Raw genomic sequence first — 144,179 nt, forward strand, 5'->3', positions numbered from 1 at the left:
AATACAAAAAATAAGGCTGGGTGAGGGTATCGGGCTGATACCCGGCCTTATTTCAAGGTATCGGTACTTGCGACAGTAGCCGATACTGGTATCTTCTGACTGTTCTACCATCAGGAACTAGAAATTAGAAGAATAGAAAATTGCTAGGGATTTTCGCTATCACCTTTTTCAGACCAAGACCAGTACAGACTATTCTTGAGTAGTCACTGATACCAAATACTGATACCACTCGTTCAAAAAATTCCTTCAATAAAACATTGACAGATAATTTAAAAGAAATTCTAATATATCCCAATATGGCAATTTCCTCCAAAGTCAATTTTCTATTCTTATAATTTCAAATTTAGAGTTACTATTGGTATTGGTACTTCCCCATCCTTAAAAATTGTCATTATTTTCATGCAATATTAAGGAAAAAATGTTACATTTATTAGGTCTATCTTTAAAAGTATCTGTCATTGTTTGGACATTTTATGTATTTATGTATATGTGTATATATGTGTATATATTTATGTATATTATTTATGTATATGGAGTGTCGGTACTTGGTATTGGTATCTGTAACTACTCAAGAGTTGTGATCTCAAACTGGTATTGAACAGCCATAAAAAAAAAACAACAACAACAACAACATTGATTTCCATTCAAATATGATTGGAAAAAAGCTAAAAACAAGAAAATGCTTGCAAGTTATTTTTTGTGTGCGGATTTACAAAATATTGCCATTTCTGTCAGTGTGGAAATTGCTGCTTTAGTTTGAAAAGTAAAAATGTGGCATCCCGCAACTTTTTCATCCACTTTTGATAATAGTTCAGTCTTGGCGGAGTGCTCCACTGATTACTATTGATCTCTGCTCAGAACGGCGCTGCTAATGATGTAGAAATAGACTTCTGTCATCGATAAATGTTGAAAAATCCAATTTCTCATGCTGATAAAAAGTTTCCAGTTCTGTCGCCTACTTGACAGAAGTTCCTCTCAGAGAGGCAAAAAAAAAAAAAAAAAGTTTTACAAATGACCAAATGTCACTAATTAGTTTGAACTCTGCATTTTTTATGACACCAGTTGGCGTGGTTGGGGCGGTGGCGCTGTTGGCAGGGGGCAGCAGGACGAGTGGTGGAGTTGGGGGATTGATGGGCTGTGCCTCCAAATGTAAATTAAACAAAAGGCGGGAGTTCACACGACAGCTTTAGAGGGGCAGGGCCGGCGACTTGCGATTGGCTGCTCGCGAAAGGAACGCAAGTGGAGCACGGCGCGGCAAACGTTGGCACACGTGGCCAAGAGCTCGGAGGCAGCCGAAGCAAAATAACTTCTGTTCCAGGGAACAACAAAGGAGGAACAACCGGCGAGGCCCGCAACTTCTTGGTCCTTGTTATTGTGTGATTTCGTAATCAAGAGGATGGGATCTGATCTACAAACCATGGACAGCTGGTTCATTTCCACCGCCGGGCCTTGTGGGAGATGTAGTTTCTTCTCTCAGTGACATATGCAAATCCCAACTGTCCCTCCCCTCTCTCTCCATAATTGCCGACTTTTCAGTAACAGAAGGAGGCCCATTTGTGTGTGAGAGTGTGTGTGCGCGCGTGCACAGCCTCTGCTCTCGTCAGGGTCCAGCCTTACTTCAAGGGATAAATAAAAGATGCAGAGTTTATCTAAAGGAGCCTAGCAGAAGGTAAGACGCGGGCAGGGTGGATTCTTCAGAGAATCTGGGCCGCGCGTGGCACCGCATCCACTCTCCATTTGGGCTTGACGAGGTTCAAACACGCTGCATTGTGGGCTACAGATTGTGTTGATTTGGGTGTCCCTCAAGTGACATGTAAAAAGCCGGCCCCCCCATCTGCCCGACAGATCTGCGCGGGCAGCGCCTGAAAGCGTTGGCAGAGCGAGACAGGTGGGACGGACAGACGGACGGACTGGAAGGCAAGTGCCACTCAGCATCCTTCCAGCGACACGAGGGAAACTTATGGATGCGGCGACAACGCGAAACTAAGTGACGAGAGGTAAACTGAGTGGCGAGGGGTACACCTTGCCCGTACATTCCCCTTAAGCTCCATAGGGCAGGAAACAGACCTGCTTGATGATACAACCCAACAGCCTGCATCCGGCTAAATTATGGTAATAGCATGCAGTCATCTGCTTGGTGCCATTTGACTCGACAAAAACACTTAAACACTCCATCTATTCCTCTAAGTGGGAAGAAGAGAGGCCATCTTGGATGGGTGGGCCTGTGGGTTTTTTGACGGGAACAGAGCAGACGAGTCGACGACACGCCGCAGGCTGTTCGCCGCACACACTCCGCAGAAGCCTGTCGGCAGACGTGTGTGTGCGTGACACTGTTTTGACAATAGTAGGTTAAGATAGGAAACAATTTTCTCTCAGTCATAGCTTTCATTCAAATGTATTCTAAGATCAATCAAAGAAGGCCAAAACTAGATGAACAAATTGAGGATAATGTATAGTGTTGTTCCGATACCGTTTTTTGGCCCCCGATACCGATACCCAGCTTTGCAGTATCGGCCGATACCGATACTATACCGATACTTATTTTGTTTTTTTCCCTCAACATTAAAAATCTGTCCTGCCATTGGTTTAGAGCATTCAAGGGCCAATAGGATATCTTAGATCGGCATGCAGTGAACATGTCACATATCAGTGAATGTCGTGTACGAGCAAGACACAAGATGCTGCATCCAAAGTCCTATATTAGCATTGGAATTAATGGTATCGGCATGTTACTCGTGAGTAGTCACCGATACCGATACCACTGTTTTAATGCAGTATCGGCACCTCTGCCGATACCAGTATCGGTATCGGAACAACACTAATAATGTATTTTGTAATGCTAAATGAAATACACGATTGCAAATAAATGATGACAGGACCGGATACGACGGGGAACATTTTGTACATGTAGGCATTGTAGTCACAAAAAAATGGCGGCAGAAGATAAAACCCAAGTATGTTTGGTGGTGACGAAGAAATTGAAACATTTCTGGAACTAATAAAAGAAGAGAACATTCATCAACATCTAGATCTTCATATATATGGCGAGATTACATGCTGTATAATTGTGATAAATACAGCTGTGATTTATTTAAAAAAAAAAAAAGGTTTTTTAAATTAATATGCAATCAAGATTGCTTTGGTAGCGATAAATTGTCTTTTTTTCTGTTAAAAATAACTTAGTTGTTACATTTGTTAAAGAAAATAAATTGTTAAATTGGTTTAGAAAAATAATACTTGTATCTGAAATATAGTGATATCGAACATCCCTAATCCGAGGTATACACTTTTGAGCATTAGTTGTCCATACATTTACTTAAAGGGATACTTTACTTATTTAGCCATTTTTTGGCAGACCAAACATTAATATTTTGCCTATAATAAATGTGATATTTTCATTATTTTTCTCGTACAATTAGTACCTTTAAAAACACGTTTTACAACTTGCTGTCGACTGAAAATGACATCACAAGGGCTCAGGTAACCAATCACAGCTCGGCTTGTGAATGTCACATGACTAAACCTAGAAAACAGCTGAGCTGTGATTGGTTACCTGACCCCTCGTGATGTCATTTTCAGTCGACAGCAAGTTGCAAAATGTGTTTTTAAAAGGTACTAATTGTATGTGAAAAATAATGAAAGTATCTAATTACAGACAAAACATTAACTTTTTATTGCTATAATGGTCTAAATAAGTGAAGTATCCCTTTAAGTTTCCAATATTGTTGATTTGAACATCACTATAACATCACACAATACTGAAATAATAATAATAATAATAATAATAATAATAATGATAACAATGATAACAATAACAATAATAATAATAATAATAATAATAATAATAATAATTAGTGGTAGTAGTCTATTATAAAACAATCAATCAGCAATAAAACATTGTCCACAGTTTACATCAATTCTGAATTTTCATCAACAGCTCTTTCTGATCCCCTCAACAGTTTATTACCTAAATAGTGCGATAGTCCCCAGTCTTGACCGTATCTTCCTTGCACAGGTTGCCTGGTTCGAGGTCTAGGAGGGGACAACATCACTAATTATTTGCATATATGGAAGGAATAAATAAAGAAATAAAAGCCAACAGGATGACGGAGAGAAACTGTGAGGGAATGGGAGTGCAGAGAGAATACAGCAGGCCAATGGTTTCGTTTGAGACCCACTATGGAGATAAATGTCACTTCCAACTCTCCATTGGCCTATACGGCACAAATTGAGCATCCGCACTCTTCTTATCAGCTGCGTACACACGCACATGCGCACGCACACGCTCTCCCTTCCGCTCTTGAACAATTAGCTTTACGGTGGCTCTGAGCCTGTGAAATGTCATTCTGCCAGGTAAGCTAGCTATTATATCACAAAGGCTGCAGCTGAGTCAATTATACAGCGCATGGGGGGGGGGGGGAGAAAGATCTGGGGAGGAAGAAGAAGGGGCAATGAATGCATGAGTCCATCAAAGGAGAGGTCACACAGGTCAACGGTGAAAGGCCACGAGCAAGCAAGGCTGTGGGAGGAACAAAAAGAAGAAGAGGGAGCTCTTGTCAATAATTATGCTAATATATTTACAGACTAAAGCACTACAACCATGCATTAAATTAAAACGAGCGATGTGCAGTATTTTGACAAGTGTACACCACAAAACACTTTTGTTATATTTTAAGAGTAATATTGCCATGCTCAGCGCTAAGCGATGACACAGGCAGAGAGCTATGCTAAGCTAGGTTAGCTGTAGTTTGACAAGTCGGCCCTATACGCCACAAAACACTTTGGTTATATTTCAAAAGTAACGTCGTCATGTTGAGCGCTGAGTGATGACACAGGCAGGGAGATGATTGGTTAGCTGTATTATGACACGTATACACCACATGACACTTTTGTTATAGTTCAAGAGTAATATCGTCATGCTCAGTGCTAACGCGATGGCACAGGCAGGGGAGCTATGCTAAGCTAGGTTAGCTTTCTGAACCGCTTATTCCTCACAAGATTTTTTTCCCACTCACTCATTCACACATGTAAGCGTCTGTCAGTGAGTGAGTGAATGAGTGAGTGAGTGAGTGAGTGAGTGAGTGAAAAAAACGATAATTTAAAATTGCTGCGGGAGTGACATCACGCAGCCGGCAAATTCGTCCAGCCCCATCTGCGACACGCCACCCCCCGCTCTGCGATTGGCTGGAGGGGTGTAAACACTGTCTTTCCACAGAAACGTCCCGCTGTTTACAAAACAAACACAAAATGGCAAAATACAGGCTGGGGGGTGGGGGGTGGGGGGTTTAAGGACAAAATCACCACCAGAAATGAAGACAAGCCCTGATCTGTAAATTGAGAAGTAGTTTGTTTGTTTAAATCCTGTATTTAGAAAGTGCCTTTTCCAGAGTGAAACTGGCAGACAGGGCATTTAAGTTTGTTTGTTTAAAAAAAAAAAAAAAAAAGTAATTTATAGCTGTGTTGTTACCTCTAGCTAGACCACAGTTTGGGAATCCATATGGACTGAAGTCTTATTTTAAGATGAGATGTAACCAAAATTGACGGATTTTTAAGCAAAATTTGCCTTAAAAAAAGAAAAAAGGAAAAAAGGATGCTGCAATATAATCACAAAATATATTGGCACATTGTGTTTAACACATTCACTGCCAGCCCAGCAAAAATGCATTATTTGACGTCTTTTTCCGTCAATGGCAGTCAATGAGTTAAAGGAGTACCACAAAAAAAAAAAAAAAAAAGAGGTAATATGGATAAAGCCCTCAAGATTGCACTTGAGTAAATACAAGATAGAAGCCAAGACATTGAAGTGGCTGCTTCTGAAGCGTAATCTTGTCACAGATGCTGTCCTCTCTGCAGAGTGACCAGATGGAGCCTTGACGCACAGGGCACACAAATATGGCCCCCCGAGGGCCTCCCATCCTCACTCACTCACCACTCCTCACCCCTCAAATGGGGTTGCCGGTAAAAGCCACTTGTTCCCTGCCTCAAGTCCTCCGATGTACCCCTTCCCCCCTGTAGAGGAAAGTGCCCAAATGCCAGCACATCCCACCTGGGCCCAGCCAAGCTTGTCCCGGCAGTAAGGTGGTGGGTGGGTGGGGGTGGGGGGCTAGTTTGACACACAGTTCTGAGGGCACCCACCCCTGACGGAAACACAATGGCCCAAGGGCCGGCTGGCTGGCTGACTGGGTTAGCGACAGATAACGTTGTTAATCGCGCAATGGCAAATAGCGGCTGCTGAACAATGAGGAAGCGGCAGTGCAGTGATTGGAAAATATCTCCCGCCACAAGCACACATTCACTGATGTTAATACACTCACACATACATAAATGTGGAACATTGTAATTGAGCTCTCAACTCAAGGTGTTCCAGCCTGATAGACATGAGAAGAATAGAAGATTTATTCCTCTTTTTTTTTTTTTTATACTCAGACGAGTATAAATCGCCAAAAATCCCTCAGCCTTTTCTCTCATAATCTAAGTTTTGTACAATGAACGCACATTGCTTTGGAATCCGGATTTTTTTCCTCTCTTTACCTTTTTTCCAAATTCCATCTGGGTGTTAGAAGATACTATACTTCGGAAAAGAAGATATTTCCTGTTGAAACATTTGCAACGGGTTCACCACTAAAGCGATACAGCACATCCTTTGCAAAGCTGCATGCGCATATGTTTTATTGCAGACAAAGTAAACAACAAAAATGTGTTTAATCTCACGGGGAAAAATAATGTCCAATGGTTGAAGTAATTTAGGAGTTTTCGTAACATCTATTTATTTATTTATTTATTTTTAATTCATCATAATTTATTTTTCGTTTTCTCTGTCCATTTTTAGAACTTGTCTTAAAAAAACAAATTTTTATTCTTTCTCTTTTGACTCAGCATGAGACTTGGAATTTTATTACTGCTAAGAGGTAACGTGTGCTTAAATCTCCATCAGAATAATCACCAGTGTCAAAGTGAAGCCCTCGATACTCTTTTACTTATGCTCAGTGGGCATCATGAAGGCAGCATTAGCCACGAAACAGAGTTAAGCACACTGTTAAAAAGTTAGCGGTGGTCCTTAGGTGTGTTAACTTTAACTGAAAGGTAACAGCCGGTTAAAGTTAACAGAGTTTTGAACAACAAGATAACAGTGCCGTTTAAGTTAACGGTCGGTTAAATCTACTTAACCAATGTTTAAAGCGCTAACCGAGTCTTGAACAACCGGGTCCAGATGTTTAGCTTATATAGAAATTATTTAAAAAAAAGGAGAGACCACATAAAGGCCCCAAACATCAAAGGTGTATTTCTGTATTGAAGATATCCTATTTTTCACATTTAGTTTCATTTGAGCAGCTATAAAAGAACATATCCAACCATCCACTCTCATGCAAGTTAACCTTCATGATGTGAATTGGCCCACGTTGGTGAATGTGCATCAGAATGTTGCTGGTGTATGTGTGGAAATCACAGGGGGCTCCTATCCGCTGTTTGGCTCAGATTTTGGCAGCCCTCGAAACTCTGCCATGCATACGGAAACATGCAGGAGCGGGCCTGGAATCAAGGTCAGGCCTGGAAAACGATGTAGCGACGCTCCCAGGACTTGACTTTCTGCTGAGTTTGGCATTTGTGCGCGCAAGCTGTCCCCCGAGGCTGCGGCCAGGAATCACCCATCACTGCTTATCCCGAGCAACCTGTAATGAGCTGATGGAGGACAGTCCTGTTTAGGGACAATGTTTGAAGGCTCTTGGCATGCCGGTTCACATAAAACGAATACATGGCCTTCTGGCACAAATACGAAGCTACATTCACCAGGTACATTAAAAGTTACTTAGCTCCAGTCTTTTTTTTTCTGTCAACATTCAATACACAAGCATTAATCCATCCATCCGTCTTCTAATGGGTTTATCTATTTAACAGGTGACAGGGAAGATGGAATCTCAACTGAATGTGGACTGATCACCTGCCAATCATTCGAGGGGAGAGCTAGAGAGAGAGAGAGAGAGAGAGAGAGAGAGAGTCACACACAACGTTATTTTGATTCCATTGATTATGGATTTATTAAAAAAAAAAAAAAATCCTTAGGTAATTAGAACAATGTATGTGACTTTTTAAGCAGCAGTAATAAAAAAAAAAAAAAAAAAAAGTATGTTGTGAGTATTTTTTGTGCTTAGCTTTCAAGGAAACCAATTTTATTTTGAACTTGAGAATTACAAACACAAAGAAAAGTAAGTCACATTTCAGCTGCTCCTCTGTGACCGTTTCAAATTCCTTATGTATAAGTGTGCCCAGCTCAAAATTGCCATAGAAAATAATACAAAGTCTACATAGTTAAAAGTTATGACGAGAGTATAATCGTCATAAGCCTGTGTTAGTCGTTTTCAAAATGCATTATGAAACAGTTTTTGTGGTAAAATATGTATATATTTGTTAAACAACACTTTTGAGAAAAAATAAATGACCAAGCTCAGTTTAATAATTTAGGCCAACTTGAATTTTGCTTTAAGTCGATGAACAGTGAAAATTGAGTGCATGCCCGATCAGTACTGTTCCCTTCCGGTCCTGTAGGTGGCAGTAAGTTCACTCAGGGATGCTAAATAGTGAGCTCTTTTCACATTTTGTTATATGAGATTGTTCTTTGAACAGCTACACAGTTTAATGGAAATATGTTGTATAGGCTGGACTAACTAACTCACTAACTAACTACCCGCTGTATGTCTTGTATCTGTTGGAGGTATTATCACACAAAAACAAACTTGGCGAGACATACTTTTCCATTCCAATCCTGTAGGTGGCGGTAATGAGCAGAAAAGTGGATGCGAACGGCCACGTTTATGAAGCTTTTCTCATAGCAGCTCCATCTGCTGGATGTGATGACTCACTTCTCCATAGATGCTAAAGTTAGGAAATAATTGCGATCCACCTTCATGTAAGGGGTTCTTCCAAGGTTTTGCTTAATACAACAAACTAATTATCATCACCAAAACAAACCCTCATTTGGTGGGGGAAAGTTGCAACGCAAATACAAACAAAGGCAAAGGTACTGGTAGTACAGTCTAGTACAGGGGTGTCCAAACTTTTTCATTTGAGGGCCACATAGAGAAACTCAGAAGGACTCAAGGGCCACTTAATGTTATGAAGAGAAATTGTGTTTAGTTCTACAAATTGTACAAATAATTTATTTGTGCTTTTGCATATTTAGAAAAATGCTACAGTATATAAACCAATTTATTTGTAATATGGCAGTAGGGTTATTATAGTTTTGGAATGTTTCATTTTAGGTTTTTTTTATTAGTTTTCAGGGTGGTTCTGTTAGTTTTTATTAGTTTAGTTATTTAAAAAAAATGCTTGATTTTAGTTTAGTTTATTAGTTTCAGTATTAGTATTAGTTTTTTTTAATGTGTATTACTTGTGCGCAATATTTAAAAAAACAGCATGGGAGCAACATCATCTGAAGGTGCTTTTCTATTGGCTGCTGCTAGATGAAGTCACTTCTGTGTAACATACTTTCAAACGTCATTATTCCGATTTATTGCAAAATCAATCTACAAAAATAAAAATAAAAATCACATTTAAAATCATCCCCAAAGGCTCATGCGTTAAATTAATTACCAAAGATTAAAACGAAGGACATGTTTGCTATAATTATTATAGTTAGTTTTAGTTTTATAAACATAAAATGTAGTTTCAGTTAGTTTTCACCCTTTTTGTTTTTATTTTATTATTATTATTATTATTGTTTTTATTTTATTTTCAGTAACAATATTGGGTTTTTAAAAAAAAGTTTTTTCATTAGTTTTAGTTAACTAAAATAACTTTTAATAGCACCTGTTTTTCGATACCCCCCCTTCTTACTTTGACCATCTCCAAACATTTTTGTTTTGTTTATTTTATTTGAACTGAGTCAAATGCCATTATTAGCATCGCGGGCCACTGAAAAATGGACAGCGGGCCGCAAATGGCCCCCGGGCCGTAGTTTGGACACCTGTGGTCTAGTACTAAAACTGACCTCTGCAATGTTTTTGAATGCAGTTCCATCTGCTATTATGAACTAATACAAACATAGCCGTTGGCAGAGCACTGTGCGGCCGTAATAATATCACGTCAAGTCCAACTTTTTCAGTCCAACATCAAAAAATCCAGTCCTCCAGTTGAGAAATTCCCATCTTCCTCTCTGAAAATGTCAAGAGGGCTCCGACTGAAAGTACAAAGACGCAAAGATTAGAGAGCCTTCGCTCCACTTTTTGCGGCGACCTTAAAAGGAGCGGCGCACTGTGCAAACATCTGGTCCATCAGCTGGATCCTATGCATCAGCGGGCACAGGGACACACTGGGACAGGTTGGCGGCTGCCTTTGACAGCAACAGTTAATTTCCAACATAATCAATTTATGTGCAGCTCCATAATAACCATCTGTGTTGTGCATGGAGGAGGACAGTCCTGAGGAACAGCACAGCGCTGGCTGCTGCTCCGCCTCCTCCTCCTCTCCACGAGCTACGCCAGGAGCAAACGGGAGAAGGAAGGAAGGAAGAAGGGGTGTTGAAAACGAAGGGGGTGAAGGTGAGAAGAGAAAGGAATGACTTTGGGGTCTGAAAATGAGTTTCCATCATGACATTGGATGCCTATGAATATAAACAAAATTATTTAAATGCTTGATTAGCAATTAGATGAAAAATACTGTAACGTTCATTACATGATGCAAATGCGTTGGGGCGGGTCCCGTCTACACTCCCCCCTGCTGTGTAATATCATTTTTTCTACAAGGTTAGCTCCCCTGGCACCACATCCTCGTTCACCTCCAGTGTCAAAATTTGCCAAGGAAAGTGTCACTCAGCCAATTACATTGTGTGTTGACACATTCAGACACACACACACACACACACACACACACACACACACACACAGCTGGTATGTAACAAAACATGAAAACTGAATTAAGCTCGGTTGACCCCTGACCCCAGCGCATCTAATTTTCATAAGAGGAATCAGCATAATGGCGGCCGCCTCCTTCTTCTCACTTCCCTTGACCTTAAAAAAAACATGTTTGTGTGTATTTTTTAAGCCATGCTGCTCAGGCAGGTGTGTCTATTATCAGTGACAGCGTGGAAATTTAAAAAGGGAACAATTAGTTCTGTCTCAAACTGTACTGCACTTCTATCAAGGATCTTAGAAACCGTTAGCGCCGTGGGGCCACAAAAGTAACAACAGCAGTGTGTCTAGCTCCACCATTACACAGTGATTTTCACATTTCGTCATATTTTTTTTCAAAACGGTCTATACCGGGGGGGCAAACTGTGGTCCTCGAGGGCCGGAGTCTTGCAGGTTTTTTAGATTTCCCTACTCGAAGTGCAGCTGATTTCAATTAATAGGCTCGTTATCAGGCTTCTGCAGAGCTTGCTGATGAGCTGATCATGAATCAGCTGTGTTGAACAAGGGGAATATCCAAAACCTGCAGGACTGTGGCCCTCGAGGACCGGATCTAGCCACCCCTGGTCTATACCAACCGGATAGTGCTACATTAGTAAAATAAAGTAATTTAAATGAAATAAATAAATCCCTCAAGTATCAATCATTTACCATGTTCTTGCAGGATAGTGATGGACAAATCAAGCTTCATGAAGCACTTGTGATTTGTTTTTTTGTTTTTTTTTACTCCTCTAGATGGCACTCTTGGTTTAAAGATGCAGTGGGAATTTAATCAATTTCAATATTAATATATTTTGACTAAGAGCACCATGTAGAGGGGTAACAAAAATATATATTGCAAGTGCTTCATGAAGATGAAGTTTCCCATCACAGTCTTTCTTGAAATTCAGGATCTTAGCTGAAATTATTGAGGATTAACTACCACTGGTTTGCAACAAAAGTTACAAAGAAGGAATTTGATTGGTCCAAAGACAAAACAAGGGTGAACATAAAGCAGATTCAGAACCGATGTAGAATTTGCAACTTTTCCGCTCAACATGTAAATTTATTACCAATTTCAGTTTTTTTAATTAAATGTAGATTCTATCTGCGGTGGGGCACAAATGTTGGCGCAAGGCTTGTTGAACTTGTTTGGTAATTTTGCAGGCCCATCGCCACCGAGATGGGCGTGCCAGCATTTGGAGATTCGTCAAGCGGAGTGACAATTTGGTGGCAAAAAGATGACCTAAATTTAGACCTATGTCTAAGTGTTGGCACAGCGTAGTCCACTGGTCTTACGCAATTTTGAAGAATTCGATCGAGACGCAGACAGACTGATACCAAGCTTATTATTATTATTATTATTATTCCATCCATTTTCTTGACCGCTTATTCCTCACAAGGGTCGCGGGGGCTGCTGGCGCCTATCTCAGCTGGCTCTGGGCAGTAGGCGGGGGACACCCTGGACTGGTTGCCAACCAATCGCAGGGCACACAGAGACGAACAACCATCCACACTCACAAACACACCTAGGGACAATTCGGAGCACCCAATTAACCTGCCATGCATGTCTTTGGAATGTGGGAGGAGACCGGAGTACCCGGAGAAGACCCACGCGGGCACGGGGAGAACATGCAAACTCCACCCAGGAAGGTCCGAGCCTGGACTCGAACCGGAGACCTCAGAACTGGGAAGCGGACGTGCTAACCACTCGACTACCGTGCCGCCCTATTATTATTATTATTATTATTATTATTATTATTATTATTATTATTATTATTATTATTATTATGTCCACTTTATTGCGCAGATGTGCACTCTGACGTGTCGAGACTCCAGTGTGTGACTAGCACGTCATTTTAAAAGGAAATGAGTGGAACAGCTTTGATTGGTCATGACTGAAGGCAGTTGTGACCACTCCCACAGTGGCCCACCTCTTATTGTTTATACAGTACAGTAGTAACACTCCATCACGAATAAGACATGCTACCAATGTATTAGCGGCGGCTAATGGTGGCTTGTTAACACTGCAAGTTGACAGTTCACGTAAGTGAGGGGCGTGGCTTTGGTCAGTCACTTGAGGTGAGTATAGGAAGAAGTGAAGTGAGAGGCTAAATTCAAATTCTCAGCAGTTTTAAAACTATAAACTCCCGCTTTCATATGAGCTAAAGCTCCAATTACCTCTCTGCTAATTTTGTTGATTTTGGTTCTAGAGAGAGCATAAGATAAGCAATTAGCCTTTTTTTTTTTCCTCTAACATTTTGTTTGTTTAAAATAAAGCAGCACCAATGCTAAACAAAGTCTACTAGTCGAACTCAAAACAGTCCAAGCAACCTATCGTGAATTATGCATGTGCAGTGTGAGCGTCCATGTGTCCCTGTACATCCTCTCCCATCCTAATTGACATGCAGCAGGGCCTAGCAGCTGTGAGGCTTTCTGCATCGTGTGTGCGTGTGCGTGTGTGTGTGCAGGGAGAGAGAGAGAAACTGTACAGCACTCTGTAAAGTCGTCACATTCTCGAGGCCACCTGGACATAATGGTCTTCAGCTGCCACCATTGCTGCTAATACAGGCGGACGCACGCACATCAAACCTATTTCTATCAGATTTGTCTTTTTAAACACACACAGTCATTTACTGTTACTTTGATTTAGTAGTTCACAAAGAGGCAAAATGAGTAAAAAAATCAGAACATAACACTGACAACGTGATTTGTATCTGTTAGCGACGGAATTGGTGCCGCAGGCCACAAACTAGTAAACATTTGATCCACTGATGAAAAACAATCAATGAATGACAAAAATGAGGCCCTAACAACACAAACTAGTGCATCGTCACGATCAAAAAGTTTGGTTTTATTGTTTGCCAAGTACTGAGAGGGCAGGTTGGACATCATATGATGTCAGGATGAGAGGGAAGTTCTTTCTTTGTACTTCCTGGTTTGCCAGGTTGTGTGCACCGCACTAGGACAGTGGCGATACTGAGAGAACTGAGGTTATTAGGCATCCTTCCGACATTTGTCACTGCATTTATGTGCTGCTTAAACCTTGATCTTTCAATGCCAGCCATAAAAAATTGGACCAATTGAGTGTCAACCAATTCTGACTAATTTAAAGGATGACAATATTGTCTTCTGTGACTGTACAGAAACTACCAACTGAAAGATCTCTCTTCTTTCATCACAAAACAAGTTTATTTCTACCTTATTTCATTTATTGTAATCAGCAGTTGAACATGGGTTGGTTTAACCCAAATCACCTATTTTGGACTAAAAACCTCGTAAAAGAACAATTTCTCTCTTCTGTGACAGTCATTGTACTAGATTTAATGTGACAAACATTGTATTGGTTGAATTTCCAGAGATCCGTTTCCTGCATTTCTGTATTCCAGTCAGACACTCTAATCTCCTACACAAAAAACCCAAAGCTGCCATCTTCTGGCTATAGTATATATATTTTACCTTCTCGGATTTTTAATAATCAATCCTGGGCCGCTTAAGACTTTTCACTGCTAATTCACTATTGAATAAATGTAGTTTTAATTGCAGTTTATGCCCCTCGTTAGGTTTTACCACTGACGACAATTCACGTCAACGGCGCTCAAAGTTAACATTATACTCAAGGAGACTTCAATCAAATCATCATGCACACTTACTGCAGATTTAAGAGCACAATGACAACTGTCATTTGTCTTGGAATATCAAGTCCACATACGTCCAATGAAATTTTTTCAGAATTTCTTAGAATTCTTGAGGATGAAGTAGTAAAGAATCTTTAATTTGCAGGTCTATGCATGACATCACTTCATCAACCATTGTACCAACCTATTTTTGTAATCATAAAATATGTCAAGGAGTTAGAGGTTTTGGGATGCTGATCACTAAATTAAACCATTTTGTACATTTGAACACAAATTTGTCAAAGTGAAGCGTAAGACTTTGTTTAAAGTATATGCAGTCAGTGCTCAAGTTTTGATTCTATATTTCCCTCCTTTCCTATGGCAGAAGGCTTTGATTCTGTCCTGCTTCTCAATTCTTCATGGAACTCCAACATTTCAAAGAGTTCTTCTGCGCTCCCCTCCTCCTTCCTGCGCCGAGTGTTGGCCAAGTCTGGAAGAGGGACTGCCCATCAGAGGTTGGCTGCTATCAGCAAGGGGGCCCCCGTGTCTCCAATTCAGGTCACTCTTGGCTACAGACGGGGACTTTAAAGCAAGCCGCAACGTGTCCTGTGATCCCAGTAAGCACGCTTGTTAGTGGAATTGATAAGGCACCCATACACCTGGGTCCTCTGAAGTTGGCATGGTGTCTTAAAGGGGGAAGTGCGGGGAGCCAAGGCCGGGCGCGAACGTGTCGAAGCGAGGAACGGCGGGATGGAGGCGGAGGGGAAAAAGGTCTTTTTGGCATGTGACGAAACAGAATATGTTTGGGAGAGCGACCTAGAACATTGCGGAATTATGTACAAATACGGGGCATATGGCAGCGAACCATTCTGAGAATCCGAAATGCGCTTTGGCTCAAACGTGTCATTTTCCTGCAGAAACTTTGAGCAATTTGTAAACCAATGCCAAAACACGGCGGCACATGCTTGATTTCTTTATTTATTTTGTGTTGCATATGAACACAACATTGCGCTCGCATGAGCCTCTCCGCGCACGATTCAGCAAGCACGTCCCGGCATTTCAATTCCGCACAACGTCAATGCTTAGATGCCACATTTATGATAATCAGAGTATAATTCATTTATCGGCTCTACCTTCGCCATGTGTTGACCCCACGGCCATGTTGCCAGCGCACATCTGGCTGCATGGTGCGGCGCTGAGACCTGGATGGGATTTGCCCCTGGTGATGGGGCATCTGGGAGGCCAGATGAAGCCGAGGCTTGATGAGTGCTTTGTCTATTATGGATATGGGGCTTTATGGAGACATTGACAGCTGCACATTGGCGGTCTCCTGAGCAGGAGGCCTAGTTCAGCAGTTGTGCGCGTTCTCTTGTCAAAGAACAAACGCAGTGCTTTACTTATAGGCTGGATGCTATCCAGGAGCTGCTGCATGTTGCGAGGCGAAACGAGCTGTCACTGTAACCCTTATAGAAGAACATATTTGGTGAACTCAAGGGTTGCCGCACACCGAGCGACGCAATCAAACCTGATGTAACCGTTGCACAGTGTTAGCATTTAGTAAGTGTTAGTGAAATCCGACCAGCTGGTGGCCGCCAAGCTGTACCAATATTATTAGATTACGGTTCAAAATAATCGGTTCTGCGAGGCAAAATTTGCAATTTGCGTGTTACTAAAACACACAGCGGTAGTCGGAGGTTGTGGCACAGATCAGCGCTACCAACACTGCACCAGCTAGCTAGCAACAAGCTTTGGCTGGCTACTGCTGTGGCTTAAAGGGACAGCAACATGAAAAATCAACGTTTTGGAGCTTTTAGCTGGGTTAAAATAGCATTTTAGCTATTCATCACCAAAAACATAATGTAAGTGGTGTTTTCCTCCATTCACCCCTCTATGAGAAATTCAAGGTCATTCTGCTCTCCAAGCATCAGCCCGTCCCAACCTGAGAAAACGAGCTGTTTGCACTCTTTGACATCATAAAGTGCGGACACACCCCTGAACTGCCTCTGCGGACTAAACGCACACCCACTTTTTCTGGGACCTCTATGAGATAGTGACAAAAGTAGCCTTGAGTAAAAATTCGGTCCAAATGAATTCAAAGCAATCAATTACCCTTCACATTTGCAGTGCCAAAGTGCAATGACAATTGGCTTAAAATCACAGGTTCTGAGCTCACTCTATAAACAGCAAGTCCCCGGTTCGAAACTAGCCCAGATGTTTTTTTTTCTCTTCCTTCTTTCCCCTCCTCCTCCACGATTTCTTGCAGCAAAGAGCCGTTTTGTTTCAAATGTTTATTGAAGAATTGGCTTGCATCAAGTTGTGTGGCTTACTTAGAAGAGTGCTCAAATGCAGAGCTACAACAGCAGATTGCAGTCGGCTCGCCTGGGGCGCGGCAATCGCACGGGGAGAGGCGGGGTTTTACTGAACTGGGCGTTTTACTTCCGAATTAGAAAAATAACCAGCAAAACAACTAATAGTTAATTAAAAAAAAAAAAATACATCGCCATGGTTTCAATGGAAAGATTCAATCATTATATGCCTATAGTTAAGTTTTGGAAGTTTGGAATTCTTTAACATGTTGCGGAGATACTCTGAAGTCAGTAATCATTACCTCATTTCATAAGCGACATTTCTGATAAGTATCATTCTGACAAAGGGCGAAGATATGCTAATTGCTAAGCTAACCTAGGAATGACAAGGCTAGCATATTTGACACTGGAATTAAGTGCTTGGGTGATTGAGTACTTTTCACGCATATCTGGCTGGAACCACGTTAAAGTTGCGACAATCCAACTTTTGAACAGCAAAAGAGAAGGTAAATTAATAAATGTCCGGAATGTGGGAGAGAAAATCTACTCACTACTAATGTATAGTATGCTACATTGTGCATCACCCATGAGGAGTGGCCTATAAGGTTAACCCGTAGGCAGTATTGTGACCCGTTTTGGGCTTTTTGTTGGTTCTGACCAAGTCATTTCAAAGTAAGGTATGGCCTACGGGCTACAGGTATATTAATATTTTAAAAAATATATATAAAAAGTAATGTTATTTGTTTGTTTTCACGATAGACTCCTAAGTTGTGATTTTGATTTATGGCCTCATCAGACCATCAGGTTGGGGGGTTGGGGATTGCCATTCAATGAACGTTTGATAATGCTAATTTTCTATCAGCAACTCATTTACTAATCCATCTTTTGTACAAAAACATGCAGAAGAGCCCATTTTCACGTGGTTCGCTCACATTAATTGCCAGAAAATACAAGTGCTTTCTCTCTCTCGCTCGCTCTCGCTCTGTCTAATGGACACATTCACACACGTACACAGACACACATAAACTTTAAACTCGTGGCTTAGCGTTACATGAGGTGCATGTGGGTGCTTTTTTATATGCATGTGATGGACCTGCCAGGCTGCGCGTGCCGTGTCAGATTGGTGTAGAACGGCGATGAAACATGCGTTATACCCCATTTTTCTGAACCAACTGAGGCAAAACAGTTCAAAGTTTTGATATACCTTATTACACATTTTAAAGTTTAGTTGTGTTCAACCCATTTTACGAAAAATTTTTTGACAGAATATCTCCAGGCAACCATAAAAAACATGGCTTGTCATATTTGCCCATCTCATCCTGGTCAGTTTTGTCCACGGTAGCCTAAAAAAGGTCTGCAGTAGCGGCCAGGAACATAACGTAAAATATTTAAGTGATATTTACACAATAGTATAGAAATGGACGGGTATACGATACAATCAAAGTATGCACGACGGTAGCCATTTTGTGGCCGTTTTACAATCAGGAACTTGAAATTAGATGAATGGAAAATTGCAATTTCATGCAATTTTAAGAAAAAAAAATGCCATATTGAGACGTATTCGTATTTCTTTAAAATGATCTCAGTTTTTTATTATTATTATTTTTATTTTTTTTTCGAAATTTTATGTACCAAGAGCACGAGTAGTATCAGTAGTTGGCAGTTTGAAGAGACAGATTAAACAAAAAAACCCCAAAAAAAACCAAACAGATGATGTATATCGTATATGTATATATTAAATATTTTTAAATAATATTGTAGTATTTAATTAAAATATTATATATATATATATATATATATATATAAACTTATGATTTATTAAAAGTCTCAAAGTCATTATTATTATTATTATTATTATTATTATTATTATTATTATTAACTTTTGCAACATATGCTAATCTTCAGAAAGTCAAAATTGGAATCATCATGTATTTTAATGAGTGCCCTACAAAGGTTTAAAATTTCTCGATTAATCTGCTTCCACACAAACCAAAACATGAGCCAAATATTTTCAGTAATTGCAAGCTACCAAACGTCAGCGCTCATTAAGTGTTACTCCACACAGACTGTACTCACTGGCGTCTGTAAGCGAAAGGATGCCACTCCTGAATGCATTCACTAAGTAACGTGTAACACTCAAAGGTGAAACGTGTCCTGGGCCGGGCCGCCGGATGGCGAAAACGTCGGCGATGAACCCAAATGAAAGCTCATCCATCGACAAGAGACGTGCAGCTTGACATTCTCCAACCTTCCCTCCTGCCCATTTGTGAAGGATTTGGGGGATTTCATAATTTCCTGTTCTTTCTAAAAAGGGGGGGCGGTGGCGGGTTGGGATGGGGGTAGGCAGGCAGCACCTGGTCCACACAGCTGTACTTCATTTAGAGAGCAATTTGAAAAGAGCGAGAGGGAGAGGAGAGGAGCGGAGCAGCCTTGTCATTAAGGGCTCCAAAATGGCCTCCGTTTGTTCGACACATGGCGCGGAGTTAATGCCGCTGAATGGGGAATAGGCGCGTTGATGTGCCGTCGCAAATTTCTCCTAAGTGCGACGACATCTGAAAAAGCCACTCCAAGTGTGGGTGTTGGCTTGCTTTGCATTTTCCTTATCAAAGAGTGTTTTTTTTTTTTCTTCTTCTTCTGGTAGGTAATTGACAGCTGCGGCTGGGAATGTAAGCATGTGTAAAGATGGATATTCTATTTGTGTGTCGTTTCATCTTGATCACACACCTTGAAGTTTGTTGTGTGCAGGTGACGCCGCCGCTGGAGTTGAACGTCGTCGAGTTTGACAATGACAATAACAAGCAGACTGTTGGTAAACTGAGGTGATGCAAAGGTTTGCTGCGCGGCGCCGCAGCTGCCTCGCCTCTTCATGGTTGATCTAATTCGTTTTGACATGCACATGTGCAGCGCAGGAATGGAAAAAAAAGAAAAAAAAGAAAAACAGTGAGGCGGGATCAAAGGCAAACGCTTTATTGCCACATCACAGGCCTCTGCTGCATTTTGAATTCTACCAATCTGTCCAAATAGTCTGATAAAATCCTGCGAGGAGGCGATGCGCTTTTCACTCAGCACACCCCGCCCTCTTCCTTTCCAAGCGTGCTCACTTCTCACCCTTCTCGTGTTGCTAGTTTCTCACTTTTAGAATAACTGTCAAAAGGTAGTAAGTCATGCAAAGAAAAAGAAAGATCAATCACAAAAGCTGAAGAAAGACTTTGGAATATCAACCTGACAGGTGTAAAAACAGAGTGAAAGTGTTTACAGCAAGATTGCTAAATATTAAATGTCATACTTTTTACACTCGTAAATTTGTTGGAATCAATACATCAGATATAAACAAGAGAAAGAGCAAAATCTCAGATACATATTTTGTGTCATTGCCGAGTTATGAGCAATTACAGAGTGTAAATGTACGCATGTTGCCACACCGGCGAGTACCGTATTTTCCGCACTATAAGGCGCACCTTCAATGAGTGACACATTATAAAACTTTTTCTGTATATAAGGCGCACCTTCAAAGAATGACATATTTTAAAACTTTTTCCATATATAAGGCGCTACAGTAGAGGCTGGGGTTACGTTATGCATCCATTAGATGGTGCTGCGCTAAAGGGAATGTCAACAAAACAGTCAGATAGGTCGGTCCAACTTTATTAATAGATTACAAACCAGCTTTCTGACAACTCCATTCACTCCCAAAATGAATAAACAGCTGTTTTATTATTTTCTCTGAGGTAAAGTATTAGCTCGCGATCCAAGATGGCTGGATCTTCTGCGCATGGGCGTCACCGATCGTGCAGGGTCACCGATAGCGCAATATTGATCCATTTATAAATAAAGTTGAGTTGAGTTAATTTTCAGGAATAAAAACATAGTTGGTTGAGTCGCTAAAAATATTTTGCCAGTCCAATGGCTGAGTCCAAGTCATGTCCGACACAATAAAAAAAATTTGTCGAGTGTTCGGACTCAAGTGCAGTAGGCCTTCTAATAAAATTGGTCAGTATTTATTCTTTTTTTTTTTTTTTTTTTTTTTTTTTGTTAAAGGCCGGCCCACAACCCAGTGTAATAAGTTTTACATCATCTTATTGTAAAACAAAGATTATGAGAAGCTTCCCTTTCCTTCAGAATTGAAACTGTTTGTTCTAAAAGCCACTCCTGAGCTTTACGCATTCCTTCTTAATGCCTGTCTTAGCAACCTTATATGACATGATTAACTTGTTCTCCTGCTTGAATGGGTTGCAAACAGGAGTTTAATGTTGTTCCAACTCTTTAAATCAGATCAGTTTTGGAGCAGCAAATTATCTGCGACACGCAGGGCAGTGGGACCTCACACTGAACCGATGCACCCTCCTACAGTTGTCAACCATCCTTCAGCCGCTTCCACAACATGGTTGGAGTTCACCGGTGCCTGACTAAACTCATTGAACATAATTAGGAACGGCACACACCTAATTGAGTATGCCAGGGCGAAAAGCAAAGTAAGGTGAATGTTTGGGGGAGGATGCAAGAAATGCAATGAAGGTATCAAAGCGGATGAGAAGGTACAAGAACAACATTCTGGGGTTGTGGCAACCAATTTGACTGAGTATGAATTTCACATCAGGACAAGTTCCCAACAATTATGCTTGTAAGTTGGACTGGCCTTGCTTGCATGCCTTACTTACTAAAAAGTACCACTTCCCTCTGGGAAGGTTGTCTGGGGATGAGGAGCATTATCGCTTGTCATACATACACCATGATGATCATCAATGATTTTGCCAGGACCAGAATAATCTTTTCCAAGAATACTTGCTGCCAAGGTTAGTTGATGTGAAGAATCCGAAGGCTAATATAGACGCTTTCATTGTCTTGCAAATGAAAGCAATTGCTTTAACCTTGTGTATTCGCGTGTATAAAAGAATGTTTCAAATAGGATTTTGGATCGAAAAAAATAGTGGGGAAAAAAAGGGAAAATGCCAATTTTGTCTATGGAAACAGATTTTGCGAATAAACACTGACAAGACTGGATATTACGTCACACGTATGTAGCCACAAAGCAATGGCGGCCGATAATAGTATCAGAAATCTGTTTGGAATTAATGAAATAATTGAATATTAATGCAATTTTAAATGGAAAACGCTACGGTTTATCAAGAATTACAAAAGCAAACTCAAATGACGTCATCTCACGGCGCTGTTGCTTCCTGTTGTTCTTCTTCTTTTAAATTACTTGTGTATCACATCGTTATGGTGCATACCGCCACCTACAGCGGTGGAGTCCTGTCTTATTAGTCACAAATGAAGAACAGATGGAAACGGATTTCTGTTTGGTCTAGTCAGTAAATTTGTTTAAAACATTTTGGAACAATTCGATGGAATCCCCACTAATGACTATGTTGAGATTTTGATCCCGCCCATTACCGCAGTACAAAACAACACAAGGCGGCCATCTTGGAACAGGGCTGTCCGAGCATTCATAACATTACAGTCAATGGAGCGTGAACTTACTTTATTATTTTTTTTAATCTGCAATTTAAAACTTCAGCCTGAATCATAGCCATGATAAGGATTGTAATAAACCAATTACCTTTTAAATCAGTCAAGAATTCAGCAAGTATTTAAGTGGACAAGTCGATCAATTTGCAACCAGAGCATTCCCCTGTGCTAAGATGGCCACCAGTGATGATGATTTCTCCACACTCACACAAACACGCACACAAACAAACATGGTCTCCCAGGTGGGGAAGTGAACCAGTCCGCCACCCAGAGCCCCTGACCAATGGTAATGCTGCAGACTCCGCCTTGCGCCTCTGATACTATCTCCTAAAGCAAAATGTTGGAGGGACACTTTTGTCGACTCCATTCCAGGTCAGAGTAGTCTATACAGAAGAGCAACCTGTTCCAAAGCAAGACAAATCCCGGCTTTAAAGGCTAGCGAAAGAACTGGAGCAACAAGAACTTGATAGCGGGTTTGTCAAGTACGTTTTGGGCAGGGCAGCCATGGTAGCGAACGACGATGGGCGGTGGAGGTAAAGCGGGGGGGGGGGGGTCAGAGGGGCTGTTGGCTGCTCTTCTCCCTCCTGTCAGCCCCCTCTCTCGGCCAGGCAGGCAGGCTGTGTTGGGCGTCCCGGCTCCTCAGTAGCAGATGCGAGCCCTCATGTCAGAGACAGGCAGTGGCCCGACGGAGCGCCGCTCGTGCTCATACCTCATTGAGCCATCTCCCCTAGCAGATGGCGCGCTGCTGCGGGCGCTCCTCTCCCCGATAATTACCAGGCCTCGCCACAGATGGAAATGTCAGTCAGCCTCACAGGTCCTGGTTCCTGCCACTGCCTCCGTCCGCGGCCTCTCTACCTAGGCTGGCCACTGCCAACACTCACCATGTGTTCTGTGACTGCTGACTAGGCATGCAACAAAAGAGAAATGCGCCTGCATGAATATTTATGCGGGGATGTTAGGTAGCGAGTTGCGGAGCACACTGGGCACTCGCGTTTGTTGGCCAGGTGGACCCTGTGACGTCTTTTTTGTCCCGCACGTCTACAACGAGCAAGTAGACAAGCGCACCCTAGAAGCAGAAATGATACCTCGTGCCTTACAGTACAGTTGTGGACTGACATATTTAGGAGATTAGGATAACGGTGTTTGCAAAATGGATTAATTCTAGCAGATGCCAGGACTAACCCCCACTTATCTGTGATAAGGTGACCAGATGTCTCAGCTTGGCAAAGGCAACACACTCCGAGTTTTATTACTCAGCGCCAAAAAACATCCCTAGAGAAATTTGCTCGTACATTCGCAGATAATCTACCTTCGACGGGAACAAGGCGACAGGGTTTAGTCTCACCAAGTATTTGTCCATGTAAGAATGTACGTAAACGTGTTTCCTGATTGTAAGAAGCTCAAGAAGATTAATCTAAAGTAAATACCTATGAGCCCGAGTGGCAGTGTGGCAAAGGGAAGGCACAAGAGGAGTCTAAGCAATGGATTATTGGAAATATCACTGTAGTACTTATCGTATTGTGACGCTAAGTGGAGGACTAGAAAACAGATCAGGAATTCTTAGCTCAAAATCAGAGGGGGATTTAAGTCTTTCTTTCTGACCAAGATTTGTTTCCATGTTGCGAATTTGACTTTTGGCTGGCAATTTTAAAACATCGCCTTGTGAACGAGGTTTTAGGTGCATACCAGACATTACATTTGTAATCATTTTACAGATCTATTTGAGCTGACCTTATTATTGGACCCTGACTGCTTTGTTGAAAAACATACTGTTAGATATACCTATACAGTATCATAACAATGGGGACCACAATTTTTGTTGAGTTTGGTCTGACAACTGTAAATAAATGTTTGGGTGCGGAATGCAAAATTGTCATGGTTTGGGTCGGGTTTGGTTTGTTTTTGTTTGCTTTTGTTCTAATTTTGAGTAGGTTTTGTGTGAGTTTATCCTCATGTTTCAGCCATGATCTGATTTGTTTTGTTGTCCTTGTGTGCCTCCCTAGTCTTGTCAAGCATTGTCATGTCCACCTGTGTTTGCCTGCCCTTCCTTATGTGTCAACCAATCAGCAACCCCTGCCACTTGTGTCTTGCCCAGCTGTGTCTTGTTGTGTCATTTAGTGGGTGTGTATTTAGTCTCTTGTCTCCCGTTGGTCTGTGTTGGTTCTTTGTTGTTTTCACCCTGTTATGCTGCCGTTTTTTTTTTTTGCCTTGTTTCTCCAATGTCTTGTTTTGCTTACATTTTGGATTTCACTTTTGTTTTGTATTTAGTCTCTTGTCTCCCGTTGGTCTGTGTTGGTTCTTTGTTGTTTTCACCCTGTTATGCTGCCGTTTTGTTTTTTGTTTTTTTTTGCCTTGTTTCCCCAATGTCTTGTTTTGCTTACATTTTGGATTTCACTATTGTTTTGGTTAAATTAAATTCCCTTCTACGTCACCTCTGCCTAGCGCCCTGCTTCTTTGCATTTGACAGTTTTTCTCTATCATGTCGTTTTTCAGCTATAGGATCCTCACTTTCTTAAAAAAAAATGAAATAGATGTGTATGTATATAAATAAAGTTAAGTTAAAGTACTACTGATTGTGACAAGATGTACAAGTTTCAAGTTTTAAAAACTAACCGAACTGTCTCAATTGTGACTTCACAAGTTGCCACGTAGCTGTAGATGAGTCCAATCATGATCAGCTCCTCTTACTACAGCTAATCAGTGGAAATTTGCTTAACTGCAGACTACATTGTGGAAAGAAATCTTGATGTGCTAGATAAAAACTCAAACTAATTTTGATTTAAATCAGCATAAATATCTAAATATCTATATTTATCTAGCATAATTATCTAGCTAAGTAGTTTTGATTCGTTTTGCATTTCCCCCCAAAATTGTTCCCCAGTGTAATTGGAGGATGCCCACTTGGATACATGGCGGTCATGCATTTGTCGGATGCTGCACAACTTCCACCATTCAACTTTAGCTCTAATCCTACCATCACTTGATATCTTGCTAAGAAGACTGGGAGCCCCAATTGAGAAAACATATGATGCAACATGCTGGCAAGCGAGTCGGCACAAAGCAAAACTCTCTGAGACTCAAAGCTGTCAATGTCTCAATAACTTAAAGTCAGAGTCAAACAGTAGCCTGAGGAAAATGTATACATCCGATTACAAGGACAGAAAACACAAATATTCTGAGGTAAATTGTTTAAATGAGTCTTTATGCTGTATAATTATCTATTATTGGCTTTTGAAGTGTTCAATATAACCTGTGATCACCATTAAAATGAGAGCCAAGATATATTACAGCTTTGTGTTGTTACAGATGCAATTCAGCAGGATGGCAGCAGTCTGCCCCCCCCCCCCCATTCCTTTTTCTTTCTTCTTTTTGTCTTGGTTTGACAAAGCTGGCCTCCTAATTTGCATTCTACCCATTATGCAAATGAGAAGGGATCACATATTGGTTGAGATGAGTGAAGCAAGTGTGCAGGCCACGTCTCCTTTCGGACCAAGTGGAAATTTGCACTTAAAAGCCAGTTTGTGAGCTAAAACAATGGTCCAGGTGCTGTGCCCTTGACCACGGCCTTTATTGTCTCCTGTGAGGCACCAAGTTGGTGTCACACCTGTTTCAGCTTTCTTCTGCCTGCTCCTTGCTCATTTAATTGGGGTAACATAACAGTTGAGTATGGATGACGCTGTCCAACTTGATCAATAACTGTTAAATTCTAGTTTCCGAGCGTTTAAAAACTCATATGCGGTCATGGTCGCTCGTTCTTGCGGATGCTTATTTAATTTACAACCCAATCAAGGGCCAAACTGTGTTGCTTAACCTTGTTAAACGTTCAACATTCACATTAAGTGTTTATTGTTATCAAGGGAACACTACATTTGATTGACGATTCACAGAGGCCAAGTGTCATTTGTTACTGGGTAAGAATCTTCTCACGAAACAAAGCCAGATCACAGAGATTAGCATCCATCACTTCATGCATCCAATCAGCACAACAACACCCAAACGCCAACCGAACAATACGCGCTTTTGGCACAACACCAAGGAAGAATCTCTCCCGTGAGAATAATCTGGTAGCATGCATGAAAAGCAAATTGCCCTTTTTTCCCCCACCCTAGTGTATAATACAAAATAGTGAGGGACACAAGTAGTATCACTTTGTCTGTATTCTTACATGCCATTCAAAATATGGGAATTGTGATGATACAAAAGGGAGAAGTGGGGGAATATAAACAATTGCATTTGCTCCTCAAAAATTATGTACAGTATTTTGTATGGAATTGTTTACATTTTTTTTTTTTTTTTTTTTTTTACAATTGAATTAACACTAAAAACAAAAGAAATCCATAATGATCAACACCTTACACTGAAGGTGCAAAACGATGGACCAGATTTTCACCACTGAGAGGTAGGTAGGTAGTAGTGTTGTTCCGATACCGATACTGGTATCGGCAGAGGTGCCGATACTGCATTAAAACAGTGGTATCGGTATCGGTGACTACTCACAAGTAACATGCCGATACCATTAATTCCAACGCTAATATAGGATTTTGGATGCAGCATCTTGTGTCTTGCTGGTACACGACATTCACTGATATGTGACATGTTCACTGCATGCCGATCTAAGATATCCTATTGGCCCTTGAATGCTCTGAACCAATGGCAGGACAGCTTTTTCATGTTGAGGAAAAAAAAAACCTTAAGAATCGGTATGGTATCGGTATCGGCCGATACTGCAAAGCTGGGTATCGGGAGCCAAAAAACGGTATCGGAACAACACTAGTAGGTAGGTAGGTAGGTAGGTACGTAGATAGATAGATAGATAGATAGATGGATGGATGGATGGATGGATGGATGGATGGATGGATAGATGGATAGATGGATAGATGGATAGATAGATAGATAGATAGATAGATCAGGAACATGCATACAACTATTGACACATTACACACACTAAGGCAATGCAATGAATGACTGTATTAAGCTATCAGATCGTGCATATAACATTTACATTTTACTTATTCTCATTTCTGGTGTTGTGGTTCGTTACTGCGACTTGCATTTTGCTCAGAGTCAGTCAGGAAAGGTTCCAGTCCTTCGCAAACCTGAACAGCACAAGCCGTATAGGAAATGTATGGATGGATAAAATCATGTCTTTAAATGAACAATGTTTTATTTATTTTTTTACGAATGTCTTTCACATAATTGTTCTCCTCCCTACATAAAGCAAACTACAACACGTTTTTTTTTGTTTTTTTTTGGTAGGTACACAGAAAAAAAATAGATGGAACTCGACTAAAAGGATGCCGAAGTATGGCGGTGCCCCTTCAGGCTTAGTGTATAATTATAATTTTGCACTTGTGTGATGCAATAAGAGCGAACAATGGTGCTTAAAAAATAAGCCCTCTAGTTGCTGGAGCCAATTATTTTCTAATGATGAAAATGTGATTTATCAACAGGGATCAAACTATGCAATTAACACGACTCAGATAACACAGGAAGAAGTAAGTAGTTTCTGCAATTTGAAAATGAAGTATTGCCCTTGTCTTCTGTCTGTGCCCATCTTAGAAGACAGGAAAGATAAAAACGGCGTGTCATAGAGGGCAGCAGAGAGCAGCTGGGCGTGAGCGAGCAAGAGAAAGTAGGAGTTGGGTGACCTTGTTACTAGTTGGGTTGACTTGGACAGGCTGGTAGGAGGTTGCTGTCTACGGGGAGGGACAGACAGATGCTCGCTCTTCTCCCTGGGCAAAACATCTCGCCCGGTGCAGGCAGCACACAATCTGGCCTGGGCAGCTGTAACCCTAATGATCACTGGTGGCGCTGCACCTGACCGACCCACCAACCAGCTTCTCACTTGAGAGAGCCCGCCCCTCCCCCTCCCCTCTGCAGCCTGGACCACCATCTCCTCTTTGACCTCCAATGCCTCCAAACTGTGAGGCGGGAATTTTATGCGAGTGTTCGACTTCGATAGGGATCAGATTTAGTACATCTCTGACCCTTGAAGACTAAAGCAATAGAAAATGGATAGTGACAAAAGGGATGGTAACAAACGTGTTGATAACGTGCCCTCCCTACTTTAAGTAAATGTATTCCCACACTCTAATCTATTCAGATGATAATAGAACTGCAATAAACTCATGGCTTTCCTAAGTTAACAGTACGTAAAAGATTTAAGCAATGTGCTGCTTACTCTTAAGACAACATCGACGGGATGCTGTCAGAAATAGAAGCTACCAAATATGAGTGAGAATGATGGTTTAGCCAGGTGCGCTTTTCATTGAACTCGTAACTTTTACAGCTTCATATCCTGCAGGAAGAAAAAAAAAAAAAACGAAAAAAAACGCTACTTTGAAACGTAATGGTCGATTAAGTTGACGTTCACACAGGAGTGAATAAACAAAGGAAACAAGAGTAATTAACAAATAAATATATTTAGGCGGCATTATAATTATTCCAAACATGTTTTTGTATATGAATGAATAATGAGTTGTAAAACCCCGTTAATCCATATTAATCAAATCTGTTGTTTTCACTAAACAGGCACGAAAATTACACATGAAAAGGTCAACCACCACCACATAAACATTTTAATCCCAATTAATTCGCTAATTCGGCCATGGGCCCTTTACTTTATTCTGCTCCGCATACTAGGAATGTATCAAAGCAGATGAGTAGAAGGATGAAATGTTTTTTCTCTTTTGGGAGCAGTTTCAAAAGGGGGTGCTAGTTAGCTTCTTTTGGTTCCACGGCAGTAGCAGAGTCCATCAACAGCACAATGGAGAAATGATCAAAAAGCACAACAAATTGCACTGAAAAAAATTCAAAAAAATAAAAATAATAATAAAAAAAGATTCTTTTATTTTAATGTTTCATTTTGAAACTGCATAATATTATTTTACTTTTTTTTTTTTTAATCAGACTTTTTTTTTTTTCTTATCAAAGAATAAGCAGTATAGAAAATGCATGGATTATTATTGCTACTATACCACTACTATTACCATTGTCAACATGTTTTTCAATGTTTATTTATTTATTTATTGCTGAATCTTGCAGAAAAGAAAAAAACTGTGTGAGTGTATGTGTGTGAGTATTGGGAATTGAGGCAGGAAGAGGTAGGAAAATGAGACAACAGATGATGATTTTGAAAAGTATAAATTCGGGTTATGTTTCCCAGAAATGTTATTTAGCATTTTTCCCCGCTCCATTCCCTTTTTTTCATTGTGATCTATTTAAATATTGATTTGATATTTCACAAGGAAAAACAAAGAAATGATAGAGGAAAATGATGATGAAATCTGCAATTGTAGGACAGTCATGAAAGATTCAAGATGTTCATTTGTTATGCACAGTAAAAACACCACAACACGGAGCAATAAAATTCTCCCTCCACTTATATAAAGAACAGAAAAGAACAATTTTAAATGGATGGAAAGACTTAAAATCAACACTTTTTTTTAAGGACAGCATATTCGATTTCGACAGCTCTAGTGCAAAAATGTGCTAGCATTCAACTATAAATGAGTTGCAGGTTGCAGAGTGTAAACAATGACGTGAGTAGGATTACAAAAGAAAAAAAAATAGCACATTTAATATTTTGGGAGAGTTCCAAATTTTATTGTAGGTCCATGTGAAGTCATCACTGATGGATACCAAGGAGTTGGGAAGTTTCCACCCTGTAAGCTACTATTTCCTCCACCTTTGGTCCACAACTGATGCTTTAGTATTTACAGCATGAGATTGTTTTCATAGAACCACCTGAGGTTCTCAAAGTTTTCTCTTCTCCATTGATGATCAAGCCAATGTCTGTTGTGTCATCAGCAAACCTGAAGATACTGATGACATCCTCAGAGGAGATGCCGTCACGGGTTAAAAAAAAAAGAAAAAAAAAAGTGTACTGAGCACGCAGCCTTGAGGGATCCCAGTCTTAACTTTCTGATGTCTGGGTGCCACTGTGACTTTTTGGTGGCCAGGGATGTTAAAGGGGCCTGCTGCTTAAGTGTTAAAGAATAATTCACAAAGAACTTTATAAAAACCTGTGAGTCATTCCCCCCCGAAGGAGAAGAAACTGTTGAACAGCAAAATCTTCCAATATTTGCCAGCTTACTAGAGATGATGTCATCAATAGAAACAAAGGGATGGCCAAGCAGCAGACCACTTTGCAGTTGGGTAAACAGTACACTTTTGCTTATGTAAACGGTTTGTAGGGCTTTCGACCTGTGAAAAATGCTTTTTGTTCATAAGCAGTACTGTGAACAAGTGAGTATAAATGTACAGTGTGTGTGTGTGTGTTTGGGGACGTGTACGGGCCAAGAATGTGTCTGCGACTGCTGCTTTCTGTATCTGCCTTCACTGGGTGACACCGGTGACACAGACATTTCCCAGCAGCTTCCTTGCAGTCCCGAGCCATCGCTGTCCTTCCGGGAGCCAATCTATACGCACACACTTGGTGCCAGTAGCACACACTATCGCGCTATCCTTCCCCTCACTGGGTCGGCAGTAGGCTCTGTGTTAGGCCAAGCCGACCAGGACTGTCGGGACCATACGACCCCCGGCAGTGCTTTTCAAACGTGTGCTGGCCAAGATCTGCTTCTGTTTGCCCCGTATAGTTATCCATACATTAGATGAATTAGTTGTGAGGAAAATCTGTTGCCGCAGAAAAACTATTGCTCCTCGTTTCTCTTCAAATAGTCAGTTATTTTCCATTGTCATGCCAAATTCAGATATGTCAAATCCAAGTCCAGAAAGTAAGAACCCTGCCACAGTTTGGCTTCTATTCAACCGGCAGATACACAAGACCTTTGAGACTCTTTTGTGATTAAGATCAGTACAAATAAACTTTACTTGAAGATTAAGACCCCCTGTATTCATTTCCTGTTTTGTGCCATTACGCACCAGTTCACAACTCATCAATTTAAATTTTTTTTAGACTGCTTTACATATGAGCGGCACGGTGGTTGAGCGGTTAGCACGTCTGCCTCCCAGTATTGAGGACTCGGGTTCGCGTGGGTCTTCTCCGGGTACTCCGGTCTCCTCCCACATTCCAAAGACATGCATGGCAGGTTAATTGGGCGTTCTGAATTGTCCCTAGGTGTGCTTGTGAATGTGGATGGTTGTTTGTCTCTGTGTGCCCTGCGAATGGCTGGCAACCGGTTCAGGGTGTACCCTGCCTACTGCCCAAAAGCCAGCTGAGATACGCTCCAGCACCCCCTGCGACCCTTGTGAGGAATAAGCGGTCAAGAAAGAAAGAAAGAAAGAAAGAAAGAAAGAAAGAAAGAAAGAAAGAAAGAAAGGGATGGATGGATGGATGGATGGATGGATGCGTAACATAGCCAATAGATGTAAAGCTCCGATCTATCAACAGAAACAGAGTGCGTTTACATGCAAGCAAAAACCCGAATAAGAGCCCTGGATTTTAACCGTTTCATCACCGGAATTCTTGTTCATGCAAACATATTTGGAATACCCGATTGAAGGGGGCCTTCTTCTTCTCTCGTATTTCTATTCCCAAGGAAACTTGGTCTTTGTAGTACAGGAACGGATTATGTGCGGCACCGTCCCACTCGCTAAACAAGCCTCACTTGAATACATTGATTCCTCCTCTGCGTTTTCTCTCTCTCCGACAAAAATGCCACATTGTATCTATACACAAATAAATACACGTATATAAGTCCGTATTTCTGGCGTGCAATCCACTGAAGAAACATGACGACGCAGCAAAGAACCAGACAAGAACGAGGAGGAAACCGACATTTGAACCGAGAAAGTTAAAAGCAAAAATGACGTCTATTTGCGTCATGACATTGTCTTTGCGCTTTGAATGGGGTATTCCAATTGAGCACAATTACCATGTATACGGGAGTAACTCTCCACTTAAGCATGTGAACGAGTTATCCTGAATGTTTCTGAAACCACCCCAATATTGACTACAAAGCCTCCAAATCAACTACTCACACTCTAAAGAGGTATTTCAGTACACATCTCAGCACTTTCACTCCAAAATTTTCAGACGTGATTGTAGTTTCTAGCTACACAAATAAAACGTGCCGTGATAAGGTTAACAGCACAATAGTCTGGAGTCCGAACAATTGAGATCCTGTAGGATCTGCAGGGAGTTCACATCCTCCTCCAGCAACAGTTGTCCATCTCTCTCGTTTCTTTATCAGACTCTCGTCATCCGGCGGCCGAGCACATGTCCAAATTAGTCGCCTGTATCTTCCGTTATCTGCCCGTGGATGACCAGATTCAACCTCTTCTTGGGCCTTCTGCTGCATGGACTGCAGCAGCGTGAGGAAACCCAGGCTGCGGATCCCGTTTGAGCCTCAGCAGACCCCTCAGAACTCCGAAGCAAGGAAAAGGGCCGTGCTTCCTTTTAAGGCGGCTGGCCTTGCTTTGGTTTATAAAGTAAATATAGGAGATATAAATTATATACTTATATACCAAGCAGGGGCCGGCAGGTTCCATGAGTTGAAAATAAATGCCCGACAAAAGAGGAACGCAAAAATGACTTTTTTTTCCAGATTGCTAGAGTCGGATGAAGGATATCCACTTGCACATTAAGTAAAAATAAAAAAGTACACGAGTCGGACAGGAAGTCGGGCATCTCGTATCAAGGTAAATCCGGTATATTTCAAAATAAAACAGTTTGCGAACTCGTTTTTTGGGAGGGAAGCAAGCTAACTACATAGCATGACATGGGTCGGACATTAAAGACAAAAAATGAGCTCAGAATAAATTAAACATGACAAAATAACACTATTTAAACACAAAACATACATACCCATGGTAGAAGAGCCATAGTTGAAGTCCCAGAAATAATGTCCAAAAACTATATCGATTGTTATCGGTTGTTATCGCGTGAACTCAACTCTTCAGCGTGAACCCCCGTGATCTTGTGGTCTGGCGGGTGCAGATTTCCGGACACGTACAACTCACGCAACGCACGCGGTAATTGCAGTCCGTGCGGCCGCCATACGGAAAACGCACCGCGTCCGTTCAGCAATGTGAATTGGGCGTTAGCATCTTGACATGTGTCAAGAGTCCGTCGTAAACAGAGCGAATCCGGTCACTTTTCAAAACAAAACATTTTAAAAGCCTCAGTAATCAAGTAATTTTTTTTTTTATTCTTTCAACTGTTATGCCACCGCGGCCCAGTCTAAAGTGGCCCACGGCGCGGTGGTTAGGGACCACTCAACTAGAGAGTAGTTTACAGTAAACTGCTGTGAAACTTCTCACAACTTGAATACAGGAGCTACTAGCCAAGATAAGCGCATGACTGTTGTGTTTCGTATGATATTCATTCTCGAAAATATCACACGAAAACAAGACGACACGGCATACATGCAGCGTTCCAGACGCGTGCATATGCATACATCCACAAGTTGCAGCGGGGCCCGGTGGAGCCGGCTCACGCGCGTGTTTGAGGGACAGGGGGGATACAAAGAGGTGCCAAAGACCGCAGCTCCATGTGGGTGCCAAGCAGCACTGAGCGCCCGCTGCCATCCAAACATAAATAAAGTGCTTTTGGCTGCTTTCTGCCACCAGTGTGTGCCGCGTATCCGCCAAGCATGACGTTCAAAACGGGACAAATTTGATACAATCACAGGCTGGAAATAAACACGTCTTGGACCGAGAGGGTGTGAATCAGATGGTCAGTCAGTTATTAAGTTTCCCAGCACAACTTCAAGCTAGATTTACTCTTTAGACAAGTTTCTTCTCATTTACTTCATTTTCATATTGAGTGGTGCTAAGTTGAGGTGTGCATACTGTATTTAATTACATCAACAACATCAATTGAAATTCCTCAAACAGTGTACTTTTGTTTGTACGTTTTCACAGAGGTAATCACCAAGTGGACATGCAAAAAAAAAAGATCAAATAAATGGACTATATTGCACTACAGAGTGCTATACACTTGATCTGAATGCAAACTCTAAAAGAAATTCTTATGGTTAACATAAATTAAAAAAAAAACATTACTTTCACACCAAGCAAACAACATGGCCAAGAAGTCTTTCAGGAAATAAAATGCACACATACCCAGAACCTTGCTCAACACATTCCTAATACAAGCAGGAATGAACCTGAGTAAAAAGTAGGCTTTAGAAATGTGAAGTATTAAGAGATTTTTGTGTCATTGTGCTTTTTTAGAAAAGACTTGAATTGCCTTAATGAGCCATCGATCACAGTATGAAAAATGACAATTGTTCACTCTGGTTGCCACCCAATTGGAGGGCACATATAGACTTATAGAACTATTCACACATTCACAACAGTGGACAATTTGGCATCAATTAACCTGGACAAAACCCAACCAAACATACAAACTTCAGATCGGAAGGCCAACATTGAAACCAAAACTGTGAGGAAGAAATACTAACCACTTAGCTACTGTGGACTATAAACAATGGATGAAATGATGCCCACTAAACTGTTCTCTAAAATTGGTCGACCCAGGTCCCGAAACCGATTCCGTTTGACCTGAGAGGTACCACTCTGGTTGCAAATTCCAGCTAATCACACTTGCCACCAAACATTCCTTCGATTGTGTTTGTCCCAGAACTACGAACGTGCGTGTACGTGTGATGCTCCACTTCCAAATAGCCGCAGGCTCCACATCGCCTCTCTTCACCCTTGTACTAGTGCTGACTGATTACGGCCCTGATCTCCACTGCTTCTTGAACAACACTCACACCGCTGATGGCCCCTTGCACGCCGTGACTCTTGGGTGGGTAACAGGCAAGTTGCCACGGCAACACACTACACACTCCGCCAAGGTGCTGACCCCGCTGCCCACAAGCTCTGCCGAACAAAAAAAAAAAAAAAAAAAAATCTCGGTTTTTGAGTCTCATGCTTTCCTATTGTGTCCTCACTTTTCACGTTGACCCATTTTTGCGGTCCAAGTAGTTCTCTGCATAGGTTACTGCTACAATCAATCAATCAACTTTATTTATATAGCACCTTTCATACATTTAAAATGCAACTCAAAGTGCTGGACATCCATAATACAATCAAATAAAAGAAAGAAAGAGCCCCCAACCACCCCCCCACATCCACATGATCGTACCCACAGACACACCCAAAACCCAACAAACACATGAGAACCACAACATGGTGGGGCACAGAAGTACCCTGTAAGGAAAGGCACCCAGGAGAAGTTCATCCACAGTGAGATGGATGAAGACCAAGCATCCCTCTCACCGTGGAGGCTCCCCCATGAGAAAACGCTGGAGCTAAAAATTTAATAACTACCAAATAAAAACATTTAAACACTAAAAGAAAACAGTTGAACACGATAGAAAAAATAAATAAATAAAAACAAAGCTGCAAGACAATATAGATTAAAATAGTTAAATAAATAAAAGGGGATAAAAAAATATAATAATAATAATAATAATAAAAAATCAAATAAAAAAAAAAAGATCAATCAAATGCCAAACTAAAAAAGTAAGTGAAAAATAATGTCATTGTGGGAGCTCGCATATTCCGATGATGTTATTAAGACACCTGGGAATTAATTTAAATTGTTGGAAACTATTTTATTACATTTTAGTCTCTTTTCTTTTCTCTCTCTTTTTTTTTTTTTTTTTTAATAAAATGAGTTCAATTAGTGCTTCTACTTAAAAAAAACATCTACTTAATTTTGCCACCTCTAAAAATGAACTGTTTTTTACCCACTACATACGTAGGCCTCAGAATTTGTCAGTTTTCTTTTCAGGCCAAAAAACAAAACAAAACAAAAAAAACACACATTGCTTGTTGTCAATTTGAGTGAAAGTGCTATCCTACACCAGAGTAAGAGGTGAATGTCCGCTGGCCTGCCTCAAGTGAAAGCCTTCCCATGTAGGAGTCATTCCAGAGCATTGACTCCCACAGGAAGTAACACATTAACAGAACAATCAGGTTTCTTGTTAGGCAGCTTTACACGGCCAGAGAATGCCGTTAACACCAGTGGAAAGGGGAGGGGGGGGGTCTGGTCAGTTGATAGGCCTGACACACAAAACTTGCAAAACTTGTATTCTACATGTTTGAGCTTTTACAGATATGCTAATTACGAGTTTAAAAAAAAAAAAAAAAGATTCATCCCAAAGATTATTTGTCTGCTTCATTAGGGAGGGTTTTATTTCATTTTTTTAATTGATTTATTTTTAAAACCCAGCATGTTGCAACAGATTGCACGCCCGGAAGGGGAAGAAGAAAGAAACAAAAAAAAACACGCTTCAACAACAAAAAAGAAACTTGTTCAACGGAATATTAGCATGAACATGCAATCTGCAGGTCCAAGGAAGTCAAATGTTAGAATTTTTAGACTTTTTTTCTAGACTTTGGTCATATTTACAACCTCATTCACTAAAAAAGGCGGCTTGAAGTGAGAAATTAAATTAGATATGAGGAGAATAGAAAACTCATGCAATTTTAAAGAAAATGCTATATTAGGATATATAGGTCTTTCTTTAATTAAAATGACTTGTTTAATTAGGTGTAATTTTATATATCTAAAGGAATAGTGGTATCGGAGTTTAGCATCGGTCCGAGAAAAAGTGGTATTGAACATCCCTAGAAAATATCAAAGTGGAAAAATAAACACCTGTCTGTACTTTATGCAGTCAGCAGCAAACTCAAATTAACAAGATATTGTTTACTCATTTTCTCCCAATAACTTATAAATGTTTTTTTTATAATGTTTTAAGTGCCCCAAAGATGCATATATACGTTTTTTTGTTTTATGCTAGAGCATACAGAAGGCTTTGATGCAGCCTCTGAACTGCAAAGAACCGTTTCAGAAATGGTAGTTATTACACAAAAGGCCAGCAGGTGGCAGCAGAGCAAAGGCGCTCAACCTGGGCCATGTTGAAAAAAAGCTCAATTACTCACAATTTTAAATAGATTTGTGAAAATTGATTAAACTTATCAATATTCTAATGTTAATTGCTGCAAAACGGAAACAGATAGAAACATACTTTTTTTCCTGATGAAAGAAGAAACTTCAATCTTTCTTTTGATAAGTTCCATGTTTTTATAGCAACAGAACACAATATTCTGTGGGCCTTGCAAAATCAGTCAAAATCCAGTAAAACAGCCGGGAGCGAATGGGATTGCTTCTGTGAAAACGGCTGGGAGTGAATGAGTTTTAAATATTATCTCAACACATCCAGCAACTTTTGCATTAAAGTGAAGTTCAAATAGATTGTGCAAGCATTTTTAATGTTGTTACCAGCAAGTGTATCTCTCAAGGCTAATAGCAATGTTCGGCATCAGTGATGTCACGATCGAGATCACGCTGTTTTCGTTCTCATCAGATGTGTATAGCTCGCTCGAGGCTACGTCACTTTTCAAATATTTGTTTCCGAGAACAGTTTTGCGAGAGCGCTCAATGTGTGCTGACAAGAACGTGTCTAAAAGCACACTGAAGGCCACCACAACAAAAATCATGCAAGCTGTTTCGCACTCTGCTACCCCTCCTCCTCCATCCCCCGCGCCCACCCTCGCAAGGGAGGGGAGCCTGGCAGTATATGTGGCAGGTGGACTTCCTGTCTTTGTAATTAGAACCAAATTAGGTTAAACTCCAGTCCCCCCCCCCAGCCCGCTGTCCATGGAGAGCCCGCTTCGCCCGTGCTCCCAGGCAGAATTAGCCCTGCCCCACACTGGGAGCTTGAATGGAAACGTCTGCATGCCACGTGGCTGCTGGATAGCACCTGCACACTAAATATTGCATTATATAGCTTCCGAGATTTTACACGCCGGGGATGCTGCTGTTGTGGCAGCGCAGGCTAAATTGGGTCCTATTGGTTGGAGTCTTTAGCAGAGCTTCAATTCACAACTGATGGATCCACATTAATTTCCTTCTCACACCTGCCTCCTTTATCTGCTCTCAGATAGCACAGCAGCAGCGGCAGCGCTTCTGCCGGCCAACGCGCCAGCCTTTTCTGTGATGAATAATGGGCACGCCGAGCGCACGCCTCTCTCAACCTACACAGCCACACGCTATTATTCAGTGCAGTTGGTGGCGCGGTAGAAAATGTACCTGAGAAACTGTGAAATCCAGCATGTCCGGGGCTGCCAATTCGAAGGAGAACAAAACAGGCAAGAGGACAGGTGCAGCTTCCCTCCTGCTGTTGTGTGTTTTGAGAGCACGGATGACTCAAAAACACAAGCTGCTTTTTAGGCGGCATTGAAATACGATGGCCCATTTTGACAAACATTGACTTAAAATTACAAGTAGAAGACCATAAAATACAGAGATCGAAATAAGCGGATTCGTATTGCAGTTTACAATGCAAAATTAACATTTTCGCGTCATCAAACAACAAAACTGAGAACGACAGATTTTGAAGTTTTTCCAAAAAGCTTAACACACGCATGTAAAGGTTGGCGCACCACACTTATGTCACCTACGTCGACCATGCTCGGTACTACAAACTAGCTAGTGTGGCTGGCAGCTAGCTAGTGTGGTTGCAGACTCAGTCATGAGTCAGTAATCACGTTCACTTCAAGCTAAACATCTGACAAGTATCGTTCTCATGAAAGAGGATGACAAAGAAAGACGGGGAAGCCATGTTAATTGCTAAGCTAGCCTAAGACTGACATGGTTAGCACGTTTTAGCAAAATTAAGTGCTGGCTACTAGTGCAGATAAACATGAGTCCTACAACATCACTGTCTCAGTGACAACGAATAAGCTACAAGCCATGCTAATTGCTAAGCTACCACCAGCTAACTAAGCTTACACCAGGAATTAAGTGCTTGGGTGATTATAGTAGAGTATATTCCTCACAGACGTCTACTTGGAAGCACATTAAAGCAGAGAACAGAGAACTTTGAACAGCAACATAGCAGGCAAATTAATATGTATCTGAAGAAAATTATTCTCAGCAAACTGAAATGGAAACTTAATTACTGTACGCTATGCCCTACTTCAGTCAGGTCAAAAGTATATTAATATTGTATCAATTTGTATGATATGTTTTGATTTTGACTTTTGGGGTCTGCACAATAAATATATTATTATTATTATTTATTTTTTTAATATTATTTTTTTTACCAACTTAGCTTTGCTTCTCGACATGAAAATACATTTTGTTTTACACAAAGTGAACTTCAAACCTGCATCCCACTGAGCGGTGAAGGTTTGTGAGGATAGCGGATGTAGATTTTTCGTCATCACGTGTTCATTAATGGTCACAAACATTCTAAAGACAACAACAGTTTTGTCATACTTTTTGTTGTTTCTCTGATTCATACGCATGGTGTGGCAAAGTAAATTGACAGGTACGCACGTGTCTTCAATCTGACAGCGATAACGTTTGAGGCCCATTGTCTTTAGCATTTTACTTTTCCCCTGCCTTCACTCAACAGTTGTAAATGACATTAGCAGTGCTCTCCTTTCCCACATTCAAGGGTATAAAAAAAAAACAAAAAAAACTTATAGCCAGTCTATTTCTTAGCTAGCAGGCTACTTCCTGGTTTATGGGGGATGACAAACAGATGGACAGTGCCATTATGATTCTTTTGGGGTGGTCTGTCCCATTCCATCCATCTGTCATACTAGTAGTAAACCAACTGTTTAGTGTGGAAAAATGATCATTAAAACAACAAAACTAGTGGTGGCCTCAGACTTTTGCATCGTACTTGTATCATTCATTGCAAAGCCGAGGGGAACTCAGCTGTCTGCATGGTGTTGAGTATTCTGTGACCTAACATGGAGGCTGTAGGCTGGGGGTCCTAAGAGCTAATGGTGGAGAGCCCCAAGCTGTCACAAGTGACAGACGGGGGGAAAGAAACGAACGGGACGAAAAGAACGGCCCCAAACGGGGATTCACAAAAGGGAGGTATGGAGCGAGACATGGTAGAAGTGAGCGAGGTTGTGGGATGGAGGTGTTTGGAAGAAGTGATGGAGAAAAAAAAAAAGAGGAGTATAATGTCTCCCGCAATGATTCAGGGGCCGACCCCACCAGCTGGAGAATAATTGCTGAGTTGGGGAAGGGAGAGGAGAGCAGGCTCTCATGATTGACTTGTCATTGATCATAATCTTAATTGCAGGCATCCAAATCCCCGGGGTGCGATTTGTCCACTTGGCACGTGTGCGTGCGTGTTAATGTGCGTGTGCGTGCACGCTTACATGAGTGTGTAAGCATACAGTGCACGTTTAAGGGCAGAATCAGACAAGCTCTCTGCAATGCTGTTTATGTACAGTACAGCCAGAAAACACTTTTTGTCTTTATGATAATGATGAGCGATATATGGCTCTATTTTTATAGACAGGAGCTTGTGCATAAAAATGGGTGCTTCATCTTTTTTTTTTTTTTTTTTTTTACATGTGCTACAACTCTACTCTACTAGACACCTCCTGACAAAAGTATAAGATTTTACACCAGGTCTAACTTGTGGCGCAATTCGTGTAGCGCAATTTTGGTGGATCCAAGCGAGTCAATTTTTGCTGTCGCAATGCCAAGCATACTGTGTGCTTCAACTGCTCTGATTTTAAAAAGAATGAGGGGAGCTGCTTCGGGAGTTGGGTGCGTTCCATCCCACAATGCCGCACAACATCCGAGTGTGATTTGTTGTTTGTCTTTGTGCCCTGTGATTGGTTGGTGACCCACAACCCAAAGGATAAGAAAATTAATGGACATATTTTTGTTACCTTATGTAAACAGGAAACTAAGTATACAACACAACCTATATAATGGTCCTTGTCACTTACGAACTTATTATACTTTTGTTAAAGCTAACTTAAATACCAACCCTAAGATGTAAACTCTTAATCCAACATTAAGAGAAATATGTGGTCATATGTGATTGGACGTCATTTGTCATTTGCTTGCATTTACAAAGGTAAATGATTAATCGCAGATGTTGCAAACTATAACCACACATTTCCCTCTGTGTGTGTTTCTTTGCATCATGGAGGAATTTATGCGTCATTAAATAACAATTCATCTGTGAGAAACTGACATTTTGTTCTTTTAACATTTCCAGGCCCTGGCATGTACTAAAACAAAGACCAACAAGTGGAACAGTGCGTCACAGCCCGTGCAATTACGGTATGGCTTGAATTTTTGTGTGTAATTTTAGATTTCGCTGAGTTACTGCAAGATTTTATTTCAATGTTACAAATAACTGGAAGAATAAAATGTCTGTGATGTGAAGCCTACAGTACATTATCACTTCAGTGTTGTGGTAATTGAAATGTGAGACACTGGTACTAACTAGAAAGTTGTGGTCATTGAAAACCAAAATTCATCTGAACAAAATAACGAGGTCCAATAACATGGGTCAAGCTCAAATGAAACTGTCAACTGTCTTTTGAAAAATATTTAATCTCAGAGAAAAATATCATTACTTCATCAACACTGGACGCCCAATGTATCACCCCAGTGGGAAACAATTCCTCAAAGTAGGAATGCCCTGTCGCAGACCACCACAACACATCAATCTCGATCGCCTCATGCATTCCATTATGCAAGTGGATGACATAGCAATGTAGTAGATCACATAAAATAAAATAAAAAAACTAAGTAAAAAAAAAATCATATGCCTAATCATATTACTAAATTCAGAAAAATAAATATGTCTGCTTTTGGGCTTGAACTCTTCCCTTGGTTCTCAGGCCATAAACTGGGTGAAGAACATTCCTGTGTGGGAAAAATGCAAGCGCGCGCACATGGATAAGGGCGAGTGCGTGTATGGCTGAGCAGGCTGAGGGAAGCAGGAAACAAGGTTAATGTTCTATGACAGACAGAAGCCAGCAACTCTCTTTAATGTTGCTCCCATTAGGGCGCTCCCAGTGCTCGCATCCCACTCGAGCATCCTCCAGAAGATGCCCCTGCCAACAACTGGTGGGACTGCAGCCAAACATGACATTTGCTGGCTCGGCCACTGAACCCCAGCGGGTGACATCTGCAGAGCAGCCTTTCATCCCCTCGCCGGGTACCTGCGTGGCCCCCCGGCTCCCGAGAGCCGCCATGAATGCAATGCGCTCGTACACCCTCCCGGCTGGCTTCCCCGTTGCTGCCAAAAGGCCACCACATTGACACGCATTCACACGGACAGGTACACAGTACACACGTGTTCACGCGCCCACGTGTATTCAAATACACACAAAGCTCACACACAAAGAAGCCTTGCAAACATCTCCACACAACAAACAGCTTCCAGCATCAACACGTGCAGCTGTGGGGCCCGCTTTTGTTTTCCCTGTTGTTTCATCATTAGGGGACGCTTTTCTTTTTCTTTTCTTTTTTTTTTCAAACAGGGCTAGAAAATGGCAACACTAAAAAAAACAAACACAAAAAAACAAAAAAAAACCCCACATTTTTCCTTTAACCTACAGCTTAATTTCTGATGACAGCACCACTGCCACCTACTGTGGTGGATGTGCAACTACACGTGACTCGTGTACTGCCAAATAAATAAATAAATAAATAAATAAATAAATAAATATAAATAAATGGTTAGAGACACTTTTTTTTTTTCCCCCAAAAAAGTTGAGTTGAATTCCAACTGGTATGCAGTGGTGTCCGAACTATGGTCCGGGGGGCCATTTGCGATCCCCATGCATTTTTCAGTGGCCCACAGTATATTAAAAATAATATTTGACAGAGCTCGCAAGGCATATAAAAAATAAAATAAATAATAATGATGATGATAATAATAATAATAATAATAATAATAATAATAATAATAATTATTATTATTATTATTATGGCAGGTGGGCAGAGTGACTAGGAAGGGTGTCAAAAATAGGTGTCACTGTTACAAAAAACATAAATAAAAAAAAAAAAATAAAATAAAATAAAAACAATAACATGTCCAAAAAATGGTCCCCATGCATTTTTCAGTGGCCAACAGTATATTAAAAATGACATTTGACAGCGTGCGCAAGGCTTATTTAAATAAATAAATAAATACATAAATAAATAAATGAAATATTATTATTATTATTATTATTATTATTAAGTAAGAGGTGGGCAGAGTGACCAGGGAGGGTGTCAAAAAATGTCAAATGTAAAATGTCACTGATACAAAAAAATACAACTAAAAATAAAATAAAAACAACTCATTTACTCTTTAAAACACTGTAGTGAATATAGATATAGATATATATATATTTTTTTAAGCAGAAATGATTTCTCCTATTTCCTGCACATGGTATTGTTCTGAATGTTGAGATGGGATTTGGCTGCCATCAGTGCAGGGGTGGATCTAGTCTAGAGGGCTACAGGGCCGTGGGCCACCCCAAAATCCATCCATCCATCCATTTTCTTGACCGCTTATTCCTCACAAGGGTCGCGGGGGGTGCTGGCGCCTATCTCAGCTGGCTCTGGGCAGTAGGCAGGGGACACCCTGGACTGGTTGCCAACCAATCGCAGGGCACACAGAGACGAACAACCATCCACACTCACACGCATACCTAGGGACAATTTGGAGCGCCCAATTAACCTGCCATGCATGTCTTTGGAATGTGGGAGGAGACCGGAGTACCCGGAGAAGACCCACGCAGGCACGGGGAGAACATGCAAACTCCACCCAGGAAGGTCCGAGCCTGGACTCGAACCGGAGACCTCAGAACTGGGAAGCGGACGTGCTAACCACTCGACTACCGTGCCGCCCACCCCAAAATCTTTTTAGTTTATTAATTTAATACATTAAAGTTGAAGAATTTTAAAGTGTCCCTTGCATCCTTTAATTTATCTGTATGTGGTCCTCAAACGAAAAATATTAGGACACCCCTCTTTGAAATAAGGTTCCAGGTTCTTTTACACTATAATTCCATTCTAACAGTGAAACTTGACTTATGCCCTCCACGAGGGCATCGTGTTGGAATCAACACATTCCTGTCTCTCAGTTTCTCCCTCATCACTTGTGATGCACCCGTGCGTCTCTTCTGCGTCCTTTTAATCAGTCTTGATCTTTGACCACTTGTTGTTATGAGTGCTTCTGTGTAGGGGTTCTGCTCCCGGCTGACATTCCATTAGCCCCACATTAGGAAATTCTAATCACTGCGCCACCGGGACGCTGGGACTCGCAGCTCCGATTTCACTTAACCTCCAGCAGGAGAGATCAGGCTCTGCGTCTCAATGTTTGTCCCTAATTACCTCCCCACAGTGAGCTGCCACACGCCATTTCATCTCATTTTCAACCTCTCATCTTGAACATCGCACAAAACACATGCTTTCGGTGCTTTATCCTGGCAAGCCCTGTTTCCCACCAGCTCTGCCATCGCATACTAAACAACAGACCTGTAGCTTGGATTCGCAAATACTGCGCCATCAATTTGATTGAGAAGACGAATTTGAAGCACCACGTCAATCCTTTCGTCACGATGTTACACTGGAACAGCCTCTCTCAGGTTGCGATGGCAACCTTGGAAAAACCTGCTGTAACGTTGTAACGGTGATGGACCAGTGCGGAAGAATGGAAGTTCTTACTCCGCTCGGTGAACGGTGTTAACGGCAACAGTTTAAAAGTCAATTAGCCCTGTAGGGGGAGCCCTGGAGCAAAAATAAAACGTGTCAACTACAAGCTCTGCCTTGTTGTTTATTTCATATCAAACCAAACATTTTCTAACACAAAAAGGTACTAGAGATGACCATTTAGCTAGATTTCTTTGACGGATTCTGGCATAAGGATTAGATTACATGCCTTGAACAAAGGAATGTTGTTTTAATGTTAGCTTAATAGTTAGCATTACTCGTTAGCATCTTTGCCTTGTTTGTTTTTGTCTAGTATTTACATCTGTTGAATGATTTTAAAGATTAAAGCAGCGACACTTGACACATTGGCCACACTGTTTTACAGTTTTAGGTTTAAAGGGAAGTCAACGCAATTTTTTTTTTTTTTTTCGACAATAATATCTTATATGCAGCCTTACAAGTCTAAATATGGTATTCTGGTTAATATTGTATTAGTGGAATAAGAGTTAAGCAGCAAAATCCAGCCGTTTTTATCCATCTCACTGAAGATGACATAAATATTGCTCAGGTCTCAGGTAACAACCAATCACAGCAAAGCTTCAGAAAACAGGTAAGTGTTGATTGGTTGTTGCCTAATCCCTAAGCAACATTGATGTCATCTTCAGTCGACAGCAAGTGGCACAATGGCCGCCCCCTGGGATGGATATAAAGGACTGGATTTTGCTTCATAAATCACATTCCAAAAATAATATAATATTAATCAGAACGTCATGTTTAGAGTAGTGAGGTCACACATAACATTATTTTCAAGAAATGTTTAAGGTTGACTTCCACTTTAAATTCGGGCTCAAGCTTTCCCCTGCGGAGTTCATAAGCAGCATAGAAAATGGAAGGATGGATACAAAAATAATATCTAAATAGAAAATCACAAATATTATACAGCAGTCAGACAGAAGTTGTCAACGCTTCTTCCTAACTCTTCTTTCTAACAACCCGGTGAGTTTGGATGTGTTTGATTGTCTGCATCCATGCCAGCCTGATTATGAGCAAGCTGCTTGCACGCATATGTTTATATATTTGCATTGTGTGTGTGCGTGGTTTAGAACCTGTGACGGCGTCCCTAGTGTGCCATCCTGCGCTTCACAGTCTTGCTCCTCATTACCATTTTCTCACTGCGGCTGTTGTGGGGTTCCGAAGCCCACCAGAGGGGCCTTTGGCTCGGCGGGAGAGGTGTCGGAGGCAGCCTGGCCCCGCTGCGCTCCTTCGTTCCCCGCTCTGCGGGGCGACAGGCACAGCGTGTACAACTGGCACGCCGAGCCCGGCGACTGGCGGCCGCCCGCGTGGCGTTTGAACAGGGCAGGGGGTCGCTGCCGAATCGGTACATACGGGCCCGTCCTAATTGCACGCGCTACAACACATGCGCCATCTCCATAAGGCCGACTCCTGGTGGGTTCCTCAAATGTTTGCAAGATGCGGCAGAGTCGAGGGTAAATGTGGGGGGTCTCGTTTGAGTGAGTTTGCGCAGGAAGGGGAAAACATCTGTGCTGCTACATTTGGACGCAACGGAGGATATTTTAGCGTTATCACGATGATGTGACAGAAAGCAAACGTGACTTTGAATGTGCGCTAGTTCTGCTAATTTAGCATTTACACAAGAGACTTTTTTTTTCAAATAACAAGTGACTGCACTTCAGTGTTTATTAACCAACTCTGTCATCCATGCTGCATTAATTCATCCTCCTCCCACTGTGAATTTCAGCATATTGCGTCTTCCACATTAACTTTTGATCGAGTCATATGTTTGGCTCTCAGGTGTGCCTGCAGACGATGAAATATTCAACCTGTGAATTCAAGGAGATGTCACATTCTGCTGCATTCAATATTGACGTCGACAACACATATTGTTGACTCTGGATTCTAATCTAATCCGCAAACGTCCAACATGGCATTGTTTTTCTTGGTCAGAACTTGGGATAGACTGATTATAAGCCGGGTCGTTTACCAATATTTTGCATTTTTTATGAATAACCCATTTATTTAAAAAAATAAAAATAAAATCTGATGGCCGATAATAAAGCAGTTTAAAAGTGTGTTAACTTCAGGGAACTATTTAATTTTCAGTTAACTTTATAAGAGGTTCTGTCAACCCTGGAAACTCTCCGCACCTTCCAAAACAAAGTTAAGTGAAAATGTAACATTAAAGCAACACTAAGTAACTTTTGTCATTACTCTTCTGATGAAAAATCGACATAACTAGTTGAATGGCGCCTTTGTCGTGGCCTAATGGGGTTCTGTATCGCTTTTACTGGCACTAAGCAACTTTAAAGTGATGCTTGACTCATTGAGCCATTTTCAACAGTAAGAAGATAATAGTTTGTCTATAATTAACTCATTTGCTCCCAATAACGTGTAAATACGTTTTTTAACGTTCTAAGTGTCCCAAAGACGTATTTCTACGTTTTTTTAATTTATTTTTTATGCTCGAGCATACAGAAGGCTTTGATGCAGCCTCTCAACTGCAAAGAACGGTTGCAGAAATGGTAGTTATTACACAAACGGCCAGCAGGTGGCAGCAGAGCAAAGGAGATCAACCAGAGCCATCTAGAAAAAAAGCTCAATTACTTAGAATTTTGAATAGATTAGTGAAAACTGATGAAACTTAGCTATCTTCTAATGCTAATTTCTGCAAAACGGAAACAGATAGAAACATACTTTTTTTTTCCTGATGAAAGAAGAAACTTGAATCTTTCTTTTGATAGGTTCCATGCTTTTATAGCAATAGCACACAATATTCTGTGGGCCTTGCAAAATCAGTCAAAATCCAGTAAAACAGCCGGGAGCGAACGGGATTGCTTCTGTGAAAATGGCTGGGAGTGAATGAGATAATTATTAACGTGATAACTTCATTATTTTTCATGATCAATTAATACCATTTAAAACTAAGTTTGCCACTTGTTCTTGACTGAATATGACATCACCTGTGCTGAGGAAGCAGGGAATAACCAATGATGACTCAGTTTGCTGTCAAAATCCAGAAAACAGGTGAGCCGTGATTGACCGTTATTTCCTCAACACAGGTGATGTCATCTTCAGTCAACAGCAAGTGGAAAAAATAGTTTTTAAAGGTATTAATTGTTCATGAAACATAATGAAGTTATCACATTATTTACAGACTTTTACTGCTGAAAATGGCGCAATGAGTCAAGTATCCCTATAGGGATGGTGGTCACACAAAAAACTACAAATGTACTGATTACTTTACAGCACAGGTCTCAAACCTCTAAAACATGCAGGACTGCGGCCCTCGAGGACTGGAGTTTGATACACATACACATACGTCACTTCCTTCCTTCCCTATTTGTTACAAAGAGGGAAGTTGAACGTCTGCATGCGATTCCTGCTGTCATGTTAGAAACTGCAAAACAACCGAAAAGTTTTCTATGAGGAGACAAAATACAAAGAAAACGGGAGGATACCCGGATAAAAGGACAGTCAAGGATCAACATTGGCCCGGCTTTCACTCGCTGGCGTGCGCTCAAAGATGACGCTGTGTGCTGGTCCTCGTGGGAAATGTGGTCTTCCATCAGGCTAAACACTGCCACTATGACGCCGACATAACAAAAACAGAAAATTCCTTGGTTTTGCTAGAAATTTTTAATTTTTTGAAATCTTTATTTAGTGTAGAACACAATAGATAGCTATTGTTTAAGCTTTTATTATATTCTGATTACCCTGGGAGCTCGCTGAACTTTTTATTAATTTAATTAATCAATATTATTCATTTTAATTAATGAATTAATTTTAAAACAAATATGTCTATTGTTTAATATTTTTAAAAAAGAATTGTTCAATAATCATACTCTTAAAGACATTTCAACAACATTTGAATTGAAATTATTTTATTTATTTTTCTTTTAATATTGAGAATATTTTCCCTTAAAGTGAAAAATATTTAAAACTCCAAATATTGTTTATCGCCCTCCTTGACTATGGGATTGTCCCTGAAAAGAAAAAAAATATCTCACGTCAGAACGACTTCCTCACATCTTCATGTGGCAGTCAAACCTCATTTCAGTCATCTATCATATATCAAACATTTTTTTTTTCTGTATGTACAGTACATGCAGCACATATAACATCACAAATCACAGGAGCCCTCACCAGAAACAGAACGTTGTATCTCTCTGCAAAAACAACAGTCTAACACCACACTCCTTAATCCTCACCAGCTCTCACAGGCACTCAAGAGAGACGCTTGGTGTTCAGTCAGAGAGATTTGGTTACTGTGGCATAAATCTCCACATCTCATCCTCCTGTGTGTGTGTAGTAGGTGGGCTGCAGGGGCAACCAGGCTCTCTCTGTCATTGGGAACGCCGACACATTCCCGGGGGGGAGATGCAAGAGATAGGCCAGGCGCCTCCAAAAGAAGTCTCTCACCTTTCAGCCTTTTCACTCTACTGCTTGTATTGAACGGGAGCTACTTAAGGCGAGGGAAAGAAAAAGAGGCTTCAAAATGAGCAAAATCACTTTTTTCAGCAGCCATGAAGTGCACACCAATCATGATGCAAAAGTGTTCAAGCTGGAATTTTGGGCTTAAGTAGCGCACGATAATTCATTTTTAAGGTTTCATGTTTTTGGGGTGTTGCTACTTTTTGCTGTTCCAAAGAAGGGCTGATTTGTTATGAATTGAGCATCACTATACATGTTGTCACTGAAACAAACAAACAAATAAATAAATAAATAAATAAAGTGGAATATTCTATAGAAAATTTAGAAAATTGTGTTTGAACAGGGGTGTGTTTTCGTTTTATATCTACAGCAGCTCTCTGCTCTGGCATTGGTTCTGCAATAGACAGTGAGGTTCATTTTCATAAAGCAGGACCAAACACCCCAAATATAGTCCGAGTTCTGGCAGGCCTCAAATACAGTAATTAGATAAGTCACAAACACCTGGGAACTTTTTATATTAAAACTAAAAAAAAAAAAAAAAAAAAAAAAAAAAAAAAAAAAAAAAGGGGGTGGGTGGGGGGCATCATCATCTATTTTAAGGTAAAGCACTGACTCAACTTTGCATCATGCCTTCATCACTTGCACTTGTATGGCTGTTAAAAACTGTAGTGTACTTAATTTAAACACCGTAAATGTTTTATGAAGACACTACAGTTGTTTGTCTATTGTTTCCTTTGGGAAATAATAGAAGAAACTGACATCTTAGCAATTGCATTGTGTTTGTATAATTTCTTAAAAAAAATAATAATAATAAAAAAAAATCCATACTTGAGATGCTATATGCTGGGACCAACCAAACACTGCTTGTTCATTGTTATAACTTCTTCTCTCAAAATGCATTTGATTTCACAGGCAATTTTCCCAGTCACATCCAAAATTTCCGCAGAAATTTTTCTAGTTATATACAGTAATTATATCTATATTAATCAGGCACACTGGAGCCTATGAGTGGGGTAAAAATATAGATACATTTTTTGTTTCCTGTATCTTATGTAAATAAGTCCCTTAAACAGTGCTGACAAACTAAAACAGATCGAGCAAGCAAAAATAAATAACTTCATATACAAATACAAGTAACGGGGTCAATGTAGCTTTTCTTCTTCGCAAAAATACTCAAGTAAAAGTAAAAAGTACACTGCTTTCACTTGCTGACTACAGTTTATCCATGCAGTTACGTGAGTGAATGTACTGGAGTAAACGGAGCTTGTTACTGCGAGACATTAAGCGTGCGTGAGTAAGATCTGCTAACTGCTTGCATTACAAATGGCCTGTTTGCTGCAGCTCGCAGTTGTGTAAGAGATCAAAGAGGTGACGACACACGCAACATAAAAAACGTGCGGCTTGTCATCAACCGCGGGGGAGTCTGGGTCAATAACTGTCATTGCGACTTGAAAGAAGGTGTGGGGTTTATGATGCAGATTTTACATTCTGCATGGCGCAACACCCCAACCTTCACCTGCAAAGTAAACGTGTGTAAATGGTATTTACGGGACAATATAAAGTTAATGTGTCATTTATTTCTTCAGATGTGCTGTTGTAAAGGTCAAACGTTATCAATCGAGTGAGCGGCGTGGCGGCCGTCGCGCAAAACATCATGAATCTTATCTAGGCGATGCTTCACAGCCTTGATGATTGGCGAGGCCAAGAGGCTGCGGCCTCTCGTGTATTTTCCTGCAGGCAGGTCATTTGGAGAGCCTGCAGCTGTAATAAGAAAAAGCCGGGGAGACACTCCAGTCTCCCCTGACGAAGAGAATAGCAATTATTGTGGAAAATCAATTTCAGACCCAATCTCTGCCTTATCGACCAAGGAGCTCCTTGGAGGTGGAGGAGGTGACAGGAAAATTTATATTGCAGCTTCTATTAGGGGCTTTCTATTTGCTGGATGCATTTGCAGAGAGAGGGAGAGGCTTCTTGTTTTTCAAGACACTTTGACTGCGCATTTGCACTACCCACACTTAGCAGTCCCCATACAGACACATTGATTTTTGTTTTTACCCTCTACAAGAGCATTTCTTTTAAAGTAAGAAGTCATTTACAGTAATTTCATTTATTCTGCTCACTTCGTCATGTTATTATTAGGTTACACGTAGCTGCTACAAAGTGAATATTTCAGCGGTTGAGTTTAATTGTAATTCGATCCTTTCTAGGGATGTTTGATACCACTTTTTTTGGACCCATATCTTTACAAGTACTCAAATCTTGAGTAGTCACTGATACCTAGTACTAGTATTTTTGATACACAAAATTTAACTAATATTTGAAAAACGGTGCTGAAGACCCGGACGACCACGGTGGCAAAGCAACTACATTAGACTCAAAAAGTGACGTTGGTCATCTCTGCTCATCTACTGAGAGGACAAACAAATGGTGTTTATCCCAGTATTTAACCTGAAGATGGCGCCACAAACGACCCAAATTGAAGCTTTCAACAAACATGCACTAAAATGCCAAAATAAGGATCTAGACATGTAGACAGCATAAATGCCCGTTTATACAGTTTAAAGGAAAAGAAAAAAGAAAAAAAGTTGATTTGGTGTTTTAAAATTGCAATTTCTATAATCTTTTCCTATTTATTCATACAATATATATGCTGTATAGAACACAGAATATAAATGAATGAATGATCGAATGAATGAATCCATTGGTCAGTATCTGCATACTGGTACCTGGTATCGGTACTCGCCAATCCCTACACCCTTCCCAGTTATTTATAAGTTGCTCGTTTGTCATTGTTGTTTTATATTGTCTTCTTTGGGGTACTCGATTCAGAGCTTTTTCCAGGGATTAATAGTTGAAATCTCCAATCCAGTTATAAATAAGCAGAATTGTTCCAAACGGAAACATGATCTTTTAAATGATCGGGGGGAAAAAAACACAACTAAATTTGTCAGATATTGTGGACAGATGATGATGGATCCATCTTATCCAAGCATAAACTACAATAATATGACTAGTCATATTATCTCACACTGAAAGTAATGAATTTCAATGTGTTGCTGCATTAGTTTGCAAATGGTCACTGAGCTCATTCAACCACTGTGATCCTCATTTTGCATTACGGTGGCCTATTTTGCATACCATTTACGGCTAATATCTCATGGGAATAAATTGAATATATATGCATATATGTCCACTACAATGTGTTCATGCTGACATTCCATATAGTTGGTGTTGTGACATAAAATCCACCTATCTAGGGTCACTAAAAGCTCCTTCAGCATGCGTTTCCAGTAATGCAGTACTCATATCCTCTCACATCCCCTCATGACTACAACAGGGCCACTTTCATGATTAACCATAACTCCTCAAGAGAAAATTCATTACATCTTGTCTGACAAGCACACAAACGCACGCACACACGCAAACATGAGGCCGCAAATGTTAACCACTTGAGGATAAAGACAATAACATACACACATGTTGTTAATATCCTGATGCAACAACTAAAATAGAGGATTTATGGCGAAGCATCATTTGCTTTTGGTTCCTGGTGCTGCCCTCCCTCTTCATCCATACTGTCTCTCACTCTCTTCCAGCTCTCTGTGGACGATTAATGTGTCCAACAGCATGTGTGTATGTGTGCGCTGACTGTTGAAACAGATGCATGTGCCACCTATGTCAACATGGCCGGTCTCCGGACCCGATGCTGCTCGTAGATAGGACCCTGCCCACAGAGCCACTAAGTCTAGACTCCAGATGTGTTCACACACTCTCAGACCAGTGCGAGTCCAAAGTCATAATTCCTACCTGACACACACTCTGATGGACGTTCATTTGCACAGTTTGCCATTAGAAATATGGTTCCTCCCGTCAGCTGCCCGCAACTCTTGAAAGAGATGTTACTGAGAGTTTGTTTTCACAAGATGGAAACAGATACAGACCGGGTAGTTTTTGAACATACACGTTACATTTTTCTGAGTTCATGGGATGTTTTCTTAGATTATGATGATGATTATTATTATGCATGTTTTGACCTTTTATTTTTTTTTCTACATCTCACCAGACAATCCCCATTTGTTTATGGACAGTATACTGCTAGGGATGTAACGATATCCCATCATCACGAAACAATATTATCACGATATGAAGGTCACAATACGATAATTATCATGAAATTGTGGGGAGGTTGGCGAGACAAGAAAAGGTCACAATATTGTAAAAAAATAAATAAATGTGCTTTTGTACATTACAGCAATGGAAAATATAAAAATATTATATATACAAAATACATAAATATAAAATATATTGAGCCACTTACCTCCACATATTGACTCAGTTCACAAGCAAATTACGTTCCCTTTCATGTGACCATTAGTGTGGATATGAAACATAGAAGGGCCAAAACATGCCTTGTGAAAATTAAACTGCACTAAAAAAACTAGCCATGAGGGTGCTACAACTGCACAAATGGAAATCAACCTGACTTTTTTTAAACAGATGTGCTACTTTTAATATCTTGACTTGACAACGACGATATATTGTAGCAGTTTTAATATTGCGATATCAGGATATTGCTGTTATCGTTACATCCCTATATCCTGTAGGTACCATAACATTTATATAAAGCTAAAAAAGCAAACAGGTTCCAATAATCAAGTCAGCTCAAGCTAAATTAAACTGCAATATTAACTAAAGCAGATACAAACTCAGTTATTGGAGTTGTAAATCTTTAAAGTTTCATAAAAGAAGTTAAAAAACAAAACAAAACAAAAAAACACGACTGTGAAGGTCTTGCGACCTGAGGGAGCTAGCTTATCCAAACAGCTAAACGTTCATAAACAAACTTCACAGAGTCTTGGTGTGCAGTGAAATTGTATATTTCTAGTATATTGTGAAAGTGTAACAATAAACAGAAAATACAATCATTCAATATATGCACGTCATACACGTGAATTATCGTAGACACCATCAAAATTAGACTATGCTAACAATTAGCAATCACGATTAGCATTAACGCACTTGCGATTAGCATCAGCGATAGCAGTTAGCATTAGTGATTAGCCTTTTAAGGCAGCAAAACGTCACCTACAATTCGACTCGCATATACATGTTCCATGTTCATACTGTTATAGTTTTTAAGAAATGTAGACATGCTCAAGTGGCTCTCCACAATTAGATGTCTCCAACATAGAAGGCTAACCAATTCTGGCTAAGAAGTTTTTGAGTACATTCCATAATGGCAGAATTAAGCACTCTTGTTCGTGTTTCAAATTTTTCGCTAGCAAAGTGCACATTACTTACAAATCGTCATTAACATTAAAGAAAGAAGAGGCTATTTAAAAGCTGAAAATCACCTACCGGTCTAACCTACACACTACTACAGCGTTCCGAGTTGTTTTTGACTGTTGTTATCTATAAAGTAAACTTTTCAGACCGCAAACATTTTGACTCATTTGTTTTTGTGTGAACATACCCTAAAAAGGTTTTCTTGCATGTGAATGACACTGGAGGCCTAATTAATCTATATCACCGCGGATATTGGATGGCACTGAATCAAAATCCTGTGCGCATACATATGGATGGATGTAAATATTTTGCGGCTTAGTTAGCTTAGTTAGTTCAAAACTTTCCACATCTAAGCAGATATCAAATGTAATGTTGAAATGTTGGGCTCTCCAAAGTGCACCGAAATAAACACAAACATATGCTAGCTGCATATGCTCCGTGCGGCTTTATTTAGACGGTTCTATAGCGGCGTGACAACAAGAGGGGTTGTGTGTGTTTGTGTGTGTGATTGTGTTGAGAAAACGTAGGGGTAAGTTGCAAATGTACAAAAACAAGAGTCGGGGAGAGGGAAAAAAGTAAAGAGTGAAAAAGTGTACTGAGCACAGATGCACCCGTTCTCTCGCTATGTGCCGCGCTCGTGGGTATGCTGCCGATCCAGCTATTCTTGTTGGTTTGTTAATTGTTTGTCACCCACCAGGTGCCATCTGTCTGTAGTCCCACAGTCCCCGAGCCATGTGGGCCGGCCTGCCTGGCGCCTGCCAACGTCACTGACCTGCAGCAACCGTCCACACCTCCGTCACACACCTCCTGATCCGTCTGGGATAAATAGCTCCTCGCTCATCTTCTGCACCGCCATCACGACTCCCCAATCTGTCCTGTGTGAGAGCAGGGAGGGGCTTGGGGGGGAGGGGGGTTGACAGGAAGCCATGCAGAGGGAGGGGGAGACAAATGAGATGAATTGAGAGATGGATGGACGGACGGACGGAGTGCGAATGAGCAAGAAATGGAGATGGATGTCCGCAAGGATAAAAAAGAAAAAAAAAAAAGAAGAAGATGAGCTGTACAGTTAATGGTCTGTTTCTGGTCAGTCTGTTGTTGCGAGAGCACAGAGGCTCAAACAGCATGCAGTCTGCTACAATTACTCAGCAACAACTGTTACATTTGCGTCTGCATATGTCTGAACACTGTAGATGTTAAAGCACCACTTTAATCATGCCTTTAATTGCTATATACCACAACAACAACAACAGTCTGTTCAAAAATATTCCGCCGCTTGCATCACCAGGATTTAAGTCATCTTGGCTCAGTTTGGACTTGAGGGTAGGAAGGAGGTCACCTTCACCCGGCCTGGTGTTGGGGCAGCTGTGAGCTGAAAAATGAGACCAGCACGCAGAAGGCCCACAGCCGAATGCACCGCTTATAGCATATAGTGGCCAAGGAACAAAAACATGCTCTCCTATTGGGCCTAGTGGCCATCCTGGGGTCTGTTGGGTCACCTTGACGAGAGTCCGCCTCCACTTTGGGACAATGGAAGTGGGCAGCAAGGGTAATGAGGCGTTGAAGATCCAAGAGGGACAGCTTTTGGATAAGCCCGTACACACATCTGCATGTGTTTACAGAAAGGACAACGGCTCTTTGCGGGAACCTCTCTGGGTCCAGCATGAAAGAAATACAAGGACATGAGAGCAAGTCACACACAGATCATACACAAAATAGTTGCTGCCTTAAATGCCTTCTACAAGGAAGCTAGTGTATGGGTTATTACTAAAACTGTTTACGTTTTTGCACAGAATCAGATAATTAAAAGCATCTGGTGTGTCATATAAAATACTATGAATACCTTGCTCAAGGGGTACTTCGTGATCACTATGCCATGGGATCGAACCCATGACCTCTGGTTTGGGAGACAACCACTCACCGAGCCAAGCCACCCTAATAAGGTAGTTAACCGATTTTTTTTTTTTATTTTTTTTTACCCAAAATATGTTCTATGCTGCTCCACTAGTTGGTGAAAAAAATCCATCCATCCATTTCCTGAACCACTTGATCCTCACAAGGGTCGCGGGGGGTGCCCGAGCCTATCCCAGCTAGCTATGGGCAGTAGGCGGGCTACACCCTGGACTGGTTGGCAGCCAATCGCAGGGCACACAGAGACGAACAACCATCCACACTCACAAGCACTCTTTGGGACAATTCACAGCGCCCAATTAATTTGCCATGCATGTCTTTGGAATGTGGGAGGAGACCGGAGTACCCGGAGAAGACCCACGCAGGCTCGGGGAGAACATGCAAACTCCACCCAGGGAGGCCGGAGCCTGGACTCGAACCCGAGACCTCAGTACTGGGAGGCGGACGTGCTAACTACTCATCCACCGTTAAAAAATAAAATAAATTAATAAAAAAAATAAAAAAAATAAAAAAAAATTATATATATATATATATATATATATATATATATATATATATATATATATACACATATAAAGTAAAAGTACAGACATAGGTACAAAAAATACTTAGGTAAAAATAAAAATATTTGTGGAAAAACCTAAGTAAAAGTAGAAAAGTACTCAATTTGAGTACAAGTAAAAAGTAAAAGTACTTTATCCCAATTCAATCGAATTACATACAATGAAAATAATAAAATTATTGCTAAATTATTTTTGCTAATGAGGAGAAATTGAACAGAGAAAACACATGAAGTGCAGTAGAAAAGGATGTTTGTTTTTTTTCTAACACAGTAGCAGCTGTTGACCTTATACTAACCTTGTAGCAGCCTCATAATCACTAACTAAAAGGCCAAAAAAAAAGAAAAAAAAAGAAAAAAAGAATAGCACATTAAGCCCTGCCATGTAAAACAGGTCCATAGACAACTACAAGAAAGAGTTGAGTTTATGTTGAAAGTTGTCACAGAAAATAAGAAAATAATGTGACTTTTTAACGACAGATGGCGCTGAATTCTAAATGCTAGCAGCTTTTAGCATCCATACCAATGACCAAGCCATTTAGTGCATGACGTTGTGCCACCATGACAACTAATAGACTATGAAGGTCAAATAAGAAGCAGATTAGCGGTGTCAGTTTCAATTAGCGAGTGAGGAAAAAACAAACGACTTTCTTGGCGAAGAAGGTTGGATTGTATGCGTCATTACAAACACAGGGGGTAAAACTTGTTGACTCAAAAAAAGTGACTTGATAATAACAAGTAACAGTGACCTGACTTTTATCCGGGCATGGATTTTTGGACATGTGAAGAGTTTCCCATTAATGAGTCAAGACCCATGGAAAGAGTTTGGAACAAAATTTCTCAAAATAAATAAATAGAACCTCTCATGTGTAATTATCAGTTTGCATTTCCTCCAGTAAATCTGAACTTTGCATTCTTTTTAGTTTAGTTTGGTGGCTTATTCGGACCGTTTAAGAGGAAAAATCGTAATTGTCTGTCTAATCACAAAAATACAGTTTCGCACATGAGGAAATCATTTAGTGACTTTGGCCCATGGGAAGTTTCAAAGAATCTCAGCAAAGTTATCATAACAGAAGACTACACAAACAAGCCTTTACGGGAACTCTCCATGTTGATATTTGAGACTATAACTGTGACTTGTGAATTTATTTAATTACTGTTTAATTTTGCATCAGACCTTCTTGTTTTGGTTTCATTCCGCAACCTTAAATTATGTTCTTCACATGTCAATAACATCATTGTTTTATTGTATTTGCATAATGCGGCTTGTTTGTTAGTGTCTGTGAAGCAATTTGTAACTGTTTTTACACGGTGTTGTTGAACAAAGGCATACTTTCTGCAAAAAACAAACCAAAAAAAAAAAAAAAGAAGCTGCAGCATTTTTAATCCATGTCAAAAGTCCCAAATTGATTCACAGTGAACAGATTTCCTTCATTTTGATATGTTTAGGAAGTGAAAAGCGATAAGCTTGTAACATTAATGAGAACAGACAGTCTTCAGTCAAAGAAATAAAGAACATTGCTGCCTTGTTCCCATAAATACGAGTTATGCCGAAGCTGGATGTCGTCCAGCTCGAGCCATGAGGCAACATATTTTGTGTGGGCTTGCAAATAATGTTTGCCCCGACCGCGTCTATCTGTTCCAGCCATGGAAAAGTCTTAAAAGTGTAGGTGGAATTCATGTAAAAAGGAAAAAAAGAGAGAGAGATTGATTTGCCATGGAAGAATTAACTTGCAAAAGTAAAACTGCTAAAGTGTGCAGCCAGGCGAGCTTACTGGACTCCATTTTGCTCACTTTTATGGGAAAAATACATCGATCTGGAAAACAAACACAAAACAGCACCGCTTCTGTTTTCTTTCTCCACCCGACACTCCCTGATGGTGTATTGTCCTAAAGCTGACCAGGCTTGAAATACGACAAGCTCAATACGTCCTCCATTAGTGTGGAACACGGTCCGGTTACTAGAGCAACAACTGTCCCGTCCGGAGCCCGGAGCAGTGTGAACGTAACCCCTCGTCAACGGGTTCAAGCGCAGAAGGGGACGTGAGTTCTGACACGAGTGGGGAAACGCATGAAATAAGAGATTAGCGCTCAAAGGAAGAACCCGTCTTGTGTGCGCAACGCATCCCGAGGAGACGGCCGCTTGGGTGGGTGGCCGCTCGGTCGGGTGGGCCGGCGCGAGAGGCAGGCATGGGATGTGTGGAACGCGGGGAGGCAGCCCAAGCGGCGCTGTCACCTCCCCTTGTGTGTTTGTACAACATGTGGGGGACTCGGCGTGAGGCATCACACCTGGAGGAAAAGACAACTCCATCCAGCCCCCAGTATGACGGCCCTCGGCTCCAGCCAGTCTAGCCAGCATCTGGAATGGATATGTGGTGATGCTGCAAACTTCACGGCTGCTGCATGGGAACGCCTCACTCTCACTCCATATGCTGGCATTAAATACAAACCGGAAAGGTGTGATAAAGAAGACTCGATTTTTCTGTCTTTATCTGATTTTTTGTTTAGAGTTTTAGCTTATATGTTTTTTTTTCATGGCCGATACCAATTATTAGTTCATTTAATCATACTGGACAACTTTTCAGAAATGTTGAAATTTTCCTTTATAAAGTGGAAGTCAAGTCAACTCTAAACATTTCTTGAAAATAATATATTACATGTGACCTTACCAATCTAAACACGGCATTCCAATTGATATTACATATGAGTGATATGAGTGATGAAAACAAATCCACCCTTTTTTATCCATCTCAGGGGGAGGCCATTTTGCCACGTGCTGTCAACTGAAGATGACATCAATGTTGCTCAGGGCTCAGACAACGACCAATCACAGGTCACCTGTTTTCTGAATCTGAGCCATGATTGGTAAATCACAACCAATCACAGATCACCTAATTTCTGAAGCTGAGCTGTGATTGGTTGTTACCTGAGACCTGCGCAACAATGATGTCATCTTCAGTCGACAGCAAGTGGCAAAATGGCCGCCCCCCCGAGATGGATCAAAACGGCTGGATTTTGCTACTAAACTCATATTACACTCACACGCGAGGAAGCAAGTCGGTTGTGTTCACTCCCACAACGGCACAAATGCACATTTATAACTGCACGTCTGAGAAACTATGAAAAGAAGAAGGTACTTTGAGCCCGAAAATAGAAGTTAAACTGTTAAACCTCACATAACTGAGGTCATGACATCCTACATTAGCTTCCAATGCCAAAAATTTTGTGCGCCTTTCACTCCTTATCTTCCTAAAATTGTTGAATAAAGAACTGTAACTTCCGTAGTGTTCATCTTCAGAACTTCCACCAGATTTTCCTTTTGTTTATATGACATTACAGTACTGTGCTGTCATTACGACACCATTTTTGTCCAGTTATGCCTCTTGGCTTTCACAAGTGTACACATTCCAACAGCATCATTCGTATGAGCTTGAGAAACTGTTTCATGTTTATATTGGGTCCAGGGGTGTGGGTACCCTTTCTTTAGTAAAAGCAAGACTGTGTTTTTTGACAGTCAGCGAGAGATCATGAGTAATCCCTTAGTTATGTCACTAGGCCAAGACTGACAGTGGAGTTCCCACGATGCACCAAGCATCTTTTTTTGGGTCATATTCATACAACGGTATAGCTCAGTGCACAATATATTAATTTAAATATTCATCATTGCATAAAATATTAAAATTAGGTCCCTGAGCTAGAAGTGATACTGTATTATAGCACCATACAGCAGCATACACATTGTGTTTTCATATACAGTGAAAACCCATTAATTCATTCACTCCCAGCCATTTTCACAGAAGCAATCCCGTTCGCTCCCGGCTGTTTTACTGGATTTGGATTGATTTTGCAAGGCCCACGGAATATTTCGTTCAATGGCTAGAAAAGCATGGAATCTACCAAAAGAAAGATTAAAGTCTCTTCTTTTATCAGGAAAAAAAATATGTTTCTATCTGTTTGCGTTATGCAGCAATTAGCATTAGAAGCGAGCTAAGTTTCATCAGTTTTCACAAATCTATTTAAAATTCTAAGTAATTGAGCTTTTTTTCTAGATGGCCCTGGTTGATCTCCTTTGCTCTGCTGCCACCTGCTGGCCGTTTGTGTAATAACTACCATTTCTGCAACCGTTCTTTGCAGTTGAGAGGCTGCATCAAAGCCTTCTGTATGCTCTAGCATAAAAAAAACAAAACAAAAAACGTATAAATACGTCTTTGGGACACTTACAACATTAATAAAAAACGTATTTACACGTTTTTGGGAGCAAATGAGTTAAAAATGTTTGCATTTAAAAAAATAAATGTAAGCAGGCCTATAAATATAAAAGTTGCTGTATGTTTTGTCAGGAGCCAGCCAACCGTGTTGTGAGCGAGACAACGGCAAGGCCAGCTACGTTTGTTTACACAGAGCCACTCACTCACCCAAATAATCAGCCGCCATGGTCCTTTTCTAATCCCCACACACAAAGTCAATCGAGGCAGGTTGAGCTGGCAACAGCCTCGATAAGATACTCAAACACTGACGACGCTTGATCAGCGGGCTGCTGCATCTCCTTCACACAGCGTCTGCTTGTCCCTTCCTAACGTGTCACGGTTTGGGAGTTCACCGCCTCATGGGATGCGTCCGTTTACGCTTTTGAACAGATACAAGATAGACAGAAGTATTGGAACACATGGTCAAATGAGAGTACGAAAAAAAAAAAAAAAATTGAGCTTTTAGACAATGTTGAAGTGTGTCAGTGGGAATGAGTGTCTATTGGACCAGAACATTTGTTAGGGTGAGGTTAGGGCTCTCAAGTTTATCCACAGCAGGCGTGTGAATTATGGGAGAAGCGGTACAGCCGCTCAGTACATCCAGAAATTAAAGGAAATATTTACAGCACTTAAACTTGACTCCTTAAAATTAAACAAGACGGAGCATAGACTTAAATCTGATGGAATGGGCGAACTTGCCGAAAGAAATATGTTACAACTTTGTGACATCATGTTCGTTAAGACTTGACGCTGTAATTGCTGCCAAAAGGGCATCAACAAAATACTGAGCAAAGGCTGTGAACATTAACATGGGGAAAAAAAAAATATGTTTGATGTCACTTTTTTCAGAACGATACCAAGTTTGAATGCTCAACTGTATTTGATGCAATACCAATTAGTGATGGGAAAATGAAGCTTCATGAAGCACTTGCGACAAGACACGACACGACACGACAAGTCTTGAAAAGAAAAGAAAAGAAAAGAAAAGAAAAGAAAAGAAAAGAAACGAAACGAAACGAAACGAAAGAAACGAAAACAAACGAAAACAAACGAAAAGAAACGAAAAGAAACGAAAAGAAACGAAAACAAACGAAAACAAAACAAAACAAAACAAAACAAAAAACAAAACAAAAAACATGTGTTTCATGAAGCTTCATTCACTCATCATAATACCGTATTATGCAAATTAGCACCGCAGTGAAGTTACAGTAGGGCCATAATCTGAACAGCTTGCTTAAAGACGCATTTCTTAGCATTGGCAGTTCACAAAAAAAAACATTTAGCTGTATAAGTTCACACTTGATTGGTCGTCAGGTACTCCAGAGAGCCAAAAGAAAATGTGTAAAAAAAAAAGCAAATAAAATGTTACTTTTTTGTTATGGTCCTTTAAAAGGAATTCACATTTGAAACTGACTTGATCTGATCCAGTGTGTTCCTAACATTGATTAACATTCCTCTCATGACCTCACCGTTTTGTCCGCGTCGAAGGCGAGCATATATTTGCCTTTCACACCTCTCGTACGGGACGAGAGCAAACGATTATGCGTGTCGGCTGGTGTGTGTATGAGATAGAGCGCAAGGAATGGGGGAATGGAAGGATAAAACACAGCTCAGTGATACTCCATAATCTATCTTGCAGCAGCACGTCTCAATATCACAGCATTTCAGACATTTTGCCTCAACTTGGCAATGCGGCGCCACTTCCCCTGATCAGTGGAGTTATTTCGGTATTGTGTGGCGGGGATGCTGCAGGACGGAGATAGAGTTTGCAACGGCGCAGATGGGAGAGGCGAAAGCTCCGGTAGCTCGGTATCGCATGCAAAAATGTTCGGTATGTTCTAACACAGATAAAGCTGACATATTCCGAGGCGTTTCACAGACAATATCCATGAAGGAACAATCTCCCATCTGCCAGTGCAGCCTCTCTGAAAATCCTCTCTGCCATGCTTGATGAGAAAGACAAAACATTGGCTGTCTGCATATCGCTCCTTATCAAGGTTCTACCTGGGCCGTGCGTGATATCAACAAACCATCACCCCGCTCGTGAGCTGGGGCTACTACAAATAAATACAAATGCGGCTTCTAAACAGTTTTTCATGGTGTGATGCCCTACAGAAACTATTTATGCATGCCTTCCTGTGGCTTTAAATATGGAGCGTGAGTGGACAAATCAAGAGAAGCACATGGACAGTTTTTTTTTTTTTTTTTTTTTTTTTTTTTTTTTAAATATCATCTTCTTACATTCTCACGTCTGCGTGAAGAAGGATTACTTTGTGAGGGGAATGTCAATGGAGTCGCTGCTGTACTGCTTTTCTCCACTTGATGGTGCAGATAGAGAAGTCTGTCCCGTATGTGCAAAGCCTTAATTTTACCTCTGCCCACTAAACTGCCATGTAAAACTTTCACTTTGATAATGCAAGACAAGATCACATCTGTCGGCACACTTGCACAACGAGATCTACTGCGAAATGCTGCAGAAGGAATTATTTATGCCATTACAAACATGATTTTCTCTTACTAAAAACATTACTAACAGCACTAAATGGTGCATAAGTTTATTTTTATTTTATTTTTTTATAAGAATCCTACATTAATATTGGATAATTTGTTCACTATTTGTTCACTTAAGTACAACCATTTGATTTACCCCAGTTGACAATATTAAGAACAATAATCTAAATTTTTATTTAAAGTGATATAAAGATATTTCTTTATATTAAATCTAATAATTAATTGTGAATAGTGGGAATTATGTTTGCATTGTTTACTATTAATTATTATTATTATTATTATTATTATTATTATTATTAGGGATGGGCGAGTACCGATACCAGGTATCGGTATCAGGCCGATACCAGCCTTTTTTCAAGTACTCGAGTACTCGTGACGCAGACGAGAACAAGCGACCGATGGCAGAGGGGGAAGACGTTAAGTGAGTCCTCCTTGCCTGTAATTGGCGCTAGCTTGCAGCAGTTTTTCACCAAAACTTCACCGGTTTGGAAATACTTCAAAATTGTGAATCTTAAACTAAAAGAGCATTTTTGCGTTTTATTTTGAGCGTTAAATACTATTGAAGAGTGACTGTGCTGTTTTTTTTGGTTTTTTTTGACAAAATTAAAGGAAATATATTTGTTTAAAAATATCTTTTAGTGATTTTTTTTATTTGTCAAAATAATTTTACTGGTATCGGCAGTTGGTATCGGTATCGGTGAGTACTGAGGGTCTGAGTATCGGTATCAGTATTGGTTTGAAAAAAAGTGGTATCGAACATCCCTAATTATTATTATTACTGCGATTGGCTGGCAACCAATTCAGGATGTACCCCACATACTGCCCGAAGCCAGCTGGGATAGGCTCCAGCACCCCTGCAACCCTTGTGAGGAACAAGCGGTTAAGAAAATGGATGGATAGATGGATTCGTGTTATTATGACAGCCACACATATCCCATTCAATATCCCGTAGTAGTTGTCAAATAATGCCACAGTTTGTGAGTGCATTTTTCATAAATGTCCAGTAATGACATTATTTCAAAACATTTTGTATGTCTTTTAGTGCGTGAACAAAAAGCTATATCGTGTGCGTGCGTTTGTGTGTCCTTCCTGTCTGTGTATTGTCGCACCTGTGCTCTCTGTCATGATGTTATCATATCCGAAACACCTGCTCCACTGTCTAAGGTCACCGACTACACAAAGCAGCCGGCCATCTGAAAATAAGTGTGTGTTTTGCGTGCAAGTGCGTTTGTGTATGTGTGTGATTATAAAGTGTATGGAGGTAATTTAAATGCAGCCTAGCTAAACCCAGCACATCACTCACAAAGTGCCATGCAACCAAAAGAAATCAAATAAAAATTGATGTTGCAGTGTCACTTGATATGTCCAGTAGGGATGTCACAATAAGGGCAATATCGTGATATCGCGATATTAAAACTGCCACAATATCGTCGTCGTCATGTTCACAATATTTAAAAGGAACACATCTGTTAGAAAAGTCAGGTTGATTTGCATTTGTGCAGTTCTAGCACCCTCTAGTGGCTAGTTTATTAGTGCAATTTAATTTTTATTAGGGATGTTTTGGCCTTCTATGTTTAAATTCTATGCTAATTGTCAAATGAAGGGGAACCTAATTTGCTTGTGAAGCGATCAATGTGTGCTTGCATTAGCAAGTAAGTGCCTCAATATTGTTATTAGAGATTGTAGGTGGTTTATATGCATTGCTGTTATGTACAAAAGCACAATATTGTGCTTTTTTTTTAGTATGAGCTCTCTTTTTTTTACAATATTGTGATATTTTTTTTTTAAATATCACCAACGCCCCCACAATATCGTGATAATTATCGTATCGTGACCTTCATATCGTGATAATATCGTATCGTGATGTTTGGATATCGTTACATCCCTGATGTCCAGTCTATGTTAAGACATACAATTAATTTTGCACTCGTTTGTTGGCAGAGTTTTTTCGTTGTGATAATTTGATTGTTGAGAATTGTTTGATGAATCGTGTCTTAATGTTTTGTATTTGTTTGACTGTATTTGCCATTATATTCTTCTGCAAACAAATCAATCAACTGACTCCAACAAGATGTCCGTGTGTCTCCGTGAATAAACAACAAATCTGCCAATATTAAACCGAAAGTAGTTATTAGACAATTAACTCGTGAAGCGCAGTAATAACAGAATGACGAGCTCCAGGCTGCCAACAAAACAAGAGAAAAACATTTTGATAAAAGGTTCCTGAATGAGACTGCAGGACATCACTGCACTGGTTGGATTACTGTGTGGAAGAGAAAAAATGCATTATAATGTGCCTGTTGGTGCTTTTGCAACGCTTCCTTCTCTTTATGACAAACAAGAAAGCTTTTTCTGATTGAAGACAATTCCAGCTCTTCAAGCCATAACAAGAATCCCAACAAGGTTTCTTTTTTTTTTTTTTTTTTTTTTTTTTTTTTTTAATATCACCAAAAGGAAGACATTTCACGCACTGGGAGCCTTTTGATATTTGCTCTCGCTCCCGCTCTCTGCCTGTCTCTTCCCTTTGTGTGCGTAAATCATCTCTTCCCCGCGGCCTGTCTGTGATCATGTTGATGGGAAACAAAGAAATCATCTTGAATGGCACATTAATTTCCTCCGTTCTCCCCCTGCCCTCCGCTTAATGAAATCCCCTCTGCCACAGGGCTCGACAAGCCACACTGGCAAGTCGTCACCAGCCAGTAAATATGTTTACCTTGGAGCACTACGCTAATGGACTGTTTACTACGGGGAGGCGGCGAGGGCGGTTACAGAGATCAGACAAGCTCCGGGCCGCGGGTGCAAGTTCCTCAGACCAAATAACACCTCTTCGACGCATCTCGTTGTTTTCATTCCCCCTGGATTGTTTCTCTAACCCACTCGTTGGATTCGATGTGGATTTTTGAGCAGATTGGGTTACTTTTACCCAAAGTTGGGTTAATTATTTTGATGGGGTTAAAGACTGGATCTGGTCGCCATTTTGGACACATGTTTTGTGCTGAGCAAGTTAGGGAGTTGCCCACTGTGGTAACCCCTGACGAGGGAATGTTGCTCATTCTTCTGCTTTATGGGATCCTGAGCTTGATTATTTGAATCAGGTGTGTTGGAGGAGGGAAACATCTAAAACAGTGGTGTCCAAACTACGGCCCGGGGGCCATTTACGGCCCGCCGTCCATTTTTTAGTGGCCCGTGACATATGCTAAAAATGGCATTTGACTCAGTTCAAAGAAAATAAAAACAAAAATGTTTGGAGATGGTCAAAGTAAGAAAGGGGGGTTCCGAAAAACACAGGTGCTATTAAAGGTTATTTTAGTTAACTAAAACTAACGGAAAAAATAACACTGAAATTCAAAAAACAATGTCGTTAACGAAATAAAATAAAAACGAAGATGCTTTTCTAAAAAAAGAAAACTAACTTAAAGTACATTTTATGTTTACAAAACTAACTAAAATAAAACTATAATTATAGCAAAAATGTCCTTCGTTTTAGTCTTTGGTAAATCATTTAATGCATGAGCCTTTGGGGATGATTTTAAATGTGATTTTTAATAGATTTATGTTGATACAAAGCAGAATAATGACATCACGCCCATGGTGTTTTTTAAATAATGCACACAATACACATAAAAAAAAAAAAAAAAAAAAAAAAAAGATCTAAAACTTGTACATGAACACATTAGTAGTAGTAGTTGTAGTTGTAGTAGTGGTTGTGGTTGTAGTTGTAGTTGTAGTAGTAGTAGTTGTAATAGTAATAGTAGTTGTAATAGTAGTAGTAGTTGTAATAGTAGTAGTAGTTGTAGTAGTTGTAGTAGTTGTAGTCGAAGTAGTAGTAGTAGTAGTCACACCCGTCACCATGGGCGGGCCATAGGGGTCCGTGCCCGCCCACCAAGATGATTGTGCCCGCCCATTTGAGGCATGGATCTCTAAAATGGTTCTCCTTTTTTATCATTATATTTTTCCATTCATTCGGTTTAGCACTCTTATATCCGAGTGTCAGTAAACGCAACACAGGTCTCGCGGTGTCGGAGGTATGTTACGTTTGTGTTAGCTGCTTCAGTTCATTGCTTCTAATGCTCGCCCCTCGCCGAATTGTTCCTGTTTTCGGCTACGGCCAACGGTGGCCGTTTGTACAAGACAAATAAAAAGGGTGACATTTCCAAGTAACGTTTTCTGGCGGCATTCTTGCAAGATGTCACAATATGAAGAAATAGTTGTAGATATCTGCAACAGCCATCACAGTTTTACTGAAAATAATGCTAGATATGCCTTACGCTGATTTATACGCATACGCGACAAATATGTCAATGTTGGCGTGCAATGCAAGAGTCGTACATTTTGTACAAGTGAAGCTGTATGCTTCTGAGGACGCTGGCGCACAAGACAAGTGAGGAGGGACATACTACAAACTACTTTCGTGTCACCAACTAAAGAGTCACTTGGAAAAAAAAAAACCTACGGGACCCACATATCGTTTTGGCATCTACAATGAGGTAGGATTTTGCTTTCCTTTTTTCTTTTTAATTCTGCTGCCGACACCGTTCAAACAGGTGGCCCGTTCGAAGCAATATGTCAGCGCATCCGCCCTATTGGATGTGGCAATTGTATTTGCCATTACATCGGCAAAAATAGTAAGATTGACTTTGAATAGGATAATATAATCAAAGGTAATAATAATTCCTTATTAATCCAATGAGTTGTGGCTTTATGATACATCTACAAGGAGAAACAGAAGGAGGCATCTTTACAAATAGCTTCACTTTGCCTCATCCAATATGGCTGCGGCGTCAACGTACTCACGACGCCACTGCAGTCTACTTTATGTGTGTGTACTGTAAATGCGGTCTATGATAAAACTGTCAGCGGGCGCCATTCAATGGATAGATGCACGACAGTGCTACATAAATTTATCCAAATATATTGGCCAAGTTAATGCTGTCAGTATGGTATTCACAATAATTGGGCCCGCCCATGCATTTCATGTGCCCCCCTTAAGCCTGGGCTCTGGTGACGGGTCTGGTAGTAGTAATAGTAATAGTAATAGTAATAGTAATAGTAATAGTAGTCGTAGTAGTGGTAGTGGTAGTAGTATTAGTGTTTTTATTTGCATGTATGGATGTATGCTTGTGTTTCTAAGACTTCCAAGGGCAGAGGCAGTAGCGGTCTGTGATAACGCTCCCTGTCTCATCTATGGGTGTCTGGCGCCTGGCAGCACTATCAGCGACTGCGCCTGGATGTGGCCCACGCACACGCACGCGCACACGCGCAATCACAGGACCCTGCAGCTGGTGACAGGCTGCATCTCTCGGTGTGCTGCCAGTCTGTCCAACACAAAGCTCTCTATCCAGCTCTTATCTCTAGTGATTTCCTCCCCTGCCTTCAAACTTAGATATGCACTCGGTACAAACAGGGCGTCTGCAGGGTTTGGGCCCTGGGAAGACGGCAAATCTCTGGGTGGCAAAGTATGGACACTACTTCAGTTGGGGCAAACTTTCTACCTCCATCTTCTGGACTACATTTTTTCACACTCACACACAGTCCCTGTCCCATTTCCTGTGATTCATCTCCGTTCTTACACCATTTTAATCGACCCTCCCCCCTCTTTCCCTCGCACCCAGACACACACTCCCTTTATTCCGACAGATTCCATCGATTGATTTCCCCTCACTGTGACACATTTGGTGCAGCCGCATGCGGCCTATTAATTATATCCACAGCAGACTCTCGTCACGCTCTTCTTTTTAGCAACAATGCGAGCCCTCATGCGCAAACGCTGCCACACGTCGACATGCATCTGCCTCGGAGCGGATAACCTCTTGTATGCACATCAGGCCTCACCCGCTAGGAGATAGAGGGATGAACCACGAGTGTGTTTGAGGTAAACAGGCATCCGTGGTGGCGTCGGCTCCTGGAGTGTGTAATCTGGCTAACACCTGCTAGCTGTGTGGCTCCACTACAAGTCCCACAAGAGCCCGAGGAGGCTGATGGTAGACTTTAAGTGCGCCTGCTCCGAAGATTTGAAATGGCCCTATTTGTTAGCAAAAAATAGGACGCTTGCCGGGGGATGCAATTTCTAACTTTTAAGGGGAAGTCAACCCCCAAAAATGTTGTTTTTGACAATAATATCTTCTATGCAGCCCCAACTATTGTCTAAATATGGCATTCTGGTTAATATTGCATTAGTAGAATATGAAGCAGAAAAATCCAGCCGTTTTTATCCATGTCAGGTGGCGGCCACTTTGCCACTTGCTGTCGACTGAAGATGACATCAATGTTGCTCAGGTCTCAGGTAATGACCAACCACAGTGCAGCTTCAGAAAATAGGTGAGCTGTGATTGGTCGTTGCCTGAGCCCTGAGAAACATTGATGTCATCTTCAGTCGACAGCATGTGGCAAAATGGCCGCCCTCTGAGATGGCTAAAAATGGCCGTATTTTGCTTCACCTTCCACAAATGTAGTATTAATCAGAATTTCATGTTTAGACTAGTAAAGTTACATATAACATTATTGCCAAGAAATGTTTAAGGTTGCCTTCCACTTTAATGCATTTATGACCTTTAACAAGATAGCAGTGCCAGAAACATAACAACATAGCATAGCATAGCATAGCATAGCATAGCATAACATCCTCCTAAATTAATAGCCTAAGTCAGGTAACGACCAATCACAGGTCACCTGCCCTCTGAGTTTGGTCATGTGATATTGGCAAGCTGTGCTGCTATTGGTCGTTACTTGAGCCCTGAGCATCTGAGATTTCATTTTCAGTCGACAGCAAGTGGCAAAATGGCTGCCTCCTAAGATGGAAAACCGGATGGATTTAGTTGCTTCTTTATACTCCACAAACGCAATATTAATCAGAATACTGTGTTTAGAATAGTGGGGCTGCGTAAGACATTATTGTAACAATTTTTGGGGGGTTGCCTTCCCCTTTAGATGATAATTTGAGATGATAATGACAATAATTTGCTGAATGAATTGATGTATACAGTTAGTCAGCAATATGATATCCACCACACACGTCAGCAGAGCTCAGAATTAATCTGCCTAGGCCTCGTTTAAATACACCGATATCACATTACACCACCTGCACCCTAAGTTAGACCCGCTCTTTTCAAGTCTAAAATCTACTTTTGTAGACTGTACAGTGATTGCCCAAATTTATTACTGTGAGGGCCGCAAACAGAAAAATGAAAGAATACAAGGCACATTTTGACCCCCTGCCACCTTTTTATTAAAATTACTGTTATGTTAGTGTTATGGATTAGATGCTGTAGTTTGGACACCCATAAACCACTATGGTCATATGGCAAGGTGAAAGAACTCTTGCTGATCATTCAAGGATGAAAGTTACAGCCAGATGCTTTTGAAAAATCCAGAGGAAAAAAAAAAAAAAAAAAAAAAAGGATGTCTAGTCACTCCACAAATATTCCTGACTTAAAAGAAAGAACAAACGCAAGAAGAACTGACGGAGGCTGATTTGCACAACACATCTTGGCCATTGTGTGTGTTTGTGTGCATCTGGCAAACAATACAGTAAGCTTTCTTTGTAGTTCTGTTTTCATTCTTCTTTGTATTCTTTAACAAAAATGTTTATAATTATTCCCATAATTTCTATTACATTAAGATAAAAAAAAACAAAAAAAAAAAAAAAAAACTGAAGTTATGCAAGTGTACACTATCCGTAAATGGCCATCCTATCATCTACTTTGAGGCTGGGGAAGACACTTTAAATATTAGAGGTGATGTTCAAAGGCAATCCACGGTGATGAAAACAAGCGGGCACGCTGAACAGCTGCTGTTGAGGATATTGTTCAAAAAAAGGGAGGGGGGGGGGAACACAGATTTAGAACAGATTACAGAGCCTTTTCCTCCAGGGCTTCCATATTCCAGATTGACAGTGTGGCGGATTGTGAGATCAACCTGCAGATTTTCATATGAAAAGATGTTTTCCATCAGAGATTAACGACTGTTATTATTCATTAACTTTATTCCCCACCACAATTGTCCCTCCATCCTCTAATGCAAAGCTTTGTTTAGCCCACTGCCAGTGGAGTAAGAGCGCAGGAATGAGACAATCCCGACACAGTACGCATGCAGAGATCTGGAACGAGAGGCTGGAAGGAGCACGTTGAGGCGTTTCTTGGCGTGAAGGCATAACACTGGCAGGGCCATGCTTTACATCATACCATAAACAAAGGCTGGGGCTCATGCATTATTCATGTGCAATAATAGTGAAGGGCGTATGCATGGAGCAGATACATTAATCATATGATCATCTGGAGTTTACACTTGCTCATACGGTAACTGTTGGTTTGTTTGTATACATTTGTTGATTATTTGTTTGATCGCTGCTGCTGGGGTTGCCCATATACAATTTATATGTGGGCGGATGCAAAGGAAAACGTTGTTTGGTTAGGGTTTCTGTTTGATGCATGATTTATAGTTGTGTTTTGAATGAAATGTAAAATAAAATAAAACCTTACCGGTATTACTTTCAGTGATGTGGCTTAATTTGTAAATGTATTTACTGGAAAGACAAAAAACCAAAAAACAAAAACCAAAAAAAAAACATCTATTTTACGAACAGCCAAATACAATATAGGATATACTCGTTATAGTACGTTAAATCCCGAGTTTTTACCTGAATATTATTCCTGAAAGTAGATGAGTATTCTAGTAAGCGGGTTATATGAAAACACAGAGGAAGTTGACCTAAGTCAACAGGACAGTTAAAAAGTTCAGGGGAAATGCAAATAACATACATCATATTCAACACTGATGCTGATTATTAACATTATATTATTATGCTACAGTCGTTTTGCTAGTAGATGTCGACTCTAACAAGTATAGCTTTGACAAACCAATTTCTTAATGGGGAAAAATGTATGTGTTGGACATTAATGACAAATTTGAAAACTGATTGCTGAAATAAATAAATAAATAAAATCCTGTTGGTGAAACATATAGTTTAAGTTAAAGAGGCCAGTAAATTGGATTGACATAGCAACATAAAAAGGCTGAAATCTGATTGTACAAAATAAATAAATAAATAAATAAATGAACGAACTATCATCCACATCCACTTGCAGGAAGCGGTGCGGACAAGCAAGTAAAATACTGCAAAATGAAGAAAATAGAATCCATAAAACAATTTCATGAGACAAATATTGGAATCGCGGTTGCAAATGTCAGTCAGCACTTCTGACGGTGTTTAAAGCCAACAGAGAAGGCATTGCTTAACCTGATTGTTTTGGACCGTTTGATAACAACATACAGCGAGCAGCAAAAAAAAAAAATACTATAAACAAAAAAATCTGAACAGCTACATCAGTGTCCGTGAAAATGGATATGTGTGTGTTGTATGGGTACACAATACTGCAGGTGAATGCATGTGCACGTGCTGCTGTGTGTTCACAGATGATCCCATGCTAAAAAAAAAAAAAAAAAAGGGGGAGAAGAAAAAAAAAAATCCCACAGGGTGAATCAATAGATGAGGCTGGATAATGGAGGCCTGCTCGGACAGCTGTGCTCCGGTTTCCCGTGTGCCCGACAGCCTGGAGGACTGACTGAGTGAGTGACTGAGTGAGTGGCTGACTAGCTGGCTAACAGGCCGGCCGTGGGGCTTCACTTCGACCACATGCTGCGACACACCTGCTCAAGGTGTAGAGCAGTTACAGTTACTAATGTTAGCATTGCATATTTTTGTATAATTTTTAAAATATATATTTACGTCCGAAGCCATAATCCAAAACGAGCTCAAATGCAATACCTAACATTTCAATAGCAAGTTCACAACTACATCAGCATGTTTGACCTTCCTTTTCTCGCTCGCTCGCTCTCTGATGGTGGTACAAATAAATCTTCCAATTCATTTCCTTAAGTGCAGCAGTCATTGATCTCGGATTTACTAGGTCACAAAACGTCCAATGAATATCAACAAGCCCTCAGCCTTGATGGAAATTTTATTACAGTGTTACGCTCATATATCAAAATCCTCCAATGATGAATTCCCCCAGGCGAGTCCGGTTCTATTGCAAAGTTTTATTTACAAAGATCACGTGAAATGATTTTTCTTTCACAAGCACGGCCTCAGTCAAAGTCAGAGTTTTTCTCTCGATTTGAACGCCTCAATGTAACGGACTCCATCAAAATGTTTTTTTTTTGTTGCCATAATTTCATGGTGGTAACAGTGGTTTGTATTTTGTGCGAAACGCTACAAAACCTGCAGAAAGGAACAAGGTCGTTTTGTTCCTTGAAGACGAGTTAAAGGGGCTGTCTGTCGGTTTCACTCAGTAAAATGCACTTTTTAAATACAGAATTTAAACAAACGAACTACTTCTCAATTTATAGATATGGGCTTTTCATAACGTATGGGGGTGATTTTGCCCTAACCCCCCCACACCCCCAGCCTGTATTTTGCCATTTTGTGTTTGTTTTGTAAACAGCGGGCCGTTTCTGTGGAAAGACAGTGTTTACACCCCTCCAGCCAATCGCAGAGCGGGGGGTGGCGTGTCGCAAATGAGGCCGGGCGAACGTGTCAGCTGCGTGACGTCACTCCCGCGGCAATTTGAAAGCACACACGGATTTTTTTTTTCACTCACTCATTCACACATGTAAGCTTCTGTGAGTGAGTTAGTGAAAAAATAATAATAATCCGTGCGAGCTTTCAAATTGTGCATTTTCCTGAGTGAAGCCGGCAGACAGACCCTTTAAAAAGCCTTCAATAAGGTCACATGATCATTTTAAATTAATCATGCCAATCAATAACTTTTCATTTCAAGTGCATTGTATCAATGTAGATAAAGTGCTGTTCTGTGAATTACTTTGCATTATCAGCATTGAAAAAGTTCAAACGAGCCCCAATTTTGCAATGGAATTGATTGTTGTTGAAGACTTTGTGCTTCATATGGAATATTGATAAATTTTAAAATTCTCATACTTCTACACATATACAAAAGACAAAACATCTCTATGACCTTGAGAGTGAGGAAAGAAGACATAGGACACGACAGCAGATGACAACCTGATCCTCCTCACTGGGTCACTGTCCAAACAGGTCAACAATGCTGCATGAGCAAACAGGTCACATTAGAACCGCTGAGTGCATGTGCGTGCGCGCGCGTGTGCAGCAGCTTAATGGGACACCGCTGAAGCATGTCACTGAGGCGATCGATGGACTCAGACATCTGCGCAGTGATGGTATGCAAAAGTGTGTGCGTGCGTGTTGTCCTTTGAGTCATGTAACAGTGCACTGCCTTTGTAATAGAAGAGGAGAGTTCCTGTACTCATTTATTGATGGCAACATGCAAGACACATTCAAGCATGTGAGTCAAAATATTAAATGTCAGGACTCGGCATGTAATTTCTTGTACAATATCTAAAAGTTTCTGTTTTGATTAGCATACAGTGCACTCGATTCTATTGTGGAACTCCTGTTATAAAATTTCCATTACAGTCGACATTTTTACACTGTATTTATTTATTAATTTAATAGGGATATAATATGGAAAGTCTGTATTTATGGCACTTTACTGTACTTTAAATTATTTAATTCAATCTCCGGTGTAATAACCTTATTTATTGATTTTATTATTATTATTATTATTATTATTATTATTAATTCAATCTCTGGTGTAATAACCTTATTTATTGATTGATTGAATTTTTATTTTTTTTATTTTTATTATTATCTTTATTAATTCAATCTTTGGTGTAATAACCTTATTTATTGATCGTTTGAATTATTTTTTTATTTTATGATCTGTTCTCATTGCTGCTGGACATGTAAATTTCCCAGAAGGAGCCATCCCAAAGGGATTAATAAAGTCAAGTCTAATATAATTGTATAATATGGAACAATATTCCATAAATTGTTTTCACCTATAAAAAAAACACTGGTTGAAAAAAAAAATATGATGTTAGATTTTTATGCCGATTAAAACTAAAATTGGCATGCTGAGTCCAAAATTGCAGTCATTTTATTTCTAGCGAGTCAAGTTTTTTCCCCCCCTACAGCTTGAGTAGCATCAAATGCTACAACCCTCAGAACACTCCAGAAACATAAACATAAACACATGAACTTTTACAATTACAAATGTCATACACTTTGTAAAAACATAAGTGTTAAATAAACATTGCAGTCTTGCCTGTTTCTGTCATATTTAATTGTATGTCTATTTGAAATGTTTTATAATACAATAAAATACGTGTTAAGTACAATATTTTTCTTTTTAATGAAATGGGGATCCTATAATAATAATAAAAAAAACAACACCATGATAGAGACAAACAACTCAACCCAACTCAACAAAAATTCCCCAGTGTACACAGCAATTATAGTACAAAAATAGTTTGTAATAATAATGCAAGTAAATATTTTTAGTTTGATATGAATCTATTGTTGGCCTGGGTTTAAAAAAAAAAAAAAAAAAGAATAATCAATACCAAATCATTGTCCTTTTCAAGCCTGATATCGATTCATAAAACCATGAATCAATTATTTTATATATCTCTTTTCCCATAAAAAAATAACATTTTAAAAGGCAATTTTTAAGTATATCTGACTTTTTTATTTACTTTTTACATTAATAATTTAATGATATTTTATTACATTTATGACAATTCAGAATCTTTTTAATTTATATTTACAATTATTGAATTAGATTATTAATATTTACATCTTATACTTGCTGATGTCAATGTTTGTGTAACACAAGTGATTATAACGTGTTACTTTCATTAATAAACTAAATCATTTGACCAGTTACTGCCTCCGCAAAATGTATTTATTTGTGGAGTTTTTAATCATGTCCTTGACATTTAAGAAGAATTGATGTGCCATAATTAATCAATATCCGATTGAATTGAAGTGAATTGAATTGGGGAAAAAAATTGAAACAGAATTGAACGGGAACTCTTGTGAATCGAAATTTAATTGAGTAAATTAGAATTGATGTTTGGGAAAATAACTTTCATTGATTTTTTTTTCCCCCCTTTGGAGGAAAAGAGCAGGTGCACTGTTCTGTACCTGTGCAAAAGGCAAGGCATCACTAGTATATTATATTCTATTTTTACAAAAAAAAAAAAGATCCATAAAAAAGGAGAGTGAGACTGCCTGAGAGACAGACAGACAGACACACAGAAGCAGAAAGATGAGTGCGAGTGTGAATAGGAGGGAGAGAGAGTATGCTGAATCCCACTCAGACCACCTGCTCATCAGTTCCTCTGGCACAACAGATACTGTCATTGTCCACGCACACGCACATACACACACATAACTCTCAAATATAAAAATCTCCCGGTGCGCTCACAGAAAGCCTTTCCCAGTCCCTCCCACATCAGATGCTGGGCACACAGGCTTGATTTAAAACTGTTAGGTGCCATTCAATATGGGCTTGGTTGGCTGCCAACCTTCGGACATTTCTCCGCTCACTTACCTGCTCTCTTTTTTTTTTTTTTTTTTTTGTTCTCGTCTGCTTCAGCGCAATTTGAGAAGCTCCTTTCATGTGACTCAATGTTGGGTGTTAATGAGTAACAATTATAAAGTTTAATTTAGGCTACATTTGAAAGGTTGCTACTCATTGGGAACAAACAAAAAACAACAAACGGGCCCATTAAAAGCAGTTAATGTGAATGTCATGGCAGCGGAAGTACCTGTCAAGTCGCCAGGCTAACACAACAGCGGCTGGATACTTTATTGTTTCATTACCTCTACCAAGGAGCAAATGTTTTTGGCTGCTTTGCAACATTGAATTCCCCCGCATATCCGTGTATAATTCTGAACTTGAACAACATTTACACCTCTATTCTTTTTTTAAACTTGTGACCAGTAAGTCGTGGTGTGATGGCTAGCTTGATTTCCCTTTTAGATGTTCATAGTTTTGATTTGCATTAAAGTTGCCACCAACATCAATACAACCCTATCGAGAACTCATATCAATCGCTAATTTAGGACGCTAAGAAACTGTTTAATTAATTATGCCGTTAAGTCTCCGACGTAAGTTGCTAGCAGCTAGCTGTTAGCATTACCAACAAGTTCCTGTGGCTGGTGACTGTAAATGAGATTGACGGCTGGTACCTAGCTTACTTTAATTCTTTTTCAATATTCTGGACCAAGGCCACTTTGTAATTCATTCTCCATGTTTAAAGGAAAGGGATGTGCTTTAAATTGCACTTTGAGGTCTTTTCATTTAAAAAAAAAAAAAAAGAAGAAGAAAAAAAGAAAAAACAATAAATAGAATTGTCTTCATTTATTTTATAAAACACTTTTGCCCATTGAAAAAGAAAAACATTCAACTCAAAATGTCTATTGGCAAGAACTAGAAATAAGATTAGAAAATTGCTGTTAATTTCATGCAATTTTCAGGAAAAACGTTATATTTGGAAAAATATGGTATATCTTTCTTTAAGATTACCAGCCATTGTGTTTTTTTTTCTTTTTTTCTTTTTTTTTTGCATTTCTGTCTCAAAAATACTAGTTCTATCTAAACTTGTTATCGCTATTGGTAACTACTCAAAAGTTGAATACTTGTACTTGTCGTGTGCTGACGGGTTGGATCCCAAAGCGCAGACACAAATTAGGTTTTTAACTATTTATTTGCATAACTTGACTAAACGAAAAACAACGAGAATGCATGGAGAATCACGAGTCGCCAAGCCATCACCTAACATCACATAGCATTAAAGGTTCTTGTCGCCACATAACATCACATAGCATGAAATATTCTTGACATCACATAGCCTAAAACTAGTTGAAACTGGATGATGGTTACATCAGTACAAAATAGACGAGTTCATGACCTGTTGGGTGTTAGGTCAACTCAAACTTAACCCAGGCGTGACCCCAGACATGAGACAAGACCCCAACATTACTCCTGCATGACCCGAGTCATGACAGTACTGGTATCAGCCTGAAAAAAAGCTGGTTTAAGTCATCATTCTCTCTGCTTTCGCACCACCAAATTCGGACTTGCCTACGAACCTTTAAATGTGCCTGTAAACTTTTAAAACCCATTTTAAATAAAGATCGATGGCTTAAAATTTTTATGGGGATAAACTGTTGTGAAAATAAAATAACGTAAGTACACCGTATAGTTCAAAATGATCAGTCTGGGCCTTGCTCTCATTCAAAGCCACCTTCCCGATCTATTATTCACTACTGCGGGGATTCCATTGAAGGGACAGGTGCAGCTATGCACCCCCCCAGTGAAAGGCACAATCCGCTGTGTAAACTCGCACGTGCACACATCAAATCAAACAATTCATAATACGCAAGAGCGGCTGTTCAATGGCCATCCATCTCCAATGTGATGTGTATTGTTTGTTCAGAGTGGTGGTGGTGCACTCTCAGGTAGCCAAAGTAATGGCACCTGGGGTTATTCAGGCCTAAATGGCAGCTCTGGCTACACAAAGTGCCTGTGTGAGCACGGCAGGGGCTAATGCGCACCGCGCACACAATGCGTTCGCCCGACTACAAAGGACAGGTGTGTGCGTCCCCAAATTCCCCCCCCCCCCCCCCCAACCACCCCCCCCACCCCCGCACGTTGTCCGGGCCTCGCCGAGTGGTGGGCCCCGTCCATTAGCCGCAATTTAGCAGGATGATCCGAGCGCTTGAAGCGGGCCACATCAAACAGGTCTGGTGAATCCCAGGTGCCCGTTGCAAACGCACGCATCAGCAATAAGCGAGCCCACTTACGGGCCTAATGTATTCGGTGAGGGAAATGAAGATGTTGCTCTTTTGTTGTGCAGCGGACACACACGAGGGATTGTTTGCAAGTTCACATGGCGTCTGCTTGATGACAGCGGCGAGAGCAATTATACCCATAGATGCATATTAATATTTGACTAATGGAAAGATGATGCGGCTGTTAAGGCCAAGTAATCATGGACAGGACGTGGGGTGTAGAGGACAAAAGATCATTTTTAGTACAAAGGCAATTAAGGCAAAGTCTCTGATCTTGCACTATGTATGACATGAATGGGAATCAATATTATTTTGATTGTCATTAAAACACAATTGTTAATTCAGAGGAGAATGTGAATACATACATAAAGTAAAAACTGATTAATTAGGCTACTCTAATTCATCAGAAGCTTTATAATTAATTGCATTTTAGTACTTTACACAAAAAGGTATTGTTTTGAAATGTTTCAAATAAGTCAGCTACAGTACATTCTCGGTAGCTAAATGTACCTCCATTTAATTACAGTACTTTAAACAGAAAGGTATTGTTTTGAAATGTTTGTAACAAGTCAGATATAGTACATGCTAAGTAGCTAAATGTACCTCCATTTAATTACAGTACATTAAACAGAACGCTATTGTTTTGAAATGTTTTTAACAAGTCAGCCACGGTAAATGCTAGGTAGCTAAATGTACCTCCATTTAAACAGAAAGGGACTGTTTTGAAATGTTATTTCACAAGTCAGTGACGGTACTTGCTAGCTAGCTAAATGTACGTCTATTTAACTTTAAACCGAAAGGTATTGCTTTCAAATGCCCCCCCCCCCCCCAACAAGGCAGCTACAGTAGGCCCTACTTGCTAGCTAGTTAAATGTACCTCCATTTAAACAGAAAGGCACTGTTTTGAAATGTTATTTCACAAGTCAGTGACGGTACTTACTAGCTAGCTAAATGTACGTCTATTTAACTTTAAAGCGAAAGGTATTGTTTTCAAATGTTTGTTTGTTTTTTTCACAAGGCAGCTACATTCGGCCCTACTTGCTAGCTAGTTAAATGTACCTCCACTGAAAATTTTAGTCAGTTGATTGTTGTTTTTTTGCTGTTGTTTTGTTAAATTCTATTGCTAAAGGATGACTTAAGACTGACAACATACCTTAAACTAACATCGTCTAGAACGGTACTTAACACATGGATCTTCATCGTCTAATAGTTCTGTGAGTACCAGACCGAGAGAACACTAAAGCTTTCAAATATTGCAATGTATGATTTCTCCTCTTCAATGTAGGACAAAGCTCGAGGAGAACGGGTAAAATTTTGAATCAAAGGACACTATCTCCCAAGTTGCCTTGTTGATTTATGACTGAAATTATGGCCCCGTGGTGACCCTTCTGGGTGTCACCCAAACGAGGATGTGGCTCTCTGGCAGAGATGACAAAGTTTCCCCCTGCAAAGGTCACGCTCTGCCCCGCAGCAACAGTACACTCGTTGAAACTCATCACAAACCCTGGACACACTTCTCCTAATGCATCAAGTTCATCCGGGAGAAAGGAATAGCCTCAGGCCAAAGGACTCTGATGCTACAGCAAAGCCGCCTGCTTGATGAAAAGTGGGCACTATGTAGAAGTACAAGCGGCCGGGCTGTTTTACAGTTTATCTGTATTTATTTGGTCAATACGCACTAATATGCGGCCAATTAGTAGCTCTCAGTTTCAAAAAGGTTGATGACCCCCTGTTATGGAGAAAGTATAAAGACTTGGAAGAGTGTAACTCTCCACCAAGGCCAAACAATCCCAATTTAGTTCAGCATCTTACTCGATACCAGAGAATATTATGGTAATATTTATTTCTCCAACAAGTCCGACTGTCTCCCATTTAAAACTCCCAAGTTCTGATAAAAAATGGAACATATTATGGAAAATGCACTTTTTATTAGCTTGTACACAGATAGCTGGTTTTATGGCATGACAATGTTTTCAAATAAATTATCTTTTCAGATTTCTCGAAAGTCAATGTCAAACGATCTCCTTGCATAATAATCAGCCCATTTCTCCACAGCATCCAATGAGATTCTCATTATTTGTAAACCAGTCAATGCCCCCCTGTGCCCAATAAATGACGACCGACTGTTCTCCCACCTGTATTTACATTGGTTTGTCCTATAATTTGAAATCCTGTTAGTGTCGCGTCCGTCCCTGCCAAGGACATGTTGTTTTCAAATGCATAAATCAGCCTATTTGAATGTTTTTTTTCTATAATACCCCTGCCAAAACAAGTGACTTCCATTTCACTATTTAGACATTGAGAAAAGTTGAAGGTCAACTAAGCAAAATTGAGTTCCTTGTGTATGATATGCATCTATTTGGGGGTGACGTAGTTGTTCAAGTGGATGATGCAACGGGTGATTAATTGGGGCAAGTCATCCAATAGCGATCGATATCTCTGTCTATCTCGCTAGTAAACCTAATAGCCATCAACTGAATTTTATTAAAATAGTCAACCGAGATCTAGCGAGTGGTAACTGATGAGAACATGGCGTGGTAATTAGGTGTATTTTTTATATATGTATTTTTCATATATACCTGTCCACACATATCTACTTGGCTGAGTGCTAGCTGCTACTGTAGGTAGTGCATGTTAATGCTTCGTGTCCCCGCCTGCCCGCTGCCTGTTTCGCCACTCAGCTCCCCATATGCCGCTTCCCCTGCGCTCCTCTCATCCAGCCAATAGGGGCTTGATTAAGCCTGACTTGTCACCAAATTACACACACAAAGTTTACATGCATTCCCCGGCTCTCCAGCTGTTGCAGATTTGTTGCAAAGAATAAATCTTGAAGCAGTTGACTGAGCAGGTCTGCTGCCTCACTGATATGAGAGACGGAGGGGGAGTGAAAGTGCATAAGTGTGTGTTGGTGAGATTGGATATTTGGTGTTTTTAGGAATTTATATTGGAATATCACAAGCAGTTAGTATAAGAGGACAAGTTTAACGGCTGAAGGTGTTACAATGAACTTTGAACAAAATCTTAAAGCCTCATGAAAATGTGTATTGATGAACTATTGTTAAGCTGTAAACATTTTTTTGCACCCTACATGAAATGTAATTAGATTAATTCTGAATGGTAATAAGATTTTACAAAATAAGCTAACAATTGCTAATGCTAACATCACTCACAGAAGCTTACATGTGTGAATGAATGAGTGAAAAAAACAAAAAAAATCCGTGCGTGCTTTCAAATTGCCGCGGGAGTGACGTCACGCAGCTGACACATTCGCCCGGCCCCATTTGCGACCCCCGCTCTGCGATTGGCTGGAGGGGTGTAAACACTGTCTTTCCACAGAAACGTCCCGCTGTTTACAAAACAAGCACAAAATGGCAAAATACAGGCTGGAGGTGTGGGGGTTTAGGACAAAATCACTCCCACACGTTATGAAAAGCCCATATCTATAAATTGAAAAGTAGTTTGTTTAAATCCTGTATTTAAAAAGTGCATTTTACTGAGTGAAACCGGCAGACAGCCTCTTTAATGCTATGTGATGTTAGGTGATGTCAAGATCTATCTGTAAGAACTATGTGATGTCGACAATCTGTAATCGCGTTACTGGGTCAACAGCCAATCAGATAATTCCATGTCAGTCCTGTTACCCACATGTCTAGCCACAACCAATGGGGTCGATTCACTGTCTATATAAGCTGTCTGAGAAATGTGTGTGTGGCCGGATTATTACTCACTGTTCCTCTGTGCTTCTCCGCAGCCCAAGGGGGCTTGGCGTCTCGTGATGCATTCTCGTTGTTTTTCGTTTAGTCAAGTTATGTGAATAAATAGTTACAAATTTGTGTCTGTGCTTTGGGATCCAACCCTTCAGCACATAACAGCACGGACTCTTTTGTGTCACATATATTAACTGTCCAAAGACGTTGACTATTGCAACATGAACCGTCATTGATAGTAATGATAACCAGAAACTGTGATGTAATTTCAAAAAGAAAAACATCTGAAAGGCCAAAAAAAAAAATCATGTCAAGTTCACTCACAGTCTATCACAGCGTTTGTTTGTTTTTTGTGACTGAACGTGAAGCTACCACTTAAAAGTGGAGTTAGGTTTGTTTCTTGTTTACTTGGTTTGAAGCACTGCTGCACTAAACTTAAATCCATGTAAAAAGGTATGATGTTGGGCTACCTTTATTTGAATAAAAAAAAAAAAAAAAAAGTAATTTGAATCTAGTTAGTTATTAAGTAGTTGAGACAATTTAGACGCATTCTTTTTTCACACACCACGCCCCGATACCTCGGATCAGCAAAAGACAAAGTCCTCATTTTTATCACACTGTAAAAGCCCAAAATAAGTTAACTGTAAAGAAAAAAAAAAAGTTGCCATCCAAATGAAGCTAAAAATGCCAGTTACGTAAGAAATACTTTCAACGTTCACTAACAAATAGCTGGAATGAACAAACGTCCAAACAGACTTCTCCTGACATAAGGTCCATCCGCTAAACATTTTTTCCCGCAGATAATGACACTTTTCTTGTTTCCCCCTCCATATTTTTACGATTATGATTCTCTCTTCGATCACCAGAGCGACCGTGGCCGTTATCAGCGTGCAGGCACCATTACCCCACAAGGCCTGAATGAACCAGAGTAATGAGCAAAAAGCCTCGCAGCGCTCTCGACCGTTGATCAATACCATTAAACAATGTGCATTTTCAAGCGAGTCGCGTTGGAGAGCACAGACACTTAAATGGATATTCCTCATAGCACTAATGGCTTTGAACTAGGCCTCCATTACCATGTATAAAATGTTGCTGATTAACATAATCAAATGTCTCTCAGTGGATTTTTTTTTTGGTGTCAAAGATAATATGAAAAGACAGAAGGGTTGCTAATGTAATTAAGCGCATGCTATAATTACGACAGCCAATCACATGACCTCTTCTCCTAACAAAGCTGAATAAATAGTCCCATTATGCTGATGAGTGCATTGTGGTTTTACACAATGTCACATGTTTCTACATAGGACAATAAAGTTGTGCAACTTTGACAGAGCTAGCATGCTAAAATAATAATAATAATAATAATAATAATAATAATAAGACAGAAAATAACCACGCACAAAAAAAAAGCAAAAACATTTCTTTTTGAGGTAACAAAATGTATGTTTCTATTCAAATCGAGTCAGGAGGATTGCTGAAAAAAAAAAGGGCTATTATGATCAGTAGATTTAATTAAAAATGGTTTAATTTGCATCTCGGGGCTCTCCTCGTCACATCCATCTTGGCTAGCGGCGCCATTCTCCCTCCATATGTCCAATAAATAAATAAAAAGCTCAAAGAGATTTGAGGGCCTGACAAATTATTATTATTATTTCACATACAATTAGCAAGATGCTAATGGCTATGGTATTGATTGCTCGGCACATTTACATCAAGGTCATATTAAAATGTAATCAAAAAGATTTGATAATTCCTGCTGAGCCATAAAATTAAAAAAAGTAAATCAGGAACTCGGGCTTAAATGTCCGCTGGCACTTCCGATTAACTGGAGTATATTTTTTTATTAATTTGTATGCATTCATTTTTGGTTATTTTTCGCCCCCCCAACATACTAATTATAATCCCTCAAGGGGACAGACAATTTATATTATGCTGTTGTGTGTGTGTGTGTATATATATATATATATATATATATAAATATAAAATTATTATTATTATTATTATTATTATTATTATAGACACAGAGCCAGGGTAGTTTGAGTGTTTCTGTCTTTACATATTCTTTGTATTCAAATATCATCATCCAATAAAAAGTGCAAATTTCACAAATTGTTACGACCATACAGAGACAGACAACCATTTACACGTACATTTACATCGTCACTGAATAGGTACTGAACCCATGCCAAAAAAAAACAAAAAACAAACAAACAAAAAAAAAACTTCCTATTCACTTATAAATTAAGGAGTTACACACTTTTTATTCTTGTCACATGTGTTGACGTTATTATTCATCACATCATCACTATTGCACAGCACATCTATTGTGTTTCACAATCTTTAATAAGATGTTGTTGCGACGCGGAGCGCTAATTGAGTGACTGATGGTGAGGTTGGCTAATTGATCGGTGGAATTGAGTCAGCGGGAGCGCGATTAATGGCTCAATGATGAGCTGGTTGGAATCAAACATCATCAGCATCATAAATAACCACTTCGCACTGCGAGCATTTGCCGTCACTCAAAGCAATTTCCACAACTCAAATGTGAAATCTGCTCAATAATTCATTCAGGAGGGAGCAATAACCACATTCTTGACATAGAATTGAGGTGCATTTAAGATTTGTGATGGTTATGTGGAGCCAGTGGCTAACAAGTGTGGATATTAATTGCTTTAGATAGAAATAATTGACTAAAAGGGACGTAATAGGAGTAAAAAAAAAAAGCATGTTCTTGCCATCAATGTTCATTTCATACGATACTTTATGTTTTGTGGTTGAGGAAATTGGCTTTCTTGCATTTCACTACAAATATGAGTTTACAGCACTAATTGTCCCTGTATTGTCCCCCAACATAATATTTAAAAAAAAGTAAAAAAAAAAAAATCAGCCAATCATGGCTCACCTGTTTTCTGAAGTTGCACTTTGATTGGTCGCTATCTCTGCCCTGAGCAACTGTGATGTCATTTTGAGTTGGCAAATAGTGACAAGATGGCTGCTCCTGAGATGGATTAAAAAATGTTGCGACTTAATTAATATTCCACAAACGCAATATTATTAATTAGAATTCTCAGTTTAGACATATAACATATTGTAAAGGGAAATATGGGTTGACTTCCCCTTTAGGAGAACCATTAATTCTATTTAGAAAATGTTTAGGAAACGTTTTAAGGTGAACGCTTGCGATGCTAGCAAATGTTGATTTCACTTCAGGTCTCGTTCAAGGACACAATTTTTCCGATACATTCCTAAATGTTTCTAATTTCCATTTTGAAAACTTTTTTTTTTTTTCCAACAATTATATTTTCCAGCCAATCATTTTCTCATTAGGATTGCGGGTTAGCTGAAGCGTATCCCAGCTGACTTTGGGTGAGACGTACACGTACGGTAGCTGAACTCGTTCAAAGTTCACAAAATTCACAAGGCACATATAGACAAACAACTAGTCACACCTATGGATCATTAATAGTCTTCAATCCTTGCAATAATTCATCCAGAAGGGAGCTACAATCACAGCCTTGATGTAAATTGAGGCGTTTTTAATATTTGTCATTTATCCACACCCAGTGTACAGCCAAGTAATGAAGATATCAATTGGTGTAGGTAGAAATACCGTATTTTCCGCACTATAAGGCGCACCGCACTATAAGGCGCACCTTCAATGAATGACATATTTTAAAACTTTTTCCATATATAAGGCGGTACAGTAGAGGCTGAGGTTACGTTATGCATCCATTAGATGGTGCTGCGCTAAAGGGAATGTCAACAAAACAGTCAGCTAGGTCAGTCAAACTTGATTAATAGATTACAAACCAGCTTTCTGACAACTCCATTCACTCCCAAAATGAATAAACAGCTGTTTTATTATTTTCTCTGAGGTAAAGTATTAGTATTAGCTAGCGATCCAAGATGGCGGGATCTTCTGCGCATGCGCGTCACTGATCATGCAGGGTCACCGATAGCGTCTTGACAGCGAGACCTGTTGTGGCTCAGTATTGATCCATATATAAGGCGCACTGGATTGTAAGGCGCATGGGCAGCTTTTGAAAAAATTGAAGGCTTTTCGGTGCGCCTTAGAGTGCGGAAAATACGGTAAATGACGAAAGCACACAATAGGAGGCTAAACAAAAAAAGGCAAAAGAGAACCCTCATTTCATGCCAACAGACATCATCCACCATATCCGAGGAAGCTCCAGTATGTGCGTTTAGGAATGAGTTCGCGCGGCGCCTGGGAAGATATCGCCACACGTCCAAAAAAAATAAATAAATAAATAAAAATTCCTCATCAGTGGCAGCTCAACTCCTCCGCAGCAACTCTCTGATAGGTTAATCCCTGTATCACACTTCAACACCAGTTCACTAAGCGGCTTAAAAGGACACATTAGAACAGTGACAATGACCCGCTAATGGTGTTACATTTCTCTGAAGCATTATGAGCTATCTTTGACACCTTTATCGCATAATGAGATCTGTCAATTGGGGGGGGGAAGGAAGATCCTGCGCGGCGGTGGCCAAGGACGTTGATGTTTTACATAATAAATAATGACCTAGAAAAAGGCAAGAAGTAAACCTTGATCTGTTTGCAGTGCAGGCGAGAGAGAGGGCAACCCCTTGGGGGCCTTGAAGCTCAGCGTGACCATTTAGATTACTCACCAAACATAGCTCAGTCCCTGACCCACCGTACAGTATTTGATGGATGAATGCCTCATCCATCCAATGGCTGTAAAGATATTTTTCTTACAGCGATGTGCCCACACAAAAATAATGCTCATTTATCACTCCATTGTGGTACTCAATTATCATTTTCCTTCCTTGATAAAAAAAAAGTAAAAAAAAAGGTGTAGTTTCATCAAATGAAGATCTGAATCCAAGCCCAGTAGCACATAAAAAAGTAATTACGATATACATCGTTCAAGTGCATATCACAGTCAGTTTTATTTGATATCTGATTGGTTTTCTACGTCTGTTCAATCAAACTTTTTCTTTCATTGCACCATTTGAGACGATTCGCTTTCATCTGTTCAAAAGGTATTTAAAATCCTGCTTTGGTTCCTTGCCAAGCAGGCGGTTATTTACGTTTGATGTTTCAAATGTTTGACTGCATATATTATTACACTGCGTTTAACATTAGTTAAAATTCGCTCCTGTGAATCCAAGAAATCGTTTTCATTTGAAGGAGAATAAACTTTTATTGCCCACTTTACACAGCACGGGTGTCAGGTTTATTTCTTTTCATTTCTTTTCCGGTGATTTGTCAAAGAAGTAGCTGCGATTTGTGTCTCGTGGATTTACTTAAGTTAAAGTTGAACTGTCTATCTAGCCGCAGCTGTAGTGCTTGTCCTCATTGGGGTCAATTTAGGCTTGATTTAAGAACATAAAAATAGAACCTGAAACATGTTCTCCAAGCAATCCCTATTCATAGAGACCAATAACAATTCCTGACAGATGTGACGTTTCTGGCAGTAATTGGCAGGGATGTAACGATATCCAAACATCACGATATGATGGTCACGATAGGATTATTATCACGATATTGGGGAGGGTTTGGCGATATTTAAATAAGATGACAAAATTGTAAAAAAAAAAAAAAAAAAAAAAAAAAAAAAAAAAAGAGCTCATACTAAAAAAAAGCACAATATTGTACTTTTGTACATAACAGCAAAGCATATAAACATTCTCTAATAACAATATTGAGGCACTGACTTGCTAATGCAAACACGCGTTGATCGTTTCACAAGCAAATTAGGTTCCCCTTCATCTGACAATTAGCATCGATTTTAAACAGACGGCCAAAACATCCCTAATGAAAATTAAATTGCACTAATAAACTAGCCACTAGAGGGTGCTAGAACTACACAAATGAAAATCAACCGGATTTTTTTATTTTATTTTTTTTACATATTTGTTCCTTTTAAATATTGTGAACATGACGACGACAGTATTGTGGAAGTTTTAATATCACGATATTGCCCTTATCGTTACATCCCTAGTAATTGGCAATGTCATTTGGTAAAGAAACACTATACACATCTAAAGTCACTATCATTTTTTTTTTTTATTGGTGTTTGTATAGGTTTAAAATTTCCCATATGCATGTAATGAGACTTTGCTCAAGATGGAAAAGCTAACTACATCTGTGCTACAACAGACATTTTAGTTTGGTTATGTAATCATGCCTTCACTGAACACACAACTGGCACACGTGGAGGAAGAAATGGTTAGGGTGAAAGTTTTCAAATTTTCACTTTTCGACTGTTTAGATTAAATCAGGTTTGTCAAATTCATTTTCATTGCGAGCCACATTGGTATTTTTTTTACTTGGTCTGAGGAAATATTCTAATATTTTGAGATAAGATATTTGGCTGAAAATGCCATAATCAGCAATATTAAAACAATAAAAGGCTTGCAATATTTCAGTTGATTAGTAATGAATCCAGAATGTATGACAGTTTGCTTATTTAATTGCATTACAGAAAATAATGGACTTTACCACAATATTCTAATTTTATGAGACAGTCCTGTATATTTAAGTTAAGAATGTATTTGGTGACAAAAAAAAAAAAAAAAAGAGAGAGAAATTAGTTTTCTGATTTCTAATATTAATAATAAGTGAACGAAAAACAATTTTTGAGCAGGTTTTTTTTTGCCAAAATAAAAATAAATCAAAAGACACTTTATTGGCTTTAGTGGGCCACAAAAAATAACACATAACTTCGTATAATACAACCTCCCAATATTCACCCTTATTTTTTGTTATATGTGTGTATAACATGGTCCATTGATTTGTTGGTGTCCTTTAATATCAGACTGAATAATATGAATGGCTAAAGATTCAAAACATATCAATAAAGTGCAAATGAAAACTTTGAAAATCTTTTTCTTGCACCTAATTTTAGCAAGGTATTTTTATTTCTTTACATTGCTTCTAAATGCATTTAATTGCTTGTGACAGCTTTTAAATATACTATTAATTACAGTATGTGACACATCTTGAGTTACGTTGTGTTAAACAATGTGAACATTTTTCATCCCTCGTTAAGCCCCCTGCATAATTTGATCATTTTACAAAGAAATTAGTTCTTCACAAGATTTGACAGTCAAATGTTATGTAGCAGAAAAACAGCTTTAACTCTCTTTCAGGCTTTTGTGTAGCACACTGTTGTCACGCAACTGGAGTTGGCCCAAACATGGAGCAAAGCGTCCGTTTGAGTTTGATAGTCTCGTTTCTTTATCGTCGCACCTCGTATAAGCAACATAAACAAAGACACTAACCCAGACCGTAATGTTGTCGTCGTCGAGTGCACTAATCCAAAAAGCGCTAAGCGCTATTACTTTTAATTATCCCTGACAGCCACTTGCTTGAGTCGACACAAAGCACATGCAAACGAGCTGTTCGACTCTGTCACCGGGGAAACAGGAGACGGCACTGTGCCCGCCCGCCCGCTGAGAAGGCCTTTTTTTCTCTGCATGACACGGACATGGGCGCCGGTGACCCGGCCGGTTGCTCGCCTACGTCTCCTGGGCGGCTGAACGCCGCGGCCCGCCACGTGGCATCTGCTGCCGTGAGGCCGTGGGGGGGCTGTGTGCCGGCCTTGTCCATGGCACATTTCGAGTGTTACCGACCAACGTGCTTTCTGAACAGGAAGTGGCAAGGTCACCCTGCACTCGGCTTGAAAGACCCCCACCTGCCACATTCTGCTTGGCTGTCACATTCCACCCAGAAAAGGGGGAGGGGGGGGGGGGGGCATAATAATGACCCCACGTTTGTATCTACAGTATTTTTTAGGATTTGCACAAAAAAACTTGACATCTGAAATTATATCTATAGTCTCATTTGGAATGGTGACATTTTGGATGCATTTTATTATGGAAGCCAGAGAGGGCAAAAAGTGGGGGCGGGAGGTGCATTTTACCCCTGAAGGTTACTTGTAATTCCTTGCATAGTTTATTCAAATAGTGCCCTAACCGGAGTCTCCGGGATTTTTCCCTTACAGCAAAGAAAAGCATGACCTTTACATTTGACGCTTGACAGTTCTTCACAACCGCCCAAGTAGAACAGATGAATGCATATTTATGTGTTTGTCAACCAGCTCTTTATCTGCTGGAGAACAAAAGACTGAAAAGAACGACAGCGCCTTGCGAGACATCCGCACACATGCTTGATGATTCCCTCAAGGTTTGGTAGAATGTGATTTCCACCGAGAATATGAATATACACTATTTTGACGCGGTCAATAAGATTTAAATACCATGTTTTAAAAAATATATTCAAGATTCATTTATCTTAATCTTTAGTCCAAACCAAGAATCAAAGTGTTTTGGGTAAGATACACTAAGAGTTTACATTTAATTTTTTTTTTTTTTTTTTTTTTTTTTTAGGTGTGTTGTATTTTTTACAAGTAGTCATCGGTGACTACTCAAAAATTGAATACTTGTACTGGTATTGGTCTGGGGGAAAAAAGTGACATCAAACATCCCTAAATTTTTCTTTTTTCTTATGTTAAAGCTAAGGTCCGTTTTTCCGTTGTGGTTTGTGAACAAAACATTCAAAACTGACGCCCGAGAAAGCAGCCAACCAGGAATGCGTTTGAAACCAGCCCACCAATCAGGAGTGGGCGTTCCCACAGCCACATTTGCATATCAACACCTTCTTAACTCTTTGACCGCCAAAAACGTTTAATAACGATCAGTAAAATCACGATGTATGCCGCCATAAACGTTAAATGACGTCAATTAAGTTTTTAATTTTTTTTTTTTTTTCTCAGTGCAACGTCTAAGTGCAGCGGTGCCTGGTCAACGGGTTGTGGAATCAAAAACACCCACTAACTATGGCCAGCAGATGGAAGCATTGTATCCCTTTTCGTGAATGATCAAATCCTTTGTCATATCAAAGCTTTTTTGATAACATGTGGCAGTAAAAGAGTTAAAATAATCGATTTTTCAGGAAACACAACAAATTTAACCATTTGCATCATGAGGAGATAATTTAGCTAAAAAATAATTTTTGCCCCCAAAAATGACTTAAACGAGTCTCCACCCAGAAATCCTTTTGGACCATACCTTTGTGTGTCTTTAAAATTATTTTGTCCCTAAACCAGATAAATGGGAGGGTTTCATCAGGAAGAACATTTGGGATTAAAAATAAATAAATAAATGTTCCAAATATCTGATGTAAGATGGCAAGTGAACGATTACCTATTCTTCAATAGTGTAGTATTTGTTCGTTTTATTTTAGAATGTTTTGTGTCAATTATAATCCATAAAGAATATAGCATAATATGACAAAACTAGAGACTTCGGGTAGAACAAAATCAGAAAACAGACAATACCAACCCGTAAAGGATTATCAGCTTTCTTGTTATGCAGTAGCAGTTTTTGTTTTTTTTAAAAAATACACACTCCCCGGAGGGTTTAAATCTGTGAATTTCAGAAATATTTTTATGTAAATGCCTTTTCTGTCACGCACTATTAAGAATATTAAGGGAAGCGAGATGAAAATAGACGCATAAATAGCTCAAAATTAATATAATTACATTTAAGCATAGCAGAAGATAACGGAGATATCATTTTGTTATTTCAGCCTACGCTATGTTCTATTTAAGAACCGCTTTATAATGTGCATGTATCTCGCTATTTATACTGTGCACATTTGTGTATGTGCGTGTGTGTAAGACGGAGCAAACATGACACTGTTGACTGGCTCACGCTCACCAACACACACATTGAAGGCTGCCTGGGTAAGGGGCCAAGGAAACAAGGTGTAGTAGACTCAATAGAAGTGCCCCCCACCATCAAGGTGTAGGATGAGAAGCAGCATACAATAACATATGTAACCTTACAACTTCCATATACAGCAGGGGTGTCTAAACTTTTTCATTTGAGGGCCACATACAGAAAATCAGACGGACGCAAGGGCCACATAATGTTATGAAGAAAAAATGGGTTTAGTCCTAAAAATTGTACAAATAATTTATTTCTGCTTTTACATATTTAAAAAAATGCTACAGTATATAAACCAATTTATTTGTAATTTGGCAGTCGGGTTATTATAGTTTTGGAATTTTTCATTTTAGTTTTTATTTTGTTTTGAGTTTTGTTTTTTTAAATTTAGTTCGTTTTAATTGGTTTTCAGGGTGGTTCTGTTAGTTTTGTTTTAATTAGTTTTAGTTCCTTAATAAATGCTTAGTTTTAGTTTAGTTAGTTTCAGTATTAGTTTTATTTATTTTTTTAAGTGTAGTATTGTGCGCAATATTTAAAAAACACCATGGCCGCGTCGTCATTATTCCGGTTTATATCAAAATAAATTACTAAAAATTAAAAATTTAAAATTTTTTAAATCATTCCCAAAGGCTCATGCATTAAATTAATTACCAAAGACTAAAACGAAGGACATTTTTGCTATAATTATAGTTAGTTTTATTTTAGTTAATTTTGTAAACATAAAATGTAGTTTCAGTTAGTTTTCCTTTTTTAAAAAAGCATCTTTGTTTTTATTTTATTTCGTTAACGAAATTGTTTTTTGAATTTTAGTTTTTTCGTTAGTTTTTGCCAACTAAAATAACCTTTAATAGGACCTGTGTTTTTTTTTGACACCCTCCCTTCTTACTTTGACCATCTCCAAGCATTTTTTGTTTTTATTTTATTTGAACTGAGTCAAATGCCATTTTTAGCATGTGTCGCGGGCCACTAAAAAAAAAGGACGGCGGGCCGCAAATGGCCCCCGGGCCGTAGTTTGGACACCCCTGATATACAGCATTTACAATGGGGCATGCCTTCCTGCAGCATCATTGAACATAATTGGACAACCGCGCCTCGGTGCTGCGGAACTTCTGTGCTGCACCATTAAAAGGTCCTGACTCACCTTGTTTCAAGTGCAAAGCCTAATTGCCAGCTTCCAGCAGCTGGCAGCGGGATGCGTCTACTGTGAAGGCTGATAACAAGCACAGGAAAAGAAAAAAAAAACGGACCAAGCGAAAACCCGTCTTGCTCATAGCGGTGACTTGCTCTTATTCTGAGATCCAGCAGGAGACAGATAGGCACCACAATGCCCTCTGTGACTCCTCGCCATACGTTTGACTCATAAATGCAGCTATTATTCTAGCACCCGCACGGTCAATCTTAAGTGTCTCTATAAAAAGGAGTCATTATTCAGAATGCGGTGCCCAAGTCATTTAGCGCTATAAATGAGGCAGTCTTTAGACCTTCGCAGTTCACCCGAGACTCATTCGGACAAATTGTTAAAATCAGTGATGAATGGTGGTTGTGTTCACCAGGTGATACATTGGTGCTGTTAAAGGTTAATAACCATCATCGAACTTGCTTTAGGTAAACTAAACGAGAGAAGAGTACAGTGTGTGCTCCCTCGAGTATTTACATACACACACAAAACCAATTTACTACAGATTTCCCCTTGTTTCACTGGATTTGTTTCACACACACGCAAAAATAAATAAATAAGGACACCTTTAGAACACACGTGTCAATGTCACAAGTGTCGAGCTCAAGGCTCAGATTTAGTCAATTATTTTAATTTTGGAAAAACAAATGCATTTTGATTCACTTTTATCCCAATATAATTTGATGTCGAAATAGGGATGTGTGAGTATCAGTACCCGGTATCGGCATTGGGCCGATACCCAGCCTTAATTCAAGGTGCCGGTATTCGCGACAGCGGTTGATACCAGTATCAGCCAAGCTTCTGTAGCTTTTTTTTTACCATCAGGAAGTAGAAATTATCTGTCACTGTTGTGGTATCAGTACTTGGTGTCGGTAGCAGTGATTACTCAACTGTTGAGTAGTCATACTGGTATCGGTCTGAAAAAAAGTGGTATCGAGCATCCTGAGTCAAAAGGTATTATTACCATTCTTTTATGTTACTAAGCAAACAGTGAGTATTCACTGACATCTGGTTTTGAAATAATCATCATCATCATTATTATTATTATTATTATTATTATCCATATGTTTAATACTACTACTAATAATTTTATTATTATTATTATTATTATCCAAATGTTCAATACTAATAATAATTTTATTATTATTATTATTATTATTATTATTATTATTATTATTATTATTATCCAAATGTTCAATACTAATAATAATTTTAATATTATTATTATTATTATTATTATTATTATTAACAACAACAATATCCATAATAACAAGAATAATAATTATTATAATAATAACAATAATAATAAGGTATATTCGAGTCTCACAAGAAATCCTGAAGAAATCCTAAAGTCTCATGACATATTGAGGGGTCTGTCTTTTGGGGGGTGACGTTAGAGGTATATTTTTATCATAAATTTGGTCCTCCTCTGAATTCGACATCAACATCAGAGGTTCCACTGGGTTTGGCTATCCCACTGGGGAATGTACAAATTGCCTCCAAGATTTCAGGCCACCATTTATAGTGGATGGCCCTATGGGGCACAGTTGACCACATGCGTGACAGGATGGGGGGCCGGGAGGTGGGGTGCTCCCCGCACAGTGCACACACATCACACTGTTGCCTTTCTTTCACTACTGACCTCAATTTGAGACGGAAAAATGACAAGACCGTAGTTGTGCACATGACTCCAATGACAGGCTGGGTTTGGGTATTGGTTCAAATCTCAATTGGACAGCCATCGAGGCATAAGACTTTCAGTTTTCTCTAATTGAACAGTATTGGAGGACAAAATGGAAGAAAACTGGTTCTGCTGTCTTACCTGAGCTGAGCTGAAGCCATTTTTGAACATCCAACTTAAATTTGTTATCAGAATTAAAAGGCTAGTCATATGAGTTCAATGGTGTATGTGTAGTTCCATGAATAGAAAATAGGCCATGCTTAAGCTTTGGGAAAGATCCTGGTCTGAATTGCTGTTTATGTTCACACTTGCGGTGTCACCTCACCAGTTGACACAGTGACAGAACCAACAACAGAAATAGTGTGAAGAGAGAAACTAAGCACAGACAGTGAAGAAATTGTTCGTAAAAACTGCTTACCTTTTTGTGTGTGTGTGTGTGTGTGTGTGCCTCAATTGAACTTCTGTCATAATGCAGCAGGGCTGAAAAAGATCAAGATAGATTAAAGTCAACCTGCACATGTGGTTTAACAGGGAAAATACTGCGACTTTGTCCAGCTGGCCTTGTACAAGTCACGGACACTGGTGAGGGCCATGGCAACACTATTTGTCATAACGTCAACAAATTCAGTAATTAATGGTCCGTAGCCTGTCACAGTTTATGTTACCAAATCCGTTTTCTGTCCCCTGTGCTCTGGAAGGGTAGGAGGAACCTTAGGTCCTCCATAAATGTTTAATCCCTCATCATTAAGACAGCTATTTGCTTGCAGTGACAAATGTTCCCTCTGTGGAACCCCATAAGCTTCGATGTAACGCTTTCCATTTGCGCATCTACAGACAAGCTACACATTGTCAAAAAAACAAATTATATTTCATATAGAATTGTATCTATACAAGAGAGTGTTTGCATATATCCATGCAATGTGCATGCATCTGTGCATCTTACGTTAACCTGAATTTGATCAGCTGTAGCCCGCTCAGTGTTTACAAGGCCCAGGGAACAATGACAGTGTGTGATCAGGGTCAGTCCGGCCAATACGGGTCTGTCCCAAACACAGCTGGCACCAGTGGGCTCGCAATTGAGCTTGGGAACCGCGCTCGTTCCTTTTTGATTAATGTGAGAGCGAGTCTATGGGAGACTGCCAGTCCTGCCCCCACAAACTACCAAAAGAGGAAAATGTGGGCCCGCTGAAATATTGGTAAGTGTGTGCAAGATGGGATACAGCTACCACTGGAGGGGGAAATTATTCACATTTTATTAGCGCTAAAGTGCTGTGACATTTCATTCCTGAGAGAGGAAGACATTTAAAAGGCAGTGTACAAACTCACGTTTGCTGATGCACTTTCAGCTGTTTATTGAATGGGACAAACAGTTATTCCATAGCTGTGTCGTGACCAGGGATGAGATTTCAAAATATGGTAAATAAATTAATTTCTATTAATTCAGAGATTTTGATGCACGCAGGTGTCATAGTTCTGATGGAAAGACTACCTGTTAGACTACCTGTGCTAATATTTAGACGTGGTACGAGCAGGTATAAAATTGTTAGGTGCACCAGACACATGTCAAAAGAAACGCCCGCAAGTGGTCTGCCAGATTCCCAAACAAGCGAAACAAAGACTTACACAAAAATCGAAGATGCGGTAGTTTTTATGCTCTAGCGCAGCTATGCTATCTACGAATATAGATCCCTTCGACACATGTATAGTCAAGTGTTGGAATAACATCCCAACAATCAAAGTAGTAATTACAGTATTTGCACAAATGGTGGTGGACCCTCGACCAGACGCCAATTAGTCCCATGTGCATCATCCAGTTAAGACAAATAAATGCCTCAATTTAACAGACTTGTTTCTTTCCCCACCAGGAAAGGCACGATTGCTCAAATGCAAGCTGCTGAGCACAGTTAATCTATATTGTTAACCAAAACAGAAGCACCTATGGACGTACACTCCCAGATGAATTAAAGCATGGAAAGCAAGTTATTTACACAGATTAAAGATTGTGCCATGCATTTATTATAACTAGTATTGCAGTTCTACATAATAATGGTAATTACCGTATTTTCACGACTATTACGCGCACCTAAAAGCCTTCAATTTTTTCAAAAGCTGACCATGCGCCTTATAATCCAGTGCACCTTATATATGGATCAATATTGAGCCGCAACAGGTCTCGCTGTCAAGACGCTATCGGCGACCCTGCACGATCGGTGACGCGCTAGCTAATACTTTACATCAAAGAAAATAATAAAACAACTGTTTATTCATTTTGGGAGTGAATGGAGTTGTCAGAAAGCTGGTTTGTAATCTATTAATAAAGTTTGACTGACCTGACTGTTTTGTTGACATTCCCTTTAGCGCAGCACCATCTAATGGATGCATAACGTAAACCCAGACTCTACTGTAGCGCCTTATATATGAAAAAAGATTTCAAATATGTCATTCATTGAAGGTGCGCCTTATAGTCGTGAAAATATGGTAATTTTATTTTAAAGTCTAGCTTCACTTGACATACATTTTAATATATATACACGATTTTTTTAAAAAGACATTTAAAAGTATGTTACAATTACGGCTGTCAAAAGTTAAAATTTCAAGTTCCTTTAATGCAGTGTTTCTCAATTCCGGTCCTCAGGTACGCCTAGCCAGCCTATTTTCCATGTCTCCCAATTGCTGCATTGGGAATTGGGAGACATGGAAAACAGGCTGGCTAGGGGGGGCCTGAGGACCGGAATTGAGAAACACTGCTTTAATGCCACTAATTTTTTAACGTGCGATTAATGACCGCCACTGACTTGGAAAGCCTATACTGGGGGAATTCCAGTCGCAACGCAACACACATTCACGTAAAAAATTTAGCAGTCATAAATTTAATAATAATACATATATTTGTGGCGACGGGGGTCAAGTTGAATTTTACAATTTTAAAAATGTGCAGAATGTGTGCACTGAGCTGTCACTAATGTCTTACAAATGTAATTATGCCATCTAGTGGCAGAAAATTACCTTAACACAAATTAATATAACTTTTTTTTTTTTTTATGAAGACCCCTCTCCAAATAGAATCTGCAAGATTTAATATAAAAATTCATGGTTTTATTCATGTATATTTAAACAACTGTATACTTTGACTAGTGCCTTGTATCGAATGTATTGGTACTCATGGGTTCTCTTTGTCCATTTGCCCAACACAATCCTCGAGAGTAATACCCCAATGGGGAGAATATTGTGGTCCAATCACCTGGTGTGAAAATGTCAACCTTTCCTTCTGACATTTAGCCTTCCACCACAGGGGGCGTACTTCTAAAGTGCATCATATCAACAACAACCCACTATGCCGTTATAATGTCAGGTCAGAAATACGTCTAACGCTGATGTGACATCCGGTAAAAAAAAAAAAAAATCACAAATCTTTTCAAGATATGCGCCGGCACACGGGAAGAGGTGCTACACGGGATGCGGTATCTAAGAGACAGCATTCCTCTCCGTGCATCCCCTCCACCTCTTTTTCTCTTCACCATCCCCTCCTCCTCCTCCTGTTCCACCCATCACCCTCTTCCCCAGGTGGCTGTGAGGCCCGGCCTGTCTGAAATGTGATAGGCATAATCCCATTTAGTCTAATTGCATCTGCGGGAGAGCAGCCCTGTGTGTCCCACCGCGTGCCGACCAAAACCCCTCAGAAGACATTTATATGTACACCCACGGCACATAGGAAGCTCCCTAAAAAGCAGCAGCGCATGTTGTTGTTGTGCACCATATGCACTGCACTGCAAAGTCCCACTGCATTTCTTTGTTTGCCTCCCAAAAGTAAAACACCGGCTTCCATGCGCGCATTGGTGGGAGGGGGTGAGAGTGAACGTAAAGGGGGGGGCGGCTACACCCAGTCTTGCATTAGCACAGACGAGACAGAGCAGTCAGACAACCATGTTAAGAGAAGCGTGCTGCGGCAAATGGCCTAATGGAAAGGCTGAGGGGTGTAATTTGTGCATGTGCGCGTTTGTGTGTGCGCATGCACCCTTTTCCGAGGGGGGGGCTGTGATGCAGCGGGTGCCGCCACGGGGAGGCCTGGGGAGTGGTCGGCTGCGATTGAGGTCGTAATGACACTCCCAGGCTACAGCTCGCATGTTATTCACACTAGACTGGAAAAGGGCATTAGGCATGGGAGGCCAGTGGCATAGCGGCAACTAATCATCATGCGGTCGCACAAATAAAGCTCGCCTTGCATCGAAATATGCACAAACACATTTGGGGAATTAGAAATATGGATTCTATGATGTACATGTTATATTTTTGTTTTGCAGCTGCTTTGTATCAAGGTCTTCTTGTAGGCAGTGGCATACTGGCCACAGATCAATCAGCAGCACAAAAGAAAATCAATGTCCTCGAACTGAGTTACTCCCCCTCCGAGTGCAGATCATTAGATTCTGACTTCAACAGAAGCACAAAGCAAAGTATCATGCAGTGGAATTTAGCTCTAACAAGAATTGCACAGCCTTATTCTACACAAGAAAATAGCTTAAAGAATCACGTTAAAGGGGCTGTCTGCCGGATTCACTCAGAAAAATGTACTTTTTAAATACAGGATGTACACACTTTAAGTTTCTCTCAGTCTACACGTCTGTGTTTATGTTAATCTTTGGTGGTGATTTCGTCCTAAGCCCCCACCCCACCCGCCTGTATTTTGCCATTTTGTGTTTGTTTTGTAAACAGCGGGCCGTTTCTGTGGAAAGACAGTGTTTACACCCCTCCAGCCAATCAAGGAAATCCAGTTAAATAACCCTCTCTAATAGTAATATTTCATATTTAGGAAATGACTTCATCAGGTTTCAATAGGACAACGTTTGCCCTTGTGAACATTGCAATTGTTTCTTCCTGGTCTAATGCCAAAAAATACAATCTAACTTTCTTTCTATGGAATCGCACACAAGCGTCTCAATTAAAAAACATGCAAATCATAATCTGTGAACAGAAATTATTATCATGATGATAATAAATAGCCTGCCTCTTTATGATGGGATATCGCACATATATAAGTGCCATTTGCTGCTTCATATTCAAATGTGCTCCATATGGCCACATTGTTTTGGAGACGGGGACAAGAGAACGCTCCATCACCTGTTCTTTGTGCGCGAGGATAAAACTGCAGTACGGCTTTTTTTTCTTCAAAACCAGACAGCTTGCATGTACCTCTCCCATATAAGAATAGCCATTACATTACAGAATCTCCAGCTGTTCCTTTATCCCCCCACTCAATCCAGTCATTAAAACTTTCACATCTTTTTCAAACATTTCTGGAGAAAGCTGCCAAAGCACGCTCGGCAGGAGGACGGCATGGAAAAAAATTTGTGACGTGATACGTTCTGGTTTTGCCAGATGACTTCAAAACATTTGCATTTCCCCACTTGTTTTTTTGCCACATATGTGGTATTACGCTGCGTGAATAGAGCGGATCCACATGCGGCCGAGCCCTCTAGGCCCTCAACTCAAGGTGTGTGTGGGTGAAAATTCGATTACACTCAAGTTAAAGCAATTTCCTGTGGAAATTCACTTCTTGTCCTCTGTTGCAGGTGAGCTCCCCGCGGACACGAGTGTCTTCTCAAAGAAATGAAGCACCTATAAACACAAGCCTTAAAGCGGGAAAGTAGAGCCAAAATGCAATTAATATGCAAATTCAAGGGTGGAACTTAATGGGGAGCCTTAACAAACATTCGTGTGTTCGGAGATAAGGCAGCTTCCACATTGTTTTCCTCTAACCTCTGCCAGTCCAAAGTCAAAGCCTTCGGGAGTTGCGACTCTCGCGCGGATGTCGCTGCTAATTGATTATTGCACTGGGAGAAGTGGGACAGTAAGGGGCCAAGTTCGCCATCACGCCGAAACAATTTGCGTGTCTTCCTTTTATGTTAGTCCGCGTCATTTTAGCGCAGGTGAGCAGCTCACCCGGAGTATTGCGAGCTCGCCGTGGGTGTCGGGTTTGTTGTAACGGAGGAAAGAATGGAGGACAAGGAAGAGCGGTAGAATTGGTTGCCCGAGGCGAGAGAGGGAGGGCAGCAGAGAGGCTCGGAGTACGCACTCGGACTGGGAATTCATTTGCCATTCCCGCGTCGAGTCATACTTCAAGGGGCTTAGAAGAGAGGAACGAGGAGGCCTCTGATGGAATGACACGCCTGATGAGAGCGGGAGAGTAGAAAGATAGCGACAGAGGCAAAAAAAAAAAAAAAAAAGATGGACAGGTTGGAATCCTGAGGGTCGATGCTGCAGTCGATGGATCTAAGTCACCGGGGGGCACGTGCCCTTCTCCTCCCCCTCTAGCGCCGTCCTAATGATTCATCCGTCGCCTGCGGCATCCCGTCCTTTCCCCGCCATGATTCACACCCGCTCCCCGAGCTAAATGATGGCCGCCTTCCCTCGGAGAGTTCCATCACTCTCCCTCCATCTTCGCTTATCATCAAACAAGTATATGAGCTGAGACCACAGCTTGATTGCATCGAGGAGCCCAGCTCAGCAGTTTTTATGACACCATGCTCACATCCGCACGCACGCGGTCGGCCTTGATGGCATTTTTTTTTGCGGGAGGAGATCTCCATCTTAAAATGCTTGAGTGTTTACAAGTGATGATGCAGAGGCGATTTAGTGGAGGGCAGCGTAATTCTACTGGCAGGACACTATAAATGTTGATTAGATGAAGGTTGAGTGGAATATTTAATCACCCCGGGCCCATTTGGTATTCTCTTCACTCTTTCATCCACGTTACCTCTGGTGGGGGTCGAGATCACGGCAACGGTTCACACGGCGTGATGACAACACAGACCTCAGTCCGCAGTTATGTGATCACATGCTGGATGATGACTAGAGGAAAACGAAGGCCAAAGCACAGTGAACTAGCCAAGGCTTTGATTTGAACTAGTTACTCCACTGAATCCACGCAGGTATTAAGAAACTACAGTGGTACTTTGACTTATGAATTCATCCTTAATTTACTCATTTTGCATATCAAATCGATTTTCTTCATTGAAATGGAGATCCAGCTGACTTTGGGTGAGAGGTGGCAAACACTCTGGACTGGCCACCAGCCAATTCCAGACACATATAGAGTTAGTTCAAAACTGTGCAGCATTACTTTTAACGGGAACCAAAAAACATGAACATATCTTGCCAATCCTTGCATCCTAGCACTGGCGTCCTGTTAATTTTAGAATTGATTTTAAGATCTTACTGTTTGTTTTTAAAGCTTTGAACGGGCTGGCTCCTCCGTACATTTCAGACCTCTTCCAGAAGTACACTCCAGGGCGCGCACTTTAGTCTGAGGGCCAGTTCCAGCTCGTACTGTAGACGAGACTGAAAACTAGGGGGGATAGGGACCTCTCTGTGGTTGGCCCGAAGCTGTGGAACAATCTGCTTCTCCACATTCAAACTGCTCCCACAGTGGAGGAGTGTTTTAAGTCTCGTCTTAAGACCCCACTTTTATTCTTTAGCTTTTAGTTCAATGTAAATTTTGTGGTCCTATTTCGTTTTGTTTCTTTTTTTTTTTATTCATTATTTTTTATTCTTATTATTATTTATGTATTATTTATTTATTATTATTTATTTATTTTATTTAAATTATTGTGTTTTAGTATTTTGTCGACTTCTTTATTTTTATAGTTATATATGGTTTTACTCGATTTTATGTGTATGATAGTGAGCAGATCTCAATGTGCAGCACTTTGGAAACGCTTGTTTATCAAATGTGCTATAGAAACAAAGTGATTTGGATTGAAACAACTGAATCTGCTGCAATTGGTTGGCTACCAGTTCCGGGTGTACCCCGCCTACTGCCCGAAGCCAGCTAGGATGGGTTCCAGCACCCCCCGCGACCCTTGTGAGGAGCAAGCGGTTAAGAAAATGGATGGATGGACAACTGAATCTGGTGCGCTCATAAGTTGACTTGTGGCTTGTTGTGTAAGCGAGCTAGCTAAGTCGCTACTAACTAGCTACTTAGCTAGCTCGGCTGGTTATCTTCGGGCTAAGCTATTTATTGGACAGGAGATTGTTACCTGAACTGGATTTTTAGGAATACTATTATATACATTTCAAATAAATATTTAAATTTATATGAACATTTTTGTTCTTGTAGGTGATTCAATGGCAATTAGCTGCCTCCAATAAAGCCTTGACCACTATTAGAAAAAATATACAGTATTCTGCAACGTTACCTCGGTTCTGCTTGTAATCTGTGACAAAAAAATAAATAAACAAAGCAGTCTGACTACAACAGGTGGGCGGGAAAAAAAAAATGAACCGAGCATGATTTGTGTGACATTTAGTGGAATCACAAGCACATCCTTGATCACCCACCCATGCTGTCACCATCATAGTCACACACCAGTACAGAGAGAGAACGAGCTGGCATGTACTGGCCCCGTGATTCGAGTGCGTCGAGATCACCTGCCCAAGTCCAATCAGCGGCTCTGCTGATTGCGACAGCTTGCCGGCGAGGAGAAATGGGGGACTTTTGCCGGTGGTTGAGGCAGCGAGAGGAGTGGGGGCGGGGTTGCCGGCTCTATCACCGGCGAAGCCATGGCGGGGCAGTGGGAAGCTCCGGGAAGCTGCGGCCCTTGGGAGGACGCAACCCCTCTCTGGCCAGACGGGGTGAATCAATCATCTCCAAAGATGTCAGCATCTGCCCAAGCAATTTCAGATTGGAATAAATGGCAGATGGGGATGTTGTTCCCTCTGTTTAATCAGTTCCACCAAATGTGGTTTTATCTCTTATAAAATGAAACCATCTGTAGCACGTAGGTGTAAGGATCAAGTGAGGGAGGATGCCGGGAGAAGTGTGTGTGTGCGCATGATTCTGAATGTGAGCATTTCAAGTATGTGCATGTGTGTGTGTTGAAAGAGGCCAGTGAGAAAAATGGAACACGGCTAAACAGAAGTGCAATAGTGGGAGTGACACAAGGGGGGAAAAAGGAGAAGATAGATGCACGCGTATCCATTAAAAATGAGGGAAAATGTAATCTTACTGCAAACTCACACCTCCACTCTCATCTCCGCTCTCTTCCTCACAGGAGTACCACCCAGGGGCCATTGCTATTATATCTAGAACCATCTATTTCCTCCTCCGCCTTCCCCGAGCAGAAAGTGGGGCTGTAATATGGTCGCCCCCAACCCATCGGAGGAAGAATCTCCTGATAAATTCTCTTGTTTTTAACAGAGTAATACAACTCCTCTTCCTGTAGGGGTCTTCTTAAAGTTTACTTTTGAAAAGATTTTGAAACAAGCTGAAGCTATTTTCACATGTTCAAATATGTATTTTTATTGTTCTTATTCTGGGGGGAAAAAAATGGGGGGATTTATTTTCCTTTTTTTTTTTGCTGCCTAGTGTTCGCTATCAGGATATTTGTATTTTTCATGAAGAATGATGTAAGAGGCTGGTAGAGCTGAATGGGACTCTGTCATTGTTAATGGAAAAAGTTCCATCATAAATGACTGTATTTCATAGTAAATAACAAGCCAACCAATGTTGTAACAATCACAATCTATATGTTAGTGGTGTCAAAATTAGTGTGTTAATTTTGAGTTAATTTAAAGTTGCTTTAACACACGACTAATGGCCGCCCTTACTTGGAAGCCTGTACTGGGAAAATTCCAGTCACAATGCAGTAGACATATCCACGTCAATATTTAGTATTGATAAATTTAATAATGCATATACCGGTCAAGTTGTATTTTGCAATTTTAAAAATGTGCAGAATTTCACAAGTTACGTCATGTTAAAGATTAAATAGCTCTTAATATGAAAAGAAAAATACACTGAGTTGTCGCCAACGTCTCACAAATGCAATTGTGCCATCTAGTGGCAGAAAAATGACCTAAAAACAAATTAATATCACAGCAGTTTTTAGCGTACAGTAGATTTTCTAATTGTAACTCAATTTTATGAATTATTATGAAATTACTGTATAAATGATTAAAAGATACAGCCATATTTATATTAGCTTAAGATTATTTCCACTTCTATGTTAAGAGTATGAAAACTAAAGCATTTTATTGGACATTTAGAACTGCAATTAATCGTGAGTTAACTATGGTCATGTCATTAATTCGGAAAATGTTTTTTTTAAATAAATCATATTTGAATAAATAATGGCCTCCTCCCTATCTGCAGTTAAATAAATAAATTCCCCTGGCCACTAAATTTCAGTATAAAATACTTTAGTAATATTCATTCGTTGGCGTGTGCAGTAATGTAGTCTGTTTTTTTTCTATAGTAAATGTAATATAAATGATTGACAGCAACTTAACATCTTCCAAACAAAAAGTAATTTGCGCATACCTGCACAGAGTTGTCCCAGCAAAGGTGACTACGAAACACTCAAGTGGAAGAAGGCGGCTGGGTGAGACGAGAGGGAAAACGTTAAGAGAGTTTCCGTGTCCCCGCTATGCATGTGTTGTTCATGTTGTGGCTCATAGCAGTTATTAGTGCCAGTCTGGCAGCAAAATCCACTGGAGACACGAATGCAGGAATACGCAACACCTCCGGCATGGAATCATCACTCTTCTAATCTGTCATATCTAAAAGAGGGAGACACGTCGAGCGCAATAAATGTAACAGTCGCACATCTTTTACTTTTTTTTTTATGAGCTAACCTTTAATGTGAGAGAAACAATTAGATTTGACAGTATGATAAAATGGGATTTATTTATTTTTTGCCTTGTCTTTTCTCTCTTTTTTTTTTTTTTTTTTTTTTTAAGGGACATTTATTTCCCTGAGACTGGAAGGCAGTCAGCTCCTTCTCGACTGCCAACAATGCGAGCCAACTACAAGTGATGGGCAAACTGTTCCTGGATCATTTTGTATGCCAATCATCACGACTTATTTTTTTCTCTTGACAGAAACAAAAAAAAAATGTTGACTGTTTTGGATTAATTACAATTACATCAATTAAAGTATTTATGTACCTGATAACGGCTCATCGGGTAACATTCTACGAGGAATACATAAAGAAATATTGTTCCATTTTAGACACCAAGCAGTGTTGCCAATGAAACTTCTACTTCTGCTGAAGATTCTTAGATTCATTTAAAAACATAAAACCTCTTTTGTGTCTGGCGTGATCGACGCTTCCAAAGAAAGTCCTTACTAATGAAATGTTCTGCTTGATTTCAAAAGGGTGCCCTCTGGCAATTCCTCCATCATGCCGTGACCGGCCATGTGCCAGACAGCATCATGTGATCACAGTACTAGTGACAGGATGAGGCCGAGAGAGGCACGCCTGCCTTCTTATTTGCTCGTTGCCTCATGGACACTTGTGAGATGGAGGCCAAGCTATATGTGGACACAATTTCCAATTCATGGCCTTGCTTTATGAATTTTTAATATTGAAATAGACCCCGATTCCTCCCAGCTGTAGAAAGACAAAGAGACCATCAGGAAGTCAAATTTTTTATCAATTTAACCTCCTAATCACACTATTTTTAACTCGGCGGAGAGAGACGGACACATTCGAGCACGAACGCTTGGATCTATTGTGGCGGACAGACATTACGAAGCGAGTCTATGGCCCACTTTTATCGTCCCCTTTATTCCAGCACCAAGAAGCCGAGCAGATTTATTTTGTTAATTAGATTGGCGAGACAACTTTGCTCGGTCCAGCTGGCCAATTGGAGATTGTGGAGAACGAGCGCACGTGGCTATCAAAAAGGTTATCGAGCCCATCAGACGGGAGAAAGGCAACTCCTGATGTACTGGACAGTGAGCAAGCGTTGAGGAATAAAAACATAAGCCATCCATTGAAGTGAAAGTACTATGTTCACATCACAAGGCTCGGATAATTGGGAAACTTTTGAAGCCAATTTCCTTCGACACTGGAACCTCCCAAGTTGAACACAATCGGCTGGTAGTTGTTGGAGTTTCATATACCTTTAGATTACATTATAGAATTTGATTGCTCAAAATATTGGCATCATAAAACTGTACAGGCAGGTTTTTTTTTGTAGTTAACAGTGAACATGTTTAATTGTGAGATGAGTATAAAGAAAAGTTTTACATAAATACAGTGAAAATTCTAACTCTTTGAAGACAAAGTGAGTTTTATCTAAAGATATTTAAGATGACAAGTTATTGGAAACTTTTTATTTTGTCTCACACGGTTGCCAGGGCAACGCGCCGTTTGCTAAGAACAATGATGCCGTTTTTGAGGGACAAAACTTTGAAAACTTATAATTTGCATACACATCATGACTAACATAAGCATTTATCATTTAGAGGGTCCTTGTGTAATGGCCGAAAGCAGCCTCTGTGTGAGTATTCACATTCCCCAAATGTGATTTTCTGTTCTCCCGGTGTTCAATAAACAACTGAAAATACTACGGTGACTACAAAATTGGGTTTTCAGTAGTGGCCGTGAGTCGCCAAACAGTTTTGCTACATTTTGAAATTGAACAGCATTGCAACATTGCATCTGTAGCATCCAATTAAAAATGGAATGTAGTTTCATATGATTATTAATAGGGATGTTCAATACCACTTTTTTTCAGACCCTCAGTACTCACCGATACCAACTGCTGATACCAGTAGTACATTTTGACCAAAAAAAAAAAAAAAAAAAAAAAAAAAAAAAGACTAAAAGATATTTTTAAACAAATATATTTCCTTTAATTTTGACAAAAAAAAAAACAGCACAGTCACTCTTCAATAGTCTTAACGCTCAAAATAAAACACAAAAATGCTCTTTTAATTTAAGACTCACAATTTTGAAGTATTTCCAAACCTGTGAAGTTTTGGTGAAAAACTTCTGTAAGCTAGCGCCACTTACAGGCAAGGAGGACTCACTTAACGTCTTCCCCCTCTGCCATCGGTCGCTTGTACTCGTTTGCGTCACGAGTACTCGAGTACTTGAAAAAAGGCTGGTATCGGCCCGATACCGATACCTGGTATCGGTACTCGCCCGTCCCTAATTATTAACATTCCCGGGTATGACGGGAGTAATACATATAGTGCTATGTAGTATTTGCTGAAAAACACGCCATAGTCCAATAAATAAATAAATAAATAAATAAAATATTTCATCATAAATGGGCAGCTTTTCATATAGCACTTTAACTACACCATATGGTGCCCAAAGCACTCAACAGGGTTGAGGATTGAACCCAGAACCTAACGGATGGGAAACGCCCACTCTACCACTGAGCCATGCCACCCCATATGATGGTAAATAGTGCACTTCATTTACTATCTTAGTGCTTTATCAACATTTAAAGCGCTTTATCAGGACTCATAGAGTATAGTGATGTGCTAATGGCCACACAGCATCAAGTTTAGTTTAGATAATTTTTTGTTGTAACCTCCTTGATCCTTTTGACATTTGAAGCATATTTGATATAAATTTGGTTGAACCCCATGTTGGACTTCTGGGCGCCCGACCATTTCAGAAGGACTAAGCAGCCTGTTTGATAGGACGACCTGCTAATCAGCCATGTACTGATAAAGGCCACCAACTGCTCTGGAAGTTCCAAATAAAGCCTATTAGCCGCAGCTCCACATCCAGATGCACAGCGCAAATAATCACCTTGTAAAATCATTGGGCTCGTCCTCCGCGCGCGAGCGTCTTGGCAGTCAGAGGCAGCAGCCAGCCATACATACATAAGGATCGGGAGCGGTAATGGCCTCCCTCAGGAATCCAAAAACCAGTGGCACAGGCCAGAGAGGAGCTCCTGGGGGAAATCAGAAGAGCAGCGAGCATTCAGGTCAGCTTGTTCGTGTCCCCTGCACGTTAACGTCTCCATTTCCCGGCCCCCGTCTGCGACCTGATTTATACACTTGTATTATGTATTGAGTCGAGAGAATCTCAGCAAACACAATTGGCTTTTTGAGCAAGAGTGAAATGCAGTTTGGCTGAAAGGATTGATGATGTTTGAAGAGGTACGCCTGTGCATTAATTTGGAAGAAGTGAGGGAGTTTGTTCGTCACTTTAGTCTACATCAAAATTCATTTAATTAGGCCAAGATTTTTGTCGCAGAGAAGGTAGTTTTCAGTGTTCTGCAAATCCAAATTACCTTTAAGTCATTTTTGAAAATGTGACTGTTCGATACACCATTTACTTCATTCACCTATTGTGAGGTAAAAATTATGACAAGTTGATTTTATTTTATTTATCTATCTTACAAACCCCAGACGCTGAAGACATCTTGTCCAATTTTCACATTTGCTTACGACAAAGATGACGTCTTTCAAGCGTTAATGAAATGAACCAAATATCAACACAAATTAATTTAGAAGACAGATGTATCTTATTTGGGGAGAAAAAAAAGTGCTACAAGTACTTCAATAATTTAGTGGCATTTTTACATGAACAAGTATTCTTCTATAACAAATTCTTCTCTAAGCTACATAACAAAAGAAACTTAGCCATAATATTGATTCATTGATCGTTAACCCTATCAATTGTCGATTCATCTTATCTTGAAACTGAGGACACACTAATTGGCTGAGACCAGCAGATGTGAGATTGATTCTCGTTTGTGGTCTAAATTTAAAAGCAACAACATTGCATCATCGTCAGCTCTGGGAAGTTGAACTACATCCTCGCTACAATTCCTTTTGGCAGCATTATTCTGTTTAATATGACATTGGCATGGAAACAGGAGTTCATGATTTTACCATCCTATTAAAAATAAATAACTGATTGTTAATTTTCCTCATAGTCGATCATGGATATTTCATCAATTTCACACTACTTAATTAGTTGTACTTTTACAACTCAAATTGGCAACATTTAATAATTTCAAAATGAAAATAAATACAATTTTAATAATAATAGATAATGGCACCAGCAGAAGGAGCTCTCCGCTGCCCTTGCCCAAAGTCGTGAGTCATTCATGCATTTAGTTGTGGATATTTGGAGCCTATCCCAGCTGACTTTGAGTGACACATAATGTACGTTCTTTAATCCTGAATGAACCTAACATGCATGTTTTGGAATGTGGGGGAAGCGGGAGTACTCAGAGAAAACCCACACAAGCATGGAGAGAACAAAGAGAACTCAAATCTAACAAAAAAAAACATTATCCCCGTCGACCTTTATCAGAAGTAATGGGCACTTGACTGAAGAACAATCGTCTTTATCTGAGCTTGTTCAAGAATGCTAACAATGTGAGCGTCATAAGCAGAACATGTGACCTTGCTGAAGTGCCGCTGCCTCCCCCGAAAACATCTTATCAATACCGCCTGTGTCCTCATTGCTCAAGTGCTTGATGTGCCCAAAGATAAGCTAATTGGTGACGAAGAAATGCTTGATCAGGAATCTTCCACACAGCGGTGAAACAACGGTCAATAACAATATTAGCATTTTATCGAAACCATTAGAAGGCCCTTCAAATTCGAGGTTGTCGAATACCAGTGCTTTGCTGACACTTGTTTCTGACACAAGGCATCCTTTTGTGTCTGTATAGGACACAGCATGTTATCACTGAGTGGCAACGGTCCAACTTTGTGGTTAATCCACCAGGTTTCTCAAACACTAAGCATTTTGTTCCAATTCATGCTGAAGTGAAAAGGCAAACTGATACAGTCATTATTTGATGTCATGGAGTGAGACCATGAGGACAAATCGAGTTTTAAGTGTTTTCATAATTGCCTGTCACAAACAGTGAAGCCGCCAAGGTTGAACAGAATCCGTCCCATGATGCAAGCCGACTTCTGTTTCGTTTGGAGTATTATTCCCAAGCACTTTGGTCAATTCACAAAGTATGACTTGAGGGGTGTTAAAATGTACATTTAATGTGTACTTGAGGTCCTCGAATAATAGGAGTAGCTTGAATTAACAAAATGTTTGAGGATTTTTTTCTGTCTCGGGGTTCGGGAAAACAGTCAAGCTAGCCGTAGAATATTGCTATGCATGATGCTAACACGTCGCTAACATAGTGAGTAGCTCAACTTCAAAATAAAATCTTCCCAAATCCAGTAATAAATGGACATCAGTGCCTTGATATGCTTTTATTTTGAAGTTGAAGCAGCGCGTGGTGGCCTGGTGGCTGACTTGACTCATCTACAGGAAGTTAGGTAGCTGGAACCAAGTTTAAATTTAAATTGGCATCACAAACTGTTGCCACTAAAATCATCACAAAGTATCTATATTTATATACATAGCTAATTAAGGATGCTAAAAAAAAAAGTTTTTAAATGTTTAAGTTACACTGACACAGTAGAATTCGGCACCTGTTAGCGTTAGCGGCTATTGGCTAGCAGCTAGCCGCCAAGCGAGTGCCTCATATAGGCTGGTAACATCCGTCAGACTTCTTTTTAAAAGCAGTTTAATAGGCGAAATGACTCTAGTCTATACACACTTGATACTGACAGTCTGATGCAGTCTTACTTCATAAAATGATGCGATTTTAACAAACCAGGCTTACTCAAATGTGCAGTTTTAGCCGGCCAAATCACTTCACTCATGTGGGTTCTGACGTCGCTTCGTCTCAGAAGAAAATAGTCTGCTGTGTGTAGTTTGTTTGTTTTTTTTTGTTTTGTTTTTTTTTTTTTGGGGGGGGGGGGGGGGGGGTTATCTAAAAATGAAAAATCATAGCTTGTTCTGAAATGTATATTCATCATTAACAAGATATTGTTCATACTTTTTCCTCTGAGGGCCACATACAGAAAAATAGAAAGCTGCAAGGGCCACTTTGATTTTTTTTTTTTGATTTTTTTAGCACATTCATTGGCAGACCAGCAAAAAAAAAATGCATCATTTGACGTCTTTTTCCGTCAATGGCAGTGAATGAGTTAAACATGGTAAAAATCAATGAAGCAATTATAAATTGCTGATATAATGTACAGTTACTTATTGAAAACAGTCACAAGGCAAATAGTGACCCTTGTGTGCCACTATAATAGATACGCTTCTCCACTGATCAGCAGCTGAATCCCAAATTCACATTCTGAACCACAACAAGAACAATCGGTAGTAAACTGACCACACTTAAGAACCATTAATTTAACTCAACTCAATTTATAAAGCGCTTTGAGAACAGGCGTTGCTGTATACAAAGTGCTGTACATAAACAAACATCAGCTGAATTAATAGCTGCAAATTTGTGTCTTTGCGTAGCTAGAAATGTTTAATCCACCCTCTTTTTTTTTCTTCTTTTTTTTAACACAGCATTGAAAATTTATTTTTAGTATTTGCTGCGGGCCGCCAAAAAATGTATGGTGGGCCGTAGTTTGGACACCCCTGCTATAGACTTTACAGTAGGATATCCAAATACAGGCCAACCTTCATCCATTTTGTAGACTAACAATGGCCAAAAATTAATTGTTAGTAAAAGGATATTCTCCCTTCACGGCACTGAAAGCACTGTGTGATTGTTTATGCGCGCACGCGTGTGCGTCCACAACTCAACACCTCGCACTGATAGACTCCAACGAGTTCACTCCCCATCCATCCACCCAGTTCCATCATCATACATCTTTGCAGGGTCTGTTGTGTGTGCGCGCGTGTGTGTATGCGTCAGGCGTGGTTATGCCTCCACACAGCAGCAGCCACAGCCGCTGCCTGTGGAAACAAAGGTAGGGTGATTTATAGCCCCGCGCTGAGAGCATAAATCACACCTGCAGCGCGGCGCCTTTAAACGCCCTGTGTCCTGACAGCATTTACCTTTTATAAATGATTGGGCTGCACCTCCCATGAAGCCCGGGACCACAAAGCTCACTCATTCCGCACCAGGCTCTTCCTTTGTTTCTCCTCTGTCTCATTTCAATATTCTCTCGCTATCTCCTTCGCAAGCCATCACTCCGCTTCAACCGCTTCGCCCTCCTCCGTCTTTTTCCCACCTCACCCTAATCGCTCCATATCGCGGCCCCTTTCCCTTTCTGTTTGCAGGGCATGATGGGATGCTCCCAGAGGCGCCTTGCTCTGTATTCACCCAACGTCCAAATTTGTTAGGGGATAAATAACTAAAGCTGCTTAAAAGGAGGCAGCGCTGCATCGGCGCCTGTTAAGGAAATGAATGTGTCAGTCTCGGCCCTATCTGCCTTCCTCATGGCCACTTTTGTGAGAGACATAAGGGGGAGGTGGAGGAGGATAAATAGCACCCACACACACGCACGCATACATATATAATACCACACCTCACCTGTGCATCATGGAGGGAGTGTGCGGCTGGAAACACACAGCCTCAGCTGCAGGAGTGTGGCTAAAGATAAAGGTGACGTCTTGAGGCCATTACTTATCCAGCACAGCGGAAAAAGGTTTGCCGATATTATACCTGCTGTCCCCGCATAATAGCTCCGGGTTGGGGGCCCGCGCACGCACACCCCCACACACAAATACACACAATATGGGCTCAAACAAAATAAATTCCAGCAGGCCAATTTATGCACATCTTCACACACACACACACACTGCTCATCTGACTGAGTTAAAGCAGATAAAATAGCTGCTAAATTAGATGTGACTCAACAGTTTACTATGCGGCAGCGCAGAGCATCAGAAGAATAAAACAACCGTATTTTTCAAAAGGTGCCAGAGTAAACACCAGAGCGAGGATATCCACAAGGCTTTGGTTTAGGATTGTGTTTCTCTTTTGACTGCAGATCGCTGCGGAACGTCATACGGGATTGGATGGAAAACACACATGCTAATCACCTGTAAATGAAGCCGAGAGCTGTCACAGCACTGTAAAGACCTTGTCAAGTGAATTCAGAGATTTGTTTCTAAATACATTAGAAATGTTTGAAGATAATTGCTGAAAACATGTGCAAAGATTGCGAAGCTCTATTACCTGAGCAGCGCATGAAGTAACTATGTAGAGGCAGGTTAGACCTTGTGTTGGTAATTTCACAAATTCTGTAATTTATTTAAAACTTCTTCTTTGTCATGCAAACCGACAAATAAAAGCCTTATAAATGAAAAACAAAACAAAAAACTGTTAAATCAGTCTCATATTAACGCCCCTTAGGACAATGGGTTTTATTTTTGTATGCCTAGTTAAGCATGTGTGGGAATTCGGCAGATTGTGCTGTGCCATGTCTGGAGAAAGGACAATAACAACAATGTTGAATCAGGGAAAATTATTCAGACTTACAGGTATATTCCATTTATTATTCAAGGCAAACTCTACCAAAAAAAAAAAAAAAAAAAAAAAAAAACCTTGCCATATTCTCCATTTTTTTTTTTTTTTTTTTTTTTTTGACAACCTAACTTAAAGATAAATGCGACCGCTAACTTCTGCATTCTGGTCACGTGAGTTCGACTGCCAGTAACATCGAGCATGCAAAGTGGATTCATACTATCCATGCATTAGCGCTCCATTTAGTCACAATTCCATCTGTTAAATCCTTACGCACTTGATCTTCTCCCTCTAGCGTGGGGGTTCTCATACAGTTCCAACTTTTCATGGCAGCGAATAAAAAAGAGGGACCCTGACAGACAAGATGAATGGAAACCCAGCCAGTCATTTCAGCTCGAGTTTTGAATGTGACAGTTGTTCTTTGTATTTGCGTTGGACCCTCTACAGTGGAATGGAGAGATACCCTGCAAATGTGCGTGTTTCTGCTGCCAGCACGCCGCTTGTTCTACTGTAACCGAGCAGGAGCCTGCCTGCGTGCGTGTGCGTGTGTGTGTTTTATGTGTGTATGTGGAAAATAAACACCAGCAGTCTTGCATTGAATAAATCTTTGCACATATCCTCAAGGTCTGGTTCTCTTTTTTTTTTTTTTTTTTTTTTGTAGACAATTATATGTTTATTGAAAGAGACAGAAAATTGCAATGCTTTATGAATTAGCAAGAACATGGTTAGGGCTTTATGTTGTTGGCAGAAAGTATCACTTATCCTCTTTAGAAGTTTTATTCTTACTATCATTATTTTAGGGCATCCACGGTGCTGTATATGGAAATTAGAAATCGCTGTTCGAGCTATGTGAACACTGTACAATAAACATTGCTGAAAAGGGCAAGGCGCAAACCCTCGTTAGAAAAAACAGGGATTAACAGAGTATAACAAATTAAAAAATTAGGTATATGAAGGTAGCAAAAGAAACAATATTGTTATATGAAGTAAAATAAGTTCATCATAAAGTCTATAGTAAAATATTCTATCACTAGCAAGGCTCGAATTAAGCAGTTTCTCATAGCGCCATTAGCACCTCAATTTACACACTGAATAGCAAAACTGAGAAATGCTAAGACAACCATCAAAAGAAAGAACGACCACCAAGACGGCCTTAAAAAGCTTTGCTGGGCTCACGTTACCTACCGCGCGTAGTAAGAGGTCGAAGAAAGCTCTATGCTACTGACACAGAAGCAGCTAGCTAGCAACAGCTTCATTGGATAACAGTGCATCTAAACACATTGCGGAGTCGCTTCTAAGTCAGCAATCATCGCCTTCATAGAGACAAATAAGCTACGTTCAAAGAAGTGTCATACTCACGGAGGAATGCTGAAAAAAGACGGAGAAGCCATGCTAAATGCTAAGTTAACCTATCTGACACAGCTAACATGTTTAACGACGCATTTGCTTGGGTGATCGAACGCTTATCACCAATATCTGGCTGGAACCACGTTAAAGCGGAGCGTATCCAACTTTGAACTGAAATTGTAGAAAAATAAAGTAAAAATCAAACTTGCTAAATGGAACCAGAACTGATTAGCTTCCATTATATTTTGTCAGCCAGGAGTGCCCCTTAAACTTAAAACATGTATGAAATATTTAAAATGTATTTTATTTCAAATTATGTGTTTGTTTTCTCAATATTGACTTTTGACTTTGACTGTTAAGGTGTAGACAATAAATGTTCTCAAAAGTACATTATATTCAATAAGCGAAGTGCGCATCTCGAATTCACGGTGCATTATGGGTAGCGGCGTGGTGCATTGTGGGTAGGCGAAACTACCAAACGGTTATTGAAAATGTATTGGATCCAATGGAATTGGCTCTGAAAGAAACGTTTCAACCGCTGGAAAGTTGCTGTTTTTTATTCACATGCATAGCATGTGGTTTACCGACATCGGGGAAGTTGACTTGCAAGCTTTAAAGTGTACAGTTAAGCAAAGATTGTCACCACTCTAATCTCCGTCATTCAAATTGCTAGGGTAGTTGGTAGCGTCGTTTTTTTTTCCCTCGCGCATGCGCAAACTGAATGCGCACTTCGCTTATAGACTCAATATACCTGTAATCAAATTAGTTTTGCTTCTAGACAAGAACAAAAAAAAGTTTGCTGCTATACACAATGTCAATTTAAGAAATAAAAAATGGCTGATTCTCTAACAAAGAAAACAAATTGTTCATTTATTATTTTGTCATATTTTTTATTGTTAAATAAAAGCCTTGCTTCCTTTCCATGAGATTAACATGGTGGAAAAAAATGCTCAGGGAAGTTAGAAAGCTGGTCCTCAAATGAATAATAATAAAGAATAATAAAGTAATAGATTTGCAAAACTGCTCAAGGGAAAAAAAATATACGTCCAGCCTTGCAGTAAAAATTTGAAATTAGGTAAACAAAGTTAAGCACCTATATGAATAATGTGTATGGCAAAATAGCTGTTACAAGGTTCTCGTGTGATGTATTTTAGTTTTGACAACATTTTTTTGACAATATCCCATTGTGAGTTACTACTATTCCTACTTCACTGCACATGTGCATCCATCCATCCATTTTCTTGACCGCTTATTCCTCACAAGGGTTGCGGGGGGTGTTGCACCTATAATCAACAAATTTATTTTATAAAAACAACAACAAAAACCCAACTCAAGTAATGCCCCCAAAATGCCATTTGCCTACTAATTACCCAACATTTTGGAGAAAATCCCACTAAATTCTTGCTAGAACAGGCTCAAAAACAATATTCCCAGAGACATTCCTTTCTTGTAAGAGGAGGTCAGCAGCTCCATGGGGGGATACGAGGTTAATGTTTGGCTGCGATTAGCGTGCCCTCAGTTAGTACTGCAGAGAGGCCTGGCTTGTTGCAGGCCTGACCTCGATGTTGGAAAACACTGCGGCACAGAGTCGGGGGCCATCTCCCCTGAACCCAACCGTGCACTCGTGAGGCACATGTATACACACGCGCACACACACGCTGCTTTCGGCCTTGGGTTAATTGGTTTGATTGTTGCCCCGGGCTCGGACTAATTCGGTGGGGGACTTCAAGTCGTGTGATGATGAGGGCATATAAAGCATTCAGATGGTATTAATTAACTATTCATAGGAGTATAGCTGCTGCCAGTGGTATGTGTTTACCTCATCTTCATCACCCCCACAAATATTTCCTTTTATAGTTAGTTCAAGCTGAACCTTTCTACCTTCACGAATAGAGGTTAAAGCTATGAGGTCATGGCAGCCTTGCCAGGTATCGGAATAGTTGTAGGATTTTTGCCAAGGAACTTGGTGGATCTCACTTGACCCGAGGAAACAATGAAAATCGAGGGACGAAAATAAAAGAAAAAAGGCGTACAAGTTCAGCCCTTCAGTGGGAGAATTTCCGCGACTATCATTTAATGGGACGCTTCACCTTGAGATTAAAAAAAAAAAGAATATTAAGTACAGTTTGACCTGGGCCAGCTAAGCCCGGTACGTGCTGATCAGTAAGAAATTCCTCATGTACAAAAGGAGTGACTTGTCTTAAATCACACAAGTTTCTGGTCTACTAGGCAGCAGCCAATAAAAGGTGAAGGTGCCCTCCATCAAATGTATCCTTCAGCGCTAGTTCAAGTGTAAAACAAGGCCAAAGCATATCAGCAGCCAAGGCTGGATAAGCTCTCTGCTGTGCCATGCAGTACTGATCTGTAGATAACAGTAAGGTGCACACGGAAATGTCAGGTCGCATTAACTTGGGATGTTTTCAGACTCAGAAGTTCAAAGTAACAGAAAGGACTCATTTGTTGTTTTTAAGCCAGACGTTTGCCTTATGTTTGACTTCAAGAAATATTGATTGAATATAAAATGAGTAGGTCTATCAAGTTGTACTGTGTGATTGTGTTGGGCCGAGTACAGCCAAAATAGGCAGAATGTCCACCTATACTTGCTTTATTCAGAGACTAAAAAAGTAGTTTTCGGCGTGATCATGCGTCGCGATAGTTCGGTACATGACCGCTGAGGTCCACGGCAAACAATAAAACAAAACAAAACAAAAAAAACCTCTGAAATACAAAACGAAAAAGTGATCCATCTGCACGACAAAACAAAGAGGCGCAGTGCCACACTATGGATTGTTACAAAGTCGTAGTGGGGCCCAGATTTCAAAGCAAACATGGTGAAGCAGCATTTAGCTGTTATGCTGCACGGAAATCGAATAAACTGCCAACAGGAGTGAAATCAACCCTGAGTGTAAATTATTTTAAATCCAGGTTAAATAAAAGTGCTACACATTTTTAAAATCAATTACACAGTACAGGCTTTTCATAATTTTAGAAACTTACTTTTTTCTTTACTTTTAAATGTTTTACATGTTTTTAAAATCTTTTGTTAATGTGTTTAAGTGTCACTTTTGTTACTTTGACTTTCTCTGCTTTGCTCTTTAATGTCGTTAGTTGGTGTTATGTGTCAAAATGCTTTTAAGTAGGGATGGGCGAGTACCGATACTAGATATCGGAATCGGGCCGATACCAGCCTTTTTTCAAGTACTCGAGTACTCGTGACGCAGACGAGTACAAGCGACCGATGGCAGAGGGGGAAGACGTTAAGTGAGTCCTCCTTGCCTGTAACTGGCGCTAGCTTGAAGCAGTTTTTCACCAAAGTTTGGAAATACTTAAAAAATGTGAATCTTAAACTAAAAGAGCATTTTTGTGTTTTATTTTGAGCGTTAAGACTATTGAAGAGTGACTGTGCTGTTTTTTTTTTTGTCAAAATTAAAGGAAATATATTTGTTTAAAAATATCTTTTAGTGATTTTTTTTATTTGTCAAAATGTACTACTGGTATCGGCAGTTGGTATCGGTATCGGTGAGTACTGAAGGTCTGAGTATCGGTATTGGTCTGAAAAAAAGTGGTATATATAACGTTTCCATGCCTTGCCCAAATGCATGGTCTTGACTAGGGGTGTTAAAAAAAAAAAAAATAAAAAAAAAAAAAATAATAATAATAAAAAAATAATCGATTCGGCAATATATCACAATGCTAAAGCACGCAATTCTCGAATCGATTCAATAGGCAGCCGAATCGATTTTTCAACATCCATTTTTGATGAAAAATATTCAACAAAACGTCTAACTTTCACACCTTAAGCATGAAAGAATGTTATATTAATGGAACATTAAGCCTTAATATTTGATTTCAGTGCTGTTCTAATATGAAAAAAGGTTACAACCTGTTTGTTAAATACAGTGGCTCACAGTTATAACACTGAAGTTTGAGAATAAGTTTTAAATTTGAATAAATTTTAATACAAATCTCACAGTGTACATGTACAAGTTTACTGAATGGTATTTTCTAAATTTGAGTAAAAAAAAAAAAATCGCAACAATCGACTTGTAAATTGATATCGGGATTAATCGGTATTGAATCGAATCGTGACCTATGAATCGTGATACGGATCGTATCGTCAGGTACGAGGCAATTCACACCCCTAGTCTTGACATTACGAGTTTGTGGAAACCGGTCATTTTACCTTGATACACATCACAAGCTGGGAGGAAGTAAAACGGCTCATTAAAAAACAAACAAAAAAAAACAAAAAAACGGTTAGTTATAGCGAGCTATTATTTCACAAGACACAAAAGTTATGAGTACAACCTAGGGATCTATGCTTCTGCTAAATACACCTAATGGCAGCCGTCTCTGATGTCGTTTGATGAAATATGTTCCCGTAAAACTGTTTCTTATTGCTCTTGGGGTGCGGGGAGTGACACACAGTTTCATAGGACAGCAACGATATACACGAACAGCACGATGTTTATATGAAGGTGCTGGTTGTTTACTACAAGTTTCCTTCTCGCCACGCTGGCGTTGCACCTGCTGAAGCTTCCTCCTCTAAGACCCGTATACATTCTGAGGCTCAACATGACAGTGGGGGAAGAAAAAAAATATATATAAATAAATACAAACACTGGCTCCGGAGCATGTTTTCTCCCACCCCCTCGCCTCCCCCCTGGCCCCTACACTGAGAAGTAATGAGGGGCTACCTGTAATTACAAGCAGCTGCTGTCTTCCCTGACGAACGCTAATTGCCAATAATGATTTTGGAGAGCTGTAAAAATTCATCGGCTGACGCTCGTCTGCCTCTCGTTGGTCTCCTCGCCTGAGATTTTTGCAGAAAAGGAGGAAGATAGAGGGAAGGCAGAAAAGGAGAAGAGATGTTTTTTTTCCCCCTTTTCATCCCGTCTGACCGTGGCGCAGTCGGGAGTGCAGTTAGCTAATTTCTGCTGCTGACATATCAGAAGCCTTTTTTTGGCAGTGCCTCCCATTCCCCCGCTCTCACGCCTGTTTGCTGTCTTCTTCATGGGCTGGTAGCAGCTTTATTAGCGCCATAATGTGCAGGTGGAGGTTTAAAGGTCCCGTGCGAACGGCAGCACAGGAAGGAAGTGGAGGGGAGCGGAGCGAGGAAGACTTGGGTGAACGGCGGAGGTGACTAATAAGCCACATGCATAATTAAAAGACAACGAGGCCGCTAATTAATGAATGCTTATGTTTGGCAGTGCGTTGTAATGGAAGCGGCATCAGCGTGCGAGAGAGACTCAGCCTGACACAAATTGAATTAGGCCCAAAATAAGAGAGGGGAGGAGCGGGATGTGATTCACGCAACTTGCATTATGCGACCTGTCACTGTCATGGTTTCGGTTGGGTTTTAGTTTTTTTTTGTTTGTTTTTTTGCTTTTGTCAGGGTTTTTGTTTGAGTTTGTCATCATGTTCCTTTTAAGTTTCTGTTATGATCTGTTACGTTCTGCTTTCCTTGTGTGTCTTCCATTGTCTCGTCAAGTGATGTCCTGCCCACCTGTGTTTGCCTGACTTCCTAATGTGTCAACCAATCAGCACCCTCTGCCACTTGTGTGTTGCCCAGCTGTGTCTCATGTCAATCAGTGTATGTGTGTATTTAGTCTCTCGTCTCCCCTCTGTCAGTGTCAATTCATTGTCATTTTCCTCATGTCATGCTGCCGGTGTTGTTCCACGTCTTGTCTTGTTTTACCCTTTTGGACTTTGTTTTTGTTTAATTAGTAGCCTCGTTTTTGCCTCCTTGTCCTGCTTCCCTCCATCTTCCCTGCATTTGGGTCCACCGTCACATCTCGATCGTGACAGTCACACTTTGTTTTTGCAACATGAAATACTTTTGAAGGTACAAATATGTAAATTTGTTTTCTTTTATTTATTATTTCTCTTGGGGGCACTTTTTCCAATACGTTCTACTGTTTTGTTTTTTGTTTTTTTGTTGTTGTTTTTTTGTCCAATCAGATTTTAGCCTCTTTGGGCAGACAGGCAAACATGCGCTCGGTGTAAAAATGCGCTCATCTTCATTTTTTATGCAAGGATAAGTCTAATTTAGCATGTTTATTATTAGCCAATTAGACAAGCTATAAACATGTCTAAGTTGCGGTGCAGGTGGTGTGACGTCATTTTAGTGGATTTGATTGAGGCGCAGTCAGACAATACATTCAAATGTACATAGGTTAACTCAAATGTTCATAAGTAAAGCAGTGTGGATTTAAAGAAACAGTCAAATTTTGATGAGAATGAGACTACAATGAAATATAAAGCAAGAAAAAGCTCTCCTCTTCCTTGTATTGCATCGTTATCTGCTCTGATGTTGACATCTTGTCCTGCAGATAACTGCAATAACAGTGAACAAATACATTGATAGAGTTGCAAAGCTTCCCCAAACATTTCACAACAGACAAACCCTTCCGTCGATGGTATCAAAACCGTAAAACGGGAGGGATTTGTTTCCTGTCTGAATTAACTGAAAGGATTTTTTATTTTTATTTTATTTTTTTTTAAATCACACCCTGTCTGAATTATGAAAGTTTCAGTTGACTTACTTTTGAACTGCAGCAGAAATTAAGATTGCTGTTGATTACATTATGATTGAATAAAGTAGTTGAACAACAGGTTAGATTCATTTTATGGGTGATGCGTGTCTACTTGAGAGGGATTTCGATTTACACTTTTGATCTAACTATTTTATTGCATCACTTGCTAAATTTGTGTAGATTAAGCTATTTAAAAAACATTTAATTTCATGGTATACTAGGTCTTGGATTTATAAAGAAATGTAGTTTTTTTTTACGAGAAAAAAAAATACCAAGCTCAACAATCTTGAAAAGAATGCAAAATCTGACACTATATTATCCTATGAACTTTACTTTTAATCTGAACAATCTATAAAATTGCAAATAACCTGTGGCCAGATTTGAATTTGTAAATCAGGCTGGTTGGCACAATTGCAAATTATAACTCTTCCAGTTATCATTAACTGCAACATATATGCAGTATTTTTCATTCCTAGATTTGAAAAGCTTTTGAGTGCTAAATTAATATCGTCCAAATTTAGAGGAAGGATGTGTCAAAACCATGGCAACATGTTTTTGCTTCCAATCCACGGTCAAATCAACAGGAATTCAAACTTCTATCGTTATTGCGAAGGCATAATTGAAAAAGGTTTGGGAATAAACTTAATGAGCAGTATTTCATCTATGACGCGTTGTTATTAAACTCGCTGCTTGTGATCAAGAGGTGCTGATTTTTATGGACGTCAGACCTTTGAACACCCTGAGCTGTGGGAACCGTGTGCAGTAAAAGGATGTTTAAACACCACCTTATCTCCACCGGCTTGAAAAGTTTACGCATTTATTGTTGTGTATTCATCACTCTCTAATTGTTATATTACTCTGAGCTTTGTCTCTGTGGGAAAACTGTCTGATTTTTATGTCGACAAGAATATTACTCTGAGCTTTGGGAGGCAGTAAAACGATATGATATGACTTTTTCATTGTCTTATTTGTTTTCCGGTCGTCTTTTTCTTTAAAAGGAAATCAGACCTGGAAAGGCTGCTTGGAATGATCTCATTGTTTGGAGAGCGCGGCCCGATTCTCTCCTTTGAAAGCAGTGATGTCATGACAGCTCCCGATACAATAACGTTGTGAGAAGCGCTATCAAGTGACCTCTTTAGTATTCTCCGTTTTCATGCTATCACGCATAGTCTCAACAAATGACAGCAACTCTCTGTTCTGCGTTGAAAAAGATAAACACATGATGTGAAGATTAAACGCACCGATAAGGAAATTAGCAGAATGAAATTGCGGACATATGGAAATGTATCCAAAAATGACGAAAATTACCATTCAAATGCGAATTCCCCATGGACATTTATCTGTATACGCCGCTGCTCTTAACAGGCTCGACCAGTTTAGGCATATCCCTCCCAGCCAGATACTCTGGATTTGAATACGCCGCCTGATATTTGGTATGTAATAAGAGGCCTGGAGCCTTTCCCTCTCAGTGAGCAGCAAGGGCCCGTCTTCCCGATAATACCATGCATGGATAACCGAGTGAGACGCCATCAGATACTGGAACCGGCGGGCTTAAGGGAAATGAAATTTATTTGGAGGCGGCGGGCGAGGGCGGCGAGGATAATTGAAACGGGGAGCGTTCAGTTGGGGAGAGGAATTGAGATGTTGTCACCGCGTCCTCCTTATCGTCATCGGGGCCACTTTGCAAAAGCAATTAAAGAGTCAAAAAGAATATCTGCGCTTGTGCGGGGCGCAAGAGAGCGGAACGCAAGTCAACTAAAGGTGCCCCCTGCCTGTGCGACACCCACACGCACACATTTGAAAGAGCGGGACCGTCAGTTGATCATTTAAAGTCTCTTTTGGCACACGTGTGAAATCTGAGAGAGAGACAAAAAAAATAATTGACAGATATTTGCGTAGCAAGCCTAAACGTTTAAAAATAGCAGTTTTGTTTTTTGCTCCTATTATTCATGAGATGAACTCAAAGATCTAAAACTTCTTCCACGTACACAATATCACGATTTCTCTTAAATATTGTTCTCAAACTAGTCTAAATCTGTGATAGTGAGCACTTTGCCGCGATAAGCCATCCCTCCTCACAGGTGTGCCATATCAAGATGCTGATTAGACACCATGATTAGTGCACAGGTGTGCCTTAGACTGTCCACAATAAAAGGCCACTCTGAAAGGTGACTCAGAAAACCAGACAGACCCCCAAATAAAACAAAACTTCACCTTTCAGAGTAGCCTTTTATTGTGAGCAGTCTAAGGCACACCTGTGCACTAATCATGGTGTCTAATCAGCATCTTGATTACGCCACAACTGTGAGGAGGGATGGATTATCTCGGCAAAGGAGAAGTGCGCTCTATCACAAATTTAGACTGGTTTGTGAACAATATTTGACAGAAATGGTTCCATTGTGTATGTGGAAGAAGTTTTAGATATTTGAGTTCATCTAAAAAAAATGGGAGCAAAAACAAAAGTTTTGCGTTTATATTTTTGTTGAGTATACAATAACAGCGTACTACCTACTACCAAGTTAACGGCCACATAGAAAATGCCTCAATGTTGATAGTGTTGTTCCGATACTGTTTTTTGGCTCCAGATACCGATACCCAGCTTTGCAGTATCGGCCGATACCGATACCATGCCGATACTTAAGTTTTTTTTTTCCTCAACATGAAAAAGCTGTCCTGCCATTGGTTCAGAGCATTCAAGGACCAATAGGATATCTTAGATCGGCATGCAGTGAACATGTCATATATCAGTGAATGTTGCACCCAAAATCCTATATTAGCGTTGGAATTAATGGTATCGGCACGTTACTTGTGAGTAGTCACCGATACCGATACCACTGTTTTTATGCAGTATCACCAGTATCGGTATCGGAACAACACTAGTTGTAGATCCTGTTTCAAATTGGATAAACAAATGATCAAGTTCTAACAGGGATTACTCAGCGCTTGTTGGCAGCAAAGAGAAGCCATGTTTATATAAGATCACTTTTTTCCCCAAATTGAATTTCTAATAGGATTCAAATGGTGCTACTACAATTGATCCCATAGGGAAGAACAATCACATTACTGACAATGTGAAGTTGGAATGCAGACAAGAGGCTGTGTGAGGCTTGAAAAACAATTTTCAGAGTGATGGTGAATGTATACAAGTTAAAGAAAAACTGTAAAGTGAGATTGCACAGCCTTAAACATTTAAAAGTAAGAGGAAGAGCGAGATGAGAGCTGTAATGCCAGCGTAACAAAGACAGAACTGGAACGAGCAGAGACAGACAGAGTGAGGAAGAGATGAGCTCTGATGGGGATGGTGGGGGGGGAATCTCAGTGGGGGGACCCGCAGTAATGAACAGGTGGTGGGAGGAAGAGAAGGTTAAGCCTGTTTCTGTGGGTGTCACTGGAACCCGCCCCGTGCTGTGTGGACAGATGTGTGGACGGACCCTTCCTCACATATTTCGTCCTGCCAAAGCCCACTAGCCTGCACTGGAAACCTCACTTGTTTATCTGCCTTTGTTCTTTCGGTTATTTTTGGACCTAAAAATTGTCTCTGTCCATGCAGAATTTTGCATTTCACAAGTAGAACGGCACTCAGGAGAGCAAAAACGTCCACCAAGGCAGAGTAATAATGACAGATAGCAGTAGAGTCACATGATTTGGAAGGAGTTGATAGTAGGATACCTTGATGTTACATTGTGGGTTTTGTATGTGCATAGTTGTATTATAAGCTCGGAACTGTCAAAGTGCTGCAAAGTCGTTCGAACTGTAAAATGTGGCCGTTTTCAACCAAGGACAAGGCTGGACAGGTGTTGTTGGATAGCCAAAGCAGAGAGCAAGGACATGTGAAGTTCCACTTGTGCTCACTTTATTAAATAGAAGGGAAAGTGTAGCTGTCTTGCGGGCATGGCCGTTCACGTCCATGGCAAAAGGTAAGAGTGAAGGCTACGTAGAAGTGACGAAGCGGCACAACAAGGCAAAAGAGGCGCCACCGTAAAAGTTTGGTTCAGAATTTCTTCAAACTTAAACCTTATTTTCTATAAACAATGTTTACAAACTTAATTTTCCCTGTGGCACACGAGCAAGTCCATACTCTGTGGCATTTTGTTAAAAAAAAAACAAAAAAACAACAACAAGTTTTTAGAATTTACCATTTTATCAAAACGAAACCACTTTATCATTATGTTCGAATGACTTTGGAATAGGTTCGAACAACTTTAGCAATATGTTCTAATGACGTTGCAGTATGCAGTAACGACTGCATCAAAACATTTAAATGACTTTGCAGGACATTTGATTGACATAGCCCAGTCAAAGATTGTTTCCTGCATTTTGGCATTTCCACACTTCCGTAGTATAATACGTTGAACTCGAGGAGAGACATGAAGTGTAGAAAAAAAAATGGCACACGAGTGTGACATTTTGCTAGGCAATTGCAACATGGTTCATCAGGATTCAAGATTGTCTTTTACTATTTCAGTTTAAAAGCGACATGACCGGTAGCTGGGATTTACATGTTTTTGCATCTCTTATCGAATCGTCTGTTAGCGCTAACCACTACAAAGGCCATTCTAAAACAGCTGCATTGAAATCGCAGATCTTGCAACTCGGTGTGCTAGTGACCTGCCTCACGTTCAAGAGTTTCTGGGTTTGAATATATGGCCGCCATGTCCTCCCTGCGCTCTCATGGCTTATACCATCTGCCGATACCAGTAGTACATTTTGACAAATAAAAAAAATCACTAAAAGATATTTTTAAACAAATATATTTCCTTTAATTTTTACAAAAAAAAAAGAACAGCACAGTCACTCTTCAATAGTCTTAACGCTCAAAATAAAACACAAAAATGCTCTTTTAGTTTAAGATTCACAATTTTGAAGTATTTCCAAACCGGTGAAGTTTTGGTGAAAAACTGCTGCAAGCTAGCATCAGTTACAGGCAAGGAGGACTCACTTAACGTCTTCCCCCTCTGCCATCGGTCGCTTGTATTCGTCTGCGTCACGAGTACTCGAAAAAAGGCTGGTATCGGCCCGATACCGATACCTGGTATCGGTACTCGCCCATCCCTAATATTTTATTCATATTTTTTAAATCCAGTTGGATAGAGACGCTTGAAACAGCGTCCATTCGAACCTCATGAAAGAGTTCTCACACCTTACTGCAGTTGCTCAGGCAGCAAAAGAACAGGATGTTGTTGTTAGGCACTTCCACTGAGAGTGTGTGTCGTTTGACTGAGGGCTGTGTGAGACAGGTGTTTCCTTGTTTGCCTCCCGGACTGGTTAAACATATGTACGTTTCACAATCTTAATATTCAGGGTGACCAGTCAGTAAGCGGGGATGGAATATGATCCATGTCATCATAGTGTCATTTCTAGGGGTGTGCTCAAAAAAAAAAAAAAGTCTGATTCTGATATCAATGACATCAAATAAAGGCTCAAACAGCTTTGCCACAAAACTTTATTGGAATTACCGCTACCTACCTATCTACCCATCCAGCTAGCTAGCTAGATAGCTACCTACCTACCTACCCATACAGCTAGCTAGCTAGATAGCTACCTACCTACCTACCCATACAGCTAGCTAGCTAGCTACCTACCGACCTACCTACCCATACAGCTAGCTAGCTAGCTACCTACCGACCTACCTACCCATACAGCTAACTAGCTAGCTACCTACCGACCTACCTACCCATACAGCTAGCTAGCTAGCTACCTACCGACCTACCTACCCATACAGCTAGCTAGCTAGCTACCTACCTACCTACCTACCCATACAGCTAGCTAGCTAGCTACCTACCTACCTATCTACCCATACAGCTAGCTAGCTAGCTACCTACCTACCTACCTACCTACCTACCCATACAGCTAGCTAGCTAGCTAGCTAGCTAGCTACCTACCTACCTACCTACCTACCTATACAGCTAGCTAGCTAGCTACCTACCTACCTATACAGCTAGCTAGCTAGCTAGCTAGCTACCTACCTACCTACCTACCCATACAGCTAGCTAGCTAGCTACCTACCTACCTACCTACCTACCTACCCATACAGCTAGCTAGCTACCTACCTACCAACCTACCCATACAGCTAGCTAGCTAGCTACCTACCTACCTACCTACCTACCCATACAGCTAGCTAGCTAGCTACCTACCTACCTACCCACCCATACAGCTAGCTAGCTAGCTACCTACCTACCTACCTATCTACCCATACAGCTAGCTAGCTACCTACCTACATACCCATACAGCTAGCTAGCTACCTACCTACATACCTACCTATCTACCCATACAGCTACCTACCTACCTACCTACCTACCCATACAGCTAGCTAACTAGCTACCTACCTATCTACCCATACAGCTAGCTAGCTAGCTAGCTAGCTACCTACCTATCTACCATACAGCTAGCTAGCTACCTACCTACCTACCTACCTACCTATCTACCCATACAGCTAGCTAGCTACCAACCTACCTACCGACCTACCTACCCATACAGCTAGCTAGCTAGCTACCTACCGACCTACCTACCCATACAGCTAGCTAGCTAGCTACCTACCTACCCATACAGCTAGCTAGCTAGCTACCTACCTACCTACCTACCTACCTATCTACCCATACAGCTAGCTAGCTAGCTACCTACCTACCTACCTACCTACCCATACAGCTAGCTAGCTAGCTAGCTAGCTACCTACCTACCTACCTACCTATACAGCTAGCTAGCTAGCTACCTACCTACCTATACAGCTAGCTAGCTAGCTAGCTAGCTACCTACCTACCTACCTACCTATACAGCTAGCTAGCTAGCTACCTACCTACCAACCTACCCATACAGCTAGCTAGCTAGCTACCTACCTACCTACCTACCCATACAGCTAGCTAGCTAGCTACCTACCTACCTACCCACCCATACAGCTAGCTAGCTAGCTACCTACCTACCTATCTACCCATACAGCTAGCTAGCTACCTACCTACATACCTACCTATCTACCCATACAGCTAGCTAGCTACCTACCTACATACCTACCTATCTACCCATACAGCTACCTACCTACCTAACCTACCTACCCATACAGCTAGCTAACTAGCTACCTACCTATCTACCCATACAGCTAGCTAGCTAGCTAGCTACCTACCTATCTACCATACAGCTAGCTAGCTACCTACCTACCTACCTATCTACCCATACAGCTAGCTAGCTACCAACCTACCTACCTACCTACCTACCTACCCATCCAGCTAGCTAGCTAGCTAGCTAGCTAGCTACCTACCTACCCATCCAGCTAGCTAGCTAGCTACCTACCTACCCATCCAGCTAGCTAGCTAGCTACCTACCTACCCATCCAGCTAGCTAGCTACCTACCTACCTACCCATCCAGCTAGCTAGCTACCTACCTACCTACCCATCCAGCTAGCTAGCTACCCATCCAGCTAGCTAGCTACCCATCCAGCTAGCTAGCTACCTACCTAGCTACCTACCCATCCAGCTAGCTAGCTACCTACCTAGCTACCTACCCATCCAGCTAGCTAGCTACCTACCTATCTACCCATCCAGCTAGCTAGCTAGCTACCTACCTACCCATCCAGCTAGCTAGCTACCTACCTACCTACCTACTTATCCAGCTAGCTAGCTACATACCTGTCTACCCATCCAGCTTGCTAGCTAGCTAGCTAGCTACCTATCTACCTACCCGGTGACATCTAGGGGTGTGCTCAAAAAATCGATACGGCAATATATCGTTGCGGGCCTCATTACAAAACGCGTATCGATACGCAGGTGGCAGAATCGATATTGCTCATTAACTTTAAATAGGCAGTTAATTGTTTGCCTTTGCAGCTTGCATTGTACCTAAAAAATAAAAACCTGCAGCGTCTTTGAAGTTAATTGCCTTCAATTAAAGCAAAAATAGCTCACCAGTGATTGGACACTGTGTCTTGCTAAGAAAAATTAAAGCAGAGGAAGAATATCAACATTTATTTACTTATAAACTTAACATGGCAAGTGTCTTAATGTACCATTTTTTGTATATTTTGTTTAAAAACTAAATAGAATGTGTTACATGGGAAAAAAAAATGCTGTTTTTATTTCCCCAAATATTTCAAATAAGCACATTTTAGAGCTGTAATTTTAATAGTTTGATATTTTTTGCTCAAATTGCCCCATGCCTATTCAAAAAGTTTCCTGGTGTGACTGTGAAAGCTGTTCCTTGCTCTGTAATGCGTGCACATTTAGACCAGGTATGCCTAACAAAAAATATTTTGTTAGTCAGCATAACAAGCATATTCTTTAGGTATACATATGACTGTTATTATAAAATGCAAGTAAATTAATGTCAAATATCGGGATACGTATCACCTTTGAAGATCAAGTATTGGGATACATATGTATCGCGATACGTATCGTATCGTGACACCTGTATCGTGATACGCATCGTATCGTGAGGTTGGCAGCAATATCCAGCCCTCGTCATTTCTGTGCGCAGTGTGAAAAATCACCTGTGATGGCACAACAGACATTATGCTTTTCCACTGCACCTGTTGTCTCACACACATATACACGAAGAGAGGATAAAATCCGTCGATAGCACGGCCAGCTTCATCAGATGGGCCCGCTCCCGCTCCGTTCATTAACGTCCAATCGAAGGCCGGCTGGCCCACAGCCGACCGTCAGTCCCGCTCGGATAAACAGGACAAAGCAAACACGTGGCGAAAGACGCAGATGCAGACGAGAAACAAAAGGTAGCAAAAAATGAATTTAAGAGGGTAAGGAAGCGCAGCTGGCGACACAAAGAGCGAGATAGGACTTCCAAAGAGAGGCGATGGCAAGCTCAGCCGTAGCCTTGGTTTCGGCGAGGTCAGCTGGGAATTTTGGATTGGCGTCGCCTTGTGCGACGCCCACGCGCTCGGCCCGCTCTCCCTGGGACGCCGGCGCCACCTGCTTCCATGGTGGATGGCAGCTTTGGAGCCCAGCAGGAGGGCTGGGCGGACGGACTGACAGACAACATGTTTCAGCGAGTTTGTTTGGAAACCTGTGCCCGCCCAGCCAGAGAGAGGAAAACTTTGGAAGAGAGGGGTGAGACAAACAGACATTGAGACATGTTTTTTTTTTTTTTTTTTTTTTTCCTTAGAGTTTCTAGAGCGTCTTTACTTGTGTCTGACTGACTAGCAAAACAAAAAGCAAAGACAATGATGCACACTGATTAGTATGTGCTTGTTTGTCTTTTTTTTTTTTAAGATTTGGTGAAGATCATTTCACAAGACAACTGTGGCATTTTGCCATCTTGCCATCTTTTCCCCAATCATGCAGAACCAGCATTATCTGTCCTGCAGCAACAGAATCATACAATACAAGCATGCCTGGATAAGAAAGCCTTTTCTCTTTATGGCTTTAAGAAATCATCACAAACACTTTTACACAACCACACAACACAGCAAGGGGCTAAAACATTTGAGAAGAAATAACCGCTCATTTATGTCAAACTGGATAGCACACGTCATGTGACTTCTCTCTGCCTACCCGCCCACAATATCAGATATACCTACAATCTAAAAAAAAAAAAAAAAAAAAAAAAAAAAAACCACATGTATTTTCTTATATTTTTTGGTCATTTTGATTCCCAGAGTAGTAGCACCTATAAATACCTTATTATTCAGTCATATTATGACCTGGTTAGTTTTGTTGTGCATGATCGCAATTTTCTGTGGGAGTCTTTACATTTCGTCCCGAAAAATATTCCTTATTATAATGGGTTCTTTGCGCCCCCACTAGTCTAAACACGTCATTCTGATTACTATTACATTTGTGGAATAATGAATTTAGCAGCATCTCACGGGGCGGCCATTTTGCCACTTGCTGTTGACTGAAAATCACATTTGTTCAGAGCTCAGATAACGACCAATCACAGCTCACCTCTTTTCTGCATATGGTCATGTGACGTTCACAAGATGAGCCATGATTGGTCGTTATCTGAGCCCTGAGCAACTGTGAAGTCATTTTCTGTCGGCAGCAAGTGGGAAAATGGCCGCTGGATTTAACCAACTATCTATCCATCCACATTCATTTTTTTTATTTTATTTTTTTTATGCAGATTGATATATTGCATCAAAATCTGTAGGCAGGAAGTTGCACACAAGCAACCATTGACCTTTTTGGTGCAGATAAATATCACCATTGCTGCCAAACATCGACTTCAGGCAACAACAAAAGATACTCACCTAGGGTGTAATCCTAAAAAAAAATGTACCGGGATTTTTTTTTTTGAGGAGTGAGGGTATAGTGCCAGAAAAGAATTTAAGTGAAGCTACCTGCATAGGGGAGGAAAAACAGAGGGGGCACGAAAGAAGGAAGCTCAAGGCTCCCTTCCAAGGGGCTATGAAAAGGTAAACAAATCCCAATAGCATCTGGTCTGCAGAGACACAGAGCAGGCAATCCATTCTTAAACATGAGTCGAAATAAAGACCAAGAAATAAAGAGCACGGAAATATTGTTCTAGTTCCTCAAAACAATGTAGTTCGATTCCTGTAATCTCTTTTATTTATTTTTCCTTAATTTACAGTAGTCTTGTAGCCTCCAAAGATCAACAAATGGCAAGATAGGTATGGACGTATTTTATAAATATTAATTCAGAGATGTCCCTCTTAGTTCAAACATTTAGTGGAATCTTTTCAGAGGATGCACGTGAACAATACGGTTTTTCATTTAGGAGGAATTAAAAATGGATGGATGGATGTAATGTTTTCTTCATTTCTTCAGATGCACTTATTTTATTCCCCCATTAATTTAAAAAACAAAACAAAAAAAAACAAACATTTTCCTAACATATAAACATCTAGACTAGGGATGTCTTAATATTTTAATTCAGTATGTCAGTATGGTTAGTGATATATGTACATGATATACTATTGAATGTGTTCATTATTAATAATTATAATAACTTTTGTTATTAATAATCAAGATACATCAGCTGTATATTAGCAGTTTTTTTCTTTTATGTGTATATATATATATATATATATATATATATATATATATATATATATATATATATATATATATATATATATATATAAATATGTGTATGTGTGTATATGCATGTGTATTTATATATGTATCTACTACTTATTGTGTAATGGACGTTAAGGGGGTAGGACTTGATAAGTTTACACTTCTTCCTACTCCTTTTCGAACATGTGTAAATGTGTAGCTAATGACTGGATGAATTATTGCAAAATTGTTATTTTTGTTGCTCTAATGTTGTGTTTGTTGCTTTATCTGTCTTGTATTTTTTCCTTTTTTCTATATGTATTTTTATAATTACTTTGTTTTTATACGTTTGAAATAAAAAAAATAAAAAAAAAAGTACAGTAAGAAAATCTTGCCCTTTATTATCATCTTACTGCAGAGTCATTTGAAATTTCTTAGGCACTACATGATTTCATCAAATCCTGAGTAATAGCCGCATTTTAGAATGTCATTTAAGTGTCTGTCAGTGTGCTGTACAGTGGACAAAATGAACAATTCATTTTAGTGAAAAACTGCAGTATGTGTTCTGTCCTCATGGGCCAGATTGGACACCTGATGGGCCGGTTCTAGCCCATGGGCCGTAGGTTTGACACACCTGATTTAGAAGGTCAAAACAAGCTAACAGCAAAACCCGAACCCCTTGCCATTTGTGAAATAAATATTAGGAAGCCAAAAAGTAAGGCAAACTAATCAATTAGGTGCTAGTTTGTTTACTAGATTGTTGTGTTTCACCAAAAGGAGACCCCCATTGTTTGTTGGAATTAAATCTCAAAACTATTTGAGGTGGCTCAGCTCAAATAGTCAGATTAGTTGGGCTCCTGCTCCATTGATTTTTAATGCCATCCAAATTGGAAAAACAGGTTAGCAGTTTCTTCAATTTAAATTCAAATACCTACCCTGTTCCTCACCCTACAGAAGAAAAAAAAGATGAGTACAAATAAATGGAAGATCTGACAGGGTGAGAGATCCACATCATGCAGACTACATCAAGTCAATCATACGCTTCTTCCTGCTTTCTAAATCTCATTTGCTGCCTGTGCTCGCCGGTGAGACGTTCAAGTGGGACTGTGGGAATAGCGAGCGTTATTACTTGTATCCAATGCAACTCGTGCAGTCAATAATGGCGCGACGTCGCCAGCGTTATTGTTCCCAGCTGCCGCGATGGAGGAGATGCAACGTTTCCTGTTGACTTAATGACAGTAATCACTTCCCGTACGCCACACTCAATAACTGCGCGGGGCCCCACCCAGTCCTGTGAGGTGCGGCCATAAGGCTTCTTCATCATCTTTATTGGATTCCTTCTTCAAAGCAAATCATGGTAAACACACACACTGTATGATTTTGCCATATTTTCACATATATATTGAATGTGGTTGCTGGAATTATTAGCAAATAATAATACTTATATCTGAGGTGTTTCTGACCGACTTATGTGATCACCTGAACCGCCAATGATCTGCCGTGATCAATGTTAAGGAGCTGCATTGCTCCTCCCACCCCGTTGCCATTCCCACTCCCTGCGTGGCTGTCAAGCAGGTGAATGCCCTGAAGACAATGCGGTACCTGGCCGACTGTATTGTCTGAAGGTGTATTGGAATTGGCACGAGTTTCACAGGTAGAAAAAAAAAAAAAAAAAAAAACGCGGAAAAGATCTGAGGGAGCCGGCCAGGTTGCAGTTACATGCTGAACTGTTTGCAGGTTACTTTTTACCGCAAGCTGCTGAGTGAGATACATTCCCTACGGTTTGACTTTTTTCTGGTCAGAGCAAAAAAAAAAAAAAAACAGTTTTGGATGCTTTTATTTATGGCACTGTACAAACAAGACTTCTGAAATGAATCCGAAGCCACATTCTAGGTTGCCGCCTCAAGGAGAAACAATCACCTGTATTTAATTATTTGCACCAACTGGCACCAATCGTGGCGTAGTTTGATGACATAATTTCCACTGTATGAGTAGGCTGTCACTTTGGAATGTTTAATAACGAAATGATTCCATCCAAGACACAGAGCTCACTTTACTAGCACATTGGTAACAGCTTTCAGATCCGATTTTAGTCCAACTTCAACTACATATGGCAGCATTGGGCTAGAGGTAGAGAGGACCACCCTGAGACTGGGAGGTCGTGGGTTAGATCCTCATTCTGGTCTGAAGACGACAAAAATTATGCTATTGACCCACTTTTATCCTTGTTTAAACTGCTTAGGAACACCAGTTTAAAAATAAAAAAAAATAAAAATAAAAATAAAAAATAAAAAAAATAAAAATAAAAAAAACTTTACAAGGGAAATAACTAGAGCTTTCAAACGATTAATTTTTTTAATCACATCGTAGAATTTTTATTTTTTTTTCATCATAGAATTTTGATTAATCATGATTAATCACTGACTTAAAAAAATCTTTTTTTTCCCCCAAATTTTTGCCCGCTGCAGACGCTCATCCTGCTTTTTCTAATCAATTAATTATTTGTATAATTTAAAATGGGGAAAAAAGGACCTACGGCATATGTAATCATTTATTAAACGCTTTACTTTAATGCATGTAGTTATGTTTATTGCTCAAACTCCAACAGCTACCTTTAATGTAACCATCCATTGTTGGCTAAAAAGGATCATCTGCGGTCAAAATAGTGTGATTAATCTGTGGTAATACAATGATTAATGCGATATTTTTTTGTGATTAAATTTTAGTTGACGCTTTAACTTTGACAGCACTAGAAATAACACACATTTTTATTAATTTAGAAACATTTTAGACCATCCATCCATTTTGTTAACCGTCTTTCCTCGCTAGGGTCGCGGGGGTGCTGGAGCCTATCCCAGCTGGCTTCAGGCAGTAGGCGGGGTACACCCTGAAGTGGTTGCCAGCCAATCCAGGGCAACATTTTAGACCAATTAACACAAAAAATACAAATATGTATGTATGTATATTATTATATATATATATATATATATATATTATTATTATTACTACTCCTCATTCTGCTTGTTCTGTTAGTGACATTACAGGTGATGTTCGAAAATCACTAATTCTGTCAGTGTTTAAAGTTTTCGTCACTTGTCAGCCAACAAAATGGGAGTCTGTCAGTAACACTAATTTAGCCTAATCTAAATCTAGAAAAAATTTGAGTTTGTTCTTCACACATGCGTTGTTCCAGTGCATCCCCGACTGTTCTTTTCAAACTTTCGCCACCTGCCTTTTGATCTTCGCCACAGGTGTGCGGTGCAGCTCGCTGCCCAGCGACTGAGCGCCCACATGTGGGGTGTAAAGAGAATTATTCATTCTTTTCACACAACAACAAAAGTGTTGGCGCTCAAAGAGCAGATGCCCTCCCATAGTTAATTCAACATCGGGCACTAAGCCACGCTGACTAATCAGAGGTGCCCTATCCGTTGCCACTGCAGTACCGGCCGTGCTTATTAAAAATACATGGTGGTGAAATTTACCCAAAGGGTCTGAAATCAGATCAAAACGCATCTGGACGCTTAAAAATGCAACCAAGCAATAGATTGACTTTTAACAGTCCATACAGGGTGTCTGCAGGGTTTCCAAAGTCTGACTTTTTAAGTCCTTTTGATTAACTTGTATAACATTAACTTTACCTTAACAAATTGTTACTATAATACAAGAATATATGCAAGTCTGTTGGTTTCTTACCAGAAACTAGCACTCCCCCCCCATCTTTCTGACATGACCAAATAATTGTTGATGTTCCAGTCCAATCTCAGTTATGCTTAAATGTGTCAAATTTGAGTGGATAAAGTGTACCGCTGTCGGTACCAGATGTGATCGGGCTGCCAAATCGTATCGGGGTGGCTTATATATCGATGATGTCATGCTACAGGATTGGCTGGATATTACCCCGTTGATGTCAAAACATTGGAAAGAAAATGTTAAAGATGCAATTATGTACCATTTTATGCTCCATTCTTTTATATTTTTATTTATTTGTCTTTTATGTAATTAATTTTTTTTATTTATTTTATTATGTATTTAATATTAAAGTATCCTGCTATATTCTTGGGTTTATTTACATATTTACAATTTCAGTCCATACATTGTTATTTAAATTACATCTTTAATATTTTCTTTCCAATTCTGTAGAGTGACATCATTGGTAGGCGACCCCAATACGATCTGCCAGCCAATCCTGGAGCGTGATGTCATCGATAGGCGACCCAGATACGATCTGGCAGCCCGATCACATCACGAGAATAACAAGAATGTTATAATTTCACTGTATTGGAAAGATGTAATTATGTGCCATTTTATCGCCATTATTTATTTGTATCTAATTTGTTATTTATTAAATTATAAAATATCCTGCTTTTATATTCATGGGTTTATTTACGTTTTTACAATTTCAGTCCCGACATTTCACTTAAATTAAATCTTTCATATTTTCTTTCCAATCCTGTAGCGTGACATCATCGATAGGCGACCCCGGTACAATCTGGCAGCCGATCACATCCGGAATAACAAGAATGTTACAACAAGAACGTTATATTTTCACCGCCAAGTCTTGAACATTTTCTACGGAATCCCATAGAGAGCATCCCTAATTGAGACAGAACAGAGAGAAGCTGATCCTGGTTGTCATCCCTGCAGTTCACCACTGAGGACATAAGAGCCCGTGCCAGATCACCTCACGCACCAATGATTGCATCGACTTGGCCCGATTGCGGTCTGGATTGGACTTCCACTTTTGTGTCCCAACACACCACCCAGTGTCTGCTGCCACAAGCACATAAGTGGTTGCCCAGTGCCCAGCCCAGCAGTCCTGCAGGCTTCCGCCCAGTACAGCGGCAATGTTTGAGCCAACGGTTAAAGATGTGTGGTGGTGTGCACCATCAACTGAATGAAGTGGTCATCAACTTCACATTAACAGAGATGTGCACAGCTGCAGCCAGCAGCTATTGGCGAACTGGTCTTCACCAAACAAGGGAAACTAAATGAACTGGTTAAAAGCTGGACACAACACCTGGGCTGATCATGCAGTACTTGCCTCATGAGGAGCCAGTGAATGTTGAAAAATGGAGGGCCCGATTTTCGTGCCCTGTGCAAGTCTAGCGCCAAGCGCAGTCTGGGTGGAGTTTTCTTTCTTTTGGCATTTTTCGTAGACTAGCGCAGATAGAAGAAGGCCTTTGCGCCATTGAGCGCTGTCGTAGGATGGAATGCAGCCAACTCCTGGCCAATAGAAGCGGCTCCCCTCATTCTCTTTAAAATCAAACAGTGCTTGACACTGATAAGACTTGCTGTGGTCAGTGCATGAAGGGGTTATTAAATATTTGTAAGATAATGACAACAATTCATTCAGTTGATTTCTACAATCATTCGGAGGGATTGTCCCATGCTGTTTATTTGTGATATGATGACATACACCACACACAAGCTCGGAATCTGTCTGCCTGCACCTCGGTTTAATCCACCAAAATCATTTTACACCACTTACACCGCAAGTTAGACATGGTTTAGCTAGTCTAACATTTATTTTGTATTTTTTTCCAGGCTCAAACTATGCTCCCCTTTGGGAACATAGTACGCTCAAACATTGTCTCTTTTTTTTCCACCCCTCTTCCTAGCGTCTTGCCATCTTGCCTCATGCCGCTTTCCCTTTAGCCCTGCACAGTAGCGTTAATCTTGTCAACAAAAAAATAAACAAAAATAATTTTGTCAACATGCATTTTTCACCACACGAAAACTAGACTAGACTACCAAATGATCCTGCTGCTCACCGCAAATTAATTGGTGTCAAAGTGAATGCAGTAATTCAGTTACAAGTAAATAAATTAGTTTGGTTGAGTACCTAAAATGTTAAGAAAATCATTTGGATCAAGCAAAAAAAAAATTAAGGTTGGTTCAAGTGAAGAATGATTTTGTACATCATCATGATCTGTAAAGTCAAATATTTTAGATGTAATATCTGGACTTTTTTTTTTTTTATGTAATTTAAGCGGGGTTATAATTTTTACAGTGTAGGAAAACACATTTACGATTTTGCAAATTATGCACAGATAAACAAAACAAAAAAAGTTACAAATTACTCTTTATTTATTTATTTTTTAGATCAAGACCAGCCCAAATCAATTTTTCCTTATAGTACCACGGAAGCGAAACACCGAAATGTGTTTCAGCTGAAAATAAAACCATGAAATTTCTCACACATATCTTGTAATTGATGTCACCTGAAGTGGCCGGTGAATGCATAACGATAATTATTCATGCTGTGAGGTGGAATCCAAGCCACTTCAGCCTATTCAAGTGCACCAATCAGTTGCTCAAGCTGTCAGAGAGTCTGCAGGTAACACAGTCCCACCGAGGTAGCATCTTGTACCTTTGCTTCTTATTCTGTTCCACTGCCAAATTCCCTCCTGAGCCAAACTGGAAAATGAGAGTCTCTCTCAACCCAGAACACGGAACAGAAGTTGTGCGAGTTGACAGATACGGCCGAGCCTGCCAAATATTGAATGTTCTCCTTTCCGCCATCCCGTCAAACTTCAGATCAATCCTCACGAAACTCGCCATGCTCGTGTCCACCAGCCGTCTCCAATCAGATGGGAAGTTAATGCACAGGTTAATTATCCAGACAATTGCATTCGAAGAAATTACAAACGGAGCCAAGTGCAATTTGTCAGAGATGTTTTCCGTTTTCTGTCTCGGATAAACGTCAATAAAGACATGCTTCATTTGTATTGTGAAAATCAATCAGCAAGCATTTTATGAAACTATAATCCAACAATCAAACAAGGGACAATCCATCCAAAAATGGATTGCACGGATAATGCAATGTGTCGTCTTCATTTTAAAGAAAGTACTGCAAACAAAAGAGCCCGAGAAATGAGCATTTTATGAGTCATAAATTCACTTCCACACACAATCTGCTCTGATGTCCCCATTATTCGCAACCGACTCCATCCTACGCTGGCTGTCACACGAGCATCAAACCAATGTTGTGTTGGCTCTTCAGTATCTTATGCAACATGCATAAACTCATCGTCATGTTGTCCGGAATCAAATGTATCCTCAAGCTTTCTGCCCCGTTCAGATTGGATCAACTCCCATTTTACCAGGCTTCACAAGGAATTAGTTTGACCATGAAAAGAGTGTTGAGAAGGATTAGGAAACCGTCGATTGAGAAATGATCTCCTTTCTTAATCAAAGACAAGCTTGTGCACTCCAGACATTCAAGCCTCTGTGAAAATGTTCACATTGAAGTTCTTTGGAATTAAATGCTGCAGCGCTTAGTGGTGGTGCTAGTGTTAAAAAAAAAGTGATAATGTGCTACTTTTTTTCCCCATCAGGTTTTGACCTTGTTCTAATCCCACACTCTACTAACTCATTCATTCCCAGCCATTTTCACAGAAGCAGTCCCGTTCGCTCCGGGCTGTTTTACTGGGTTTTGACTTATTTTGCAAGGCCCACAGAATATTGTGTTCTATTGCTATAAAAGCATAGAACCTATCAAAAGTAAGATTAAAGTCACTTCTTTCATCAGGAAAAAAAGTAAATTTCTACTCGTTTCCATTTTGCAGCAATTAGCATTAGAAGAGAGCTAAGTTTCATCAGTTTTCACAAACCTATTTAAAATTGTAAGCAATTTAGCTTCTTTTTTTTCTACATGGCCCTGGTGATCTCCTTTGCTCTGCTGCCACCTGCCGGCCGTTTGTGTAATAACTACAATTTCTGCAACCATTCTTTGCAGTTGAGAGGCTGCATCAAAGCCTTCTGTATGCTCTAGCATAAAAAAAACAAAAAAAAAACGTATAAATACGTCGTTGGGACACTTAAAACATAACTAACGTATTTATACGTTATTGGGAGCAAATGAGCGAAGGTAAAACCTTCAGCGTTTAAAACTGCTATTATGTTAAAGTGTCACACGACAAAGCCACATGGCCTTTGCAAAAAAGGAAAGCACTTTGATGTTTATGCTCTGTTTTGAAGCTCACCCATTTCTTACCTTTAGACCAAGATTCGAAACAATAATTGTGACCTGGACTTCTTAGCCAAAACCTCATTAAAATGCAAAAAAGGCAGAATGCTAATTTCACCCTAGATCCTAGAGAAGTAGAAAAAAAAAAAAAAGACAACAAAAAGGGGTCTTCATTAAAAAGAGCATGCATTATTCAAAGAGCAGCAGGCCAGAAGAATGGCTTAAGGCCAATTACGCACTACTGGAATCTTCCTCTGGCTGGCTGCTCGGCCCCACTCCCTTTCTGCATTATATATTAAAAAGAAAGAATGGGGAAGAAATATAAAACGTAATGAATTATTAACCGGTTTGGAAGGGTAGCCTCTAGGTCTTAATAACTTTAATAAGTGACCCATTTCTGGTGACGGCAACCTCGAATCATCATTTTTCTCAGTCCAACTGGACATACTGACTTGAAGAAACTACAAGTCGACAGTAATGAATAATACAAATCTTTACTTCATGTTGATTTTGATAACATAATTAAGTTAGGGCTTAATTGATTAATCAACAAGTAATCAATTATCAAATTAATCAACAGCTAATTTAATAATCAAGTAATCGTTTGGAGCCTTTGTTTTTTTTTTTTTTTTATTTAAACTTGTCCAAATCCTCTGATTTCAGCATATCAGCAGTAATTATTCGCTGATTTCTGTAGTCTTTCATGGAAAAAAAAAGACTGATTAGCTTCTGTATTTAATCAAAATAAGAAATTTGCAAACATCTGTTTTTACTTTGGAAAACTATGACCAAACCAGGAAGTACATTTTTTCACAAAATTCACTATATGAATACGTAGTATGAAATAAACACCAATCACTAGTTAATAAACAGTAATCAAGGGAAAGAAATGCTTTTATAATACACAAATGCAAAATTAAGATGAATCCGATTAGTTGATTAAATCAATTGACGATGACATCATCTGTGCCGAGGAAAACGGTAAGGACCAATCAGGGCTCAGTTTGCTAACCAAACCTAGAAAACAATTTTCAGTTATTATTATTATTATTATTATTATTATTTTATTTTATTTGCCAATGAACCGAATAAAAATTTCATTCAAAATAGGTGAGCCCTGATTGGTCATCTATTTCCTCAGTAAAGGTGATGTCATCTTTGGTTGACCACAAGTGGGAAAATGTGTTTTTCAAGCAATCAATCATCAATCAATCAAACTTTATTTATATAGCACCTTTCATATATTCCAATGCAACTCAAAGTGCTGAACAATTAAAACATCCATAATACAATAAAAAGAAAAAGCCATCCCTCCCCCCCATATCCCCATGATCGTACCTACAGACACACACGCAAACCACAACATGGCAGGGCACAGAAGAACCCTGTGAGGAAAGGCACCCAGGAGGAGTTCATCCACACTGAGAGGGATGACTGCCAACCACCACAGGGAGGATTGCCATCCCAGAGAGCGCCGGCCCACAGTGACCGCAGCCCGCTCCATGCAGACTGAAGCGAGCCACAGCTCCCCGGGGCCAAAGGGGCCCCCGGGACAACCACCCGCCCGCAAAAGATATTGTGTATGAAAAATGTTATCAAATTAATTCTGGACGAAATATCAACTTTTTACTGCTGAAAATGGTTCAAAAAGTCAAGTAGCCATTTAATAATTCTATAGCTGATCGAAAGTATCTCCATGATAGCTTTTTTTTTTTTTTTTTTTTTTTTTTTTTTTTTTTTTTTTAAATGATAGTATGAGTTATAAGTCCGAATACATTAACTTCTCCATGGTGTTTTCACGTTAGTCCACAAGTTAGTTACTTTGCTTTGTTCACTCATGCATGTAAATGGTGAGTTTTTGTTAAAATGGGAATGGACAGAAGTTTACTTTTTAGCATGATAGAACTTATATTCTCCTTACATTAACTCATTAGCTCCCAAAAACATATAAATACATCATATTTTAAATGTTTTAAGTGTCCCAAAGACGTATTTATTTGTTTTGTTTTGTTTTTTTTGGGGGGGGGGGGGGGGGGGGGGGGTTATGCCAGAGCATGGCGAAGGCTTTCATGCATTCGCTCTACTACAGAAAAGAAGGTTGAGTGGCAGCAGAGTATAAGAGATCAACCAGGCCATGTTAAAACAAGCTGATTTCCTCACAGTTCTAAGCAGAATTGTGAATCATGATGAAACTTAGCTATGTTCTATTGCAAATTGCTGCACAGCGGAAACAGATGGGAATATACATTTTTTCCTGCTAAAAGAAGAGACTCTAATCTCTCTTTTGGTAGGTTCCATATTTTTATAGCAATAGAACATACAATATTTCGCGGGCTTTGCAAAATCAGTCAAAATCCAGGAAAACACTTCAGTGAAAATGGTTGGGAGTGAAAGAGTTAATTACATTGAATATAAATTTATATTCAATCTGCACACCCAACCAGGAGTGTTCCAATGGATATCAAACTGTATCTCTCGACTTCAGTTCCGGTAACCGGTTGGTATCACAGCGCAAGCACACTAAGCATGAGACGTGTCACTCGGATGTCAGGTTGGCACATGCACAGGAAGTGGACGAGAAACAGGAAGGAGAGTCAACGGCTTACTGGACGTCATTGTCGCATCAGATCACACGGCAGACGGAGGCTGCAGTCGATGCAAACAGCTGCTGGGACAATTTATTAACACTGGTATATAGGGGGGGCGTGTGTGGCGAGAAAGGGGAAGTCATG

General features: G+C 40.1%; 1 long non-coding RNA gene across 2 annotated transcripts; it reads right to left on the bottom strand.

The window, feature by feature from the left end:
* Window positions 1-54,171: 54,171 nt before the first annotated feature.
* LOC144032207 (uncharacterized) lies at window positions 54,172-113,567 on the bottom strand. Of its 2 annotated transcripts, XR_013287717.1 has the most exons (5): window positions 113,220-113,567; window positions 109,140-109,284; window positions 105,905-106,143; window positions 96,008-96,069; window positions 54,172-55,302 (listed from the first exon to the last, which is right to left on the bottom strand). It is a non-coding gene; the product is annotated as an uncharacterized LOC144032207 (long non-coding RNA). The 2 variants fall into 2 exon arrangements; XR_013287716.1 differs by lacking the exon at window positions 105,905-106,143.
* Window positions 113,568-144,179: the final 30,612 nt, after the last annotated feature.

This window comes from Festucalex cinctus, chromosome 12, assembly GCF_051991245.1.
Source record: "Festucalex cinctus isolate MCC-2025b chromosome 12, RoL_Fcin_1.0, whole genome shotgun sequence".
In the NCBI taxonomy this organism is placed as follows: Eukaryota; Metazoa; Chordata; class Actinopteri; order Syngnathiformes; family Syngnathidae; genus Festucalex; species Festucalex cinctus.